This window comes from Dromiciops gliroides, chromosome 3 (assembly GCF_019393635.1).
Source record: "Dromiciops gliroides isolate mDroGli1 chromosome 3, mDroGli1.pri, whole genome shotgun sequence".
In the NCBI taxonomy this organism is placed as follows: Eukaryota; Metazoa; Chordata; class Mammalia; order Microbiotheria; family Microbiotheriidae; genus Dromiciops; species Dromiciops gliroides.
The window spans coordinates 221657442-221801620 of NC_057863.1; the positions used below are offsets into that span (position 1 = coordinate 221657442).

The following is a 144179-nucleotide window of genomic DNA, read 5'->3' on the forward strand; positions in this document are numbered from 1 at the left end:
ACAAGATATGGTTGCTCTAAGCTTGCAAAGGAGATCACGACCTAATAAATTTACAGGGGCATCAGGCATGAGTAAAAATGAATGTTCTACTGTTAAGGGCCCCATAGATACCATGCGAGGATTCAATTTTGCCACTCTCTGGCTCTTTCCTGAGACTCCCACTACATTCAAATATCCTACAGGTCTACACCCAGCATCTGGTTTGCTTACTAATACTGATTTAGAGGCTCCTGTGTCTAGCAGACAATCATAATAAGTCTCCCCCACTTTTAAGGTGACATGTGGTTCATTACTCTGGGGAGGTGAATGGACTGGCACAAGTGCATTCAAAAAATCTGGATCTGGGAATATATGGCTTTCATTATCTATGTTCCATTCCTCCCCAAGACACCATCATTCCTGTGTCCTCTTCTGAGGGGGGTCTTGGTTACCATTATTCTGGTACTGCCTTTCTGTATTCCTCCAAAAAGATCTATTTCTATTTTGATTTCGCCTGTAATTAGAATTAGAATTTCTTCTCCAAGTCCTACATTCTCTCAATTCATGCCCCTCCTTACGACAGTAACAACACACCTTAGTGTCCTTGTTCCGGTGTCCACATGGCTGACTAGGAATCGCTGGTGCCAGAATGCTCTGTTTAGGGTGATCTGGATCTTCCTCACGTGAGTCAAAGACATAATTTGCAAGTTCCTTAATTCTATCTACTGAGAGATTTCTCCAGTCTGGACATTGTTTCAGAAAGTATCTGCGTATTTCTGGCAGTGAATTATAAACAAATGTGTTGAGAATGATACAGGAATCTCTTAAATCTACTGGATCCAATCTGGTGTACTGTCTAGCGGCCTCACAAAGTCTATCATAAAATCTGTTTGGTCTTTCATTAGCCTCCTGAGGTAGGCTTAAAAATTTCTGCCAGTTTTCCGGTTTTCTAGAGCAAGATTCCATTCCCTTCAGAAGTGTTTCTCTAGCATCTTTTAATCTTTGGAAATCCCTATCATCATTATAATTCCACTCTGGATCCTTTAGAGGCCATTCCACATCGGCCTTACCTTTCGCAACAAGGGCATTTCCTGCTGAGATAATATCTGTAATCTCAGTTGGGGACAGTAAAGTTTCCAAAAGGCAAGTAACATCAGCCCAACTGGGTTGATATGCATTAAATATAGTCCTTAACTGTGAAATTACAGTGTTTGGATTTTTCTCAAAACTAGGGATGATTGATTTCCATGCGCTCAAGTCACTTGGTCTAAAGGGGCTATATTTTCTGACTTGAATTGGCACTCCCTTCTTACTATGTTCTATAGCTTCCTGCAGAGGGAGTAGTTTCTGCTGATCTGATTCTGAACTTGGATCATCTCTAGTAGAAACAGCCATTTTGAGGTCTCTCTCCATATGTGAGAGTTTCCCCCACATCATAACAATGATAATAACAAAAACAATGATAATAACAAAAACAAAAAAAAAACAACAAAAAAAAATAAAATCCTTAGTCGTATGAACTATGGATGTGGTATTAAAAGGTATTTCAATTGCAGGCATAAAATTTCTACTTATATTAAACGTATTTTCCCAAAGATTCTCACGTATACTATTATACAAAAAACTTTTTGCTGCCTGAATGAGGAAAAAACCAATAATGTTATGAAGGACCATTGAATAAACTATTCCTCTAAGTCGGGATGTTATGCTGTCCCAATACATTCCGATGAGAAAAATCAAAGGGATGGTAGAATATTCGAGCATCTTGCCCTTTAAACTGGGCTGGCTTTTCTGTTTAAAGCAAGACTTTTAGAGGCTTAAAGTCTTTAAGGGAGATTAGACAAAGGGAAAGTCCGCGGGGGGGGGGGGGGGGGGGGGGGGGGTATTTGGAAAATCCACCGAATTAGCCGGCTTATGGCCAAACTAGGGAGGGTGGGAGGGTCCTTAAGGTCCCTTCGGGGTCGCCAAACTGTGAGATTTAAAATTGGATATTAGATCATAAATCTCCCCTACTTAACCCTTCCCTTAATTCATCTCCCAGACTAGTAAATGGAAGAAGCTTCTGGTTTTCTAGATAGAGCCTTTATTGTATATAAGGTGTTGTTGATTAGAAGGATAGGAAAACAGAAATACAGTACAAATCGTCTTAAATCTAGGCTGTCTATATTCCTTATAAAAACTCACCAAACCGATTTAGGCCACCTTTGGAGTGAGTCAGACCGTCTGTGCCGCGCCGCCCGGAGTCCCGCCAAGCCGGCAAAAAAAAGGCTACTCCCGTTCTCTCCACCCCGGAAGTCAAAAAAAACCCGGCAGGCAGTCTGACATGCGCAGCAGGCGCACTGCACCCGGCAGGCAGTCTGACATGCGCAGCAGGCGGACTGCACCCGGCAGGCAGTCCGACATGCGCAGCAGGCAGACCGCTCATCTCCTCCCCAAAAGGGTGGTCCCTGAAAAACTGGCGTCTTTCACTTATCCTAACCGACTGTTAAAAACTTTCATATTTTACCACAATATCAAATGCGCTGTGTTAAAAAATCACTCCAAGCCAGTCAGTAAAAAATAATGTTGTCACAAATTCACAGAAGTGTCACAGGAATAAAACATTTCCCTTAGATATTTCTTTAAGCTTTTTTTTTTTTTGTTAATTGGAAAAGCTGAACAAAGAAATTTAATACCTTGTGTAAATAAAGCACATTCACAGTGGGGGATGGGGGTGGGGGAGAGGGGGAACCTAGAGGCATTTTCATACTTCATGAATCAATTGAGCAGATTGATAAAACATTGTAGTGCTCTGGAGAAAGCAAGTATTAGTACAGCTTATATAGAAAAAAGGTTCAATAAGAAGGCCATTGCTCACAGTACGTTTCTGTGCTCAGTTTGCATTTTTAGGATGTATTGGTATTTATGTTATGATATAAAAAGTACTTCAATCATTGAAAAGCCAAATATTTTAAGAAATAGAAGGCAATATTATAATATATTATACTAAAGCCTTCAAGATGAAGATAATATGCATAAGGATAATACACCTGTTCATAATCAAGGCACTCAGAACTCTCACATGAACATAAATAATGACAAAAACCTAATAAAAGTGGAATAGAAAAGAGAGAGAGTTCATTAAATCTAAGGCCCTCTGACTTTGACCTAATGAATTCTGTATGGTTTTAGACATAAGAACTGGTACCTCTGAGCAATCATCAGTTTTAATTTCCTATTGAAGATCACTCTTGATTTTCTATAGAAAATAATTTTTAAGGGGTATAAAGTACTTCCATGGAAAAAAAGAACAAAATTCATATTTTCCAGTATGGCAAATAACCTTACACAGTATTATAGTTAATGTTAATTTCTTCATTTAAAAAGAATTTAAATTACAATAGGATATGATTATTTGGATATCTGTTATTTTTTAAAAGGTAAATATAAAACTTACTGTTAAACAATAGGCTAAGCTACAGGTAAAAATTATGACAAATTCATAGAAGTTTCATAAAACTACATTTCACTTGGACATTTCTTTGTGCTTTTTTTAAAATTGGAAAAGCTGAATATAGCAATTCTATAGCTCATGTATATAAAATAAAGACCATATATTACAAAAATCTGGATAGGCATTTCTATACTTAATGAAACAATCCAGAGTTGAGTGACAAAACATAGGAGTACCATGCTGTAAAGCTAGTATTAGCACATTTCAGATAAAAATGGGTACTAAGAAATAAATTTCATAATGAGTTTCAATCTCTTAGCATTTCTAGCATGTGTTAACATCTATGTCATTATGTAAAAAATATAGTACTAGCTTAAAGACAAATAATAAGAAAAATTAAAAATCACATTCAGCAATTCATAGATTAAAGGCCTTTAGGACATAGGCCTGAAACTAATAAGACAGTGTCTACAGCAATCTCTCCGGTTTTGCCCTTGCCACGTTCTGCTTCAAAAATGATCTGTAAGAGAGAAGGAAAAAAATCAATTTAAGTTGAAGACCTTTGAAATAATTAGCAAACATTGAATAGCTACTAAACAAGACCGCAAGCTTATTCTAACAAGACTGCAAGCTCATTCTATCCAGAAATAGAGAGGTTAGAGATGGATGTATAGGAAATGTTCTCCATAATGAACCATGTAAGGTGTGTGTATATGTGTGTGTGCGTGTATATATAAGGTATGTGTGTGTGTGTGTGTGTGTGTGTGTGTATATACATATATATGGTGTGTAAATGTATATATGTATATGTATATGCATATGTATATGTATGTATATGTTTTCTAAGTCATTCCAAACAGAGGTAACTGAGTCTTAAGAAAATGCTATAGCAACTACCAAATACTTAAAATATTCTGAAAAGCCACATGATGCTGAGAAAGACTAGAAGTGTTTAAAAAAATAACAATAACAAATATGCATACGTTTGAAATTTGGACATTGTTTCCTAGGTCTGAGTCAATGGTTTGGAATGCCACAGCATTTTAAGACTAGAAGGAATTTTAGAGATCATCTACCAGGGATTCTTTGTTTGAATCCTGTCAACTTTTAAAAATAGACATTTTGATAACTATAATTAAATTTGTTTTCTTTGTAATCCTCTGTATTTTATTTTATGAATTTAAGGTATTATTCTGAGAAGGGGTCCATTGACTTTACCAGACAACAAAGGGATACTTGACACTTACTAGCTGTGTGACCCTGGGCAAGTCACTTAACCCCCATTGCCTTGATCCTCACCCCCCCAAAAAAAGAGAAAAAAAGAAAAAGAGAAGAGAAGGAACCTCAGAGGGTGATTTGTGCAATTCAGGAACCCCTAGTCTATACTCTTTTTGATTTTTTAAATTCTGGTTATAGAGAGGGCTAATATAAGGTTGGCTTGAGTGGTAATCCCAACTTCTCCCTGCCCACAGTCAGGGCTACGGACTCAAAGTTGTTAAAAAAATATTGCTATCACTGTACACAAGATTCTCTGCTCATTTTGCTCTTCATTATTTCATGTGAGTCTATGTATATTTTTCTAAGATCATCCAGTTCATTACTTCTTATAGCACATCACAATCATATACCAACCACAACTTGTTCAGCCATTCTCCAGTTGATTGGCATCCCTGCACTTTTCAGTTCTTTGCCACCACAAAGAGAGATGCTATAAATAATTTAGAACATATAGGTTCTTTTCCTTTTTCCCTAATCATTTTGAGAAGCAGACCTAGTAGTGGTATTGCTGGGTCAAAGGGTATAGGCAATTTAATGATTCTTTGGGATATCAATAATTAATAACAGCTAGAATTTAAATATAATTTAAAAGTTTTCAGCACATTTTACAAATATTATGTTATTTGATACTCACAACAACCCTGGGATATAGTTGCTATTATCATCCCCATTTTGCAGATGAGGAAATGGAGGCAAACAGAGTTTTTGCAGATGAGGAAAATGGAACTAAAAGAGGTTAAATGAGTTCCCCAGGGTCACATAGCATGATTCCAACTTAGGTCTTCCTGATTCTATGTCCAATCTTGTATCTACTGTGCCATCTAGCTACTGAAATGGTCACAGCTTTATGGCTATCTAGGCTTTTCTGTACTGACATCTATAATAATGTCATGATGCCGGCCTCATTTCTTAAGCACATAGAGAACTGAGTCAAATTCGTTAAAATAAGAGCCATTCCCCAATTGATAGATGATCAAAAGACATGAAGTTTTTATATGAAATAATCAAAGCTACCTATAGCCACATGAAAAAAAATTCTCTAACTCATTATTGATTGGAGAGATGCAGGTCAAAACAGTTCTGGGGTACTACATCATACTTATTGGATTGGATAATAGGACACCAGAGGGAAATGACAAATGTTGTAGGGGATATGGGGGAAATGAGACATTAATGTACTCTTGGTGAAGTTGTAAACTGATTCAAACATTCTGTAGAGCAATTTGGGACTATGGCCAAAGGCTATAAAACCATGCATGCTCTTTGACTTATTAATCCACTATTAGCTCAGTATCTAAAAAGAGATAAAAACCCAAAAAATTGAATTAGAAATTGAGGAGATGCCTATCAATTGGGGAATGGCCAAACAAATTGTGGGATGAGATTATGATGGAATACTATTGTGTTATAAGAAATGATGAGCAGGATGCTATCAGAAAAATCTGGAAAGACTTACATGAGCTGATACAAAGTGAAATGTACTGTATACAAAGTAACAGCAATATTATAAGATGATCAGCGGCGAATGACTTAGCTATTTTCAACAATACAATGATCCAAGACAAATATGAAGGATTTATTAAAAAAATGTAATCCATCTTCAAAGAAAGAACTGATGGTATCTGAATACAGATTGAAGCATAATTTTTAAAGTTCCTTTTTCTTAAGTTTTCTTTTGGTCTATTTTCTTTCACAACCTGACTAATGTGGAAATGTTTTGCATGACTACACATGTATAACTTAGATTGAATTGCTTGAGTTCTTAAGGGGTAGGGTGGGGAGAGAGGTAGGAAGAGAATTTGGAACACAAAGTTTTAAAAATCAACATTAAAATTGTTTTTATATGTAATTTGGGGAAAAATAAAATTCTAACTAAATTTAAAAAATAATGTCATTATGGTCTTTAAGTTTTTACCCATTATTCTTAGAAGTTCATGAATCTGCTAATTATTCTCTGTTATACACATTTAATTTTTGACAGTTACATGAACATAGGAACATCAGTAGATAGAAAAAAGAAAATATTTTACTTTCACTCACATTCTTGGTAGTCTCAATTCCGTGATACAGTTGAATTTTTCCAGTCTTCCACCTTCCATCCTCACTGCTGGTCTCCTCCCAGGCAGGAGCATTATTTTTATCTTTCACAAGTACTTTAAGTGTCCCCACTCTTTCTCCAGCAAGTCGATAATCAAACATTAAGCAGGAGCTGCTTTGGGGCTGAAGGTTGTTAAGGAGAAGTGTCAAACGGCCAACATCCTTCTTATGTCCTACAAAGGCTGGGACTACCATGTAATACCCAACAGCTTTAGGAGAAGAGAAAGTCGCTGTTAACACACCTTGAAATTCACTTTAGTGAAAATTCTTCAATTAATGAAATATCGTAAAACAAACTGAATTCTAGTTTCCTATAAGGAAGATTGAAGTTCCATTACTTGAATTATACTATCTTAGTATTTTAAAGCTAGAAGGACCAACTACCTCATGCTGCTGATTAGAAAACTGAGGTCCAAAGAAGTTGACTCCATTTGAATCTAATCTTCTTAAAGCTATTGAACGTCACATGTTAAATTTATTTTACACCTAAAAGTCAGAAAAGCAATATAGAGACTCTCAGAATCATGTATGAATCCTCTTTTATGTTCTGCTTTGTATCTGGAAATGCTAAGTTTATTTCTTATACATTAAGTTCAAATAAAAAAATTAAAAGAATGTAAACTCCTTGAGAGTGGGCACTGTTTCATTTCCATCGTTTTTTCTCTTAGCTTCTAGCATAGTGCCTGGCACTATACAGATATTTAATAAATGTTTGCTGAATTGTATTAACTTTGGCATCATAGAAGGATCTTAAAGGTCATCAGGTCCAATCCTCTTATTTTACAGATGAGGAAAGTAAGGACCAAAGAGAAGTGACATATTCAAGGTTATACAAGTAGTGATAGTAGAGCTTTGAACTCTACTTTGAACTCAGAATATGAACTCAGGTCCTCTAAACCCAATGGTTTATAATGGAGCTAAGATCAGAAGGGAAGCAGAAAACTGGGAGAAGATCTTTGTAGCAATTAAAATATGTTTTTATTGATATTTTCTATTTATTATGCCACCATAGTATTCCATGTATCTTCTCCCCTTTTCAGAGAATCATTCCATATGACAAGAAGTATTTTTTGGGGGGGGGCGGAGAGAAACAAATCAGCACAACTGATTGATACACTGAAAAAGTCTGAAAACACGTGCACTTCTTACTTCCATGAAGGCATAGATTGTGGATGTTTTCTTATATGTCTTCATTTGGGTCCTATTTGACCTTTATAATTTTGTTACATTTACTTTTTTATGCTGTTTCCATTTACACTGTTCTAATCATAAAAATTTAGCATGTTCTTTTATCATTGTAATTTTCTTTTATACTTATTAATTGTTCCTATGATTTCTTCTTTGCCATACTCACTTTTTAAGATTTCATTGTTGTCCCAATTTGGGTCTATATTTTTTCTTTGTTATCTCGCAATCAATTTCTATTCCTGTTGCATTGTGGTGTGTAAAGGATATATGGACTGTTTCTGCTTTTTTTACATGTGTTTACAATATCTTTGTGCCCTTGTACATGTTCAATTTTTGTAAAAGTTCCATGTGGTTCAGAGAAATATATACGTATATGTGTGTATAATATATATGTATATTTGTGTGTATATTTATATATCTGTATGTATGTATTCTTTTGCTGTCCTGTTTAGAATACACCAGAAAGAAGTCTTTTAATTCTAGTTTCTCCAGAAATTTGTTCAGTTCCATATTTTTTCTTTAGTCTATGTTTCTATTAGACTTATACAAAACTGAGAGGGATATTGAAGTCTCCTGTCACTATTATGTTACTTTCTGTTTTCTTGGAGCTCATAATATTTCCTTCATGGATTTAGAGGCTAAGGCATTTGAGCATATAAGTTTATTATTGATATTGGTTTGTTGTCTATGGTTCCTTTCAACATAATATGGTGCCCATCAATTGCAGAATGACTTAATGAATTATTATATATGAATAGTACAGAATATTATTGTTCTTTTAGAATGATGAAAGAAATAGCTTCAGAGAAATTGAAGAAGACCAAATGAACTGATGCAAAGTGAAGTGAGCAGAACTAGAAGAACAATTTATACAAAAACAACAACAGTGTAAAGTGGAGCATTTCTGAAAGACTTAAGAACTCTGATCAATGCAGTGACTGATCATAATTCCAGAGCAGTCACTTCACATTTGAACAGAAATGGGGGCCATTAAACTGTACATAAGGATCCTTATGAGTCATACATTGACTTAGAAAACCCCATATTAAAATTATTTATGTTCTATTATATGTTTTCAATTTTGTTAAATATTTTCTAATTACATTTTAATCTGGTTCAGGACACAATCAGGAGTGTTGTGGGACATGGCTTTCCATGTGTTTCACACCTCTGTTACAGAGTACCAATAGTGAAGCATGCTCCCTACTTCCTGATAGAGAGGTGATAGATTCAGGGTGTGGAATGATACATATTTTTTTTTAGACAAGGCCAATGCAGGAATTTGTTTTGCATGCTATTTGTTATAAGAGTTTTACTTTTCTTGTCAGTGGGGAATGGGGAAGAGGGAGTGGTGGGGTAGAGAGTTGGGTAGAATGGAGGAGAAAAAATGGATTTTTATGGATTGAAAGAATTAAATTTACTTCAAAATAAAACCTATTGTCTTTTTCTTATGCTATATGAACTCTTTCATGGGCATATAGCTAATTAGTGTCAGAACTAAAATCAGAACTTAAATATCTGAACTGAATTATTTAATGTGATTTATGTGATATTATAAGATGTACAATTCAGTTGAACAGGTTTGTCATAATTTAATTGGTCACTTGATTTCTAACATAAAATTACAATAAAAAATGTGCAATTTATTTAATTATTAGTTACATGAGCTGGCATCATTTGTTAGAGTGAAATTTTACTATCTCTAAATATAAGTCAGATAATTCCCTCCCAGGAGGCAAGGTTTGACCATGGACAAAATAAATGGAAAATTCATGGTTAAAAAACAAAATAAGGGGCAGCTAGGTGGTGCAATGGATAGAGCACTGGCCCTGGAGTCAGGAGGACCTGAGTTCAAATCCGACCTCAGACGCTTAACACTTACTAGCTGTGTGACCCTGGGCAAGTCACTAAACCCCAATTGCCTCACTAAAAAAAAAAACAAAAAACAAAACAAAAAAACAAAAACAAAATAAAACAATTATAGAGAGTCTCTTGTGTTCCTAGTTGTGAAATTGTTCTGTTTTGCAAAACTTTTAGGTGTAATTCAATTCAATAAACATCTATTAAGACTTTGCTAAGTACAATGGAGAAGGAAATGCAAACCACTCTAGTATCTTTCCCAAGAAAATCCCACGACTGCATGACTGAACAACAACAAAGTACAAGGGACTGTGCTTGGCAACAAGTACACAAAAATAAAAACATGGGGCCTACATTCTAATGGAGGTGCTTGTATTCTACTAGAATCAACATTTTTGGGTTGCAATTTTCTCATTTAAAAAAGGGAGTTGAACAAAATTACCTCTAAGGTTCCATTTGACTCTTCTTGGGAAATACAACACATATACAAATATATACACTATTATATATACACACACATATATAAACATACACGTGTATAATTTATATCACAAAGTAAATTTAAGAGGCATAGAGTGATAATAATCTAATGATGGAATAAAATTTGTCTTTACCTTTACCTCTGTCATTGTATCATGGTGTAAAAAAATTAATATATAATTTAAATACCATTATCTCGATCAGCAGGATTCCAGTCAAAATCATCTTCCGTATCCTGTTTCCAATCACAAATTCCCTGATCAAAGCTGCAGTCAATTGACACATTTAAATCTATTAAGAAAAAAATTCATTTCAAAACCATTGGGAAAGTTAAGGGGAAAATATAATATCTGAACTTTAGTTGACATCAATTTATTTTAAATTGCACAGATTACAGTTAATGACAATTAAAACTCCAGTCATATATGGACTGCTGATTTTTTTTTTTTTTAGTGAGGCAGTTGGGGTTAAGTGACTTGCCCAGGATCACACAGCTAGTAAGTGTCTGGGGCCGGATTTGAACTCAGGTCCTCCTGACTCCAGGGCCGGTGCTCTATCCACTGCGCCATCTAGCTGTCCCCTGCTGAATTTTTGATGGCCAATGTCTCTTGGGCCTAACTCTCCCTCAGATTTAATATAATAACCAAATAAGATATTGTACCCTCCTCTTTATTGCATAATATTCCAATAAGAAAGGTCATATTATTATTATACAGAATAAACAAAATGACCAACTTTGTCTATGAAAGGGTAATATTCCTTTTTTTGTTTGTTTGCTCAAACATGGTGTCTATGTTTGAACTTTATAATTAAATTTTGTGTTTTCTTAATTATAGAATCAAATAGCCTTGTTAGGCATTGTATGGAAATGTAATTTGTTTTACCATTCAGGGAGGGTTGGCATTTGAGGTAGCATTTTATATTACTTTCCTCTATACCAGGGATTCTTAACTTTTTTTTTCTTTGTCATGGATCCTCCTTTGGCAGTCTGGAGAAGCTTATGGATCACTTCTCAGAATAATGTTTTTGAACAAAATAAGATATATAGGATTGTAAAAGAAAAGCAATTATGTTTCAATATAGTTATCAAGATATTAAGAAAAAATCCCAAGTTGTAATACTCCTACTCCTAATGAGCATTTAGATAGAGGGTTTTTTGTTTTTTTGTGTGTTTTGCGAGAAAATTGGGGTTAAGTGACTTGCCCAGGGTCACACAGCTAGTAAGTGTTAAGTGTCTGAGGCCAGATTTGAACTCAGGTCCTCCTGAATCCAGGGCCCGTGCTCTATCCACTGTGCCACCTAGCTGCCCCTAGATAGAGTTTTAAGGTTGGCAGAACACTCATTTTATTCTTTTTTTTTTTTTCAGGGCAATGAGGGTTAAGTGACTTTCCCAGGGTCACACAGCTAGTAAGTGTCAAGTGTCTGAGACTGGATTTGAACTCAGGTCCTCCTGAATCCAGGGCCAGTGCTTTATCCATTGTGCCACCTAGCTGCCCCACTCATTTTATTTTTTACAACAACCCTGAGGGGTAGAGCCTCTTGTTACTCCTCTTTTCAGATGAGGAAACTGAGGAATACTGACATTAAGTAACTTGCCCAGGTCACGAGGCTAGCAAGTGTCTGAGCCCAGATTTGATCTTGGGTCTTTCCAGTTTATCATTCTATTCATTCACTGTGCCACCTAGCTGTCAATGATAAAAAGTCCACAGTGATATGTAATAGGGAGGTTGCTGTAGAATCTGATATAACAAAGGCTAGCCTTTGCCTCTGAATCTGGATTTTAATTCTTTTTGTTTGAGGGGGAGAGGGATAAAGAAGGAAGTTGAAGATGGACATATTTCAGAATAGTTATTAAATGTTAAATTAGCCAGGGCAGGGAGATGTTAATAAGAAAGGATATAGTATAACTAACATGGATTGCTCCTAGTTGCAGGTTCAAAAACGTCTGGCTCAGGTCCTTTGCTCATTTCTCCTGTTCTCCTCTCCTCCTCCTCCTCCTCCTCCTCTTTCTTCTTCTTCTTCTTCTTCTTCTTCTTCTTCTTCTTCTTCTTCTTCTTCTTCTTCTTCTTCTTCTCCTTCTCCTTCTCCTTCTCCTTCTCCTTCTCCTTCTCCTCCTCCTCCTCCTCCTCCTCCTCCTCCTCCTCCTCCTCCTCCTCCTCCTCCTCCTCCTCCTTCTCTTGTTCTTCTGCGTCTCCTTCTCCTTCTTCTTCTTCTGCTTCTTCTTCTTCCTTCTTCTTCTTCTTCTTCTTCTTCTTCTTCTTCTTCTTCTTCTTCTTCTTCTTCTTCTCCTTCTCCTTCTCCTTCTCCTCCTTCTCCTTCTCCTCCTTCTCCTTCTCCTCCTTCTCCTTCTCCTCCTTCTCCTTCTCCTCCTTCTCCTTCTCCTTCTTCTCCTTCTCCTTCTTCTCCTTCTTCTTGTCCTTCTCCTTCTTCTTGTCCTTGTCCTTGTCCTTCTCCTCCTCCTCCTCCTCCTCCTCCTCCTCCTCCTCCTCCTCCTCCTCCTCCTCCTCCTCCTCCTCCTCCTCCTCCTCTTTCTGGCAATTGGAGTTAAGTGACTTGCCCAGGGTCACACAGCTAGTAAGTGTTAAGTGTCTGAGGTCAGATTTGAACTCAGGTACTCCTGGGCTGGTGCTCTATCCACTGCACCACCTAGCTGTCCCTCTCCTTTCCTTCTAATGCCCCCCTTTACCCTTTTCCAATTGCAAAAGTTTTATTTTCAATTAGGTTTTTAAAATTATTGTTTAAAACATGCCAGGAAATCCCCTCTTCTAACCTTCTAATTCTTATCTTTTTAAATAGGCTGTCTTTTGTATATAAAGATGGTGTGCTGGTCAATGTTTAACAACTGTATTTCTGGGGGGAAAATGTATGCATGGCGTACTTTAAAGTTTAATCTTCATTATTAATCTGCATTATTGAAATAACAACAGAGGGAATTTGCATGTAATCTGGAGGGGTAATCTTTTTCCTTTACCAAGATGTGCATTTAAACCAACTTGTTTCTTTCCTCCCTTGCAGGAGTAGGGAGTAATAGAACAAAGAGAAACTAGTATTGATATTTTATAATCATTAGTATTCATCAAATAAATATATGATAGATAAAATAGATCACTATGCTGATGATGCATACTCTGGGTTTAAAACTAGAAGGTATAGAATTGGCACAAAGCCACTGTATTTCATAATTAAGATTTTATCTTTTACTTTCCTAAGTCTAGAAATTAATAAAAACAATATATTATGTTCTGATTTATAGTATTTCCTGATTTCTGAGATGTAAATGCTTACACTTAAAATATTCTCCAGACCTAAGCCAAATGCTTTACTAATCTAACATCAATAAGGCATATATTTGGAGCTATTTTTTCCTGTAGTGGTGGTGGATGTGTAAAGACTAGTGTCTTCTTCCTTCATCTCATTATGACAAAGGAGATCTATTTTGGGGACATCAAGGTGGGGTTAGGAGATATGGCTGTAATAGTAAAGCTACCAGTAAAGCTACATCAGGAATGGGTCTAAATCTTTACTAGACTTTGTACTCCCTCCAGCAGACCTCAGTTATTATTGTTTTTTGTTTTGTTTTGTTTTTTCTGAAAGCACTTTTAATAAGGTCAAAATTAGATATTTCACACAAAAAATGTTAATAAAGAAAGGTTTGGGTATCTTCTGATCTTAAATTTTTAATTAAATCTTGTTATTTCTTAATTTTGTTATCACAATAAAACATTGTTAACTAGGTTTATTTTTTTCAAGCAGCAAAGTCTGCCCAAGACATTTTGTTTATGGGCAAACCTACTGCAAATGGACAAATACTAGAGGCAGTAACTCACACTTATAATGTGGTTTTGCCACAACACATAAAGTAAATAATATGATTATTATTCTTCCCCTCTTATAAAAAAGAAATTGAATCTCAGAAAAGTTAAATGATTTACTTATAAATCTTGATTATTATTTAAATTGAGACTAGGAATCATATCCATGCTATTCTACTCAAGTGAACTAACTAAAAAATAGCTGGTTGTCTAAAGAGAAATTCCTAATTATGTTAGTAATAACAAATATAATAATAATAATGTATTGGAATGAGTCAGAGTTAGGAAGACCTGAGTTTGAGTCCTGTCTTATACATTCACCAGTTGTATTACTCCATGCAAGTCATTTATCTCTATCAGTTTCAGTTTCCCCACTTGTAATGACCTCACAGGGTCATTATGAGAATAAAATGAATTCAATTATTTAATTAATAAAATGAAAGTGCTTTGCAAACCTCAAAGAATTCTAGAAATGCTAGCTATTTTAAATGAACATTAAGGCCATGTAAGTAATGAAATACAGTATGAGAAAAGGATAAGTCTGCGAAAATAAAAGTCTATCTGTGTTTTTAGGATGTATTTTCTATGAATACAGCCGCGAGGCACCTCCTTGATTTGGCAAGTCCAGAGCAAATCCTCAGGCTGGCTAGGACCATAGCCTGTGACTTTCTGATTCTGGGAATGGTGTCTTTGTTTTATTAAGCCAGGACACATTTCTGACCAATCAGGAAACAGAGAGAAATGATAACGAAGAGAAAGGAAAAATAACACACTTAAAGGAAAAATAGGTGGAGGCGGGGGACCAATGGGAGCCATGGTGAGTCTACCACTGGCCTTCAGGAGACCTCTGTTCTTCAGGAAAAGCTTCTCAGAACATGTTTTGAGGAATGCCCTGGAGAAGGCAGAGAGACAGCTTGTTAGATGGTACAAGAGAGTTATTCTAAAGCGGAGGAGACGGGGAAAATTGATGCAGACGCAGAGACAGAGGGAAAATCGGTGCAGACGCAGAATCAGCAGAAAGGAGTAAAAACTAGCATAAACTTAGAGAATGTAAGACAGAAATGTGAAAGGCCAAGAGGAGCCTCCAAAAAGGAGATTAAACACTAGGGACAGTTTAGTGGAGCCTTATAGAGAAGGACATGATATGTCCTTAAATTTAAACATCTTTACTGCTGACTGAGGAGCAGGTGAAGTGGCTTTATGCATGTTTTGGTCATGATAGGGATTACTTAAAATAGGGCCTCAGGGAGCCAGAGACAATGACCTCATTGTGCCAACAGTGGGTTTCCAGCCCAGGTTATCAATTTAAAATGCCACTGGAGGGAGTTTGCATGCAATCTGGAAGAGGTAGTTCTCTCCTTTTTTCAAAAATAATCATTTAAACCAACCTGTTTCCTCCCCCCACCCTTACTGGAGTAAGGAGTAATGGGACAGAGGGAAATCAGTTTTGATATATTATAAGCATTAGTGTTCATCAAATAAGAATAAAATAGTTAAAATAGATAGCGGTGGTAATGATGCATCCTCTGGGTTTGCAAATGGAAGGGAGAGTTGAATTGGCACAGCTCCACTGTGAGTCATTAACAATGATCTCATCCACTGTTTAATAAACATAAGACACAAAACCATACCACATGAGAAAACACAGATTTGGAGGAGAGATTCTTTACCTTTGTGTACTAATTTTGAGGTTAGAACTTTTCTCTGGGCCAGGAATAGATCAAATGGAACGGCCTCGTTAACCTTAGAGACTAACAAAAAAATACTTATCATTATAAATAATCTGAGGTTAGAGAGATAGGCAGGTATTTCCCATATAGAGTATTAATGCTTATGTTTCATAGAATTCACTTTCTGTCCACATCATTGCAACATTTTATCTTCCTGAGCAAAATATAAGTTAAATATATAACTTCACATTATGATATCATAAGGTTCCTCTGAAAATGGCATTTTAATAACTGTCAGAGTGGTTTAATTTAAATGACTATGCGTATAAATTCATGTACAACTAACTATAATGTGGCTGCCAAATGCTTTTTATTCAAATGGAGAATTTTAGGAATCCTGACAGTCAGGTAAGTATTAGTGGATGAATTTAAAGTCAAGAGGTTCTATATATATATATTTTTTTTGGGGGGGGGGTGAGGCAATGAGGGTTAAGTGACTTGCCCAGGGTCACACAGCTAGTAAGTGTCAAGTGTCTGAGTCCAGATTTGAACTCAGGTCCTCCTGAATCCAGGGCTGGTGCTTTATCCACTGTGCCATCTAGCTACCCCTCTACTTTAATTAATATTAATAGCTAACACGTACATGGGACAACTAGGTAGTGCAGATGACAGAGTCCAGGCCTGGAGTCAGGAAGACTTATCTTCCTGAGATCATATCTGGCCTCAGACACTTGCTAGCTGTATAACCCTGGGCAAGCCACTCAACTCTGTTTGCCTCAATGTCCTCATCTATAAAATGAACTAGAGAAGGAAATGGCAAGCTGCTCCAGTATCTTTGTCAGGCAAACCCCAAATGAGGGCATGGAAAGTTGGACACAACTGAACAACAACAAAACATTTATATAATGCTTACTATGTGCCATGTGTTGTGATTTGCACTTTACTACTCTTATCTCATTTGATCCTCACAACAACCCTGAGAGGTAGGTGCGATTATCTCTATTTTACAGATGGCAAATAGATTTACAGGGCCAAATAGAGGTTAAGACACTTGCCCAGGGTCACACATCTGAGGCTGGATTTGAGCCCAGAACTTCCTGATTCCAGGCTTGGAGCTCTAATGTCATCTTTGAGTTTTGTTCAAGTGATACTTAAATTTTACTACTTAAGTATTAAAATGAGTAGTAGTAGGGAAGTTTTCTCATGGGAAAATCATGCTTACTTGGCAAATTGTTGTTTTTAGATTTCCATTTCTTTTGTTTAGTTAATTATCCAAAAAACCAACCAAAACCAAAACAAACAAACACGATTATAAACCCAAACTCAGGTAGCGTGAAACAATAGCTAGAAAATAAATATGGGACAATATCCAAGCTCTAGTAAAGTGTGAGACATCAATTATAATGCTTTAAAAATCCCAAGGCATTTTTTGAAACCAGATTCAAAATTATTGTAATAGTTCAAACCTTAGACCTTAATGATTCAAATAGTGAAAGCATATTCTAATGGAGAAACAAATGAAGAGAAGATATGGCCTTATAAGTAACAACATAAGGCCATATAAGTCCTTATATGTAATATATGTAAATAAATGTATATATAAATATATTTCTTTATAAAGAAATAATTATTTGATTTCAGGCTTTAGCATGTTTTTAATATACAGTGTACCCAAAGTCTTTGGGGGTAGATTTACCAATCTGCCCAAATACAAACCGAGTATTTCCTCCTGTCACTCTCCCTTCTTTCAATGTTTTACCCTCCCATCCCTTCTCCTATCTTCTTTCTCTTCACCATACTACATGATGGTGGCACCTTGCAGATGAATTATAATTATGAGCACCTTAGGTCTATTTGCTATGCCTTAAATAATTGAAGGTAGTTCAACTTGTTTATATCATTGCTGCCTCTCACAACATCACCTGCACAGAGTAGATACTTAATGTTTGTTGAATTGAATTGAATCACTTTTGTTTGAGTTATCTTTCAGAGGTTGAAGATAGACGTTAAGTGACTTCTGGTCAGGATGGCTATCTGAATGGGAAACACTGTCCAGATCCCACATAGCTTCTCCAGCAAAAACCTAAGATTTGCCACAGAATGAACAATGGTTATGAAATTTAATGAGAAGCCACAGTAAATCACTTCTTCTAAAATGGTAGCAAGAAGCCCATAGGCAATAGGAAAATTGACTGTCAGTAAAGCCAGCACCAGTGCAGGCTAACAAGCCTTCTAGCACAACCAGAAAGACAGTTAGATAGCATAATAAATTAAATTAGATTGTTAGGTCTGAAGTCAGGAAGATCTGAGTTCAAATCCACCCTTAGATACTTACTATGTAATCTTGGGTAAGTTGCTTATTTTTTGTCTGCCTCAGTTTACTCAACACTAAATTAGGGATAATAATACCTATCTCTCAGGTTTGTTGTGAGGATCAAATGGGATAAATATTTCTAAAGTCCTTAGTACAGTGCCTGGTAACATAGTAAGTGCTTAATAAATGCTTCTTCCTTCCATCCCCTTCCCCAGAGACATGTAGCCTGTAAGATTCCATGCCAAGAAGCAAGAAGAATAAAGTGCCCCAAAGAAAGAGACAGAAAGGGCAGAAATCCTCAAGGTGGGGAACTTTGGACAAAACAAGGAGTGGCAATGAAGATGTTCAGACTAGGACATTCAAGTCCAAAGGGCCCCTACATCCCTAGCACTCTCTCCTGAGATGCCATAGAGAGTCCCAAAGATTCAAGAATGCCATAGCCAAAATCAAGAGTTCATGTCAAAAGAAAAATATAACAGGTAAATAGAAAGAAGGAGTTCAAGTACCAAGGAACCATAGTCAGGATTATGTATGATCTTGTAGCTTCTACAGTAAATGAGAGGAGATCTTGGAGAATAATATTCCAAAAGGCAAAAAGATAAGCATACAGACAAGAATAACTTATCTTGCAAAGCTGAATGTATAATTCTAAAGGGGAAAACTGGACCTATGGACTTTAAAGAATTTCTGATGAAAAGATGAATAGGTACCTTAAAATACAAACAAAAGAATCAAGAGAAATATAGAAAAGTAAATGTATTCAAGCAATTGGAAAGAGCTGTGTGATGATGTCAGGCTAACATTTTAATGTGGAAGAAGAAACAGTTGTCCCTTCTGAACCTGAATGTCTCCAAATAATATTGAGGGAGCTAAAAAACCCCTAATATCCCCCCTCCAATAAGACCAGCAGAGAACCTGGAGTGGATTGGCTGTGTTCTGAGTGTTTGAAGAGGGGAAAGAAAATGGAAGGTAAAAAGGAGGAATTCTTCTTTCCTTCATTGTTATTCAATCATGTCTGATTTTTCATGACCCCATTTGTGGTTTTCTTGGCAAAGATACTGCCATTTCCCTCTCCAGCTCATTTTACAGATGAGGAAATTATGACAGAGTTAAGTGACTTTCCCAGGCTCACACAGTTAGCAAGTGTCAGGCTGGATTTGAACTCAGGTTTTCTAACTCCAGGCATGGTTCTCTATCTACTGCACCACCTTGCTATTCCAATAAAGGAGGAATACACTAGTATAGAAAGGATATAGAAGGGAGTGGAAGATGCTATTTTTCATAACTGTCATGTGTGAGATGATTTTACAAACATAAGAAGAAATAGGGGGAGTGGGAATGAGATGAATATCACTTTTGTCTGACAAAGGAGGGTTAAAATACATACACATAAATGCATACACTAACAATTTGATATAGAAATATATCAAACAACAGAGAAACAAATGGAGATAGGGAGAGGAAGAGGGTTAAGGGGGAGAACAATACCAGGGAAGAAATAATCCAAACCAAAAGTAAATTCCCTATCCTGAAAAGGGACCTAGAGGGGAAATTGAAAAAAGACTAGAAAACTAGAATGTAAGGGGATAAACATCCACTGGGGAATGGCTGAATAAGCTACTAAATATGAATATAATGAAATACTATTATCAAATTTTATTATTATTAAATTCATAAGTTGATATATTTACTTAAATAAATTTATCATAGATTATATCATTATACATTATATTGCATATTATATAAACACACATATTCATTATGATAAATTATTGTCATGTTAAAATATAAAATACTATTATTAAATATTAAATATTATTAAAATATTAAATACTATATAAGAAAAGAGACCCTTTCAGAGAATGTTGGGTAATATGAATGGATGCAGTATAAAGTAAGCAAATAACTTTGAAACTTAAGAATTATTAACAAAGTAATTAGCAACTATGGTTCCAGTGGTCCTAAGATGAAGAACGCTACCTACCTCCTGACACAGAGATGATGAATTCAAGGTGCATAAAGAGACATACATTTTGGACATGGCCACTGTGTTTTGATTGACTATGTTTATTAGTTACAAAGTTGTTTTTTCTTTCTTTCCAGTTTTTAATTAAAGGAAAGGGACAATAGCAATAGTTATGCTCTCTTCCAAAAAGAGGGCCACTGAAACATTTTTTAAATAAATAGAACAGAAAGAAGTTCAGAAGGAAGCAATCAAGAAGTAGAATTTTGGAAATAAATCTATTATATACTTTTCAAAAAACTTAGTAAGCAGTAGGAAATAGAGAATCAGTTTGATATCAGTTTGATATACGATCTATCCTCTTTTTGCTTTTTGATATAATATGCATCTGATGTCCATTCCCCCATTTCTTCCTCCATATTTGCAAATTCTTCTGTGTACTAATTATGAGAATTTCTGTATATATTAAAATATCCTTTTTAATATTTAAGTTTACAATAATATTTTAAAGAACATAGGTGTTAAGGAAGTCCTCCCAGATTCAGATGTTTAAGAGATTACATATAAGGATATATAGAGATTCAGACAAACACAAGGATCCAAACAATTTCAGAAACTCTGAACAGAAAAAACAAAGTCTACTTTGTGCAGTGCCTAGCATTGTCCCTTGTATATAGTAGGACCCCTATAAATATTTGTTGAATGAACGAACAAAATGTAAAGTCAGTTTTGATAGACTTGTCTTGTACTGACAGTCTTTGCATCACTAACACTACTAGAAAAAAAAATCTGTGAGATAATCATGTTTTAGTACATCAAGGACCAGTGATTTCTTGAATGTAGGTATCCCCTTGGGCAGCTAAGTGCCTCAGTAGATAAAATCCTGGTGTCAGGAAGACTCATCTTCATGAGTTCAAATCTGGCCTCAAGATACTTACTAGCTGTATGACCTTGCCTCTGTTTCCTCATCTGTCAAATGAGCTGGAAATGGCAAACCACTACAGCATCTTTGCCAAGAAAACATCAAATGGGGTCAGAGAGAGTCAGAAACTATTGAATAGCACAACGTATTTCCTCCCTCTGCTATGGTTGTCCTCAATCCTTTCTAATACTCAGTAAATGGTCTTTAGGAATTGCTGTGTCTATAAAATTTATCACTATGTGGCTATTCTGATGATGAATATCTTTGAACTTAGGCTGATCCCCAAACAACAGGCATATAATCATAGGGAAGCAGGGTAGCCTAAAGAATGTTGGATTTAAAATCAAAGGAGCAGGGTTTAAATCCTACATCTCCTGCATCAGTTTCCTCAACTGTTTAAGAAAAAAAGATGAGAGATGGACCAGGAACCTTTTCCATTCTTAAGCCAAGATCTATCTATAAACTTTTTCAGCTTGATAATACCTTTCAGAGCTTACTCTCTGCTGAAATAGCCTTCAAAAACTCTGCCAACTTCCATGCCATTTTAAGTCATTGGAGGAGAACTAAGCTAGTTAAAATAAAGTTAAAATTTTTTTCTCCTCATCTATATTGTGTGTGTGTGTATATATATATATATATATATATATTTCATCTGAATAACTTACTTTATACAAATGGTGATGCTATTCAGTCATTTTCAGTTGTGTTTGACTCATTGTGGCTCCATTTGGGGTTTTCTTGGCAAAGACACTGGAGTGGTTTGTCATTTCCTTCTCCAGCTCATTGTAAAGATGAAGAACTGAGATAAACAAGGTGAAGTGACTTGCCCGGGGTCACACATCTAGTAAGTGTCTGAGGCCTAATTTAAACTCAGGTCTTGCTGAATCTAGCCTGGCACTGTGCCACTTATGCCATTTTACAAATGTACAAGTCTTTAAAAACATTTCATTGACTTTCAATTTTATGAACTTGATTGGAGGAAACTGAAAGTAAATCCCTACAATGCTTTCTCACTGAATGGAGTAAAAGAAGAGGGGGAAATGGAACAAGAATTTATTAGGTACCTACTATTAGGTACTGTGATAAGTACTTTGCAAGTATTGTCTCATTTGACCTTAATTTTTCATTTAAACTCATTTGATAATACTTATCCGTACTATGAATAAAATAGAAATAAAGACAATGTTTTACTTAGTAAGAAAGTAATTTCTGTAAATAGAAAACTCCAAAATACAATCTGAATTCATTATTGTTTTTATATTAAATATTACTTGAAATATTGAAATTGAAAAATTCAAATATTATTGTTTTGTGCTTGAAAAATAAAAGTATTGGGGGGCAGCTAGGTTTTGCAGTGGATAAAATGCATGAGCCCTGGATTCAGGAGGACCTGAGTTCAAATGTGGCCTCAAACACTTGACACTAACAAAGTGTGTGACACTGGGTAAGTCACTTAACCCTCATTGTACCGCAAAAAAAATATTGCTTGAAATAAGAGAGTCATTTAAAATGCTTTGTTATAAAAGCATAGCATTGTTTGTTTTAATAGAAGTTTAACCTTTAGTATAGGGCAGCAAGGTGGCACAATGGATAAAGTGCCAGGCCTGGAGTCAGGAAGACTCATCTTCACTTATTAGCTGTGTGACCCTAAGCAAGTCACTGAATCCTGTTTGCCTCAGTTTCCTCATCTGTAAGATGAACTGGCGAAGGAAATGGCAAAGTACTTTAGTACTCCAAATGGGGTCATGAATTTGGCCACAACTTAAAAGACCAAACAACAACAAAACTGGAGCCATGAGTCATTTCAGGGAGTCCACCAGCAGAAGGTGCATTCAATTCATGGTGTTTTATAGGGTATGTCTGGTTCATCTATTATCTGTATCCCTGACATACTAACTACTTCATTAAATATTCCATTCCTGAAAATCATTCTGTAGATGACAGAGAACTATACTTAAATTATCCTTTTCAAAAGCTGGATCTTACTCCTTTAAAATATTTATTTCTCTAAATGGAACTGCATTTTTAAAAAGCTCATCTTGGCTAGTCCTGTGGGCTTCTCTTAAGGAAGCCAGTTGGAAGACCATGACTTGCTGGATCTCATCAATCACAGGAATTAGAGCTGGAGGGAACTTATGAGATCCTCCCGTTCAACTCCATGAAAGGCACTGACATTTATTTAAAAGAGAGTACAAAGAATATAAGGTTTGCCATTTCCCTTTATTATTGTAACTCATTTTCATTTTCCTCTAAGTCAGGACTATTTAGGTCCAAGAATAAATTAATGAGATGAGCTACTAACCTAAAGTTAAAGTCTTTTTCCAATACTTCTTCCATCAACGGCACAGAGATGAGCCATCTATTAACCTAAAAGCCAAGATTATTTGTTCTCTATGCCTTTTTCCCCTTCATTTTACCTATGCTTTTTATTTCCCCATAGCCTAATTTCTTTTAGACTCAGCTTAATTTTTTCCAGATGTTGTATCTGTAGCCCTCTGCTATTCTGCATGACTGTTTTCACTGTACCATTCTCCAGGGACACTGATGGATCATTCAATGGGCACTTGCCTAAGTCTTGTGGTGCCCAAGGCTGGTGGAATTAAGGCAGTTATGGGTATTTGCCTCCTTGTTGGGAGACTAGGATAAAAATTGAAAATATCCTCCTTTATGCCCAGTCTGCCATAGAACCTAGCTCCACTCATCTTTAGCTTTGGAAATGTTTAGGGCCCATAAAATCATGGTAGAAAGGCAGACACAGCTCCTCTAGAACACTCACAATAAGAGCTAGGGTTAGGAAGAAGATGGGGGAAAAGCACAGACATGAATATTCTATCTCCTTGTCCCCTGTGGAACACTTTTGGTAACTTTCTAGCAATTAGGTGGGACTCTCATCTCCCTGCTCCTGCCAGATAGTTCAGGTGAGCAGGAAAAAGGGAGAAGCCCTTGGGGTCCTGGTGTCTAGGGCATGAGGAGGACTTAATCTATCACTAACCAGTAGCGTGTTACACTTTTCAGTCCTGATATTCCATGAACATTTCCTGAACCAAATAAACCAAGTAAATTGGCAAAGACTCTATATACAGCTTTCCTCTGGAATCTTTTAGGGAAAACATTTATGCTCCGTTACACACACTATAGGGTAGCTAGGTAGTGCAGTGGATAGAGTGCCAAGGCTGGAGTCAGGACTTCCTGAGGTCAAATCTGGCCTCAAACACTTAACTAACTAGTTGTGTGACCCTGGGTATATACTTAGCCTTGTTTGCCTCAGTTTGTTCATCTGTCCATTGAGCTGGAGAAGGAAAAGGCAAACCATGCCAGTATCTTTGCCAAGAAAACCCCAAGTGGGGTCATGAAGAGTCAGACATGACTGAAATGACTGAACAACAAACACTATAGGATGGAATCCAGGTGGTGCAGTGAATAGAGCCCTGGGCTTAGAATAAGGAAGATGTGTAAAAACATGGCATTAGACACTAGATGTGTCACCCTGGGTAAGTCACTTAATTTCTGTCTTCCTCAGTGTCCTTAACTGTAAACTAATAGTAAATAATTGTAGTACCTACCCTACTTTTGGGAGAACATGGATAAAAGTTAAATAATATGGGCAGATGTGAATAAGTCATGATCTGTACCATTGTAGAGACTCCAAATGGATAGGATCATAGATCCTTCTGAGTGTTTAAGTATTCTCAATAGTGGTGGTGGCTTGGATGTTTTTGATTTGGTGGCCACCCACTCCCTACCTAGTACTAGAGGACAACCTTGGGTAGGCAGGGTGAAGACAAAGTTGCTCCTCCTTTCTCCCCACCAACCTTGGCTGGTAATAGGATTGCTGGACTGGCCTAGGAGAAGTTTAAGCCATTCCTCTCCTTTTCTTTTTTTTTTGGTGAGGCAATTGGGGTTAAGTGACTTGCCCAGGGTCAGACAGCTAGTAAGTGTTATGTCTGAAGCCAGATTTGAACTCAGGCCCTCCTGAATCCAGGGCCAGTGCTCTATCCACTGTGCCACCTAGCTGCCCCTCTCTCCTTTTCTTAATAACCAAGACAAGGATGACCCCCATGGTAAGAGAAGCCTCTGTTTCACAGAGTGATTGCTTTGTACTCCCTGAAATCAGACTAAATTAAAATTTCTCTTTTTAAATAAGAAGTGGCATCATAAACCAGAAATTAGATATCTGAAGAAATAAAATAGAAAAGACGTGAATAAAATAAAACTCACAGTTCTCATTTCCTAAATGGAAAGATTCCAATTTGAGATGCTGGTGCCCTTCTGTGTAACTCAAAACCCTTGGCACATTCTATATATTTTTTTAAAGGCTCAAAACTATGTTAATGAAATTTCATAGGATACCACTGAAATGTTAAACTAAAACAGTCAGTGCTTAAGAAGATGAAAACATTTTGAGAGTGGATCTAATGAAAGCAGGCATGCTAAAAGCCTGAGTTCTTAATACAGCTCTCCCAGTAAATCTAAATGATTAGTTAAAGCAAAACAAATTAGAGACTGGATGGGTCAAGGCCCTGGTATCTAGGATAATCAAAGAGCGGAGGACTTACTGGCTTACCTATATAAATATTTGCTCATGAGAATTAACACATTTTGGTAAATTCTTCACATTTGCATTTTCAAGGGGCTTTATTTAAGCCTCATAACACTAATAAACACTTTTAGTTCTCAGTTTTCTGGTTTGGGGGATAATCCATGCCATATGCATATCCTCCAGATTTCTATTACCCAAACCTCACTGTACCTTCCATAATTACACTAGTTCCCAGTACTTCCTGGGCAGTTCCAGAATTTTGGAGATGGAAGGATCACAGGATCTGGAGCTGAAAGGGATGAATCATCAAGTTCATTCTCTTCATTTTAAATAATAGCTAATATTTGTATAGTGCTGACTATAAGCCAGGCACTGCGCTAAGAACTTTACAAATATTATCTCATTTGATCCTCAAAACAACACTAGGAGGTAGGTATTATATTATCTTCATTTTACTGATGAGAATCAGCAGATGAGATCGAGCAGTGGATAGAGCACTGGGCTTGGAATTCGGAAGACTCATCTTAATGAGTTCAAATCCAGCCTCGTACACTCACTAGCTGTGTAACCCTGGGCGAATCACTTGACCCTGTTTGCCTTGGTTCCTCAGCTGTAAATGAACTACAGAAGAAATAGCAAACAACTCTAGTATCTTTGCCAAGAAAACCCCCAAAATGGGGTCACAAAGAATTGGACATGACTAAAACGACTGAACAATAAATAACAGATGAGGAAACTAAGGCAAACAAAGGTTAAGTGACTTGCTCGGGGTTAATAACCAGTAATAGTCTGAGGCTGAATTTGAACTCAGGTTTTTCTGACTTCAGGCCCAGCACCCTATCGAGTGTGCCACCTAGATATCGTTACTGAGGAGGAAATGGATACCCAGAGAGTAGAAGTGACTTTCCCAAAGTCACTTAGTTGATCAGCAGCAACCATGAGGCTAGAGTCCAGTCTTCCATAGCAGTAACTGGACAGTGATAAGAGTTAGGGCTAAATCCATTATGTGCCATGAGCATCACTCTGATTCCAAAGTCCATCAAGCATTGTTCATAATTCAGTCAACTAAAGCAACATTTACTATGTGCTAGCTATAGGCAAAGCTCTGGGGATACCAAGAAGAAAAACTATCTAGGCCCTGCCTTCAAGAAATTAAAATATACTTACAACAAAGATATTAAAAATGTACTACACCTTGAAGAACATGTTTTTCTCTCATCCTACCTGTCTTGAGAAACTGAAGTACACATTCTTTAATATTTAAGTAATATCTTTCTGGCAGCTAGATGGTAAAGTGGATAGAGGACAGCCTGGAGTTACGAAGACTCATCTTCCTGAGTTCAAATTAGCTTTGTGATCCTGGGCAAGTCACTTCACCCTGTTTGCCTCAGTTTCCTCATTTGTAAAATGAGCTGGAGAAGGAAATAGCAAACCATTCCAGTACCTTTGCCAAGAAAACCCCAAATGGGGTCCCAAAGGGACCCTAAATGGGGTCTCAAAGAGTCGGATGTGACTGAAAATGGCTGAACGATATTTTTGGGATATATATATTTTTTATAATCTGTACCCCTGATATCATTGGCATACATAGCTCTCTAGGTGAGAAAATTCCTTCTACAGATGCAGATTAATGACTGTTGTCTGGGGGCATTGAGATGTTAAGTCTGTGGTTACACAGTCAATAGAGGTCAGAGATGGAACTTGAACTGAGGTCATCCGTGACTTGGAGGCCGATCTTTTATCCTTTATACAACCCCACCTGGCTTTATCCTGTCTTCAGAAATTCTTTCATAAAGATATCAGTTTAAACAAAATGACAGAGCAAATCTGGAGTGCTTTTTTGGGGGGCGGGGCAGGGCAATGAGGGTTAAGTGACTTGCCCAGGGTCACACAGCTAGTAAGTGTCAAGTGTCTGAGGCCAGATTTGAACTCAGGTCCTCCTGAATCCAGGGCCAGTGCTTTATCCACTGTGCCACCTAGCTGCCCCCTGGAGTACTTTCTTATCAGTCCCACCAATTGCTCTCTAAAGGACAGTAAGTGACAGATACTATTCAGATTACTGGAGGGGAGTAGCTCACAAGAGGGGGAGATCTTTTGACTTTTTTTAATGGCTTCAATGCCAAGCTCTTTTTCTGTAAATAAAACTGTACTATATTTTTAGAAGAAAAATAATAGTAGTTCACATTTATCTAGCACCTTAAGGTTTACAAAAGGGCAGCTAGGTGGCCTTGTGGATAGAGTACTCAGCCTGGAGTTAGGAAAATTCCTCTTGCTGAGTTCAAATCTGGGTTCAGATCCTTACTCTAGCTGTGTGACCCTGGGTAAGTCACTTAATCCTATTTGCCCCACTTTCCTCATTCGTAAAATGAGTTGGAGAAGGAAACGGCAAACCTTTCCAGTATTTGCCAAGAAAACCCCAAATGGGGTCCCAAAGGACTGAAGTGACTGAACAACAGCAGCTAAAAATCTTTGCAAAGCACTTTCCTCACAACACCCAGTAAGGTAGGTAGTGAGAGGCTTATGATCCACATTTTACAGATGAGGAAACAGCCTCTGAGAGGTTGGGACTTTCTCAGGGTATGATGTAATTGTATGAGGTAACATTCAAACCTATCTCCTGATTCTGAATGTGGCCCTCTCTTTACTATGGTAGGTTGCTTGATACCTAACTTTTTAAATACCAAGAAAATTAATGTGAATGGTTAATAGATCATTATCAAATATGCATAAGTAGCCCAGCATGAGTCATCTGGATACATACAGTAAGCTCACAGGCACAGGGATTTAGAGCTAGAAAGGACCTTGGAAGTCTTCTCCATCCCTTCATGCAACCTCGTCTTCTTATAGGTGAGGAAACTGAGCCTCGGGAAAGTGAAGTAACTTACCCAGTGTCACAGGATAATTAGTAATAGTAATAACAAATGCATTTATATAGCATCTACTATGTTTCAGGTACTGTGCTATGTGCTTTATACTTATTATTTCATTTTGAAAACCATTTCAATTTATTATTTATTTTAGTTATTCTTTCCTTTTTTATTTTTGTGGGGTAATGAAAGTTAAGTGACTTGCCTAAGGTCACACAGCCAAGTGTCTGAGGCCAGATTTGAACTCAGGTCCTCCTGAATCCAGGGCCAGTGCTTTATCCACTGCACCACCTAGCTGCCCCCTATTCTTTTCTTTTTAAATTTTGAGTTCCAAATTCTCTCCCAAACACATCCACTGAGAAAGCAAACAATATGTTAGATATCAATTATATATGTGAAATCATGTAAAACACTTCCATGTTAGCCACATTAAAAAAAAAACCAACAGAAATAAAGTGAGAAAATTATACTTCAATTTGCACTCACAGTCCATCAGTTCTAAATATTATTTTGATGTGGAAAATCACATGTAGCCTCTGACTTTGTCTGTCTCAAACAGACCCTGGCCTTGCTGTGTTCCAGCTATAACTGTAGGCCTGTTATCTCTGCATTCAGACCTTGTCTGTCTCAGACAGGCTCGGGCCTTGAGGTACCCCAGCTGCAATGACAAGCCTCCCCTAACCACTAGTCCGCCACTATGCATCCTTTGTTCGGTGAATAACTGACCTCATCTTTGTTTGATAAATTTGCCACTATATCATGCCTACTCTTTTTTGTATATAACCAGGTGGGCTTCAAGACTCACCACCCATTGATGGGGGCTTGATAACCCACTTTGGGATAGTGTGTAATAAACTCTCTCTCTCTCTCCCCATCTCGAGTACTTGGCTGAGTATTCTCTGTGTCAATTGTGCCATAACAATTTCATTTGATACTCCTAACAATCCTGGGAGGTAGATGCTATTATTATCTCCATTGTACAAATGAAGAAATGGAGAGAAATAGAAGGTAAATTACTTGTCCAAAGTCACACAGCTATTATGTATCTGAAGCCAATTTGAATTCAGATTTTCCTGATTCTAGATCCAGTGCTCTATCCTCTGTACCACCTAGCTGACAAGTAGGAAATGGGTCAAGATTTGAATCCAGGTTCTCTGACTCTAGCATCATTGTTGTCTAAGTTTTCTCATTACAACTGGAGATAATATATCTATAGCAAACTACTTCATAGTATTAGGAGGCCAAAGAAAGATAAGATGCATAAACATAAAGTGCATAGAAAACTTTAAAGTGATATATATATGTATGTGTATGTATATATACATATGTATACATACATATACACACATATGTATATGTGTCTGTATGTACCAATATTTCTCCTTCAACCAAATGCAAATGAGAGATGATTAGTTGAAGGAATTGTCCATGGTGAAGCAGTTAGTAGGTGCCAGAAGTGGGATTTGAATTCAAATCATATTGATAGTGGTATGGGGTGGTATAATGGATAAACTGTTGACCTCTGAGTCGGGATGTTATTAATTTTATTCGTAATAATAAGAAGCAATGAGTAGACAGTAGACGTCTATTTTCTTTGGTTTGATTTTCCATAGCAGCCACTTTGTTCTCATAACTAACAAGAGATTAAAGTATCTCAACTTTAGGAAGGGTCTTATTGCTCATGAGCTTGAGGTCTTGTTATGTTGCCTCTTCATTTGCATGTATTTTCTTAAGTGTACCATAAGAACCAAGACCTCATAAAAGAACAATGATAAAACTAATACTCACAGAACACATCTCCTCTAAGGCTTTGCTCAGGATCAATTTGGTTCCTGAGGTCAATCTGTCCTTCCTCTTCCTCCCTCCCATCTTCTTTCCTGGTATCTTCATGTTCTTTCTCCTTTCCATCATAGGCCCCATGCACCTGAATGCTATCTTCATAATGGAATGAATGCAACAGAATGCTGGTAGCTGGAGTCACAGCAGGTTCTGGGATCACATTCTTTATTTCTTCATTCTTTTTTACACTGTTCTTATGAGCAAGCAACTTCTTGATGGTGTCTTTAATGGTTCCAGGCGTCCGGAAGATTTCTTTCACAGAATTTTCAGGAATAACTGAAATAGCCAGTGACAACAAGAATTCTTTATCAAATTTGATGACATTTATAATCACTCACCATCAATAAGACATTTAAAAATAGTGCTTATAATATCCTACAGATAAAAACTATTCAGAAACAACCTTTGGTGGATGAAGACCATTCATCTATGATATGAAATTTTGGTGAGGATTGTTTAAAGACATTTATCATACTTGGTAGATTGCTCTGGAGCAGTAGTGATTCCAGTGACTTAGAGGTCCACTGATTTTCAGACTGGGAAAAAAAGCAGTATGTCTGATGTCATTGAGTCAAACATCCCACTCAATGAAGAAATTCTTACTCATATATCCTTGTCAGATAAGACTACCTGCCACTATTTGAATAATGTTTTTTCTATATATCCACCAGTTGGCAAAAGGTTCATGGTTCTTTACCCCTTTGAGTTAAGAATGGTTTTTGCATTTTTAAGTAGTTTTACTGTATTTAAAAACATAAAAATAATTATTTGCTCATGGGCCCTCCTTAAATAGGAGTGGAGGGGTGTAGATTTGGTCTTCGGGCTGTAGTCTGCTAACCCCTCCACTGGAGCATTCTGTTGAATTGCTTCAGTCTTTTTTCTCAGAAGTTTACCTTCAAATACAAACTCCTGTGGAAACTTAAAAAAAATCCCAACTGTGGTTCATAGAAAGGTAACATTTCTCTTTATGTTTGTTTTCCATTAGATCAAGGGTTGGGAAGCTCTTGTCAGTGGCCCAGATCTAGTCATTAAATCAATTTTTACCTGGATTATGGAGTCCTTTACAAAGAAAGAATAACTGTGATGTGAAAATTTAACATGTTTTTTAAATCCACAAGATGGACATATTTTCCCATGAAAGTAGACTTTTTTCTTCTATAAGGTAAAAAACGACCCCCCCCTCCCTATTTTCCAGTAGGAAATTAAGTTTCTCCTTGCTCCTTTGTGGAAAAGAGGCAATTTTAAGACTTTCTGTCCTTATGAAACTTGGATAGGAATACTCAAACTTGTTATGTGTATAGAAAAATTCCTGAAATGTTTAAATAACAGTATATATAAACATTTGTCCATATACACACAAAATAGTGGCCCTCATTTCTAAGTGACATGTATATACATATTTTGTTGTCATTGTGTCATTTCAGTTCAGTCCAACTCTTTGTGATCACATTTTGGGGTTTTCTTGGCAAAGATACTGGAGTGCTCTGCCATTTCCTTTTCCAGCTCATTTCACAGATGGGGAAACTGAGGCAAATAGGGTGAAGTGACTTCCCCAAGGTCACACAGTTAGTAAGAGTCAAGTGCCTGAGGCTGGATTTGAACTCAGGTCCTCCTGAATCCAGGGCTCATGCTTTATCCACTGTGCCACCTAGCTGCCCCTATACAAATGTATTTGTATGTATATATACATGCATACATATATATACACACATATGTGCACACATGTACATACACAGACTTTAGACCACATTCTTATAGCAAGGACACACACACACACACACGCACACACACGTACTGTAAGATAAATTACCTAAAAGGAACTACAGACAACAATATGATTCAGGATTTTTTTCAATCAATCTTTCGCTTCACAAAGTTTTATTCCTTCTTTCTCTCCTTCCTTCTCCCATTACTTGACTCATTTGACTACACCAAAGTAGTAAAAAAAGAAAGAAATGAATAAAGTTTTGAGCCAGTTTGAACAAGAAAAAGATCCCTTTGAAAATGCAGGTCAGACACTATTGAAGACAGCATTGCGGGGGCAATGAGGGGTAAGTGACTTGCCCAAGGTCATACAGCTAGTAAGTGTCAAGTGTCTGAGTTTGGATTTGAACTCAGGTCCTCCCGAATCCAGGGCCAGTGCTTTATCGGAAGACAACATTTTTACTATGAAGTCACCCTTTCCAAAAACTAGTAAAGTTTCCCTTGTTAGTGAACTGTCACAATTATTCATCACTGGGGCCATCTTGCTCTGCAAAGGCTCACATTCAAATTTTATGAGCCTATTATTATGGGCCTAAAACAAACAGTACCAGTACCAGTAAGTCATGATTATAGATGTTATTTTTCTTCTGTTTGGATAAAATGTCTAAGTGATTTTACCACATAGCTCACTTATCAAGATTTGGCTGAAAGAAGCTGCTTATATGTGTGTTGGGGGGTTGGGTCAATGAGAGCCTAGTCTTGGAAGCATAAGCAAATGTAGGGGTTCAGAGAATCAATTTCCGGGATTGCCTCATGAGGTGAAATAGAAGGGCTCAGCTCTGCACTTCAAAGCATCAACTGCTTCCAGCCTCACCCCGCCACCCCACCCCATACTCCCTTAGTCTCACAGCAATATCTTGCTTCTCTACAAGGAAAGAAACAATGATTTGGTCATTTACTACTTTTATCTGTGCACTCAATTCTGGTGCAGCAACCAATAAAAAGGCATTTTCTTTAGTGGGTAGTAAGTGGGTAGGAGATGTTCTCAGAATACCTGTGCAGGCTCTGGCAGGCTCTGATGTGTAAGGCCCAGGCCCCTCTGTTTCACTTTATCACATGGTCTGGAAGATGACTTACCAATGGTCTCACATTTGCCCATGCTTCCAGGACTGGGCCTCATTGACCAGTCCTTAGTGACATGGAAGGTTCTCCTTTACCTGGCATGTTTTATTAGAAAGGATCCTTTATATTCTGCTAATGTAGTTCAGTGACTCTTTTCTCAGAACAGAGAAAGAAAATTTAACAGGAAAACCCATTTCCCTATGAATTTCCTTTATATAATCAGTAACATGAAACTCAAGGCATTTAATAAATAGGGAGTGGAGGGTTTCAGACCTAGCTTGGCAAATCTAAACATCTGCTTTTAGTTTAGGCTTTGAAGTCTTCCTGCTGAAATTGAATGGGGGAAAAAATCAAAACATCATAACCTTTGGTGTCCGAGTGCTCACTCTCTTTGTATTTGAAAGAGAAAGCTATGGTGAGGAAGTTGATCTACGGAGAGGCTAAAGAGAGGCATATGTATGAAAGTAAAGTAGTTGACTGGCTTTAGGATCAGCTTGACCTGGTAAGAGCTCCTGTTTACCTGCCTGGTTTCACTTTTGTCACTATTGAATAATAGCACTAATATAATCATAATAATCAGGCCTAGAATCAGGAAGACCCTAGTGCAAATCCAGCCTTAGACACTTACTAGTTCTGTGTTGTTGTTGTTGTTGCTCAGTTTTTTTATAGTCATTTCTGACTCTTTGTGATCCCATTTGGGGTTTTCTTAGCAAAGATACTGGAGTGGTCTGCCATTTCCTTCTCTAGTTCATTTTACAGATGAAGAAACTGAGGCAAGTAAGTGACTTGCCCAGGGTAATGCAACTAGTAAGTATCTGAGGCTGGATTTGAACTCAAGAATATGAGTCTTCCTGACTCCAGGCTCAGCACTCTATTCACTGTGCCACCTAGCTTCCTACTAGTTATGTAACTCTGGGTAAATCATTTAACTGCTGTCTCAGTTTCTTCAACTGTAAAATGGGGCACCTACCTCCCAAGATTATTCTGAGGTTTAAATGAGATCATATTTGTAAAGTGCTTAGCACAATGTCTGGCACATAGTAGGTACTAAATGCATGCTCATTCCTTTCTCTTCCCCTACTTAACAAGACAAAGATTTATGGAATGCACACTGCCAGAACCTTTAGGTCTCAGGGCTTTAGGCCATGCAGGGCCAGTACCCTAAATAGGGAGAGCTGGTAGATGCCTTTGTGGTAGTGGTAGTAGAGAAAGACAAGGAAGAAGAAGTGGTGGTGATGGTGATGCAGTGCACAGAGCATTGGACTCAATCACATACTACTTATGTGACCCTGGACAACTCTGTTTCCTCAACTTTAAAATGGAGATAGTAATAGCACCTATCTCCCAGGGTTATTGTGAGGATCAAATGAGGTAATATTTGTAAACTGTTTACTATAGTGTCTGACATGTAGTAGGCAATATATAAATGGTAGCTATTTTTATTTACGATAATAATTATAATAATAATAATAATAGCTAGCATTTATAGAGTGCTTTATGATTTTCAAAGTACTTTAGATATATATCATCCCATTTGATCCTTACAACAACTCTGTGCTATTTTTATATTCATTTTACAGGTAAAGAAACTGAGCAAAGGGAGTTTAAGTAACTTGTCTGGGGTTAAGTAAATGTCTGAGTCAAGAGTTAAACCAGAGAAAGACTTACGTGAATTGATAGAGTGAAATGAGCAGAATCAGGAGAACATTATACATGGTAACAGAAACATTGTGTGATGATCAACTGTGAGAGACTTAACTCTTCTCAGAAATACAATGGTCCAAGATAATTCCAAAGGACTTATGGTGGAAAATACTCTCCACATCCAGAAAAAAGAACTGTGGAATCTAGATGCAGATTGAACCATACTGTTTCTACTTTGTTTGTGTTGGTTTTTTTTTGTTGAAGTTTTCCCCTTTTGTTCTGATTCTTCTTTCACAACATGACTAATGCAGAAATATGTTTACTGTGATTGTACATATATAAACTATATCAGATTGCTTTCTGTCTTGGGAAGGGGGGAGGGGAGAAAAATTTGGAACTAGAAATCTTATAAAAACAAACGTTGAAAACTATCTCTACATGTAACAAGAAAATATTAACATACATTTATGATTAAAAAAAGAGTTAATCAAGTGGTTGGCATAAGTCCATAGGACAAATCCAGTCACCACTTGTTTTTATATGGCCTACAAGCTAAGAATGGTTTTTATATCTTTAAATAAAATATTAGTTATTTATACATAAATATGTTTTGTGTAAAATATGCTGAATACAACATTTGTGTATATAAATGCATATGTTTTGTGTAAAATGTGTTTAAATAAAATATAATTTATGTGTATATATATATATATATATATATATATATTTTGTATGTGTGTAAAAATACTGTGTTTAAAGATGTAAAAGCCATTCTCAGCTCACAGGCCATATAAAAACATCCACTAGGCCCCTCCAGGATGTAGTTTGCCAACCTGCAATTTAAACTCAGGTCTTTCTGACTGTGGATGCAGCCCTTTATCAACTACACATACCATCCTAACCACCTCTATGTGGTATAATCTGAAGGACATCAAATGATCTTCCTCTCAAAAAATATAGTCCTGCTATTCTATTTACTCCATTGGTGGTAAAGCATTAACTATATATGGCTGCTATTAAAATGCAAAGGTCCTTCAGCATAGCTTGTTTTAGTGGGTTTCTTCTAGTAACCTAGAGGAGGACCAGCAAGCCTGAGATTTTCACCTCGTATGTACCTACAGAATATTTGTTGACTGAATGAATAATGAATTGCAGGGAGGGTAGTATAAAGGGAACTAAAAAATACAATTCTGTCTTGGACCTGTTGATTGAATGGAGTACCACCAGTTGAGTTTATTATTAGAATTTCTTACTAAAATATTTTAAATCTATCATATTTCAAAACTTATGTTGGAGCTGATGGGTAAAATAGTTTCTAAATGGCTTGCTATATGTAACAGACTGTCTTGGATAAAAAAGATGGACAGTGAGAAAAATAATTATTTCTCTCTTATTTTTAATAACCAGTTATTGAATTAGGACTAGGGTTTCCCACCCTTCTATTTTCTCTTTCAGAAATCCACCCCTGTAGGCTATTTAAACAGCCTTTTAAGTGCAGGGCTGATAATGAGATAAAATCTTAGGTGAAGCCAGGCAAATTTAGTTTTGATCAAAAGGTGAAGAAATTCTGATTTAGGTGAATTGGTGGATTTTGGTCCATTGTGTTTTAGTTAGATAGGTCTGGGTGGAAGTGGATTCCCCCTTTTGTCTAGATTACCCTAGATGGGAAAATGTGGGTATAGATGAGTCACTTTGTCCAAGACTGAGTGATCAGAGTCACATCCCCTAGACTTTCATTAGAATAAGTCCACCTCTCATTGTAATAATATTCATTATCTCATTACTTGTTAGCCAATTAGAGTTGATTTCCACCCTCAGGAACATCCACTCTTCCAAGGGCATAGAAACATTAATGGATTCCATGAGGGAGTCTTTGGTTAAGAAGAGACAGCTAAATGACCATCTTTTTATTGACTATTCTTTAGCATGATTAATAAAATGATTAATTACCCTTGGAATTATGTTTCTTAAAGATTTTATATGTCACAACACAAACTTACATATACATTTTTAAGAACAGGAAGGTGTGAAGGAGGAATACAGGATTTGGAATGAGAGGACCCAAGACACTTAAGTTTATTGGTCATATGGTCCTTAGACAAATCACTTTGCTTTTCTGAGCCTCAGTTTCTTCATTGTTACAACTGGGAAAATGATGTTTGTACTAACCCACTTCACAGGATTATTGTGTGGATAAAATGAGATAAACTAGGTAGATAGCTTTGTAAGCCTTCAAACTATCTACCTAGCTATAAAATTAAATATGTTTTATATGTAACATAATATAAATGATGTGTTTATATACTATGTGTTATATAAATTTATATATAAATTAATTATAATTACAAATACATTTATTGAATTTTATTTATTTATTGAATATTTTAAAAATTGAATTAGGGTAGTTGGTTATTGAAAGAAAACTTGCAATTCCCATTCCTGAAAAGAAAAATTTGCTAAAATGAATATTATCTGACTTAAAATTTTTTGTTTTCTTAAGATGAGATGCTTCTCTGGTCAGAACCAAATGAAAGATAAACTGTATAACTAAATACCTACATTGCAACAAAGAATACTAAGGAGAAACTGGGCTCAGATCTCAGCTCCTTTTCCTACTAGTTGTTTGACTTTGGAAAAGTCACTTCAGCTCTGTAAAGTAAGGAGGGTACACTAGATCTCTAAGGTCTCTTCTAGATCTAAATCTGTAATTTTTTGATGTTTTCTTTGTCATTATTTAAAGGCATTTGGGGAGTACTGGTGGTCATGAAAATCATAAATTCTCTATGCCTCAGTTTTCTTTCTGGGCCAGGATTAGGTCGATATCTAAAGGATAAAGATCTACTTTGGAAAAAGCACTTTAAACTCTGTGGAAAGATGTTATATAAATAAATGGCATCATTCCATTAGCCATTCTAGTGTTCATAGGGTATTTTAGAACACTGAAAAATATCTAGTTCTTTCCCATTTTATACTTAGATGACTTTGATGCACCTAAGTATGAACTTTTGCCAATCATTCTTTAAAGTGAGGGCCTCACCTTTCTTAGGAAGAGATCAGTTTTCTTAAGAATCATGGCACTTTAATTCACAGGGAATGAAAAAAAGGAAAGTTTTGTAAGTACAAAGGGCTCTGACCTGAAGGATAGGTCTTTTCTGTCAAACAAGGCTGCATAGTGGTCAGAGCACAGACACTGGACTCAGAAGACCTGGGTTTGAATCCTGATTTAAATGCTTCCCTGCTGTGTGAGCCTGGCAACTCACTTAATCTCTCAGACTCAGTTTCCTCATCTGTAAAATGGGAATAATAAGAGCACCTACCTCATAGGGTTGTTGTGAAGATCAAAGGAGTTAGAATGAAAAAGTGCTTTGCAAACTTGAATTGCACTGTGTAAACAACCTTGTTATTTGTCCTTTGTTCTTGAAGAGAACCAAGAATATCTTGACTTGTGCATGAATTGGTTACAAGTGAGGAACAGCTGTGCAAAGTCATCGGCCTCACTCTCTCCTCCAGGGACATCAAAATCCAGTGGCAGGACAAAGGACAAGATGACTGGCGATGGTCTGGGATGTACTGGATGACTTTGATCTTTCTAAAGGTCTTTCCTAGATCCCAGTTTGTTTGAGGCCACACCTATTCAATGCTAGGTAAGAGTTGAGTCTACACCACTTAGATGTTTATGAGATCAAGGAAATAATTCATGGAAAGAATGGTTAATAACTAAATGTATGAAGGTGGAATGGAAAAATTGTAGTAGAGTGGTGAATTTGAGGTGTGGGTGATTGCCACCAAAGACCAAAGAATTATTATTTTTTCCTTTAAAAATGCATTTATTATTGTATGAAACCAGTTAATTAACTTTTCTTGAATTAACCAAACAAGGTGGATGTTAGCTGGAGATATGGTGCAAAGAGCACAGAACTAGACCTCCAGAGGCTTGATTTCTAGTCTTAGCTTTTCCACTTAATAGTAATCTTGGGTAATTCATTTAACTTTTTTTTGGGGGGGGGCATAGTTTTGTTTTCTGTAAAATGGAAAGATCTCTAAAATTTCCTCCAGTTCTGAATTCTGAAGTTCTGTGATCCTAACAAAGCTCTAAGCTACATGACATAAAATATGGAGTATAAACAGTTACCCAAGTTAAGAACCTGAGAATGATTGGCTCTATTTGAGTAACAATAAAGCAGTTTGCTTTGAAGAAGCCAAATGAGAGGAAATAAAATGACTTGACTTGTGTCTTTTTTCCCTCTGAGCAATTCAATCAAACAAAAATTTATTAAGCATCTACTAAGTTCAAGGCATTGTGCCTTTTGATACCAAGACACAAACAAAACAATCTCTATCTTTAAGAAACTTGCATTCTATTTGAAAACCTCTAAAACTTATGAAAACACTTTCTGAATGCTTTTACCAGTACTTCTTTTTAATATACATATAATTTTTGTATTCATATTTTCAAAACTCCCAGTGCTGAAGGTCTCTATGTCTTCATCTAGTGCCTGGCTGGATATTAAATTGTTCACATGGTTATTTCTGAGAGTACTCAAATTTGGTGACATGATGTATCTAAGGAAAAAACCATTCACCCAGCTAGGTCAAGTGGTGGAGGGCTGGGGAGGCAGTGTGGTATTATAGTAAGTATATTTCCCTGGGAGTTAGGAGAGCCAGCTTCTATCTTAGCTCTGTAGTATTCATAGCTGGGGAGGAAGTGGAGGAAGTTAACTGAGTCCTCACATGAGGAATGGTTGAAGGAACAGGGCAGGTTTGGCTTGGAGAAAATAAGTCTCAGAGGATATATGACAGCTGTCTTCAAGTATTAGAACAGCCAAAGAGGAATGGGCTACCTCAAGAGGTGATGGGTTCTCTCCCCTTGGAAGTCTCTAAGCAAAAGCTGGATGATCACTTCCCATCTAAAATTCTACCTTTTATGGGAAGCCTTCCCCAATCCCTCTTAATTCTCCTGCTTTCCCTCTCTTAATGATTTCCTATTTACCCTTAATTCTGCTGCCTTCCCTCTCTTATTTCCTATTTATCCTTAATCTAGTGCCTTCTCTCTTAATTATTTTCTATTTATCATATACATATATATGATATATACATTTTGTTTTTGTTCAGTCATGTGACACTTCAATGATGACATTTGGAGTTCAATTAACTGTCAATGAGTACATAATCAAATGCTACTTACCAGAACAATGAAGTCCATTGCCCTTATATCCTTGTCTACATTTGCACTTAAAAGCACCTTGGGTATTGAGACAGTCAGCATGAATGCTGCACTTGTGAGTGTTTGCAGTACATTCATTTATATCTATAAAACAAAACAAACCAAGAACAACATTTCAGTAAAAGCTCACTGAAAATAGCGAGCTCTCTCCCTTGCTCTCAATAACTTCCAAGTACCTCAGTGGCTCATGAGACTAGAATCACCATGAATTATGAACAACAGTGCTATCCTTTGGGAGTTCCAGAGGTAAATTTAGGGTGTCTAAGGATATTCCCCATCACAGGAAATTTCATCCTTTGATTTTTGAAGGTATTATGAAACTGGAATCTAGAATTCTCTTGAGTTTTTAGGTTTGTTTGCTTTTTAAATCTAGTAGAGTACATTAAGTTATTTCCCCTTTCCTCCTCCCAAATAGACAAATAGGTAACAGTTCTGCTATTGAATTAGAGAGGCTTGAAACTCACAAGGGCTTATTCCATTGTCTAATACTATTAACCAGAATGCATAGAGACGAATTCAGATTTGCTCAGAATTTGCTAGGAAACAGAGAATTACCAAAATGTAGGTCCAGACTGGGATGATTTAGAAGGTCCCATTTTACTATGTTACAGGACTGCATCTGGTTTTACATCTACATGTGTATACAAACACACACGCACATGAACACACAGAAAATAGCATTTTGGTTTTAATCTTAAAACCCTTGAAGTTCGACTGCAAAGAGAACTCTGATAACAATCTTCCTAATAAGTTTTTAAAGGTTCTTCTTTTTTTCTTTTGCGGGGCAATGAGGGTTAAGTGACTTGTCCAGGGTCACACAGTTAGTGTCAAGTGTCTGAGGTCAGATTTGAACTCAGGTCCTTCTGAATCCAGGGCTGGTGCTCTATTCACTGTGCCACCTAGCTGCCCCCCCCAATCAGTTTTTAAAGGAGAAAGTTTTAGTTTCCTTTTGAAAATATCCAATGAAAATTCCCATTTCATGAGGTCCTCCTGTACCATATCTTTAGAATAATATTATTCAAAGTATTTAACATAGAATCATCCAATTTTAGACCTGGAAGGAATTTTAGAAGGTCATCTGGTCCGCATCTCTGATCAGAGATGCCTCTAAACAGGCATTGGGCTTCCTGAATTGTCCTCTAAAATTTAAAATATTTAAAATAACATAAATAAATATAATAAAATATTTAATATTAATATATAATTTAAAACCATATAAATATATAAGATATAATGCATCCTATGTGGTAACTATATTACATATATTATATAAAATATATACCATATCACATATAATATATATGATATAAACATATAAAAAATAAATATTTAAAATGTTTTAAATGTTTGAGGAAAAACTTGAGATTATGAAGCACTGTTCAGAATTCAGGCACCAACTGTTCTATAACCCCATCTACAGTATAAGCAAGCAGTTCTGTATCGCCTACTATGTCCCCAGGCACTGTGCTAAGCACTTTACAAATATGATCTCATTTTATCCTCACAACAACCCTGCAAGGTAGGTGTTGTTAGCATCCCTGTTTTACATTTGAAGAAATTGAGGCAGGATGGATTTTTGTTAAAAAGTAAAAAAAAAAAAAAGCAAGAGCTTTTTGTGCATACATATGCTAAAGTAGATTCAAAGTCTATTTTTGCTAGTATGTTTCACCAAATGTGTAGCTTGTGGGAATCCTCATCACTTAGATTAGGGGTTCTTAAGCTTTAGGGCATCAAGGACCCCTTTGGCAATTGGGTGAAGCCTATGGACCCTTTCTTAGAATAATGTTTTTAAGTACATAAAATAAAATTCATAGGCTTACAAAGGAAATTCATTATATTGAAAAAGTTACTAAAATATTTTTCAAAAAAATGTTTATGGGACCCAGGTTAAGAACCCCTGAAACAGACCTTTTCTCAATGAGTTCATTTTTTTTCTTGTGTGCAAATAAATCTCGGCTTAAGTTTTCCTTGTTATAAAATAGCTTAAAAAACCCCACCACAGCCAGTTTGTTAAACTGGATAATAGGACAAAAACCGTCTACTCCTCGACAAGATCTTAAGGATAATGGGAAAGTCTATTTTGTCTCCACCAATTACTCCCACACCTGCTCACTGAGGACCGTGTAATTCCTTTATCAGGAGATCCAGGGCCATCTTCAGTCTTCCTGATGTATATGTTGTTAGTGGACCCAGATGGCTCTGGGGGAATGATTGAAGCTGGTAACTTTGTACAGCTCTCCCTCACTTAAATCCAATTCACTGAAAGTCATGACATCACCTCCCAATGTCATGGTTCTCTTCAAGAATGAAGGACGGGGGTGGGGGGGGCAGCTAGGTGGCGCAGTGGATAGAGCACTGGCCTTGGAGTTGGGAGTACCTGAGTTCAAATCCAGCCTCAGACACTTAACACTTACTAGCTGGGTGACCCTGGGCAAGTCACTTAACCCCAATTGCCTCACTAAAAAAAATTAAAAAAAAAAAGAATGAAGGACAGGGGGCAGCAAGGTGGCGCAGTGGATAAAGCACCGGCCCTGGATTCAGGAGTCCCTGAGTTCAAATCCAGCCTCAGACACTTGACACTGGCTGTGTGACCCTGGGCAGGTCACTTAACCCCCATTGCCCTGCAAAAAAAAAAAAAAAAAAGAATGAAGGGCAAACAACAACAGCAACAAATTTTCATTATACAATGAACTATTCTAAGAGAAGTAAGCAAATGGTTTAAATTCACACTAATGTGTTGATGATCGATATAAACTCTTTTCCTGAGAGCAGGTTTTGATAGTGGAGAATGTCCCGCATGTAGGTACTAGAAAGATAAAGACAGATGAGGTAAAGACAGAGGAGACTGGGGAAGCTGGAGTCTTCTAGTCACCATTTTGTCCAAGGAAGGCCTTGAAAAAATTAAGTACTTGGCAAAAAAGGAGTCTGTTAAGTCTTAGGTTAGAGAAGCATTACTTCAATTTTTTCATCAAAATGAAACAAGTCTAGTTATCTCCCTTCTTTCCTTTTTTGTTGCTATACATGGTGGTCATAGGACCATTTTTGTTAAAACAGGGACAGGCATAGGATCATAGATTTAGAGCTGAAAGAGATTTTGAAGTCTCCTAATCTAATCACCTAATTTTGAAAATAAAGACACTGAGGCCCAGAGAAGCAAAATGACATGTTCAATGTCACCTGGGAGGTGTGTTCCAAAGTTACAATTTGAACCCCGTTCTTCTGAAGCTAAATCTAATAAATAAATTAATTTAATTAGTATTATTTCTACTGTTCTATATCATGTCCTTGGGCCTCGTTTCCTCATCTTTCAATGAAGTGATTTGACTAAATGATGTTTAGGGTCCCTTTCAGTTCAAAAGTTCCATGATCTTGAGTGTTCTGCCATCACAAGTCTTCAAATACTGAATTCATTATTTATTGTTCAAATGCAACCTCTTTAGAAATGAGCCAAAGTTCCCAGGAAGCTGTTAAATTTCATCTTTATCTGGCATTGAATTAGTCTTTTTTTTGTTTTTGTTTTTGTTTTTGTTTTTGTTTTTGTTTTTGATTTTTTACAGGCAATGGGGGTTAAGTGACTTGCCCAGGGTCACACAGCTAGTAAGTGTCTAGTGTCTGAGGCCGGACTTGAACTCAGGTAGGTACTCCTGAATCCAGGGCCGGTGCTTTAACCACTGCGCCATTTAGCTACCCCCATTGAATTAGTCTTAATTGGCATATAATAAGTCTGAAGTAGTTACTGAGAAACTGGTAGAAAAGAAAGACCCATGAGTTAGGGGAAAGAAAGGAGCTAAATCTTACCTACACAGTCATAGCGCCCATTGATATATTTCAGTTCAAAACCGATGTGGCATTTGCAGTAGTAGCTCCCAAATGTGTTCACACATCTCCGATTGTAGGGACAGAGAACTTTACCGGACAAGCACTCATCAACATCTAGACCGAGAGAAAGTAGTGTTTCCAGAGGGAAAAGAAGAAACAAGGTTGATAGAGTAGACCTAATTAATTTCAATGGACCACAGTCCTCCATTCAAATCATTGACCCTTTCTGAGCCTGAATCAGTTCTCTTAACATTCTAAGACAATTGTATGATCTGGTGTGTAGAGAGTTCCTACATCAATGAAATCCCTGGAAGTATTGATAATTGCAGGTACTCAGCAGGTAAAAAGCTAAGCTAGTTATTTCTCTAGATATTTTCTTATATGGATGGAGCGATCCTGTAACAGAGGAGAATCAGAAACTCGTTTTTAAAATTATGATTGTAGTCTTTTATTCCTTCACTTCTGTGAAGGAGGGAACGGAATAAGGATTTCTTAAGAGCCTACTATGTGATAAATGCTTTACAAATATTATCTCTTTTGATCATTTGAAGGAGGGTTCTCTGTCTTGATTAGAAAAGTAGGCAAATAATGTTAATGAAAATACATTTACATTTTATAATACTGTCTTGTTTACAAGTACTTTCATGTAAATTGTATAATTTGAACTTTTATCGTGACCTTGTGAAGTAGATTTTGATGTTGTTTTTCAGTCACGTCTGGCTCTTTGTGACCCCATTTGGGGTTTTCTGGGCAGAGATACTGGAGTGGTTTGTCATTTCCTTTCCCAGCTCATTTTACACAAGAGGAAACTGAAGCAAACAGGGTTAAGTGACTGGCCCAGGGTCACACATCTAGTAAGTGTCTAAGGCCAGATTTGAACTCAGAAAGATACATTTTCCTGACTCCAAGCCCAGCACACTATCCACTGCACCACCTAACTGCCCTTATTCCCATTTTACAGATGAGGAAACTGAAGTGTAATTAGCAAAATAGCTTGCACAAGGTTACGCAGCTAATAAACAACAATTACATGACCTCAGTTCTAGTCTTCCGGCTACAAGTTCGTTGCTCTTTCCACTAGAAGACACTGTCTCAGCTCTCTGCTGAGAAATGCAAGGGGTGTGAAATTCAGACATACATTACAACTCTATAGATGTGTGAATACAAATGTATGTGTAAATATATAGGTATACACATCTGGATTGAATAAGATTGGGAACTGATAGAGATAAAGAAATTTACACAGTCTGGAAGAAATTTCTAAATCCAGAGGAAGGATACATAGAACAATAACTGGTAAGTGTATAGCTCTTTAAAGTTTACAAAGCATTTCCCATATGTGGTAATAATAATAGCTAGCATTTATACAGTGATTTAAGGTTTGCAAAATGCTTTAAAGATATTCTATCAGTTTACCTCACAACAACCCTGGGAAGTAGGTGCTATTATTATCTCCATTTTACAGATAGGGAAACTAAGGCAGGCAAAGGCCACATGACTTGCTCAGGGTCATGCAGCTAGTGTCTGAATTTGAATTGAGGTCCTTCTGACACCAGGTCTGGTGCTCTAACCTTTGTACTCCACAATCTCATCTATCTTTGTGACGACCCTTGCTTATTTACTTGCTCTGGAACAGGTAGGTGGGACAATGGATAGAGTGGCCGGGCCTGGAGTCAGAAAGATTCATATTCCTGAGTTCAGATGTGGCCTTACACACTTACGAGCTGTGTGACCCTGGGCAAGTCACTTCACCCCATTTGCTTCAGGTTCCTCATCTGTCAAATGAGCTTGAGAAGGAAATGGCAGACCACTCCAGTATCTTTGCCAAGAAAACCCAAATGAGGGCATAAAGAAGCAGACATGCCTAAAACAACTCAATAACAACAATTTATTTGCTCCATAAAATAATTCTTCACTTTACAAAAACATTCCTTGGACGAACCACTCAACTTCCCTGAACCTCAGTTTCCTCGTCTATAAAATTAGCTTAGGGTAAATGGCCTCTGAAAGGTTCTTTCTGGCTCTAGATCTATTTATAGCAAGCTTTCTAAGATAACTCAGAAGTATGATACACATATAAATTTTTTGAGACATAAGGCAATAGATCTTGAACTGGAAGGGACCTCAGGAGCCATCTTGTCCAAATCCCTCATTTTACAGATGAGGAAACTGAGGTACAGGGAGATTGAGTGACTTGCCAAGGATTATACAGCTAATAAGAGGCAGAGCTGAAATTCAAATTTCAATTCTCTGAGCTCAAATCCAACACTACACAGTGCTACACTCCAATATACTACCTCCTGCAAAAAGCAAGGATTTTATATTGTATTGTATATTGATCATACAATAAACACAGTTTTTCTTCTAAGACTGAGAGTATCTGGAGACAATTCACTGAAATAGACCTTTTGACTTGAGTTTGACAGCTGAAGTTAAATGGACATTGTGAGGAAACTGAGGTTAAATGCCTTAAAGGTAACACAGGGAAGTATGAGGATTTGAACCCAGAGTTCTCTGGTTCTCTATGTCCAATGCTTTTTTCTGGTATATCATCTTGCCTCAAGGAAAGCATCCTTTTTAACTTCTGGATCTAAATGTGGACTTCTTCTTTCCCTCCCCTCCCCATCTATATGTTTTTCTCTCCAGGTTATATTGTTCCTTCTGGCCTTCCAAGGCTCATCCAAGGAAATTATTGATGCTCATAATTAATATTTGACAAATGAATCAGTTCAATTTCAGTCATTTTTCAGTCACTTCTGACTCTTTGTGACCCCATTTGGGTTTTCCTTGGCAGAGATACTAGGGTGGTTTGCCATTTCCTTCTCCAGCTCATTTTACAGATGAGGAAACTGAGGCAAACAGGGTTAAGTGACTTGTCCAGGGTCATAGAGCTGGCAAGTGTCTGAGGACAGAGTTGAACTCACTGAGAAGAATCTTCCTGACTCCAGGCCCAGCACTCTATGCACCATGGCGCCACCTATCTGCCCAATACTAACAAACAAAAAAGGGGAGTTTGTTTAACAAAGGAGAAGAAAAAGAAACCAAAAGAGAGAACTCATTCATGTACCTATACAGGCTCTTCCATTAGGTGCCAGTTGTAGCCCAGTGGATGGACACAGACACCGGACCTCATCTTTGGTGTCTTCACAGCCATACTGACAGTTTGTCATAGCGCACGTCCTGGAATCTAAAAGTAAATACGGATGAGCATTCATTTTGAAGAGCTCAACAATAACTGCACAATATTTCTGGCTATAAAGACTGAAATAATTCCTCCCCTCCCCCACTTTTTTTTTTTTTTTTGGTCATTGGGTAGTTTTTTAGGAACACTCCGGGAATATTAATTGTCACATACACAGTTCTTAACAGAGAACTTTTGCTGTTGTTTATTTAATCTTGAGGAAGAGGACATGGGTTCAAATCTACCTATGTGACTTTTGGCAACTTCCTTGGGCCTCAGTTTCCCCATCTGTAAAGTGAGAGGTTGGATAAGATGGCTTCAGAGATTCCTTCTAATTCCAGATCTGTGATCCCAAGGCGGCTTTTGAGGACTTTAGGCTGATTTACATCGTTGCTACATCATGCTATCAGTCAGTGAAGAGTACGGGGAGAACAAGGGAGCCTAGGTGGTCCAAAGCGCAGATATTAGAGCTCTGGCCGAGTGAAAAACTGAATATGCCACAGGGTTGATAGTCTCAACAGGCTTCTCTTGGCTCTGCTTTTCTCTAAGGCACATCAATGGAACATGATTAAAGGGACTTGGGGGATGGGGAGGAGAGGAGCAAAGGGAGAGAATGCATATGAATGAGTGTGTGGGAGAAAAGTGCAGGGTGGTGCTGGTGACTCCAGGGTGGGAGCTCTTCTCTTCTTAATGAAATGTAATACCTGAAAGGCTTTCTCTCTTTTATACAGACACTTAAGCTCCCACAGGATCCTCATTTTTCTTTTTTACAGAAAGGCTTTTCTTTACGGGAATGTTTATCTGAAAGCATTTCTGGCAACTCTTTACAATATTCAATGGGATGACATGTAAGATGTGTAAGGGATAGGAAATTCTCTGCCCCTGAGTGGTACTTGTCACCTCACTAAAAGTATGTGTGTGTGTTTTTTAATCTACTGAGGACTATTAAAACATGCTTTCCCACAACCTGTTGGTCTTTTAACCAACGATAGCATTCCAGTCTCCATGCCTCTTGTTTGACTTGGCATCCTGTGTCTTTCAAGCTAAATAGCTCCCCAGAATCATGGGCAAAAGACCAAACTGCCTCCTGTGACCCTAAAATTCCAATCCGTAATAAAGGGAAACTGAGGCACTCTGAGCAGTTTCAGTTTATGAGGGAAAATAGTGATTCCTAAGAAACAGGATCCAAAACTTGCCTCTGTAATCATGGACCCCCTTCTTAGTTATTTTATTTATTTATTTTTTTGGTGAGGCAATTGGGATTAAGTGACTTGCCCAGGGTCACACAACTAGTAAGTGTCAAGTGTCTGAGGCCAGATTTGAACTCAGGTCCTCCTGAATCCAGGGTCGGTGCTTTATCCACTGTGCCACCTAGCTGCCCCCCCTTCCCCTGCTTAGTTTTGAGGTAATATTTATACAGTTTGATAAATCATCAAAAATAGAACAAGGTGGTACAATTCTTTGGTCAGTTCCAAAAAGGGGAAATCTGTATGATTGGCTAAGGGAAATGTCCACCAGTCACTAGAATTTAGTTATCAGACTTTCCACATGTCAAGAATCACGAGTGTTTAGTCAGTGACGAGGCAACAAGATTCTGGGACTTTCCAGGAGCATCAGTGAAAGTAAAAGGGGGAACTGTGGTTTTCTGGAACACAGCAGGAGTGCATTTATAGGTTATGGGTTGGAAGTAGGTGATACTAAAAACTTCTATCTCTATCCTTAACACAGGTTAATACAGGCCTATGTAACAAACTATATATCTACGTATTAGAAATGCCTTACAGGGGTGGCTAGAGGTGGTACAGTGGATAAAGCACCGGTCCTGGATTCAGGAGTACCTGAGTTCAAATCTGGCCTCAGACACTTGACACTTACCAGCTGTGTGACCCTGGGCAAGTCACTTAACCCCATTGCCCCGCAAAAAAAAAAAAAAAAAGCCTTACAAATCATGTAATAGTAGTACACTCACCAATACATAATAGGTTGATTAATTCTGACATAATTCCCATTCTGACAATATTAGCCAATTTAAACTTAACTCTATCCTACCTCACTCACCCATGCAATCATTGATACTTAGTAAGACACAGTGAACTGAGTAGATACTGATCAAATTGAGGAGGAGCATAAAATTATTCTCACATTCTGCTGTTTAGGGGAGAATGACCTGGATGGATTCTTTTTGTTACTTACTGGAACAGGTGCCGTCAGGCATCAACATGTAGCCACTGAGGCAATAGCACTTGTAGCTGCCGTGAGTGTTCATGCATCTGTGTTTACAGGGGCGAGGTTTCAGTCCACATTCATTCATATCTGCAGAAATCATTGTGGGCGGGGGGGGGGGGGGAGAGGAAGATGCCGTTACCTTTGGAAATGGTCACCTCACTAAAAGTACATGTTTTTAAAAAAATCTTCTGAAGACTATTAAAACATGCTTTCCCACAACCTGTTGGTCCTTTAACCAATGGCTGCATTCCAGTCTCCTTTCCTCTTGTTTGGCCTGGTATCCCGTGTCTTTTAAGCTAACTAGCTCCCCAGATCATGGGTAAAAGAACAAATTGCCTCCTGTGACCCCCAAATTCCTACCTTATTGTGCTCCCAGTGCTACCTCATTGAGGTCAGAAACTCCCCCAAAGAAAACCAGGGAGAGAGGAGACAAAACAAAACAAAACAAAGCAACGTTCATATGCAAACGTCCAGCTGGCCAGCTATTAAAGAGAATCCATGGGAAAATGATATGAACATGAGCTCCTTCTCCATAGTCCAGCTACACAGGATCTCTTGCTGTTTCTCGCAAATGACACCATTTCTTCCTTTGCACAGGCTGCACCCCATGTCTAGAACACATTTTGTAAATATGATCTACATACAACTTTTTTGGGGGATATGTAGGATCATAGGTATGGAACTATGAAAGGGGCCTTGAGCTCATCCAGGTTATTGGAACTGAACTGATCTTTCTTAGACTTTTCTTAATTAATGGGCTTTGATTTTTTTGAAATTGAATAATAGGGAAAATATGTGTTTTATATATATGTGTGTGTATATTGATGTATCATATAATATATTATGTAGTATATACATAATACAAAAGATTATTAATAACATATTATTAAATCATATACTATATGTGATATAATATAACATACCATGTAACACAATATATGCTAGAATAGTTCATGCAATATATTATATGGTAATATAATATATTATATCATGTACTATGTAATGTATAATATATTATATTACGTATCACCAAAATATATTATTAAAATAAATACATAAACAAACTATCATATTATCATTAAAATAAATATGTAAATAAATTTTATTATTATCATTAACTACAAAATACAATTGGCTGCAAATCAGGCTACCTTTCTAAATAGATTTTTTTGGGGGGGAGTGTTGTGTAGAGAATCTATTTAAAAAAAAACACACAAAAAAACCCCAAATACTTAGGAGCAGCTAGGTGGCGCAGTGAATAAAGCACTGGCCCTGGATTCAGAAGGACCTGAGTTCAAATTTGACATCAGACACTTGATACTTACTAGCTGTGTGACCCTGTGCAAGTCACTTAAGCCTCATTGCTCTGCAAAAAAAAAATACTCAATGAAGATAAAGGGATGGCCAAGCTCAGTTCAGGCATCATTCTCTTCTTGAGGCCCTTCTGAATACTCCTGCCTGGTAGTGCCTTCCTTCCAAATAATTTTGTATATGTGTATTTGTTGGGTATATAATTAAAGAGATCAATTATCTCTCTTGTTTGAATGGAAGGTACTTGAGGGACATATATCTGTTTTATTTTTCTCTTTATCCCTGACTCTTACTATATAAGGAGGCACTTATATATTTGTCGATTGGTTTTAATGAGATATCATATAATAATATGATAATATAACAACAGAATATAAGCTATAATATAGTATAAAACAATATAATATAATATAAATATGGAGCTCTCTTTATAGTAATTTTCCAGTCTTCTGGCTGGCTGGGTTTCACTTTAATGGAAACCTCCTTTTCCCTTCCCTACTTATCGGTTTTCCCTCATCAATCTCATGCATAAATCGGGGGAGTGAAAACCCAGTGGTTGGACATAATGGGAACCCAGGAGACAGACATCACATCACAAAACTCCAATGTAGAACTGACTAGGACTCTTGGATGGAGTTTTGTGGGAAACACATCAGTTGGCATGCTGGGGCCTGTCACTGTTAATGTATATCTGTGAACTGGAGCCAGGGTTATTTAAGTAAGAAAGACTACGCAGGAAAAGATAGATTGCCCTGAAATTTGAGAAAATTGGGGCATTTTCTCTTCCCAGGCTTCTAACTCCCACAAACATTAATATTTTACTACAACTTGAAAAAGACCAAGTAAGGAAACATTTATTTTCAAAGCCCTTGATAAGGAGTCTTGGTACAGACACAAAAATTAATAGAAAAACGGGTTTTCATGGTATGAAACCCACTGGTAAAGGATATATCTGGGCTATTATTTATGAGAACAACGTTTTCAGCCCTTGTCCCCCCCCAAAAAAGAAAGATATGTTTCCCAGCATCCCCTTAGGGACTAAAGTATTTCAACCAAGAGAGGGCAGGCTATTAGCAGGACCTCAGAGATGTTTATCTTAGGCTACAGAACTGTTTGAGATAGCTGACAGGAGGCCAGCCTAGTGTGCTCGAAATTTAAGGGGCAAGAATGACCAAATCACTTGTAACTGCCAGGAATGAGTGCATAACCCTTAACTAAAACTTCACCACTGCCTCAGTAAGAGGCAGTGTGGAATAGTGGATAGAATTCTGGACTTGGAGTCAAATCTTGCCTCAGAAAATTACAAACTGTGTGATCCTGGGCAAGTCAATTAACCTTCCTATGCGTCCTCTGAAAAATGAGGGTGATTTCAGTGCTTGGCCCCTAAGTTTCTTCTGGTTCTATGATTATTCCATATTATGAATCCTGTTGTTCCCATCCTTGAGAAAAGTGGGACTACAGGTGAATATTGGATCTCAGAGCCTAATACTCTTCAGGCATTTGCTGAATTGGGTACCCTGTTTTGTTTTTGTTTGTTTGTTTGTTTTAACCAGATGTGCTATTCTAATAAGGCTTTTGGGAACATAGTGGTACAGCCTCATTATCTTTATTTGTGTGTGTGTGAGGCAGTTGGGGTTAAGTGACTTGCCCAGGGTCACACAGCTAGTGCGTGTCAAGTATCTGAGGTCAGATTTGAACTCAGGTCCTCCTGAGTCCAAGGTCAGTGCTTTATCCACTGCACCACTTAGCTGCCCCCCCATTATCTTTGATTGTGGCAACTGAGGGGAAAATACTATCATCCTCCACAAAGAGTACCATAGTCAGAAGTAGTCAAATGCATTGAAGGGTCTCAGCATGAAAGCCAGAACAGCATCATACAAAGAGCTTTGGATTTGACATTAATGTGTGTGATCAGGGATGAATAATCACTGACCTTTCTGGGTTTCAATTTCCTCATCTAGGCAGCTGGGTGGTGCAGTGGATAGAGAACTGGACGTGGAGTCAGGAAGATCTGAGTTCAAATCTGATCTCAGAAACTTACTAGCTGTATAACCTTGGGTAAGTCTCTTAACCTATCTGCCTCAGCTTTTTCATCTGCAGAACTTTATACCAACCTTGACTGCAAGTTTTCCCTGTAAATCCAGGAAAACATTTGCATTTATTTGGGCCCACGCATTCACCATACTTGCATCCATTGTCACAAATGGCTGCGGAAAGGAAAAAAAAAAGACATGTTCAAGGCATTTTGAAGATCCAACAACAAGAGAAGACACTGCAGTGGAATTCCAACTTCTTAAACACATGCATATTCTATCACACAACATACTTGGGGCCAATAATTGGGTTAGTCTGCTGTCTTTGAGGTCTGCTGCCTATTATCTACCTGCTAGGGGTCAGAAAGCTGAAGAATGTTCATTTACTTACTAGATTCATTCTCTCCCCCAAAATGAATGCTGGTTTATCATTTTAGCCTTGCTTAAGAAGGCTGCTGCTATGTCATAAATATTACTTAAACCTTTTCTGCTAAAAAGAAAAAAAAACAGTCCAACTTTCCCTTATTTCCCTTATTATAAATGCTCAAACAACTGATCACTCTCCTCCTAATAATGTCTTCTTACAGAACCATGGAATTGTTAGAGCTAGTGAGATCCTTAGAAATCATCAAGTAATAGATGACGTTTTTAAATGAAACACTTGTGGTATTATTCGTTTTGGTTTTTTTTTTGTTGTTTAGTCATTTCTGTCGTATTTGACTCTTTATGACCCCATTTGGAGTTTTATTGGTAAAGATACTGGAGAGGTTTACCATTTCCTTGTCCAGCTCATTTTACGGTTGAGGAAACTGAGGCAAACAGGGTTGAATGATTTACCCAGGGTCACACAACTAGGAAGTGTCTGAGGTTGGATTTGAACTTAGGTTTTCCTGAATCCAAGCCCAGCCCTCTATCCACTATGCCAGGTAGCTGCCTAATACTTTGTTTAGCTCTTCTTACATTATTTTCCTTGGTCATATTTTCCTGAATGCTTTATCCCTTTCATAATCTCTTAAGCCACTAAAAGAACTCACTTGTGATTATGAAAATATTTAATTTATTAATTTTTAAATCACAGAGGAAGATAGTCAATTGATTGAATAACACCATTGTTATCAGGGGAGCTAGGTGGTGCAGTGGATAAAGTGCTCTGGCCGGTGTAAGGAATTCCTGAGTTCAAATCCAATCTCAGACACTTACTAGCTGTATGACGCTGGGTGAGTTACTTTGTTTTCCTCAGTCTCTGCATCTATAAAACAAGCTGGAGAAGGAAATGGCAAACCACTCCAGTATTTTTTGCCAAGAAAAGCTAAAAATGGGGTCACAGAGAATAGGACACAACTGTAAATGACTGAACAATGAAAATTCCTCAATTGTATAATAATAGCACCTCCCTCTCAGACTTGTTGTGAGGATCAAATAATTGTAAAGGGCTTAGCATAGTGTCTGACATATAGTGGGTACTTAATAAATGCCTTTTTTTTCTTCCATATCTGATTTTTTTCCTGACTGTAAGATTTAATAAAACAAAGAGAGTTTGAAAACAGTGACAGAGATATTCTTAGAGGCCAGTAGAAGACTGAAGGAGAAGTAACAAGAGGGAAAGTTGGGGGCTTATCTTTGACTGGGTTTGCTTAGGACCTGCCTAGCAGACTATAAGCAGGCTTAGAAATAAGCAGTTCAGTAATCAGGTATTCACCCTATTATTTGGTAATTTGAGTAATGTTTATTTTATAGTCAAGAAGAAACATGAAAATTGAGTAAAAGATGATTCAAAGAGTGAATTTCATGAAATACATTTGCAAATTATAACTAAGAAGTTGGGTAGGGAGGTTCAGGATCCCTTCTGATGAAGATACCAAATGTTGATCTTTAATTTCAACTTCACCTTAACTTCCTTAACTTCACCTTGATCTTTATTTTATTTTACTTTTTATCTTACTCATCAAGTTGTTTTTGGTATTTATAGTGTTAAGATTATTAGCAACAAATTAAAGATATATTTAATGCAGCCTATCCATGCCCCTCCAGCTACAAATGAGCTCTTGAAAAAAAGCCAAGTCCTACTTCCCTTTGTAGCAGGGGTTCTTAACCTGAGGTCTGTGAACTCATTTAAAAAATATTATGATAACTTTATTTCAATATTATTGGTTTCCTTTGTAACCCTATGCATTTTATTTTATGTATTTAATGCATTCATGCACAATGCATTTTATTCTACACATTTAATGCACTTATGCACAATGAATTTTATTTTATGCCTCTTATGCATTTGTGTATTTTGTTTTATGCCTTTTATGCATTTATACATTATGCACTTTATCTTATGCTTTTAGAAACATTATTCTGAGGAGTTCCTAGGTTTCATCTGATGAACAAAGGGGTCCATAAAACAAAAAATGTTAAGGACCCTTACTTGATCCACTTTGTTTAACCATAGCCCTAAGTGACTCATCAGAGGTAGCTTCTAAGGTCTGTATAATTTCAGAAACTATTATTGCCACTTTGAGAGATTCCAACATATGTGCCTTACATCATCCTTCTGCCTAAAAAAATCACCATATGATTTGAAATACACATTTTTCACTTTAGTAACTAGGAAGACAAAAAACCTACGTCTTGCAACTAAATCACACATTAGTTTTCACCATCAATCTCTGTTTCAGGACTGAGAGTTTGCAGGTCTGTTTTAAAGTCAAGTCAAATGGTATTTATAGAGGGCCAACAGCCATCTGATCGTTGTATTTTTCCAGTGACAGTGGTCCTATTTGGTACATCTCTATGTCATTTTTTCTCCAATTGGGCTATCATTTCCACAGTTTCCACACAAGGATCTTTGAATGGCTTAGGAACCAACCACCTTGGACGCTGACTGTAGAACAGTTGCCTTATCTTGCCCAGATTCAGGCTTCTTCTATCTTACTTCCTGACCATCTCTGTGCCATACCCCTCCTCATGTTCTAGTTTCCTACATTGGAATGTAATTTCCTTTAGGGTAGCGCTGTTTGTGTTTGTATTCCCAACTCTTAGAACAGTGTCTGGAACATAGTAAATACTTAATAAATGTGTCTATCCATCCATCCATCCATCCATGCATCCATCTGTCCATCAGTCTATCTGCCCATCTATCTATCCATCAGTCTATCTGCCCATCTATCTATCTATCTATCTTTCTATCATCTATCTACCTACCTATCCATCTATCTATCCATCCATCCATCATCTATCTATCTTTCTATCATCTATCTACTGACCTATCCATCTATCTATCCATCCATCCATCATCCATCTATCTAATCATCTATCATCTCTATTAAGCCATATCATCTGTCTACCTACATATCTCTCATTTCAAATGTCTAAATTTCAAAATATCAAATATTTTTATCCCATGATCCCTTGTATCCCCAATATCCCACTGCAAAAAAGGGATAGTAGAAGATTTTGCTTAATATTTAATTGAATATCAATAATAATAACTCAGATTTACATAGTTTTATGATTTATGTAAACTTTTCCCAATAAAACCCTGTGAAATAGACCATAAATTTATTATTATTCCCATTTAACAAATGAGGAAATTGAGGCTCAGAGAGATTAATATCTGAAGATTGGATAGCGAGTAAACCCAAGTCTGACTTGATTTTTGTGGCCAGTATCTTTTCTGCTATTACCACATTTTTTTTCTCATTGCTTGATCTATTTCAGAAATTACTAATTTTTGACCTGATCTATATCTAGTTAAGTTTGGCCTAGGAAGGGAAGTAATGTGGAGCACTGGATTATGACTGTGCTCATAACAAGTTATATGATTATAGGCAAGGAGCTGAGTCTTTTTGGGCCTCAGTTTTCTCATCTCTGAAATGATGGGGTTAGACTAGATCCCTTCCAGCTTCAAAACAGATGATTCCGGGGGTGGTATGGAGAAAAGGACACTATCATGTAAAGGGCTTATGAGGGAGGGGGTAAGACACACTAAGGTGTTATGTCCATAGAACCTTATTCCACTATCCCACAATCTCTCTGGAACTTTTAGATGGGCATTCTCAACCCAAAGTGACAAACACCATCAGGAGCACATTTATAATACTTATTTTACTTGACAGAATTGTGAAAAAATTATAATATACACTTCTTCCTTCAAGTCAACTTGAAAAATATGCATTATTAAACATAAAATATTTAATAATCCAAGTATAAAGATAAAAATACTTGCTTTTTTTTGTGATATAAGTCCAATGCCTGTTTTTTAAAATAATTGAAGGACCCATTCCATTAGATAGGGAGCTTTAGGAATAACTTTGAACAGACTCGAGTTTATTAGTGAGATCATCCTTGACATGGGCTAGAGATATTATATTAGAGAAGGCCCATAGTTAGGAGATATTGGCCTATCTGGGCCATGGATTAAAGAGTTATGCATCATCTTTCAGGTAAAACTCAACATACTTACCAAGATAAAAAAAACCCATAAATCAACCAGTCACCATTTATTAAGTACTATGTGCCAAACACTGTGTGCTAAGTGTTTCGGATATAAAAAGAGACAAAAAACAGTTTCTGCCCTCGAGGAGTTCACAATCTAACCAAGAATATAACAAATAAACAAATATATTGTCATTGTTCAGTCATTTTTGATTCTTTGTGACCACTTTCTGGGGTTTTCTTGACAAAGAAACTGGAGTATTTTGCCATTTTCATCTCCAACTCATTTTACAGACGAGGAAACTGAGGCAAACAGGATTAAGTGACTTGCCCAGGATCACATGGCTAGTTAGTGTTTGAGTCTGGATTTGAACTCAGGTCCTCCTGATTCCAGTTCCAGGACTCCTAGCTGCCCAGACAAATATATACAAACAAGTTACATACAAGATAAGTTAGAAATAATTAACAGAAGGAAGGCATGAGAATTAAGAGGAGTTGGGGAAGGCTGAGAAAGGCTCTGTCTAGGATTTGCCTTTCTAAGTTAATTGTGTTTGGCTATGTTTAAAAGAACACAAAGGGCTTTTTTCCTGACATTTTTGCACATTTCACAAATTATCATAAAATTATAGGCAGAAGGAAACTTAGAAGTTATTGATTCCCACCTTCTTACTTACTTACAGATGAGGAAACTGAGGCCAAGAGAATAAATAGTTGCTCAGGGTCACATATCTAGTAAATAGCAGAGGTAGGATTTGAACTTAGGTCTTTCCAACTTCAGCCTCAGTGTCCTTTCCGCTGTGCTAGCTAGATTAGAAGGGTTAACCCTGTGTTTTTTCAGTGAGTCAGATCTCTCATCTGGGAATCCTACCGATGAACCTTCTTTACCAACTGTGCCACATCACGAAGCTATCAGTTACCCAGGCTCAAAATCTTTGTGTCATCTTTGACCCCCTCATATCCCTGTTCTTCCATATCTAATCAATTGTCAAGAGTTTTTCATTCTACCACTGGAGTATCTCTTGAACCCAGCCATGATTTGAGTTTAAGGCCCTTGTTGATTCTTATATAGACTGCTGTAACGACCAAGGAGGGATATGTCTGCAAAATTACCTTCACAGAGTCCTTTGTTGTTCTTTCTCCATCCATAGCAGCATTCAACTTTAGGGCCATAGTGACAGATGCCAGGCTGGTCTGCAAATGCCAGTGATCTATGACTTCTTGAGCTGTGGAGAAAGTACCGTGTATCAAAGTGAATAAATCAGGGATTGGGACCATGATGTCTATATCCCCACTAAGTGATAGAAGAGAGAATATCTGGTTAATTTAGGAAGTCATTTAGGGCCCCAAGATAATTTTTCCCCTAACTTGAATATTTGGGTTGGCTATTCAACAAAATGACATTTGGTAAACATTTATAAAGTGTTCACTGTGTGAGGCATTAGGAGAGAAACAAAACTAATCGAGATATATTCTTTGTCTTGAAGGTACTGAGTGCACAAAAGGGGAGATAGGTGGATATGAATAGCCATCAAAAAATAGAGCATGGTAAGTGTGTAAAAGAGATCCAGACATGGCATCGTGAGAGTTCTGAAGAGGAAAGCATCATTTGGGATTGGGACAAATCAGAGAAATGTGATGGAGGAGGTGGCATCTGAGGCTTGGTAGAGGATACCACGTGACACACAAGTTTACTGGGGGGGCTATGCCGATCAATACTTCAGGGATCGGGGCAGCTAGGTGGCACAGTGGATAGAACACCAGCCCTGGATTCAGAAGGACCTGAGTTCAAATCCAACCTCAGACACTTAACACTTACTAGCTGTGTGACCCATGGCAAGTCACTTAACCCCAATTGCCCCACCAAAAAGAAAAATGAACAATACTTCAGGAATCTGTGATTTTTTAGGTTGTTATGAGGATAAAATGAGATAGCATTTGTAGCACTTAGCACCCATGTCTGCTGCTATAAAATATATAATATATATAAGTTCATATTAATACCTATATCAACATGCTATATTAGATTTAATATATTTATGTTATATATTAAATATATATGTTAGTTTTAAATGAATGTTATTGTTATTATTTTTTGTTGATGTGAGCATACCCTCTGCCAATGTAGATCTCAACCCCTCCTCACCATAGTAAATAGTTTTCAAGAATTTCCATGGCCAAAAACTTCATCCTTCTGTGGCCAATTTGATAACGGGCCCTCTGAATGTAGCTGGGCTGGTTCTTAGATGATGGATATATAGTCTCATACTTAAGGCTTCTTTGGGATCTGTCATGGATTATACTGCTATCACGGCCTTCAAGACTTTGAGTTCCCCTTGATCCCATCACTGCGGCATCAAAGGAAGACTTTAGGGGATGTAGGGGCCAGGCAATACACAAAATATATTAAGTATGCATGTGCTTTAAGTACAATGGATGCTCATTCTAAATGACATCCCAGTGCTGTATTGGACAGAAGAAAAGATTGCTGGTCTCCTATTCATTATTGGTGTACCATACCAGGAGGTTGGTGGGTATTTTTTGAGTGAGGACTCCAACCTTTCATTTTTATTGATATAAGAGGCAAGTCCTTCTACCAATGAGGGTTGGCACATACTCTGCACCTTATGGTCTTAAGAGAGTTGACTGGGGTTAGGGGCAGTGAGAGGGTCTTGGCCATATTCACATAGCTTGTATGTGTCAGAGACAGGACTTGAATCTAGTTCTTTAGTGGAGGCTAAGCTCTCTAGTCACTCCACCTCATTGCCTCTAGTAGGTGTCTATAACTTATTAAATAACAATATTAAAAAAGTTTTGTGCATTCTTGACCTCCCTGCTTCTGTTGATGGTACTCCATACTCTAAGTTAACCAGGCTTGAAATCTTTCTGTCATTCTGGATTCCCTCATATCCCCTTTCTTCCACATCTAATCAATTTTCAGGTATTGGATTATCTTTTGAATTCTGCCACAATTTGAATGTAGGGTTCTTATTGTTTCTTATCTAGACTATTACATTAACTTTTGATCTAGTTTCCTGACTCCAAGGTCTTCTTCTCTTTCAATCTCATATACACCACTGCTGGGGGAGGGGGGGGGGATCTTCTTAAAACACAGTTCTGATTAAGTTACTCCCCTGCTCAAAAATTCCTGGTGACTCCCTCTGGTCTACTAAATTAAGTCCAAACTCCTAGCCTGGTACCCAAAGCTTGCCACACGAGAGCTCAAAATTACTATTCCCACTTTTTTTTTTGGCAGGGCAATTAGGGTTAAGTGACTTGCCCAGGGTCACACAGCTAGTAAGTGTCAAGTGTCTGAAGCTGGATTTGAACTCAGAGGTCCTCCTGAATCCAGGGCTGGTGCTTTATCCACTGTGTCACCTAGCTGCCCCTATTCCCACTTTTCTTCTTTGATTTCTTTATAAACAGTCACTGCCACAGGCAAACTAGACTTCTTGTTGTTCTCTAAAAAAGGCCTGTGTTTTTCTGCTCTTGAACCTTTTGCTCATTTTCCCCATTGCCTGTTGGTTCCTTCTCATTTCCCATTTCCTATCTCTGTCTACTGAAATCCTACCCATTCTTCAGGGAATCATCTTTTTTTTAATTTAATTTAATTTTTATTTTCTTTATTTCTTTATTCTTTTTGGTGAGGCAATTGGGGTTAAGTTACTTGCCCAGGGTCACACAGCTAGTGTCAAGTGTCTGAGGTAAAATTTGAACTCAGGTCCTCCTGAATCCAGGGCCAGTGCTCTATCCACTGCGCCACCTAGCTGCCCCAGGGATCATCTTTATAAAGTTTTCTCTAACCTTCCAAATACCTGTGCTGTCTCCCTCCTCTGAATCCTTATTGAATTTAGCTTATGGCTCTTTTATGGTATTTATCATAATCTGCCTTGCATTATAGTTATTTGTGTGATTATTTCATCCTTCCTAAATTAGACGTTCCATGAGGGCAGGAAATGTTTTTAGTATCTCCCTTAACACTCAGCTCATTCTCTTGCAATTTATTGACACTATAGTCTGACTGAATGAATACAATTCTAGAGGATTGGAAGCAATTTAATTTTGCCCCTGTATATTAATTTTAAGATAACATAATTTATATAAGGGTAATGTGTATAAACAACTTTGTACAATCCCTTCCATCTCTCTGACTCCCACTTCACCCCAGTTTGTCTTTTAAATTATGTTTAATTTAATGTAGAATATGACTTTGGGGCAGCTGGGTGGTGCAATTGATAGAGTTCTGGGCCTGGATTCAGGAAGACTCCTTTTCCTGAGTTTAAATCCATCCTCAGACTCTAACTAGCTGTATGACCCTGGGCAAGTCACTTAACCCTGTTTTCTTGAGTTTCCTCATGTGTTAAATGAGCAGGAGAAGGAAATGGCAAACCACTCCAGTATCTTTGCCAAGAAAACCCCAAAATGGAGTCATGAAGAGTCAAATACTACTGAAAAATGACTGACTACCACCACTAACAAAAATGGCAATTTTCATTAATGTGAGGCATAAAAACTATGATTAACTTTATTACCTTGTTCTTAGAAAAGAGAGATATTTAACTACTCCATAATATAGATTTTCTTACCACTTAAAAGAGATAGATGACATAACCCCAAAAGCAAAATGGTAAAAGATTATTTGGATGGGAGTTTTGACATCAGTATGTCATGAGAAAATGTGAAATACACAAATCATTGTCATTGAATGACAGAGCTGGAAATGTTCATCACCCTTCACTTTACAGATAAGGAAACTGAGGCTCAGAGAAATGAAGTGACTTGTTCTGTGATCATATGAACTGTCAATTATAGAAATGGAACCTACTACATTTGCCTCTAGTGACAGAAAATGTGAGAAAGGCAAGTGTACCAGTTAAATCAATGTAGTCTAACCATTCAACTTACCTCTATTTTAGGAAGCTATTCTCATGATTATTTCTATCTTTGCAATATTTCTCAGTCTTCTTCTTACTGTTCACAGCCAACACTTTTGTTCAGTACCTCATCTTCTTTTACCTAGTTTATTGCAGCATAGAGATCTCTAGATTTGATTCTAAAGGTAAGAAGAAGTTACTGGAGTTGATCAATTGATTGGTGTGTGTGTGTGTATGTTCGCACATGAGCATGGTCAATCTATGGTTTAGGAAAATCATTTGGCAGCTGTAGATCAGAGTGGAGAGTAACTTGAGGCAGTGAGACCAATTAGAAGGCTACTTAGCATATATTTAATTGAAAATAAGTATGCTACCTTTTATTAGGGCTACAGAAACATGTTAAGTTTGGGATATTATGAGGACCCAAGACCAACTGATTATAGCTATAAAAGAAGCAATTGTTCTTTCATAAACAGAGAACTGGGGCAGCCAGGTGGCACAGTGGATAGAGCACTGGCCCTGGAGTCAGGAGTACCTGAGTTCAAATCCGGCCTCAGACACTTAACACTTACTAGCTGTGTGACCCTGGGCAAGTCACTTAACCCCAATTGCCTCACTGGAAAAAAAAAAAAGAAACAGAGAACCTAGATGCACAGGGGAATACTGAAAGGAGATACATTAGTAAGTGTGGGAGCTTGCCCTGGGCATGCCCAGATCTCCTAACATGGAGGCCCGGGAGTAGTCCCCTTTAATTGGTTGCTTAGTCAGCACAGGCTGCATCTCTTAAGACTCCTCAGACTGGGAGAATTGTTCTCTTTCCTGTGCAATCTTTTCTGCTGCTTCTGATGCCCACCGTTCACTTACAGTGGAGGCATCATGAACTGGGCCAGTGAGAGGGGTTAGGACTTCCACTCCATGCTCTCCCTCTTTTCCCTAGCCTCCAAGGTTTCTCTTAGCCTGGGGGTATTTCTGTCTTTGTTCTATTTCATTTATCCTCAGCTTCTCAGTTCCAAGTGCCAAGGGGTGATTGATCCCCACTAGACTTGGGAGTCAGAGGCATGGTGACTTTGGAATCAAGACTGTAGGTGGGATGTTGGACCAACCAACCTTAGAAACCTTCTGGCTTCTAAGTAAGTTGGGGAGCAGGGTGTGAATTTGGAACTGGGTCGATGTGCTCTATAGGAATTCTTTTTTTTTTTTTTTTTTGTGAGGCAATTGGGGTTAAGTGACTTGCCCAAGGTCACACAGCTAGTAAGTGTTAAGTGTCTGAGGCCGGATTTAAACTCAGGTCCTCCTGACTCCAGGGTTGGTGCTCTAACCATTGTGTAACCTAGCTGCCCCTTCTATAGGAATTCAGCTAAGCTATGAACTTAGTTCTCTTCCCCACTCTAGAGACTGTGGTGGTATGAGGGGGAAGGAGGATTAAACTTTACATTTTGGGGGAATATGTTTTTATATTTGTGAAATTTATATTTATATTTGCCTTTTGAAGTAAATGCTCCTTTGGGTTTTTGTTGTTGTTGTTTGTTTTTTTTGCGGGGCAATGGGGGTTAAGTGACTTGCCCAGGGTCACACAGCTTGTATGTGTCAAGTGTCTGAGGCCAGATTTGAACTCAGGTACTCCTGAATCCAGGGCTGGTGCTTTATCCACTGCACCACCTAGCTGCCCCCTGAAGTAAATGCTCCTTTGTAAAAGTTGAACCAACTGTTTAGAACTGGGGTGCAGGGGACCATCCCCTACAATTGGGGGCACACCATTGGTGGGGGCTGGAGCTATTTGCAGAGAGCCTAGACATCTTCAAACTCAGAGAATCCTGGAGGAGGGCTGAAAGGTAACATACCTGCCCTTCAGACAATGGGAGCTAGAGTAGCAGTGTTACATAATATACACACGCCATAATATATACTCTTTTTCAAATATTAATGAATTACCTCACTTATAGATACTCAACAGCTTACTATGATTGTTACTGATGGTAACTCCATGGAGAAACAATAATTGATTATTTTTTATTCCATGGGAATAGCCCAAGTAGCATAATAATATTCAGAACCAGAAGAGACCTTAGATAATAATAGTGCTTTAACGTTTGCAGAGTCCTTTGCAAACATTATATCAATTTATCCTCATGACAACTCTAGAAGTCAAGTGCTATTATTATTCCCATTTTAGAGATAAGAAAGACAGAGGGTGTGACTTACCCAGTGTCACACAGTTAATAAGTGTCTGAGGCTGGCTTTGAACTCAGGTCTTCCTGATTCCAGGCCCCAGTGCTCAATCCAGCATACCATCTAGTTGTCTAAGGATCATCTACTAACCAATCCATTCATTTTGCAGATGAGGAAACTGATTAATTGACTTGCTAATGCTTATGCAGCTTCAATTTGGAAAAACTGGGACAAGGAGACTCCCTGCTCAGGGACCTTTCCATTGTCTATTTCCATTGTCCTCTCTAATGTCTATCCCAGGCACAGGGCCTCTGTAGGCATAGAGTGAAAGCTGAAAAGAAAACTCAAGTCCCCCAAAGACCCTTAAATTTGTCAGATGTGAAGATCCACAGAAAACTAATTATGATTCATTGATGCATATGATTTTTTAAACTCACAACACATACCTAATTGCACGTTTATGTAATTTGTTGGGAGTACACAGGCTCCCTCGAACAGATGGCTGGATCTGTTTCTTTCTTTACCAGTCGAATTCAATTACCGTGAACTTAGGATCATGGGGTGATAGATTTAGAGCTAAAAGTGGTCTTAGAAATCCTCCAATCTAAACTCTCTTGTTTTATAGTTTGAGGAAATTGAGTCCCAGAAGTACTGCACTGGGAAAAATTTCAGGAGAAAATGACTAGAAGATGAAATTCACCTTGAAGAGAGAAATCTTTTCCATCAATTATTTTCACACGTACACATTCAAGGCAAAGGTTAAACCTTAAAGGTATGAGTTGTGTACATTTCATCTAAGTCAATTTGTATGTTAGTATACAAGAGGCCAAACTTGAAATCTCTCCCCACAAATGACTGGCACTTATATAATTAAGGACTTTTTAAAGTGAAAGATTTTTGCCTACTATATGGTCATTCTCCCCATAAATTTGTATTTTGCAAAAAAGGGTCCAATGGGAAGCTAGGTTGGTACAGTAGATAGAGCCCCAGCCCTGGAGTCAGGAGGACCTGAGTTCAAATTCTACCTCAGACACTTGACACTTACTAGCTGTGTAACCCTGGGCAAGTCACTTAACCCCAATTGCCTCACCAAAAAAAAAAAAAAAAAGGGTCCAAGACTCTACTCACACTGATTTCTCATTTTTAATTGGTCTATGAGACATCAGAAGATTTAACAAATTCAAGTTACTTCTATCGAACTCATACACACACTAAATCCAACACAAAGGCTGTTCAAGGATTTAGAATCATATATAAAGCTTTTATATTTTGACTGCTAAATGATTTAGAAAGAATGTAGAAATTCCATGCCATGAAGTTGTGGTACACAATATTTTCTAAAGGAGAACCTACATATAACAGATTTTATGAAAAATCACCAGAGAATCATATGACCTCATAACATATGCAAAATTTTTAAAATTAATTGTGCTTTATTCTACTAGTTTCAAGAAGTCACTGGTTAAAATGTAAAATTGTACTATATCTGCGCAGTTGTTTTCCTTAAACATGAATATGGTCCAATAATTCCAGGGAACAAGCTAAAAAAATTAGTGGAAAAAAATGATTGCTAATTACCTATTAATTCCTGGTTTACATGACTGAATTAATGGCATAAAAAAGAGATTCATTATATTAATGAGCCGTTTAATTACCCTCCAACATAGTCTTGTTTACTTGCCAAAAACCATTTAAACTTTTATTTTATGTGGAAGTAGAGGAGGAGAGTGATGTACACACATATGTAGTCATTTAAAAATAATGGATGGCAACAAAATCAATCATTAAAAGAAATAAAGAAATATTTTATATCCATTCGTGAAGCTGAACAAAACTAGACTTCTGAAACAATCCATGAAAACCAGCCAGGTGCAAGGAAGTTTGATGACTCCTACAACAACAGAACACTTTATCTTTGAAAACCAGACAAATCTGCCGTTTGGTAGGCTGCTATAGCAATTAATACCTATAACAATCAAATAGGGTTTCTAGTTATTGTTGGCATAATACCATCTCTGCAGTCTCTAAAATTAAAGCAGAAGCTTTCTTCATTGATGGAGATTTGGATTTTGAATACCTGAAGTGCAATATGCTATCCTATGCTCTCCTCCACCATTTCAGAGCATGGTCATAGATGCTGAGGGAGACGTAAAGAGATACAATGGTATCTTCACCCTCAAGAAGCTTATATGAAGAGGGACGGACTTTTGATCCTTTACTACATTCATTCAATGAATTTATCACCTACTATGTTGAACAATATGCTGAGCTCTGGGAGAGATCAAAAACTTAGATAAGATCCAGTTTACAGTCTAGAAGGGGAAAAATATCAATATCCCACACATATATTTATGGTCATAGATTTAGAGTTGGAAGAGACTTTTGAGGTCATTCAATCTAAACCAGACTGACTTATTTACTGTCTTTTCCACCTGAGGTTCCATCTCCTGTCTCTATACCTTTGACCTGACTGTCCCTCCTGCCTGTAATGCCCTTCCTCTTTTTTTTTTTTTTTTTTTGCGGGGCAATGAGGGTTAAGTGACTTGCCCAGGGTCACACAGCTAGTAAGTGTCAAGTGTCTGAGGCCAGATTTGAACTCAGGTCCTCTTGAATCCAGGGCCGGTGCTTTATCCACTGCGCCACCTAGCTGTCCCCATGCCCTTCCTCTTAATCCCTATCTCTTAGAATCTCTAGCTTCCTTCAAAATTCAGTTAAAATGCTTATACTAAAATAAGGTCAAAATGGATACACGATTTAGACATAAGAGGTGATACCATAGGTAAATTAGGAGAGAAAGGAATAGTCTACCTATTAGATCTTTGGAAAGGAAAACAGTTTTTGACCAAACAAGAGATAGAGTATATTATAAAATGCAAAATGGATGAATTTGATTACATTAAATTAAAAAAAATTTGTACAAACAGAAGCAATGCATCCAAAATTAGAAGGGAGGCAGAAAGCTGGGAAACAATTTTTGAGGCCAGTACTTCTGATAAAGGCCTCATCTCTAAAATATATAGGGAACTAAATCAAATTTATAAGAACCCAAGTCATTCCCCAATTGAGAAATGGTCAAAGGATATGAACAGGCAGTTTTCTGATGAAGAAACCAAAGCTATCTATTCCCATATGAAAAAATGCTCTAAATCTCTAATGATTAGAGAGATGCAAATAAAAACAACTCTGAGGTACCACCTGACACCTATCAGATTGACTAAAATGACAAAAAAGGAAAATAATAAATGTTGGAGAAGCTGTGGGAAAATTGGAACATTAATCCATTGTTGGTGGAGCTGTGAACTGATCCAACTATTCTGGAGAGCAATTTGGAATTATGCCCAAAGGGCAATAAAGCTGTGCATATCCTTTGACCCAGCAATACCACTTTTGGGTCTTTTTCCCAAAGAGATCATGGAAGGGGGAAAGGGACCCACATGTACAAAAATATTTATAGCTGCTCTTTACGTGGTGGCAAAGAATTGGAAGTTGAGGGGGTGCCCATCAATTGGGGAATGGCTGGACAAGTTGTGGTATATGAATACAATGGAATACTATTGTGCTATAAGAAACGATGAGCGGGAGGAGTTCAGAGAAACCTGGAGGGTCTTTCGTGGGCTGATGATGAGTGAGATGAGCAGAACTAGAAGAACATTGTACACAGTAACATCAACAATGATTGTTGATCTACTGTGATGGACTATATTCTTCTCACCAATGCAATGGCACAAAAGAGTTCCAGGGAACTCGTGATGGAAGAGGATCTCCAAATCCAGGAAAAAAAAAAAAAGAACTGCGGAGTATAGATGCTAATTGAACCATACTATTTCTTTTGTTTTTGATGCTGTTGTTTTTTTTTCCTATTTTGAGGTTTTCCATCATTGCTCTGATTTTTTTTCTCTTATAACATGACTAATGCAGAAATAGGATTAATGTTATTATGTATGTGTATATATATATATATATATATATATATAAAACCTATATCAGATTACCTGCTGTCTAGGGGAGGGGGGGAGGGAGGGAGAAAAATCTGAAATTGTAAAGCTTGTATAAACAAAGGTTGAGAACTATCTTTACATGTAACGGAAAAAAAATAAAATACTTTATTAATTTAAAAATAAATAAAAATTAAAAAAATTTCAGTTAAAATGCCACTTCAAGAAGCCTTTCTTTGTTCCTCCAGCTACTATGTCTTCCTACCTTGTATATATTTTTAATTTACTTATATATGTACATATTGCTTCCTTCATAGAATGTAAGTTCCTAGTGTGTAAGTTTCTTCTTCTTTTTTTTTGTCTTGGTATCTCTAGTAACTAGCACAGTGCCCAGCACATGGTAGGCACTTTAAAAAATGTTTGTTTGTAGGGTTCATTATAGTTGGAGTACCTAGTATGTAAAATGGAACAATATGAGATAAATCTAGTAAGATAGGGTAGTATTAGATTGTGGGGGGCTGAGAGCGAATGGGAGTAACCACTCTGCTCAGAGGCAGAGGGAGAGCAGAAGTGATCAACATATAAGAGATATTAAAGAATGGATTGAGGTATAGAACTCTATTAGGAAGCTAGTCCAGATAGGTGATTTTGAGGGCCTCTATTATGCTAGTTGGGCACTGTAACGATTGGAATGACGCCACCTGCTGGATACTTACTGTAGATGAGTTCTGCCCACGAAGCGAAGGTCTTTGAGGGCAAGACCAGGAGTCTTTTCTTTGGCGGGAGGAAGTGACGCAGACTAGTGGGAGGAGGAAGGAAGAGACTGGCACTGACTCTGGCGCTCTTTCCTCTGGACTCTGGTGGAGAAGGGAGCTAAAAATGTGCTCTCCCTTTAATAGATAGAAATCTAGGCCTTTCTCTCTCTCTTTACCAAATTCTTATTCTCCTTAATAAATGCTTAAAAGTCTAACTCTTGCTAAAGCTTATAATTTATTGGCGACCACTCATTAGATATTTTAGACAGTTTAGCTAGAATTTTAGCCCTTAATAGATGGCTGACCACTAAGAGGAAAGCTAAACCTCAGTCTTCTTCTGATCTTCTGGTTGGGTAAGAAATTTCCCCTACCCTTTAAATTGCTAAGTACTGGTGTACTGGCTGTGTTTTCCCTTTAAATTTTTTCAAATGGACCTTTTAAACTCCCTAATTACCCTATTTTTGATTTTAGTCTGTTTAACCAGACAAATGGGAGATAAGATCATGTTAATGCTTTGTTTTTGTGGATTTTCTATTTTTCTTTTTATTTTTGTTAAAAGAGCCAGCAACTTACTCACACAAGGAAATATCTCTCCCTCTCCCAACCATGCTTTTTCAGAGAAACCTGAAGAGATTCCCGCAGCTTTTCCCAGTTCTAACAGTAATTGTTGCTTTAATTTTGCATGCCTGGAGGCAATGACCCACCCTCTAGAAGCTTTTAATCCCCTAGCACCTGGAGGCAAAGTGGGGGAAGAGGAATCCAGGCCTGAGTTCAAAATCAAGTCTGATTCAAATTGCTCTGGTCCCTCCCCTCCTCTCCAGACCCCACCCTCTACTCCTCCCATGGCCAAGCCCATTGCTTCCCGGGCCTGGGAAGTCCAGAGATCTGATGCACATGCGCAACTTTCTCTAACTACATTTGCAGCTTCAGGCTCAGCCCTTCCCCAGCCTGGCTGTGCTTCTGAGACAACCTTAGAAAGCCCTTTAAATTCCAGATATGCTCGTTTTGTTCATAATTTTGCTAACCTGCTTTTGTCTTTAATTAGTAATATCATAAAGCATTTGTATGGTGAAAAGACTGACAGACAATATAGAGGGGTTAAAGAAGAAAAATTTAAGCTGTATAAGAATGACAATCATCAACATAGTTCAAGACTCTGCTTCTTTTGCCATGGAAGGGTATATATTGTACAGAAATGTAGAAGTAAGGGGCAAGGTATTGATATGAGTGTTGGGGATTTTAGATATCAGAATCAAAAGTGTTCTGAATTCACTCAGAGTAATAGTATCAGTTCAGAGGTTACATAGGATTTCTATGCTATTATATATACATTTTGAAATTAATGGTATGGGTTTATTTTCATAGAGATTTTCATGCTTTTGAGATTGTGTCTTATACTTAGTTTCTAAAACAAGGAGAATATTTGTAAAGCTTTTTATAGTCATATGATCAAGTTTATATTTTATAATACTCTTATTAATATTAAGTTCATATTCATTTAGATTTCCCTAGTTTGAATTTCATTGTCTTTTATTGTTCCATGTGTATTTTTTTCTATTTATTCATCTCTAATTTTGAAACATTGCAAGATGGTTTTGATTTCATAATACAATGTTCATTCTAGGAGTATTGTGCTCCCATATTCTGAGTTGTTTGTTTTTGTTATTTTTTCTCAACTGATTATTTGATCAAACTCTTTAAAGCATTTCCTTGGCAAATTGGTTGCCATGGCAAGTGTAAATTGATTCTAGAAGTATTATTTTTGATAAGCATATTTAAAAAAAAAGAGGGGAATGTTTGTAAAAGTTTTCTTTTTTCAAAAAAAGTTTTCTTTAGGATTGTGTTGTGCTTTAACTTGTATTTAAATATGTTCAGATTTTTCAAAAAGTAATTGTATACTAAGTTTTAAAAAAGGGGTATTATTTGAAATTGTTGCATAATTATATATTGTGTTCTGAGTCAAGATGTATTCACATTTTTTGCAATCATTTATTATCCTCAATTTTTAAATCCATATGAGATTTTAAATTATGGGAATTTATCATTTAAGACATTAATTGCCGTTATTCTGAGTTATCAGATGCCAGTTGGCCAAGATGCCATCCAATCACAAGAGGAATACATGCAAGAGCAGACACTGAACTGTCACATGAGGGGAGACATGCATGAAGTCAAGGTATGGCCGAGGGAACGGCTTTTGACAAATGTTGAGGTTGGATTCTCTTGGTTTAATATTTTATTTTATTTTTCCCCACAATATTGTACAGATGGCTGGAAGTATTCATCCCACCCATCTCACTTCTACACCTGGCTTCTATGCTCCCTCCTATATGCCTGATGCCATGGACATCTCAATCCCATGCATCTGATTAAGTCTGACTCAGTTTCCTCCAATATGTTTGGTGGCATGGACATATATTCCATCCACCTATTTTAAGCCTGGCATACTGCATGGACAGTACATATTGCTCAAGTGTGGGAATGCTCATATCCCATAATTTCTCTGTTCTTTTATGGTAACCCCCATAATTATCTCAGGTGTCATGATAAATAACAGTGTTGAATTTGGCCTTGACACCTGTTACCAATTATATTAGATTTTTTAATTTCTCATAATGGCATGAGGATAATTAGGCAGATGATGCAAAAAGTGATAAAACAAAGATAAAAATTATTTTTAATAATTAATATCGCAGCAATTGTCTTCTCAATTACCCTCCATAAGGGGGGGACTATAGTAATATTATAATTTTAAAGAATGGTTCAATTTTTGTTTTATTATATGTTTCATGTGTAACAACTAAGATTCTGAATTCCCTTAGACATGTTTTTGAGAACTTTCATTGTTTGATTTGATTATTGACAAAGCTATTTTAAAGTTGTGTTAAGCTCAATTTTGTAGGAAATTTTCCTGGCTGATTACCAGCATCCACACATCAACCCCTGAAAAGACTTCCATTCCACGACTACACCTAGAGGACATCTGAGAAAAGACTTTCAGAGACTTTAAATGAACAGTTTTGATTTGTTGTTTTTGTTGTTTTTTTTTCTCTTTCTGTTATAATATACACCATCTGTAACATGTATTCTCTGCAGAGGCCCTCCCTTTGCAAGACTAATGTCAAAGCGTCGGTTCATGAGGACAAAAAAAAAAAATCGCCCCTCTGGACAAAACTTTCCTCTCTTCCTTTTCTATATTGTTGTTCACATATTATTAGTTAGCAATAGTTATTATATTCTTTTTACTGTTCCGTCAAGGAAATATTTTGTTTCTTGAGGAACAACAGGGGGGACTGTAACGATTGGAATGATGCCACCTGCTGGATACTTACTGTAGATGAGTTCTGCCCATGAAGCGAAGGTCTTTGAGGGCAAGACCAGGAGTCTTTTCTTTGGCGGGAGGAAGTGACGCAGACTAGTGGGAGGAGGAAGGAAGAGACTGGCGCTGACTCTGGCGCTCTTTCCTCTGGACTCTGGTGGAGAAGGGAGCTAAAAATGTGCTCTCCCTTTAATAGATAGAAATCTAGGCCTTTCTCTCTCTCTTTACCAAATTCTTATTCTCCTTAATAAATGCTTAAAAGTCTAACTCTTGCTAAAGCTTATAATTTATTGGCGACCACTCATTAGATATTTTAGACAGTTTAGCTAGAATTTTAGCCCTTAACAGCACCTAGGTGGCACAGTGGATAGAGTGCTGAGCCTTGGAGTCAGGAAGACTCATCTTCCTGAGTTCAAATCTGACCTCAAACTGTGACCCTGGGCAAGTCACTATTTGCCTCAGTTCCTCATCTGTAAAATGGACTGGAGAAGGAAATGGCAAACCACTCTAGTATTGCTGTCAAGAGAATCCAAAGGGGTTCACGAAGAGTTGTGAAAAACTGAAACGACTCAACAACAACAAATTAGGATAGAACCAGAGTGAATACAGGGGACAGGATAAATGACAAAGAAGAGGTCATGAAGCTATAATCAATAGGATTTGGTAACTGAAGTTCATCCCTTCCTTCAAGGCCTGACTCATGGGCTACTTTGTCTCTGAAACTTTCCCAAATTTCACCCTATCTCCATCTGAAATGACCTTTTCCTCCTCATATTCCACATAATCCTTTATCTAGGTATCTCTGTTGTACTTACACATTCTCCCTTGGATCCTAGTTATTTGTGTGCATGTTCCCTTATTAAATGATAACCTTGTTGAGGGCAGCATTGGCCTTAGTTTCATATATAGCATCTAGCATAGTGCTTTGTATATAACAGACACTTAAGAAATTTTTGTTGTATTCAATTCTCTGCAGTTTCAAGATGCTTTCAGAACAACAAAGAGGTTTGAATTGAAAATAGCGACCAGGCCAAAGATTAGGAAATCAACATAGATTTGGGACCATGAATACAAACTGTAACCAAATTAAATGTCTCTGAAAAAATAAAGGAACTTTTGATATGATATGGCAATCCAGGAAACACTCTAGGTATTTTATTGAATCTTCTCTAAGTTATTTTGCGTCCATAAATATGGTTCATGTTAATAGAGGTGATACATAAAATAGGCCCCCAATATCAGCCATTCCATGGAAATGACTTGAAATAAAACCATTGCCAGACTTTTCTATGCTACAAGTGGTTCTCTCTTGAACTTTCTTAACTCTCTCCTAGGACCACTGAATTCTGGAGTTTTAGGTACATTCCTACAAATGATTAATCTTTAAAAAAGATAAACGTTGGGTTATGTGCTATAAAAACATATGACAAAATAACCTAATAATGTTTAAAATCTGAAGCTATTTCACCAAAGCCAGGCTTGAGTAAACATCTGGCTATATAAGGATACTATAAGAGTATGACAAGAATCAGTTCTCAAGAGGACCAGTAAGGAGACCCAGTGAAATAAAGCCAGGACCTTTACCTGAGCTCTGGGTTTCCCTTCACTCTCACTTTGATATCTGATTTTAAAGGAAAAAGAAGTTTAGAACAAGTATGCATTAGGAAGGCAATTACTCTAACCAGAGGTTCTATAAACTTTAAAAATATTTTGATAACTATATTTCAATATAACTGTTTTTCTTTGTAATCCCATGTATTTTGTTTAATACATTAAATATTATTCCTAGGTGTCCACAAGCCTCATCAGAATGCCTTAGGGGACTGTGATACACAAAACGTGAACTCCTTCTCAAAGTCTATGAATCTATGGAAGAGAATAAGTAGCAAGATGCTGATATAACATTTCTGAGTCCAGAAGACTCCATACTTTTTGAAGGTTGGGTACTTCAGGGCAGAATCATAACAGGGAAATTGTGCTCCAGAGGCAAATTTATTTGAGGAGAAGGAGCTCACCTATGGGATATCTCCTCAGCCAGTGAGTTCCCTCACATCACAGCATCATAGCTGATCCTGGGTATCTCCTATGGATAATTATGACTCAAGTCCCCAGGCCTGGTATTGGCATGGTGAGGCCCTATGCAGTTAGAGTAGCCTCAGGAGGGGAAGGAGAGACAGCCTGTCCCTTAAGTTGTCTAGTTTATGTACCTGTGGTTTGGTGAAAACCCCCTCTAGTCTTCTACCTTTCCCCAGTCTCGGGGAGGAGAAAGAGCAAACATCAGGCTGGGGGAGACAAGCCCCAAGAAAGTGGTAAGTGATGCCAACATGATCTTAGAAGCATTCTAGATTAAGTAGGGTAGCTGTGAAGTCACACTATGTGATAGAGGACTGTGAAGTGCAGGAATGATGGGTCTTAGGACTGGCACAGGAAGAAAACCTCATCCAGATGTTGTTATCCTGAGGCAAAACCCTAGTTACCTCTCCCTAGTTGCAGCTCTGCTTCAGGCGGTTTACATCTTAAGTGATCTGAAGGTTTTATACCCAGGCAGCAGAGAATAGGGCATGGGTCAAGTACATGTATTAACGTCATATTCTGTTGTTTAGGGTCAAGTTAATGTATAATCTTATAATGGTATCTTAAGAAATATAGAACTCAAAAGGTCACCTAATTTATGGTGAAAGGTTTCATGGAAATAAACATACTTATACTCAATATCATAACGTGTGAAACCTCAAAAAATAATCAACTTGTACCAACTCTCTACCAAGACGGCCTTGCCTTCTCTGTCAATATGTTTTCCATAACTTTGGGTCTGGAGTTTATAAAATCTGGTCCCTTGTGCAGTTCCTGAAAAGCTGGGGACCAGTAACTGCTTGACAGCTCGAAGCATGTTAGAACAGGGATACTTCCACTTGCTGATACTAAACATACCAGCTCATGAACTTGATACTAAGTAAATAAACCATTTTACATCTTTGAAAACTGTATCTTGCAGAATTTGACATGGATTCTCCATTTTAATATTCGCCGGTTGATTTGGGGGTTTTATGGCTTTTAACTTAATTTAGTGGCACTTTGAAAGTGAGACCCTGGAACTCTGTTTGCCTGGTACTAAACAACTATTAATTCTCTTCAAAAATAGCATTTACCATCCCTCTTACCTTGGAGTGCTACATGTACAAAATTAATTCTCTTTGAAGATTAAATGAACACTATGCCTGCCAATATTTGTTATTATAGAAGAACATAGAAATCTGCAGTTAAATGTTCTAACAATATTTGCCTTTTGTTTATGAGGCAGCTAAGTGGCACAGGGACTATGGTGATGAGTCTAAAGGCACATAGATCTGAGTTAAAATCCTGCCTCAGACACTTGCTAGCTGTGTGATTCTGGGCAAGACATTTAACCTTTGGTTGCCTTAGTTTCCCCAAATGTAAAATGGGGATAAGAAAAACACTTATCAGGGCAGCTAGGTTGTGCAGTGGATAGAGCACCAGCCTTGGATTCAGGAGGACCTGAGTTCAAATATGGCCTCAGACACTTGACACTTACTAGCTGTGTGACCCTGGGCAAGTCACTTAACTCCAATTGCCTGACCAAAAAAAAAAAAAGAAAAGAAAAGAAAAGAAAAGAAAAGAAAAGAAAAGAAAAGAAAAGCACCTATCTCCTAGGGAAGGATCAAATGAAATAGTGTGTGGAAAGCAGCCGGCACATAGTAGGTGCCATAAATGCTGGTTTCCTTATTTTTTAATAAAGCAACTACTTGTTGCTAAATGGATAGGTGGAGCATACAAATGTATGGAAGAAGACCTTTGAGGTCATCTAATCTAACTCCCTCATTTTTTTAAAAGGTCCTAAATTGCTAAGTGACTTATCTGATATCACAAATAAGTGTTGTGTAGCTGAGATTTGGACTCGAGTTCCTCCCTTTCCACTTTTCCACCACCAAGTCCATTGTTCTATCACCTAATGAATTAATTTCTTGAACTTGAATTTAAGAATCTCTGGATTAGTACAGTGGAATAGAATAAAAAAGCTGACGGCCTACAGGCCAAGTATGCAATCTCCAGGGTACCTTTAGGAAACTTATCTATAGCTAGTACTTTAAGGAGAATCCATGTCAAATTCTGTAAGATACAGCTCCCATTTAAAACTTAGTGCTCTTCATATTGCATCAGAAGCTAACATGTTAGGGGGGACAAAGAGTGTTGATTTTGGATTCAGAGGACTTGGGTTCAAATCTTGCCTTTGATACTCTGCCAGAACTGAGTATCTTTATCGGAGACCTAGATAGCTTTTGAGGTCCTTTCTACTTCTACATTTATGGTCTCCCCAAGACTCCTCTAAAGTTAGAGACACCTGTGGGCATTAAACCAATCTATTCTATTTTGGATAGGGGACAATGGCTTTACATTAATTCTAGCAGTTATGTTGAACAACAGAAGTGTGTGTGTGTGTGTGTGTGTGTGTGTGTGTGTGTGTGTGATTGGCCAGAGATATCAAAGAAGAACAGAAGATATAGATAAGTTGTCTGCTTATTTGCTCAAAACTCCTCAAAGGCCGCCAACGTGGTGTCTCCTTTTCTCCTGTCCCTCCCCCCAAACCAGATGCTGACAACTAGTCACTGCCTAGCTCAGTTGTATAAATACTGAAACAGCACAAAATGAACACACTCCAAGTACTCCAAGTTATAGACAGACAAGAGTTATAGACGGTAGACAGATCTCCCTGAAAATCGCCAAGATGGTCACATTCCTAGTGTGAAGAGCATCCTTTTGAAAATAAGGGAACTGCAGAATGATTGGAATGAGTCTGAAGGGAGAAAGAAACGCCACATGAGCCCGGGGAGAAATGACAATGGACATTCACTCAGAGACCCTCCCGGGCTGGCCACTTCCAAAGACACACAAAAGAAAAAAAAATGGTAGCGAAGGGGAGGGGAACAAAAGAACCGACTAAAGAAAGCAAAGACAGGACGCTGAAGCCCATATCTGCGCAGACACACTCACCTGGCTGCCGTTTTAACAAAACCACCTGCAACGAAGGAGAGAAGGAGTGACAGCCCTGGGCACCAGGATGCCCGCATCGTGGAGGCGCGGTGGCGGACCGGCTGAGGCACCGGGGCAGGAGGCGAGGAAGGGTGGTCAGTGAAACCCACGCAGTCCCTTCCTACTCCTTCTCCGCGTCCAAATCGCGATGCTCTGCCCAGTGGCCACTGGGGCAGCTGCACCAGCGCGCGTCTGCCCCTCCGGAACCCGCGCTGCACAAGAGCTGGCTAGACTGGACCGCCCTAGAGGTCCAGCAGCTGGAGCCCCTCCCCAGGCAGAGAAGTGTGAGTCGGAGCCCAGGGGGGCTGGGGCGCTGTCCCGGACTCCAGCTGAGGCGGAGCGGGGACTGCAGAAACCAGGGAAAGAACCCCACGCTGTGCAGCCTCCAGCCCTCTCCAGGCTCTGGTGGAATAGGAAAGGGGGGCGGGAGGGAGCGAGAGAGGGGGGCGGGCTACAAACTTTGGCCTGGGATCCGCCCCTCACTGATAATCGATCATCTCTAGAACGTGCTCTTCCTTATTTGCTGCCCTACCTCGAAGACTTAGCCAGTTCAATTCAATTCCGTTAGTTCACTACATTTTAGCCAACACTATGAATAACACTAGGGGAACACCTTTTGCCAGGAGTGTGTTAAGCGTGCACACTCTGCAAGCGTATATGCACAGACTCTTCTCTGTCCTGAAGGAGTTTATATTTTAGTTGGGGAAAGAGGCCATGCACTTAGGGAACTATTGGATAGCATTACCACCACCTATCATCTACACAAAGCTCTCTTTTCAAAGTATTTCCACCGGTTCTCTCATAATTTACAAACAGAAACAATCAGATAACAGTCTAAGAGAGCAAAGGATTAAGTGTAAAAATAAAATGACACACCAACTTCATACAGAAGAGATGAGGAAATGAACTTCTGGTCTTTGTAAAGGTGGAGAACTATGGATGTGTAATACTACACATACCATCATTCTCTGTGGATGTGTTCGTTGGTTTCATGGAAATGCTTTTTTTCCAGCTCCCCCCCCAAAAAAAGAGCTTGTTATAAGGGAAAGTTTATTGGGTAGTAATAGCTAGTATTTATATAGGACTTTAATATTTCCAAAACACTTTACAAAAAGTATGACCTTTGATCCTCACACCAACTCTGTGAGGGATAGTTGCTATTATTCTCTCCATTTTACCCACAAGGAAAATGAGGCTGAGAGAGGTCAAATGATTTGCCCAGAATCACATAACTAGTAAGTGTGTGAAGCAGAAAATTACATGCTAGGACCTCAAGCCCATCATTCTATACACCGTGTTACCCAATTGCCTCAGTCAAGAGTAGGGAAACGGGTTGTTGTTCAGTTGTTTTTCAGTCGTGTTCAACTCTCCATGACCTCATTTGGGGTTTTCTTGGCAGAGATACTGGAACGGGTTGCCATTTCCTTCTGTAGCTCATTTTATAGATGAGAAAACTGAGGCAAACAGGGTCAAGTGACTTGCCCAAGGTCACACAGCTACTAAGTGTCTGAGGCCAGATTTGAACTAAAGCAGATGAGTCTTCCTGACTTCAGGTCCACCATACCTCTTAGGTGCCCTCAGGAAGGGGGAAAGAGATACATATGGAAATGAAGACAAATTAAAAATGAACAAATACAATTTAAAAAACAAATGGTATAGATTAAGTGCAAGAAATATTCCGGGAACCAGTTTGGAGGGTTGTACTTTATTCTGCTTTCTGTGCACAAGTTTTCAAAATAAATGGATAATGATACTGTTGATGTTGAAGACTATGAAGACTATGTGGGGGTGGAGTGTATCTCTTTTCCATTTCAAGAAAACCTATATAATAAGTACTGCACATTGTTTTCTTTTTCCTTTTTCTTTCTTCTTCTTCTTCTTCTTTTTTTTTTGCAGGGCAATGAGGGTTAAGTGACTTGCCCAGGGTCACGCAGCTAGTAAGTGACAAGTGTCTGAGGCCGGATTTGAACTCAGGTCCTCCTGAATCCAGGGCCAGTGCTTTATCCACTTTATCCACTTTATCCACTGCGCCACCTAGCTGCCCCCTGGGTGTATCACTTTTCTAAGACATCCTGGCCTGATGGAGACAAAAATGAATACTCTATTCCCAGTTGCACCACTGAACTCTTTGTTGGGTAAATCCCTCCTCTTCTTCATAATCAGATCCATCTAGAATCCTAAGCAAGTGAGATTTTAAGGCTACCCACTATACAGACTGTTTTCTGAATTACAAGATAATGTGTATAGAAGACTTTAAACTCTTTAAGCTCAAAGTGTAGCATGCTATTGGCATGCACATTGAAGACATTTGAATTTATTTTCCATCTTATCTTAGATTAGAACCACTCACTTCAAAAGTTAGAATGAGTATTCCCTGAGTTCAAGGAATTTGAAGACTTGATCAGTTTTCCTTATGAAATTGAATTGCTTCACTTGGCAGCAAATGTCTCTTCAAATATGTAGTAAATCCTATGTTGGCACTAGGGAGGAGAAAAGGAAACCCATGCGCAAGAATTATGTTTCCAAAGGAGGCTTATCAAAGGATATTCTTTATAGTGCCTAGAGACAGGAGCGCAATGCTGCAGGCCTTCAAACATGAGCCCAGATAAGATTGACCATGTGGTAGTTCTCATGATTAAGGTGCCATGACAGTTCCATAGATGGTTTCCCACTTTCCTTCTTTTGTATAGGAAGAGTCCCATCTCTGATGCATCACAGGCCTCCATGATATCCATCACAATTGTGCCCTTCACTCTAGCCAAGTTCAGACACTCTACACCTCTCATTTGGATTATTTCAATAGCGTCTTAACTGGCCTCTTTGGCTCCAGTATCTTCCTATTTCAACCCATCTTTCACAGAGCTACCAAGCTGATATTCCTACAAAATAGATTTCACTCCGTCAACCTCCTTACTAAAAAATATCCAATGGTTGGGGCAGCTGGATGGTGCAGTGGATAGAGCACCGGCCCTGGAGTCAAGAGAACCTGAGTTCAAGTCTGACCTCAGACACTTAATACTTGCTGGCTGTGTGACCCTAGGCAGGTCACTTAACCCCAATTGCCTCACCAAAAAAAAAAAAAAAAAATCCAATGGTTTCCCAGGGCCTCTAGGGTAAAATACAAATTCTTCAGTATTTCAGCCGGATGCTGAGCCTTATTTTCAGTCTTATTTACTCTGTGATTCACAAATTCTGTTCCCATAAAACTGGCCCTCTAGCTTTCTGCCAATGTACCGTTCCCATCTTCTGTCTTTGTGTAAGTGGTCCTTCATATCTGGAAGGCATCTTTCTTCACCTCTACCTTTCAGAATACCTGACTTTCTCCAGCACAGCTTGGGTGATACCCCTTACACACAAGGGCCTCTCCCATTAATTCCTTAATTAAATAATTAACTAGCTAATTAAATAATTCCTTCCTTGAAATCGTTTTGTGTTGCATTGTCTATTCTTGCTTGTGTATATATTATAAACTTTTAATAGAATGTCAGCTCTCAGAGGGCAAGGACCATTTCCTTTTCTTATCTTTGTAGATAAAGCACCATAGTAGGTGATTAATACATATTTGTTGAAATAAATTCAATTGAATTGAAGGAAGAAAAGCTGACTTTTCCTGACAGAGAATAGAGACATGAAAACAAAAATTTAGTTTATTATGATGTTTTTGTCTATGTAACATGACATCTAACATTCAAATGTCTGATAAACATTTCTGGTTACTTGGACATTTGGTGTCATGTAGACACAATCTTTTTTTATCATAAAAGTGTTTTTTATTATTTTCCAGTTACATGTAAAGATAGTTTTCAACATTTGTTTCCATAAGATTTTTAGTTACACATTTTTCTCCCTCCCTTCCTTCCCTCCCCCCTCCCCAAGACAGAAATCAATCTGATATAGGTTATATATGTACAATCACATTAAACATATTTTTGAATTAGTCATGTTGCGAAATAAGAATCAAAACAAAAGGGAAAAACTTCAAAAAAGAAAAAAAACAGCCAAAAAAGAAGAAACAGTATGGTTCAATCTGCATTCAGAATCTACTCTTCTTTTTTCTAAATGTGGAGAATATTTTCCTTCATGAGTTCTTTGGAATTGTCTTGGATCATTGCACTGCTGAGAAGATCCAAGTCTATCACAGATGATCATCACACAATGTTGTTGTTACTGTGCACAATGTTTTCCTGGTTCTGCTCACTTCACTCACCATCAGTCCACTTAAGTCTTTCCAGGTTTTTTCTGAAATCTGCCTGCTCATCATTTCTTACAGCACAATAATATTCCATTACATTCATATACCACAACTTGTTCAGCCATTCCCCAATTGATGGGCATTCCCTTGTTTTCCAATTCTTTGCCACCACAAAGAGAGCTGCTAGAAATATTTTTGTATAGACACAGTCAGTCTTACAGTAGTATTCATAAGCCTCCCATCTTTAAATCATCTCTTCTCAATCTAAATAGAAGCGTTGGAAATGTATTAAACACCAAAGAAAACACAGCTAGGTTTCAATTAGTGCACACTATAAGTCCTCTGAAGAGTTCACATGTATTTGAATTTATACTATTTGAAGTTATAATTATGTAAAATAGAGTAATTGGTGCCAGCCCAGTAGAAAAACGCAGTAGGTATTTGAATAATGCAACCACTTTGGGGGATTCATTGTTTATTCATTACCTTGATGAATGGCATGGTTCTTGTTCCCTCTAAGTTTCTTGACTTAAATTATACTTAAACCATGCATGCTGTACATGCATCCTCCCCTCAAGAATTTTGGAAAAGGTAGGATCCCATGATGAGTTGTAATTACATTGATCTGTATGTCAATTCTCCTGAAACATCCAGATGGATCACATTTGCATCACTTTCCCAATATAACTCATAGAGAACAGGTCTGACACTAGACAGTGATCCTATAAAGATTCTGCTAATTCCATCCTCCCACACAAATAACATAAAATTTGTATGTGACACAAATACAACTTGTCATTCCTTAGAATTACAGCATTTTTATTTTGTTTCTGTTGGTTTTATTTTCCTTTTTTGGGTGGTGTTTGCTAAAATATAGACATGATAGAAGAGGCAGGGGCCAAATACTAGAGGAAGGTTTGGGGGAGGTGAAAATCCAGCTGAAATTACCCACCTGCCATTTCATGGATTTATGCCTGTGGACAATGCAACTGTCAGCTGCAATTTGAGGAAGAAAGAACATGAACTGAAAATAATATGCTACCAGGTGAAAAGATGATTGATACCAGTATTGAGGCTGTGCAAAGGCAGGTGTTTTTAATAGCCATGTTACTCCAGCTGACTTTAAAGAGAAACCAGGCAGCTACTCTTTAAGGAGCCCTATAATATTCTACAAAAGAAAATTAATCTTTGATCAAAATTTCATAAAACTGTCATGTTCTTTTACCACTCTATCTCTCTTGTCTATATCTATTTAGCCTGCTGCATCAAGCAGGTGTGATATGATTGTTGCTGTTGAGTCATTTTTTTCAGTTTTTGGGCAAAGATACCAGAGTAGTTTGCCACATTCTTTTCCAGCTCATTTTAGAGATGAGGCAAACAGGGTGAAGTGACTTACCCAGGGTCAAACAGTTAATAAGTGTCTGAGGTAGGATTTGAACTCAGGAAGTTGTGTCTTCCTGACTCTAGGCCCAGCACTCTATCTACTATGATATATCAGTCCTATTAAACACAGATCCAAAGCTAAGTGGCAGACCCGTGGGTTAAGCAGGAACATGAAATAATGGTGTCTTCAGTATATATATCTCTGACTCAAAATGCATATCATTTTCTTGATCACTGAAGAGAGTGGTGAAATGGATAGAGTGCTGGGTCTGGAATCAGAAAGACCTGAGTTCAAATCCGACCCAACACTTAGAAGGTATGTGACAAAACAAGAAAAATCTAGTTCTTTATTATTGGATGGACTGTTTGCTCTAAGAACTTGAGAACCTTCTTATTGAGATAAAATGAGCTAGACAAATAGATCTCTAACCAGTATGGGATAAATAGGGTTTTTACCTAGAGTATTGACATCTAAGGGGCAGCTAGGGGTATAGTGGATAGACCACAAGGCTTAGAGCCAAGAAGACTCAGACACTCCTGTGACCCTGAGCAAGTCACTTAACCCCTATTTGCCTCCCTCATCTATAAAATGGTGACACACTGGAGAAAGAAATGGCAAACCACTCCAGTATCTTTATTGAGAAAAATCTGATAAACAAAAGTCCATGGGATCATGTAGAGTCCGACACAGCTGACCAGCAACAACTGACATCCAAAGGAGCATGCCCTAGCATGGCCACTCTCAAGGGTTACTGTAGTGTCTCTTTTCTGTGTCCTGTCTTCTGTTGCAATCTCCACAGAGTGAGTGAGTACCAGACTCTTAAGAGGATTGCCCCAACCATTGCATAGTCTTTTGTGCCTCTTCTCCCCACCTTGGATGATATTTTTTCAATTGTTTTTGCCCCCAGGGAAAAATTATTGGCCATAACTAGCTCATTCAACTTTTTGACATGCCCAACATCATTCTCTGATTGGCTTGTTCCTCCTAGAACCTCCATTTTAAGGAGGTCACTCGGGTTAGCCAGGAATTAATTTCTTTTAGGATATACTCCTGACTCCTGACTCTGGATTTTTTCCACCATCTCTCAGAAACCTCTTTATCCTGTAAATGCACTTCAACCTTGTACTTCTCATATTGGAAGTATCCTCCAGCCCTGTGACCTTTCCCTCTGATTTACTAGTTCTTTCCAGTACTTCCACCTTAATGAGGATTCCCAGGCAAACCATGTCATTCCTCTCCAGAGTACACTCCTGTCTCTCTGGCCAAGTACTTTCATCTCCCTCCTGCCCTCCTGTGTTGTCTTAAGCGCTCACATGGTAGTCAGAAGACTTGATACAAGGAAACTCTCAAGGTCTCTCTTAAGAACTTTGGAATTGATTGCATGATATGGGAGACACTAGCATGGCATTCCCTCATCAGAGAAGGTACTATATACTCTATGAGCAAAGCAGAATTGCAGTAGCTCAAAAGAAACGAGAGATGAGCAAATTTAGAAAATCCAGCCAAATGTTCACATGAACTACTTGTGCCCCACAGGTGGTAGAGCATTCCGATCTTATATTGGGCTGATTAGGCACAGTCAGACACAGTCACTTGACTCTAACAAAGTGATACCATTTTGTTCCTCTTTGAATGAAGGACAACTAATCCCCATTATAATATAAACTTCGAGGGGGCAGCTAGGTGGTGCAGTGGATAGAGCACCGGCCCTGTAGTCAGGGGTATCTGAGTTCAAATATGGCCTCAGACATTTGACACTTACTAGCTATGTGACCCTGGGCAAGTCACTTAACCCCCATTGCCTCACAAAACAAACAAACAAACAAAAACCCCACAAAACAACAACAACAACAACAAAGAATATAAGCTTCTTGAGGTCAGGGACTCAAGGAAAGACTTCTTTTTTGCTGGTATTCCCATCCTCAGCATTTAGCATTGTGTCACTCACACATTAATAAATAAATAAATCCTTGTCAACTAGAATTCAACTTAGCGTAACTAGTTAGTGGCAGAGCTGGATCTCAAAGCTAGGTTTTCACTGGAAATTTGCATAAGGGATTCCTCTTGTGCAGTGTGGATTGGACTAAAAATTCTCTGAAATCTTTTCTGACTCTGACTCAATCTATTGCTCTCTACTTCTTCATCACTCCATCTTTACCACTTACTGATCTGGACTGCCTCTAACTACTGAGCATGGATTTAACAAATCCCCAAAGTTTGCTTTCCTCTCTACTCAGTCTCCATACAAATGATCAATTTGACTGGTTGCTCCTGAGGATAGGCAGGGGGCCCTTATCTGAAACAATGCATAGTGACCTACCATCTGAGCAGGATTTTCACAAGGTTGGGAGCACTTTTAATAAGCAGCCAAATGCTGTCTGCACCTGCCTGTGTTTTTTTCCTAAGGACTAATGTTTGTTTTCATTTGACTTATGGTTAAATTCTGTGTCTTATAATCAATCAATCCATCAACAAGTATTCATTGAAGAGCAGGCCTAGTAGGAGTTACAGGGGAGAAGACCCTGAAGCCACTCTTATGGAATTTATTATCTAATTGGGAGAAAATGAACAATAAATTATATCTGAAGAGAACATTTTGTTTTTTTTTTTAAGGCACTTTGAAAAAAGCTTTTTTGTTTTATCATCATAACTATACTGTGGCTCTAGGTCTTACAGTTACTTTACAGGTTGGGAAATTAAAATTCAGAGAGGCTAAATTACTTGCCAAGGTCGCACAATTGGTTTGTGGAGACACTGGGGCTAGAACTCAGGTTTCCCATCTCCTACTTCAGAGCTCCCTCCTCTGTTCTCCTTCAACACAAAGCATCTGTTACCTGATCCCTGAAATAGCTATTGTCTTTTCCTCCCTTTTATTTGTATATATTTATTTTACATCGAATTTGGTTTCTATATATTTTGTTTATACTTATTCATGCATTTGTTGTCTCTCCATTAGAAGTAAGCTTCTTGAGGGCAGGCACTATTTCTTTTTATCTTTGTATTCCCTGCACCTAGCATAGTGCCTGGCACATAATGGTTTTCAGACATTTGTTACAAATGTAATTACAAATGTTTATTAATTGATTGTTCCTTTGCCATTCTTCAATACTTCCCTGGACTTTTGGTTATATCAATGTGGGCACTTCTCCAATGGTACAGATTGCAACCAGTCCACACTTTCTTATCCTCTTAAACACTGGTCACAAGGGATCTGTCAATGTGTTGAGGTCAGGTAAAACTGAACAACAAAGGTCAAATGAGTTTTTTGCCATCTGTCTTCATCCATAACATGACATCTCCCATATATTTGACTTTGCACAGTCTGTTTCTTGTAACTGGAAAAATTCCTTCCTTATCTCTACCTCTTAGAATTCCTAGTTTCATGATGCTACATGATGCCTCTTCTGCTTCCCATAGCTGCTCTCTCCCTAAATTTCACTGTATTTAGTTTGTATATATTTCTATGGATTTATATCATCTCCCCCAATAGAATATGTTTCCCAATGACAGGGGCTGTTTTTATTTTTGTTTTTCCTATCACAAGAACTTAGCATTATACCTGGAACATAGCAGATGACAAATAATAAGTCAAAATTAATGAATGAATAAATCAAATAATAAATTAATAAGTCACCATGAATAAATATTGATTTTTTTGATATGCTGTTGGCTTATATGGAGCCTGTAATCCACTAAAGATTCAGATATTTCTCACATGAACTGTCATTTAGTTATGCATCTTCCATCCTATGTTCATACAGTTCATTTTCTGAATCCAAGTGTAGGACTTTAAATTTATACTTATTACACTTTCTCTTATCAAATTCATTCCACCACTTGAGTTTGTTCTTGGATCCCAATATTCCATTAACTATGTTAGCTATCTCTTCCACATTTACATTACCCTCAATTATGATAAGCTTTTACTAATGATTTCATCCCAGTCATTGATCAAAAGGCTAAATAGAATATCTCTGAGATATCACCAATCATGCACTTTCTCACTGATATCCCTGGTTTCACTCCTTGTGCTAGGTCATTGTTAGAAATATGTTGCAGCCTACTTTAGTGCACCATAAATTTCTAAATAAATAAATTTGGGTCACTTGAAAAAATAGCAACAACATCCATAAAAATACACATTAGAAAAAAAAGGTTTGAAATGGAACATGAAAAGAAATAAGATGATAAGAGTTAATATATTTGAAAAACAATAAACTATAAGGAAAAGAAGTTTCTCATTTCATGTGTAATCATTTAAATGATTTATATTTGTCTACTAGTACTATTATATGCATAATTATTTTATACTATTATTATCATATGTAAAATAAGTATAATTAAAAATATGGTAATAGCACAGAGTTCTTCTACTGTAACAAATCTATTACAGTGATGGTAACATAAATCTTACAGTAACACAAATCACTTATTTTTTGTATCAGTTATTTAAATAATTCTGAATTTCCTTGGCCGTACTATCATCTAACTTACATTTAATCTCTTTTGTACCCAAGTACATCATGAAAATTTTTTATCATAATATTGATTTTATTCTACTTTTATAACTTTTATCTTTTTTATATATATAGCAGTTCCTCTAGATTCACTTTCTTCACTCTTTCTCACACTGGCAGGCTGGGTCCTTACAGTCTGGTTGACTAATTTTCCCTAAGGAAAAAGATCTGGGCTCAAGAGAGGTTGGGGTTTTTAGTACTTTTTCTCATGAGCCCCCATCTGGTATTCTCCCCATTATGTGTGTATCTATCTGTATATAGATATATAGATGTAGATAGAGACTCAATGGTGTGTCAATTCCTTTTAACCAATTCAAATACATTTAATCATCTGATTTCATCCAAAGGATGAGCACATTTCACTCCCCAGACCTTGCTTGTACCTTTCTTTGCTTATTTCCCTCAAACAAAGAGGGATTCTCAGCTGATAGTTTTATTAATTGAGGCTGGGATGAAAGATACCCCTCTTACATTTATTCTCTATATTCATATACCTCGAGCAATAGAAGTGATATTTGTGCCATAATCACAGGAACAAGTGTCTCTACTGTGTCTCGAGTCCATCCAAATTCCTCAATGAAATAAAACTAAGGTTCTACTCAAACCTACTATTTTTTCAGTGAGGTCATTTAATGCTTTGCATTTCAGTGGAAGGAAAAATATTCATTTTCTGATAATAAATACCCAGCAAAGGGATTTTTCTTAGTGAAAATCAAGTTAAAATGTATTTATAGTGATTTCTGGAATAAAGAAGACTCTTTGTGTATTTATACCTTCTTGCTTTTTTGTTTCACTTGTGTTCTTGGTTTATGTGACCCACATTAATGCAAATGAAATTGAAAATTAATGGGATAGGAATATGAACTGTAGTTGTTTAGTTGCTTTTCAGTCCTGTTCAACTCTTTATGACCTCATTTACGGTTTTCTTGGCAAAGATACTGGAGTGGCTTGTCATTTCTTTCTCCAGCTTATTTTTCAGATGAAGAAACTGAGGCAAACAGGATTAAGTGACTTGTCCATGGTCACATAGCTAGTAAATATCTGAGGCTGGATTTGAATTCATGAAGTGTAATCTTCTTGACTCTAGGACCAGCACTTTATGTACTGCATCACTTAGCTGCCCTTCATGGATAAAAAGGATGGGAATACAGTTGGGAGTAGGCCAGTTCCGGAGTCAGGAAGACTTAACTTTCTCAGTTCAAATCTGACTTCAGACACTTACTAGCTGTGTGACCCTAGGGAAGTCACTTAACCCTGATTGCCTCAGTTTCCTCATCTGTAAAATGAGCTGGAGAAGGAAATGGCAAACCACTCCAGCATCTTTGCCAAGAAAACACCAAATGGGGTCACAAAGAGTCAGACATGACTGAACAACAACAAGAACAAAGTCCTACCATATAGTGAAGACCTTGTGTAACTGAAGTGTTCAGTTCCATCTCCACTTTAAAAGAATATTTTAAAATAATATATTTTCCCTCAATTACATCTTAAAACAATTTTCAATATATATATTTTAAAAGTATTGAGTTCCAAATTCTATCTTTCCCTAACAGCCTCCCCAACCCCTTCCCTGAGATGATAAGCAATCCAATATAGGTTATATATGTCTTTTAAAAATAACATCGATAGGGGCAGCTAGATGGCGCAGAGGATAGAGCACCGGCCCTGGAGTCAGGAGTATCTGAGTTCAAATCCGGCCTCAGACACTTAATACTTACTAGCTGTGTGACCCTGGGCAAGTAACAACCCCAAATGCCTCACTAAAAAAAAAACAAAACACAAAAAACAAAACCATTGACAAATGGGAATATATTTAGAGTAGGAAGAGCAAAATGGTGAAATGTCCTATGAAGTTGTCCAAGGTCACATAATTAAATTTGGGAAAAAAAGGATCACCGTAACAGATATAGTAAAAATGAAAAACTTTGAAATATTGCAAGAATTGCTAAAATGTGACACAGAGACATGATGCGTGTACATGCTTTTGGAAAAATGGCATCAATAGACTTGTTTGATACAGGGTTGCCACAAACCTTCAGTTTGTAAAAAAACACAATATCTGAAATGTGCAAAAAAGTGAAGTGCAATAATATGAGGAATGCTTGTGTAGAATATAGTTTGTGGCTACCAGAGTGGATTAACTGTAGTATCTACAATGAAAAAAAAAAAAGCATGTAAAAATCAGTCACTAAGGTTTTTCCTTGCCTAGCTCTGTGGTAATCTTTCTGTTTTGGATTGGACCTGTGATTTCAATGGTATAAGGAATACTCCCTCTACCAACTCAAATCATAATTTGCTCAGCAGCTAATGGCTTTAGAAAGTTGCAGCAGGGGGCGGCTAGGTGGTGCAGTGGATAAAGCACCGGCCCTGGATTCAGGAGTTCCTGAGTTCAAATCCGGCCTCAGACACTTGACACTTACTGGCTGTGTGACCCTGGGCAAGTCACTTAACCCCCATTGCCCCGCAAAAAAAAAAAAAAAAGTTGCAGCAGATATTGTTTTGGGTATTGGGAGGGGGGAAGCAATTTTGCTTTGAAAAAAAATGAAATTATCATATTTTTATCATAATTAAAAAAAATTACCAAATAATACTTTATCAGCGTGGAAATATAAGCTCTATGGATTTCAGTTTCTCATCAGCAAAATGAGAAAGTAAGATTAGATGATTTATGAGTTCCTTCATAGCCCCTGGACTCAGAATTGGGGAAGGCCTGGATTAAAATATTTTTTCCTTTCTTTTTTTGGGGGGGGGGTGCAATGAGGGTTAAGTGACTTGCCCAGGGTCACACAGTTAGTAAGTGTCAAGTATCTGAAGTCAGATTTGAACTCAGGTCCTCCTGAATCCAGGGCTGGTGCTTTATCCACTGTGCCACCTAGCTGCCTCCCTGGATTAAAATCTTGCCTCTGGTATTTATTAGGTGAGATCATGGACAAGTTACTTTGAGCTTTTGTTTCCTCATCTGTTAAAAAAAAATTCTTTGGTCTCAGAGTAGAAAGCCTATCTGCTCATGCATATCAGCAACTCATTTCTAGACAGTTAGGTGGCACAGTGCAGCTTAGAGTCAGGAAGACCCCGGTTCAAATTGGGCCTCAGACAATTAATAGTTGGGTGACCCTGGGCAAGTCAATTACTCTTTGTTAGCCTCAGTTTCCTCATTTGTCAAATTGGCATCATAATACCACCTACCTCTCAGGGTTATTGTGAGGATAAAATGAGATAATATTTGTAAAGTTCTTGGCACAGTGCCTGGCACACAGTAAATGCTATGTAAGTGTTAGCTCTCATTATTTATAGTCTAAGGGCACCTGGGGCAGGGAAAGGTTAAACGACTTGTCACAAAACTAGTACCTGCCAGCAGTAGAACTTAAACCTAGGTCTGTTCTGCAAGGTCAGCCCACTATACATCTGTGAAATGGTGAGAATAATACCTAATGTATCTACCTCGTAGGGCTGATGTGAGGCTCACATTAGATAATATGTATACAATGCTTTGCAAACCTTAAAGCAATGTGGAAATATTAGATGAACATTATTTTTTATTATTAATCTTACTCAACTTTTTTTTTCAACAGAGTTCAGAAGGAAATGGTCCTGTGACAAATCACTATTTTCTGCTGTTATTTCATGTTGTTATTGTTATTATTTTAGTCATAGTAGTAGTATCTAGAAACCATTTCCAAAGTTCTGTTTTTTAACTCATTTGGTGAGAGCCTTTGGACTGTAGGAATATATCACAGAATTCATTTGGAAAAGGGATTGCCCACTGTAGAATAGGAAATGGAGGGGAAAAAAACCTTTCAGTGTTCATACCCCTAGGATTTAAGGAAATCTTTGATTAATTCAGGCACAGGTGTGTGCTGTGATCCCTTAGGGAAAGACTCAGCACAAGCATCTTGGGAGAAACGGGATACTTCACTTTGGTTTAGATGAGTTACTGGCCATGAATAGGTTGCCGGGTTCTACCATTCATCCCAGACTGTAATCTGGGGGGATGAATACACACAGGGAGACGTAGGTCCATTACTGCTTGGCCCAGAGCCTTTGGTTTCTCAGAGCTATAAACATCTGTATCCTCTGGTGATGTGAAGATTGAAAAAATTCAGTGACACACACACAACAATCCTCACCCAGGCACTTATTTTTCATTCTCAGAAAAACAAAAAAGCCCTGGCTGAATGGAAATTCCAAATGACAGATTTCTGTGGTTTTTACATTCTATCACTTCTATCCTTTGCCAAAAAATATTGTACATGCTGGATTCATGGAAAAAGAATGCATGCTACTGGGAAGTCATTCTATAAACACATTATTGCTGCTGTAAATAATTAGCATGGGGTTCCTGTATATATCCATATCCCATAAACAATATATCAGACAAATTATCTTACGCTTCAGTGCTTAGTAACTTTCTTGGTGCTGTTAAGTAATCTGGAGAAGATTATCAAAATGAAATACTTTAGGTTGATTAATGAGTTTCATTAAAAGGAATTGATTGGTAGATTTTAAAAAATACATACCATAAAAAAGGCAGTGTTGGATAGTAGAAGGAATACCAGACTTTGAGCTGGAACACTTGGACTAAGTTGAGGCTTTGCTGCTAACTTATCTATGTGGCCTATGCTATCAATTCAATTCAACATTTTTATAGCTTTTAGGTTCATGGAGGTATGGTACTATTCTGGGGGTAGGGGAATACAAAGACAAAATAATTCAATTCCCTCCCCTCAAGAAACTTCTACTAGGGAAGGGCTACCCTTTCTATCTCAAAGGGTCATTGTGGGCAACAAATGAGACAAAATGTATGAAGTACTTTGATACCATAAAGTACAAAAAACCCTGTGAGTTATTATTTAGAAATATGTGATTCAGGATATTTCTGATGGAAGCATTTGTCTAAGCTCAAAAACTTGTCCTTGCGGATTGGTATTCTTGGTTTGGGGAAAAAATTGTATACCCATAAAATATTGTATATATACACTCACATACACATGTTGTTTTCTCAAGTTGAGCTTCTATTTACAAGAAAGGAGTTTCTAACAAAATCACTGGACAATGTTTGGCTTAACAGTTTGTTTATTTAAGTTCCATCTGTTTTACTAAACATATATTTCAGAGGAAAATTGTTACAGAGACAAAAAAAAGCAAACATTCTCCTCAGTCCCTTTTGTATAAAGCACAGTCTATTATTTGTAGCATGTGTGTCTTTCAAATTCGATATTGGTTGTCACATGAAACATCTGTCCAGAGGCCTAATGTTCTGAAATCTTTTATCGTGGGATCAGCAACATCAGGAAACTCATAAAAAAAAATACAAGTTCATACTTTGGCAAGAAAAGCAGCAAAAGATACCATATTCCTAAAGGGAGGTGGGTAGTTTTATAAGTGGTTAATGCTATTCTGTTTGTTTTCCTTCATTTCAGGAGGTTCTGAGTTAAGAGTTTCCTGTTTGTTATTATTCTTTAGGAATGAAACCTGAGAGCTAACTTGAACTTGCTGATTGGGGGCAGTGATGTCATAATTATGCTAACACTACTTACTAAATGACACCCTAGGTATGACCTTTTCGCTTTGATTTTTGGGAATTCCATTTCAAGGTAAATTACCCCCAGATACATTGATATTAAGATTAAGTATCACCTGCCTTCTTCTGAGTTTTAGAAGCCAGATGATTTATTTAATACTGTTAACAAGGCTGCTGTTACTAATGTTTACTACAGGTAAAACATTGAATGAATTATATTACTAGTCACTAATGTTTCAGGGGGAATACTTTCAGGATGTGGAAATCTCAGGAAGTCGGTATTCGGATATGGCTTAAGTAGGATTTCATTAGGGATAACCTACTCCTGGGGGAGGGTGCTGTAATCTGTCATGTGCCACATCTTTCAAAAATTATTTTCAGTTCTCCCCCTTTTCTTTCTCTGAGATCTTTGGTCGCCCTGTTTCTCATTTTTGTGACTTTCTTGGCCTACAAAATGTCGAAATATAACTCTGTAGGGAAAATTGGTTATTAGAGAAACGAATCTCAAATTACTTTAAATCTTCTCTCTATCCTCTATTGTTAAAGCTCTAAGTCTGATTTTTCAACTATGGGGATTTGATGAGGAACACTCAATCTGTTGAGAGAATATTTATCTTCCACTTTTAACTACTTCCTATGGTGGCCATAGATATGTGTTGGTTGCTTAATGGAGGAAGAATCTCGGTGATTAGGAATAAATTGGTTCTGGCTATTGTGGGAGGAACCATCAATTTATATTGTTTATAAAAGGGGCTTTTCAATTATAGATTCAATCTTTTTCTTTTTTCTTTTCCTTTTTCAGGTCTAACCACTAGGCAGAGGGTGTGAGTGAGGCTGAGAACACTTTATCTTCAACCAATGGCAGCTAATGGTCTTAGCCTTACTAAGGTTACCTTGTTCATGATCAGACTCCTCTAGGTTCAAATAATGAAAGCTAGCCTTGCTAAAGGTCAGATACTCAAATTACTCTATCTATTTCCCTGCCTGGCTTCTGTCTTGGTAGCTGGGTTGAAGAGATGTCCTCAAGCAAAAAGTGGCTGCTTTTCCTACATAAAGTGTGGGCTTTTAGCTCATTCTTTTTTCTTTCTCACTTGCTTTAGTTAAAAAAAAAAAAGGGAATAACTCTAGGTCTCAAGCAACCATTAACTAACAAATTATACAGGCTAATTATCTGTTTGGAAGGAGGCTGTGTGGTAAAAGTCCTGTTTTTAGAGTCAGATGACCTGTGTTCAAATCCACCTCTGAGATTTTCTATCTCTGTGACCTTGGGCAAATCACTTAAATTCCTTGGATCCAGTTTCCTTATCTGTAAAATGAGGCCAGGGGAAGGGAACTAGCACAATTAAGCCCCTACTTTGTTTCAAGTGCTGTGCTAAGTGCTTTATAATTATTATCTCATTTGATTCTCATTACTACCCTGAGGAAAGTAGGTGTTATTATCATCCCATTTGAAAGTTGAGGAAACTGAGGCAGACAGAGGTTAAATGACTTGCTTAAAGTCATACATCTAACTAGTATCCAGTTTGAATTTGAACCCAGTTCTTCCTTATTCTCTTTACTGTGCTACCTAAGTTCCTCAACCTGGGGGGGATGTACTGAGGTCACCTTACAGTTTTAGGCCCATGATCCCAAAATAATTGTGCTATGGTCCATCTCTCCTCTTCCCAGGCTGCTATATCTCCCCTGCAGGGTTCTCAGATACCCTGAGGCATTTGGAGCAGTGGGTTCTCTACTACCATTGGTTCAAGCCATCACTAGCTCTCATTTTTAGGGGGTCAGTGAATGGAAGGGCAGCTAGGTGGCATAGTGGATAGATCTCTGTCAAGTGCTGGAGTCAAGAAGACCTGAGTTCAAATCTCACCTCAGATACTTACTAGCTGTGTGACCCAGGGCAAGTCACTTAACCCCAATTGCCTTAAAAAACATCCCAGACCATCTCCAATTGTCCTGATATATATCTTTCCACTGGACCCAGATGGCTCTAGAGAAGAGGGTGAGGTTGGTCATTTTATATAGCCCTCCCTCACTTTTTTTTGTTTGTGTGGTGTTTTTTTTTTGTTTATTTGTTTTGTTTGGTTGGTTATTTTGCAAGGCAATGAGGTCAAGTGTTTGAGGTGAAGTGTCAAGTGTTTGAGGCCGAATTTGAACTCAGGTCCTCTTGAATCCAGGGCTGGTGCTTCATCCACTGAGCCACCTAGCTGTCCCCTAACCCTCCCTCACTTAAATCCAATTCAGTGTATGTCACGGTCCTCTGAAAATGAAAGACCAACAACAACAGCAAATGGTACCCCAGTTCCTTTTAACCACTCAACATCAATTAACTTTTTGTATTTTTGGGGGGGTGGGGTGGGGAAATAAGGGTTAAGTGACTTGCCCAGGGTCACACAGCTAGTTAGTGTCAAGTTTCTGGGGCTGGATTTGAACTCAGGTCTTCCTGAATCTAGGACCAGCGCTTTATCCATGGCACAACCTAGCTGCCCTCAATTAACTTTTTACAAAAGGTATTTACTTCATAGATAGAGAACAAACCTACAAGCATTTTCCCCCAACACCCCCTACACGATCTCTGTTATGAGGGGAGCCTCCCCCATTCAGGGAATGGGTTCACTTTAGCTCAGTCAGTACATGGAATTGGTCCTACCAAGTTCACCTGGAAAAGCAGCATGATTGCTGGAGGCTCCTAAATCTCAGCTACTGCTGGTCTCGGGTCCAAAGTTCACTCCCGAAAGTCATGCCTTTCTCCTTAGGGCACCACTAGTTTACTTTGTGAAACCTGGACTCTAGACCATCAAGATGTGGTGGAGCCAGCCCTCTGGACATTTTGAACTTAAAGGGCCATAGACTCCTCTCCCTCCACTGGTTACCCAGTTTCCCCAAGGCAAAGATGGAAGCTGATGTCATAGGCCATTTTTACCCATGCTTTTTTTTTGGGGGGGGGTGAGGCAATTGGGGTTAAGTGACCTTCCCAAGTTCATACAGCTAGTAAGTGTCAAGTGTCTGAGGTTAGATTTGAACTCAGGTCCTCCTGACTCCAGGGGCAGCACTCTATCCACTGAGCCACCTAGCTGCCCCAGCCATTTTTAAACAAGTAGGTAAGCCAGTCAAAGAATTTCCTTTTCACCACATGGTTAGCTAACTGAAACCAGTTACAGATTTTAACTCTATACGCTCCATTCTCTCTAACACACTTTTCTATTCCACATCATTAGGACTCCACCAAAAGCAGGAAGCAGGTTCTCTATGTGCAGAGATGCCATCAGAGGCACTCCGAGGAGACTGTAGGCCTTTATTAAACCAAAAACTTTTTGTGAAAGTGGGTAATACACAGTGTTTCAGACTCTGGTTTCCACCACAAGATTGTACTGAGGGAAAAACATCTGCTATCTCTTTAAACATTTTATCTTCCTCCCTCCAAGTATTGAATAAACAATTAGGTTTATACAGGTTGTCCCAAAAGTCTTCATGAGGTATTAATAAGCTTAAAATTGTGTGAAGATTTGTGGGTTGTGGGAAAGCCTGTATAATACAAGTTTAAATAGCACTGAAATTAAATATAAGAATTCTGAGGGGGCAGCTAGGTGGTGCAATAGATAAAGCACTGACCCTGGATTCAGGAGTACCTGAGTTCAAATCTGGCCTCAGACACTTGACACTTACTAGCTGTGTGACCCTGAGCAAGCCACTTAACCCTCACTGCCTTGCAAAAAGAAAGAAAGAAAGAAAGAAAGAAAGAAGAAAAGAAAAGAATTCTGAAACTAATTCCACCCAAAGACTAGGGGACAAAAGTGGCTTTTTGGCTTCTATTCTTTTTTTTTTTTTAATTGGAGGAAGAGAAGCGGGAAGTAAAGGACTGACTGGAAAACTCATGCTGGGGTGAAAGGGGGAAGATGATGGAAAAGAGTTGTTAATTAGATTGGTTAACTCCTTACCAGCCCCAGGGGCATCACCTTACTTCTGGTTTGCTCTTGATCAGCACTTCACCCCACTCCATTGATGATTTCTTCTGGTTTGAACCTTTTCCAGCTCTGATCTCCACAAGATCTAGTCTCCACACCTTGACTTTGTGACCTCTACTTAATAATAAACCACTAATAATAGCTAATATTTCCATAGCACTTACCACGTGCCACACGCCATGCTCGATACTTTACAATTATCTCCATTTTATAGATGTGGAAACTGAGGCAAACAGAGTTAAGTGACTTGCCCAGGATCACACTGCTAGTAAGTGTCTGGAGACAGGTTTGAACTCAGGTTTTCCTGACTCCAGGCCCAGTACTCTATCTGCACCATTTGCTTCTTCTACTGGAGGCTCTGGCAATGATCCCTGGCTATTATTACTTAGCTCCTGGCTCAAACAGTAGACACCTGGCCCATCAAGTTTCCATGGTAATGACTCTAGGGTTGGGGTAGGTCTGAATAACACAGAAGATAGACCAGAACATAGACTAAGAGCAGATCCCTCAAATGTATATTTAACTTCACCAAGGTCTGCTGAAACTGTCTTGGGGCAAAGGCTGATGGGAGCTGTATATTCTTTCACTTACAAAGTCTGAGTGTTCCTAGACTCCATATTCCCGACTTGGGGTTGTCCAGACAAAAGTTAAAAGCCAGGCTACTGGAAATGAGGAGGACTGCTTATTAGATGGAGAGATAATTGGGCACAGATAGTGAAGTGTTTTTTAAAGTATGAATATGAGGATCAAACCAAAGGGTTGAAGGAAGCAAGTCACCATGCCAAAAGAGAAAGAAGAAACAGGAGTTAGTAAATGAAGTCTGGGTCAAATTCAGAGGAGTATGTAGATAGAAATGGAAACTGGAGTAAGAGCAAAGGTTCAGTTCCCCTCAAGAGGGCTAGAGGGTTAAGAAAGTTGGGAAGTCAGATCAAGGCTTGGGAGTAAAACTGTCAGCTGAAAGGCAGTTTGCTGTGCTCAGCACTTGCTCTGGTATGACTTCCTCTTTTGGCCATTGACTCATGTGGGAAGAGCTGGCAGATGCATGATTGGTGCAATAGTCCAGTCCATTGTCATAGCAAAAATACACGCATGCCTAGTTCAGTACCACCAAAGAAGCTCTGTCCAACTCTCTTGTTCTCTGGGATTTCTCCCTTCTCCGAACATCTAAGATACACTCGGTACTATGAAATTTAGGCTTTTTTATGTGTCTTAGTTTTCTCTTTCCAGTTGGCCTGTCAGCTCCTTGAATGCAGGGATTATATCTTATAATTAATTTGTATCCTCAACAATGCTGTGCACTGCTGAGCACATAAACTCCATAAAGATTTGTTACTTAGGTTTAAAGTTTTATAGATTCATAATGAGTATGAGTGTGAATATGAGCATGAGCTAGGTAGCACAGTGGGTAGAGGGTTGGACCAGGACTCAGGAAGACTATATGGAGTAGGTAGTTCAAATGGAAACCAGACTTCAGAGATGGAAAGTGATTTTCCAATGGTTACCCAGCTAGTAGGCGTGATTCCAGAGGTGATTCAGCCCCAGATCTCCTGATGATTTGATGACTTCCTATGATCACAAGCTCAGCATTCTTTTTATCATTCCATGTTAACTTTCAGCACACTGCTCTCTGATTAATCATTAGGAGGTACTCAATAAATATTGGTCAAGAGGAAAAGAGGGACCTTAACCAAACAGAATCATAACAATAATAGCTGACCTATTGTAACATTTAAGGTTTGAAAAACATTTCATAAAAATATTTTTTTTCTCAGTTGAGTTTGTAGCAACTCAATAAAGTAGGCACCACAGATATTACATTTATTTTACTGGGAATAAGACTGAAGTTCACAAAGTTGAAATGACCTTTGCCTGGAGTCACAAAGCTGATGAATGTATGAGGTGAAATTCAAACTCAGCTCCTCCTGACTTTAAGCCCAGTATTCAGTCCTCTATACTACATCGCTTCTCTGAAGCTCAAATGAACACCAATATTATTATTCCAACATTATTATTATTATTATTACTAAATTGTCTGCTTTTTTTATATCCCAAACAGAGGGATTTGTTTCAAACTATAAATGAATGTATACATTTTCTAAAGCTATTGAAACAAAACATATTCTTGAAATTGAACCTGACCTAAAACAACATTTCATTTAGCTTAAACATTTTAAACTATAAAGAGTTATGGTGAACACAAAGATTAATGAAATAGTTCAACTGAGAAAAAAACAGTTGATCATGGTACACAGTGGTCTCTCCACCTTAGGTTCATCAAATGTTTATTTGAGTTTTAAAGTTTTACATGTTAATTAGTTATATTCTGCCCCCTCAAATTATATTTCTTCTTTCTTTTCCTTTCTTTCCTTTTCTTTTCTTTTTAGTGAGGCAATTGGGGTTAAGTGACTTGCCCGGGGTCACACAGCTAGTAAGTGTTAAGTGTCTGAGGTCGGATTTGAACTCAGGTACTCCTGACTCCAGGGCCTGTGCTCTATCCACTGCGCCACCTAGCCGCCCCAAATTATATTTCACGTTATGTGAATCACAGATCTCTTCACAGATTTAAAACTGGGAAGGAACTTTGACGTCTCTCATTTTACAGAGGAGACAGCTGAGATTATGGGGTTTTCTTCTTTCCTTTGTCCCTTCTTCTCTGCTTCCTTCCTTCCTTCCTTCCTTCCTTCCTTCCTTCCTTCCTTCCTTCCTTCCTTCCTTCCTTCCTTCCTTCCTTCCTTCCTTCCTTCCTTCCTTCCTTCCTTCCTTTCACAGATGACAAAATCAAGGCTGAGGTGAAGTAACAGTTAATGACAGGCCGAGCTAGGACATGAACCCAGATGTTCTGACTCCCATTCCAATGCTATTTCCACTTACCCACATCACAGTTTATATGCAAATTTTGCCTTTATATTTTTAAGGAAAAGGAAAAATATTTTAAACAAATTCTCAACCTTAAAATAAGCTGTATTTGAAATTTCTAAAATGTAATGACATATTTTGAAAACTTCAAGTTTGGGGTATTATAGGTGTTGACATTCTCAGTTAACTAATTGAAAAGCAGAAAGAAGTTTGAAAAGTCTTATAGGGTTTAAGTTACTTGAGGGGGAGAGGAAGAGCAGGGATGGAAAGAATTTGTAGTGACCCATAGCTGAGGGAAGCTTATATTTCAGATTTTTAGTTCAGGGAACTGGAATTTATTTAACCAGGTCAAATTATATTTAAATAAAATATGGGTTAGAAAGATGAGCTATATTGATATGGGTTGCTTTGAGTTTGTGACTGTGTAGATTAGGAATTTTTATTTCACTTTAAATTCCTGGATAATAGTCTTGGAAAAGATAATTCAAAATGACCTACTCACATACTAGGGACTTATTTTGGGAGGGAGACCCAACCCAGGTCCTTGAGAAGAGGGGGAATATGAAGTAAGTGGTGTTTTTGAAAGATTAGGCAGATAGCAGTTGGCAGTTTTGATCAAAGGTGGGGAGACTGGAGACAGGTAGAACAATAAAGGTGTTATAGGAATCTACTCAGAGTCAAGTGATGAGGACTTGGATTGGAATAGTTCTGGTGGTAGTGGACAGAAAAGGGAAAACCCAAAGAATTACAGAATTTCAGAGCTGAAAGAGAACTCTGGGCTCATCTGGTCTAATGGGTACATGAATGAGAACTGCCTTGATAATGTCCCTGACCTTCCTGGCCTTCCAATCTTTGTTTGAAGACTTCTGGTGAGGGCTTACCCACTACCTCTCAAAGTAATCCATTTAAAATGTAGAGAATTCTCATTGTTAGGAAAGTTGTCCTCATGTATAGCTAATATTTGCCTTTGTGCAACTTCTGCACATTGCTACCAGTAGCTCTCTGAGGCTGACTAGGACAGTCAAATCCCTCAAGTCTTAATTGCCCATCAACTAACAAGAAATCCCGCGGGGGCCCCCCCCCCCCGTCTGTCTTTCTTTCTCTCTCTCTGTCTCTTTCTGTCTCTCTGTCTGTCCCTCTCTGTCTGTCTCTCTACTTCCCACCAATCTCCATGCAGTTTACTCTACTTCATGGCAAACATAACCAGTTCCTTCAACTGAGCTTCATATGGCATGATTTTCAGTCTCTTCACCACTAGTTTCCCACTTTTCATAAAGTCTAAGTTGTCACTTGTCTTAAAAATCACACTCAGAATAGAACACAATACTCCAAATGTGGTCTGACCAAGACAGAGCAGGATCGTTTTCTTCCTTTTTATTCTGAATACTCAGTTTCATAACACAGCTTTAGATCTCATTAGCTTTTTTGGTTAGCATATCATACTATTGATTCCCTTTGAACTTGCAGATTATTAAAATCCCCATCTTTTTTAGACAATGTTCTCACTGTACCTTTCCCATTTTGTACTTATGGTATTGAATTTTTGAACCCAAGTATAGGATTTTACATTAATCTCTTGTAAATTAACCTTCCCTTTTCTTATTTTCCTTTGCAGTCCTTGATATTGCAAGGTGCTTTTTTTTGTTTTGTTTTGTTTTGTGGGGCAATGAGGGTTAAGTGACTTGCCCAGGGTCAAGTGTCTGAGGTCAGATTTGAACTCAGGTCCTCCTGAATCCAGGGCGGGTGCTTTATCCATTGCGCCACCTAGCTGCCCCTCAGTTGTTACTTTTTTTTTTTTTTTGAAAGTCAAACACTACTTAAATTTTTGGGGGGAGGCAATGAGGGTTAAGTGACTTGCCCAGGGTCACACAGCTAGTAAGTGTCAAGTGTCTGAGGCCGGATTGGAACTCCGGTCCTCCTGAATCCAGGGTTGATGCTTTATCCACTGTGCCACCTACCTGCCCCCAGTTGTTAATCTTAAAAGGTATAAGTTTAGTTAAATATTAGGCTTTTTAGTTTGATGAATAAAAATAATATCCTTTATGACTGAGTATTCAATAAATGTTCACTTAAAAATACAATAGTTTTCCATCACAATCATATAGTACTTTTTCAGCAATATGAGTGAATAAGTCATTTTGACTGTTATAAATACCCAAATTAGCTATTAAGGGAATATGAAGAAAGATGCCTTCTGAATCCAGAGAAAGGACTGATAAATGTGTATATATAATATGTACATATTACATATACAAATTACACACACACACACACATACACACACACACATATATTTGTGTCTAATGGTAGCCATCTTTGGGGAGAGGAAAAAAAGGGAAAAAAAGAAATTTACATGATAAGTTTATTATATAATTAAAGGGAATAACAAGTTGTATATAATAGACTTATAATTTCATATGTAATCATCTTTTAATTATACTATGTTATGGAAATGCTTGTTTTATTCAATAAATTTAAAACACTTGCAATTAGGGAAGAAAAAGAAATGAAAGGAATTAGAATAGGCAAGGAGGAAACAAAACTATCACTCTTTGCAGATGATATGATGGTATATGTAGAGAATCCTAGAGAATCAACTCAAAAATTACTGGAAACAATTAACAACTTTAGCAAAGTAGCAGGATATAAAATAAATCCACATAAATCGTCAGCACTTCTATACATGACCAACAAAGTCCAGCAGCAAGAGATAGAAAGAGAAATTCCATTTAAAGTAACGGTAGATAATATAAAATACTTGGGAGTCTACTTGCCAAGACAAACCCAGGAACTCTATGAACACAATTATCAAACACTTTTCAAACAAATCAAATCAGATCTAAAAAATTGGAAAGATATCAATTGCTCATGGATAGGCCAAGCTAATACGATAAATTAAAAACAAAATTAACAAAATATACAAATGTTCACCATAAAAAGTTTCTTTATTTCTTCTAACTTCTTTAGTTGATGAATAAAAATAATATTCTTTATGATAGTATTTAATAAATATTAAATGTATTATTAATATTCTTTATGACTATATTTCAATAAATGTTCACCTTAAAAGTTTCTTTAATTTCTTCTAGCTTCTGAAGTTGACAAAAATAATATTCTTTATGACTGAGTATTAATAAATGTTCACCTTAAAATTTCTTTGGTCTGATCCATAAAAAATAACATACTTTATGACTGAATATTCAATAAATGTTTACCTTAAGAAATAAAAATTCCTGAGTAACATTCCAATGAATATGCTGTGCATTCCTATGCCAAGGGGGTTAAGTAACTTGGCCAAGGTCACAGATGTAATTAAGTATCAGAAGTCAGCTTTGCACTCAGATGCAGTGACTCAAGAGTGGATACTTTTTCCTGTTCTTCCATGTTTCCTTTGCATTCCGGAGAGTCACAAAACACATAGGAATCCAATACTCTCTAGATCCTCCAAAATCCCTTGCTCTGTTACAATGGTTAAAGTGGTGGGAACAGGATGGATGGATGTTTCTGGAAGAAAGGCTGGAGTATAAAGAAAGGAAGCCAGACTTTGTTTCCTTTTGGTTGCTCTTAAATGAAAAGAGCCCCCTCTTTTCCCCCCAAAGGGGAGAGATAAATATAGTCCTTATATAAAAGAGCTCCAGCTTTCACATGCATTGTAAACCCCATCTTGAGGCAAATGGCTGCAGTGCAAACCGTGGTCATTTTCTCTGCCATGCCCCGTCTTTGTGTGCGCTGAGTCCTTCAGCGCTTCAAATGAAGGGATAGAATCTTGGTGATCATCTCCTCTAGCTCCCTTATTTTATAGGTGGAAACACTGAGGCTAAAAAGGATCAGAGTTGCACAGTCAGATAAATAGAGTAAGAGAATGTTAAACAGTGAAAAACCGGGATGCTATGTAGCCATAGGAGTGAGAGAAAAATAAAATAAAACAAAATATAAGTGGCATTAAAACCATTAATACGGTTGTCATTGTTGTTCAGTCATTTTTCAGTCATGTCCAACTCCATTTAGGGTTTTCTTGGCAAAGATACTAGAGTGGTTTGCCATTTCCTTCTCCAGCTCATTTTACTGATGAGGAAACTGAGACAGAGTTTAGTGATTCTCAGGGTCACAGTTAATAACTATTTGAGGATGGATTTGAACTCAGGCTCCATGCCTGATACACTACCCATTGCACCACCTATCAGAATCTACAAACAACAATAAACACAACACAAACCAAATATTTTCCCCACATTTTAAGTCTCTCTCTCTTTTTTTTTTTTTTTGCGGGGCAATGAGGGTTAAATGACTTGTCCAGGGTTACACAGCTAGTAAGTTTCAAGTGTCTTAGGTCGGATTTGAACTCAGGTCCTCCTGAATCCAGGGCCAGTGCTTTATCCACTGCACCACCTAGCTGCCTCCACATTTAAAATTTCTTAAGCAGACAAGTGACATAAAAATAATAATCATTTGCATTTGCACAATGCTTTCATATTTAGAAAATCCTTTTAGTAATCAGATGAAGAATTAATATTATTATTCATTTTACAGAGCAGGATACTGAGGCTTGGAGTTTGGGGTGCTCCCAATGAAGACCAAAACTCATTCCTTATTCAAACCTTCCGTTTTACCTCTAATTCATCAGTTTTAAACCATTGAGAGAAATTTCCATAGTCCTTTCTATTAATTTCCAAACTACAGAGGAGTTGTTTCAGTTCTGTCTGCCTGTTTCATGCATAGTCTGTTGGATTTATTATTTCAGACTCTAGACTTCCACTTTACCCCTCAAAGCCTTGTTCTGGCATAACATGTAAAGCTGGAATGTTGACTGGAGACAGTGTCAGTTCAGTGTATCTTAGCATCTCTCTATGCAAATGTCTGTGTTGTGTGCTTCAGACACATAGGATGAGTTTATAAGAAAAGAGGGAACCTTTCCAATTTAGCCAACCCCAAGAAAAGAATTGTTCATGATATCCTTTGGAAGACAATCTAGGAAAATAAATTATATATATATATATATAAAAACTTTGTTCCTTGTGAGTGATTCTTGCTCCCTGCCCCACAATTTCATATCTTATTTACAATATTTCTATTAAATTCTAGGAAATCCATTTATTTACTAGGAACTGGCATTTCCATTATCTTTGTGAATAAATCCATTGTGACAGGGGTTTGAGTTTGGGATTTTTGTAGTTATGTTACTCTCTTTGGGCATGAGTATGTTGTCTTTTTGCCAAATACCAAAGGCTTTTAAAATTATTATTATCGCTCCATTTGTACATGCAGAAATTTAGACCCTTTATTTCATGAGTGAATATAATTGTAACCAGGATAATCTCCTGAACATAATTTGGTACTCTTTATCCTCTTGGTCTATAATTTTTTCCATATGTTAGTATAGAAATGCTGAAGTTTTCTGTTAGAAAAAGGCCATTGGGCTTTAAAAACATTGCCTACTTTTAAAAAGGGAAGAAATGCCTACAATAATCTAAATGAAAAGATCAACCGCAGCAAAAATATCAAAACTGAATGCTGTGAAATTATAATTACCAAACATGACTCCCCCCAAAAAAGAGATATGAGAATGTCTCAGTGCCCCTTCTTTGCAGACACAGGGAACCTATAGCTGTGCAATATTGCATTTGATGTCGGAAACTGAGTCAACAGTGAGGTTACTTGAGATGGTAGAGTCAAACAGCCAGTAAGTGTCTGAGGAAGGATTTGAACTGTCTCCAATAAGTATATCCAGTCACTTGGGGGGTTGGGGAATAGGGTAATAATTGAGTAGGCCAAATTTTGGTGGGATTCTTTGTGACTGAAAACTTGCCCATTCTGGAAGCATTTCTGCTTTAAGAACTGAGAGTATATTTTCCTTTCCTGGTTCGCAAATATGCAAAGATAGAGAGTACTCTGTAATCCATCAATGGGTATAAGAGTTGGGGGTACATTGGTTTGGTTGAAAAGTCAAGCTGTTGGATATCCTTACAGACACAGGGGGTTGCAAAGGGTCATTTATTTAGTAACTTAAAACACTATAGTACCCTAGAATTTGATTTAAAACACTTATGAGCTGACCTCAAAATATTCAAAGGGGGTATATTATCCTTATATTGTTTTAATTACTTGCCAGGAGATTGTTGTTGTTGAGTTATTTCAGTCATGTCTGACTCTTTGTGACCCCATTTGGGGTTTTCTTGGCAAGGATACTGGATTAGTTTGCCATTTCCTTCTATAGCTCATTTTACAAATGAGGAAACTGAGGCAAACAAGATTAAGTGACTTACCCAAAGTCGCACGACTAGTAAGTGAGACCAGATTTGAATTCAGGAAGATAAGTCTTCCTGACTCCAGGTCTGGTACTCTATCCACTATGTTACCTAATTTGCTTTGAACAAGGTCCTGAACTCAAGTGCAGTGTTGTTCTAGCAATACTTGAAATGCCATCATTCCATTACAATGAAAGTGATTAAAAACCTCAATGAGGTTTAAAAATCTTAAAGAACTTGGGCATTCCCTTGAAGTTTGGTTATCTCTCATAATGAGATTTTGATTATTCTTTGTGTGTGTGTGTGTGTGTATTTAAAATCAGAAAGCCTACATATGTAATTTATACACACGGGTATATATAAAATACTATACTAAGCTGCCTCTCATAGTTTCTTTATATGTATATATATACATATATATATATATATGTATGTTATATAACATACAAAGATCTAAACCCCAGGTTTACATAATTGTGTATATTTAATAATATACACATTTGTTGTTGTTTGTCCTTCATTCCTGAAGAGGACCAATGACATCAGGAGGGTGATGTCTTGACTTGTGGTGAATTGGATTTAAGTGAAGCAGAGCTGTGCAGAGTCACCAGTTTCATTCTCTGAAAGAGTCATCTGAGTCCAGTCACAAGACATATATCAGGACAACTGGAGATGGCCCTGAATGCAGTGGGAGCCCTTGGCCTTTTTAAACTGAGATCTTTCCTAGGTCTCAGTTAGTCTGAGGCAAAACTCATTCAGTGATTAAGGGAAGGTAGGAAATGTGGTAAAAAAATGGCCTCTTTTACCTACTCAAAAAAAAAAATCAATCTGGGAGGGAAAAACCCTTAGGGTTTCAGGTTAGAACAGAAACGATTACTATTTACACTTATTCTGGGCCATCAGAACCCAAATAATGACCAAGTGAGGCTTGGGTTGGAGTCAATAATTGGCTAGTCAGAGAGAGCCAGAGTGATTTCGTTTTAAGACATGGCCAAGTAGCCCCGTATGAATCTAAATGACCTTATCAATGCCTGTCTTCCAGAGCTCTATTTCAAAAAATTTATATTGCTTGTAAGGTCTTTCCCAGGTTTCAGTTGATCTGAGGCAACACCCATTCAGTGATTTAAGTTTGGGTTAGAAATGAGGGGCAGCTAGGTGGCACAGTGGACAGAGCACCAGCCCTGGATTCAGGAGGACCTGAGTTCACATGTGGCCTCAGACATTTGACACTTACTAGCTGTGTGACCCCCAGCAAGTCACTTAACCCTCATTGCCCTGCAAAAAAACCAAAACAAAAAAAACAACAACAACAAAATGAAGCAAAAGATAGCCTCATTTGCCTATTTTTAAAAAAGTCTTATCTAACTTTAATCACTGAATATACACATCTATAAACACATACATATGTAAATGTGTATATATGTATACATATGTACACACATACATATATACATATACATACATACATACTGTGAGAAAATTATTAATTGTAGCATGTAATGGGGTTCTTTGGGACCCAGGGAGCCTTCCCTGAACTTTTAGGACCAGCCCAGAGTCAGTCAGGTTGGACTTTGGACTGTGAATACAGACAATAGAAGTTACCTCACTTAAACCCACACCTACCTGAAAGCTTTTTCCCCTCATACTCTGACATCAGCATACACTGAAATGGACCACCCTCAGATCCAGTAATTAGATTTGAATGATGCTAGCCAATTAGCTTTGTTTTGTTTTTGTGGGGCAATGAGGGTAAAGTGACTTGCCCAGGTTCACACAGCTAGTAAGTGTCAAGTGTCTGAGGCCGGATTTGAACTCAGGTCCTCTTGAATCCAGAGCCAGTGCTTTATCCACTGTGCCACCTAGCTGCCCCAAGCCAATTAGCTTTGAGCAATATGTAAGGGCAGGCTCTGCTCTGGCTGGTCGAAGGAAGCTTACAGTCACTTGCTCTCTTGGCCCTGGGACACCGAAGGAGGCAGGATATGTCCATTTTGCTCTCTCTTTCTTAGCTAGGCTTTCTTAACTTTCTGAGCCACGTGCTTTCTTTACTAATATTTAATATACTTTAATAAATGCTTAATGCCCCCAAATTGGTACAGTAGCCTCTAATTTCTAAGTAACAAATATATGATAAACCCCACCTACATTCCCTAAACTTGGGGCAATTATAATTCTATTTGCCATAATACATACTTTCATATATATATTTGATGTAGTTGGATAGAGGACTAGACATAGAATGAGGAAGATCTTGATTCAGATCCTACCTCTGATATAAACGAGTCACATGACTATGGGCAAATAAGCTCTCAATACCCCAGTTATTGATTTGTGGAGGATCAAATATTTTTCCTTTTGGGTTAGAAATGTGGATGGTATTACTGCATAGAGTTGTGCTATACTTTTATCTTCTGTCCAATGACCTACTTAGATAGTTTGCATGAGAATTGGAGATGATAAGACTCAGCATATTCACAGAGCTGAGATTCAATACCTGATTCTGTGAAACAGAATACAGGAAGAGGTATCCATCTGCTCCCCAAATTCAAAACTGGCAATTTGACAATTTAACAAACTCCCACTGTTCATCTTATGTTAGAAGCAGTGAAACCAGGAAGAGTGAAACCTACTTATTGGAAGACTTGAAGCATGGACTATTTTCAGTGGTTTGACTTAGTTTCACTAAGTTTTGCTTTAAAAAAAGACCTCCTTTTCTTTCCTAACACTCGCAGCCAGAGCAATCTCCTTGGGGAAGCTTTTAAAGTGGACAGACAGGTTTCCTAGAAGCTGTGTTGTACTATTTTAGCCATGAGTTTGTACTAGCTTTTTATGAAGTTTCCACAGCTGTGGAAGTCTGGTAAATGTTCCCCACTGACCCAATGGAGTGGATTCACATAAAATAGTCACTTGACCCTTGGAGCAATTAAAATGTGGATAAATGGCTTGATACTGGCCATCATTCAACAGATTTGGTTTTGTAAGGCATGTCCAGAGAGAGGTGAGTTGTTTCCTCCTAGGCACCAGGTCCAGAATTTTGGTAGCTGTTACTAGATGTTTGATAGTGGAAAAAAAAATACAGTAGATAAGTCTCCTAAGGTGAGGCTAGTTGTTTTGGCATTGAACCGTCAGTCCAATTAGTAGTGCTTTTTAAATATAAAGATATCACTTTCAAATAATAAATTATTAAGAAAATTCTAATCATTACCTTTATTCAAAAACTGAAGCTAGAAAAAAAACAAAACCCTGAAGCTAGAGCATTAGGCAAGAAGAAACAAAATATAAACACCTTAGTATAAATTAAGTATATTAATTATCACCTATCAACTATTATCTAATCCCTACTAATTGACTGTTAAACTTATCTCAAGCTTTCCTCTCTAACCTTAGGAAAACTCTAACTTTCCCTTACCTAGAGTGCTTCCAGATGTCGAAAAGAATCATTTATACAGATGTCCTGAGTTCTGGGTATGTGGATAACCTCCAAACACATTCTTTTCTCATGTATAGAGCAGAAAACTCAGAATTTTTCTATCCAGACACACAAATTCTGATAGAGCTTTCTCATCAGAATTTCTGATACTGATATTACTGTGTGAGGGATCCTTATCACTTAGATAGAACACTGTTTGATCTCTCTCCTTATCTCCTATCTTTAACCCAGCTACCTTCATCTCAACTTTGTCATATATCCATTGGGACTTCAAGCTCCCAGACATTCCTCCATCTAGACAAAATTGACTCTTTCATATTAAAGCATTTTTCTCCCCTCCTTGAACATGGACTCTGGAACTATTTAAGTAGAACTAAAGTTCTCTTGCTGTGTTCAACAACTCAGATTCCCTAGGGGCTAATTTCTTTTGCCTTACCTTCTAACATCTGTGTCAAGAGTACCACTCAATGCTTCTTATATATCTCTTGGAATAAATTGACAACTGTGAGTCACTTTACCCCTTGTGCCTTGGGTACACAGCTCTTCCTCCAAATGGTATCTCTTAAGGAGTCTAAAACAACAATTTTGTGAGGTAGATTATGCCAGTTTCATGATCTCCACCTTACAGTTGAGGTTACTGAGGTTTAGAGATGGTGACTCAATGGTGGTCATACAGCTCAGAAATGTTGAAGCTCAATCCCAGTTCTTCTGACCAGTGGCCACTTGAGATTCATTGAGGAAATAGCTTCCCCACATCAAGGTTCAATTTTCACTCAATATTCCTTCTGCTGATCTGTTTTGCTAATCTCTAGGATGGCCTCAAAGCTTTCACCCATATCTCCTTTACTTGATCTTTCCATTTATATTTCAGAAACAGAAAATAGATTATCTTCTCCTAGTTTTCTTTACAATTAGGGGAAAGGATTCCTTATTTATCAATGTTCAATTTGTCATCTCTTCCTAAACCCTCAATAATCTGTAGTTGGTTTTTTTAAAAAATAATTTGGCTTTCTGTGTTCACAAACTGATTTTTGTTTATAAAAGAATCTTATTGTTTTCACAAACTGATTTTTAAAGTGTTCATCTTTGTTGTGGGCTAAGAAATGGATAGAACTGGGAAGGTTTGACTTCCCTTCCTCACTCTCTCCTCACATTAGTGGAGAGTGTTTCAAGTAAAGAAGTTATGAAACCAATCTAGGGAAATCTGAGTCAACTTTGGGCTCAGGCGAGCTGATCTGGGGCTCAGCTGCAGACCCTTTTTGGGCAAGGAGAATACGCAGTCATTTCTGAGACTCTGGCAGAGGACTTCCTTGCTCATTGTTTTGAACCTTTTTGCCAAAGGCTTTTATTTGATTTTATCTTCTTCTGGACAGCTTTTAACTACTTGGGAATTGCTTTTACCTGGGGGGGGGTGTATGAATATATTTTAATTAAATGGATTGTTTGAATCATTAGGCTCTGAGTGATCTGTTGGACCAGATGTAGAGCTGGGACAGGGACCATCTTGAAGCCTATTTTGAGGGAACATTTTAAAGCACATTTTGAGCAAAACAGAGCACTGAATTTGAAACATCATGTCCTGATTTCTTCTTGCAAATAAAAATAATGGCTCATATACATGAGATATTTCAATATAGTAATAAATTTTATATATCTTAATGTGTTAAATATTTTCTATAGTTCATATATTTTAATTTATTGATATAGCATTGTAGTTTTGTGTATACACACATATATATGATATATTTACATGGAGATAAAGAGAGAGAGAAAAGAGAGAGAAAGAGCGAGTTAGGTGGTATAGTGGATAGAGTGCTGGTTCTGGAGACAGGAAGATCTGAGTTCAAATATGGCATCAGACACTAGCTGTGTGCCCTTGAGCAAGTCACTTGACCTCTATTTGCTTCAGTTTCCTCATCTGTAAAATGGGGTTAATAATAGCACCTACCTCCCAGGGTTGTTATGAGGATTAACAGAGATCATTTTTATAAAGCACTTAGCACAGGGTAAACACTATGTAAATGTTAGCTTCTAATACTTATGAGTTGAAATCCAACCTTAGCTACTTATTAGCTATGTGATTTTGGGTTTCATTTAATTTCTGTTTGCCTCAGCTTCCTTAACTGTCAAATGAGCTAGAGGAAAAAAAATGGCAAAATACTCCAGTATTTTTGCCAAGAAAACCCCAATTGGAATTACAAAGAGTCGGAAACAACTGAAATCACTGAACAACAATGACAGTTTCCTCCATTACAAAATGGAGATAACAATAACACATACCTCCCAGACTTGTTGTGAGGATCAAATGAGATAAGCATTTAGCAGACTGCCTGAAATATAGTAGGTACTATATAAATGCTATCTTTTGTGTTCACACATACACACACACACACACACACACACACACACACATACATACACACAGTTATCTCTTCCACAGTGTGACTTTCTTCATAGAAGTTTTGCTATATCACAGATTGGCATAAAAAATTAAATGGGAAGTTTTGGGGAGTTTTGCTGAAGTCACAGACAACATGCAAAGGCCAGCAGAGGACACAGGAAAAATTTAGAAACTCAGAAATGCATTAAAAATATATAGTATTATATAATATCAACATATTTTATATTTGAATGTCATAATAATTCAGACTTCTCTGTTACAAAGGGAGGGTCAAAAAATTTAAGTTGATTTTTCCAGATCAAGGGGGGTGTTGTGCCTCTAACCCCCATGATGTGGAAGGGATAACTGTATATATAATCTCATTTGATTCTCAAAATAACGATGGGAGGTAAACAGGAAGTATATCGCTTTCCTGTTTCACATATGAAAAAATTGAAACTAAGAGAAATTAAGCGATTTGCTTAAGTTTGAGTGGTTAGGAAGTAAATTAACTTTTTGATTCCAATTCCATTGTTCTTTATGTTACCCTACAGAAAAATTGGGGCAGCTGGGTGACATAGTGGAAAGAGTTCTGGGTCTGGAGTCAGGAGGACCTGAGTTCAAATATGGCCTCAAATACTTACTAGCTGTGTGACCCTGGGCAAGTCACTTATCCCTATTTGCCTCATCTGTAAAATGAGCTGGAGAAAAAAAAAGGCAAACCACTCCAGTATCTTTGCCAAGAAGACCCCAAATAGGGGTCATGAAGAGTCAAACACAACTATAAAATCATGAAATAACAATAAACTCAAAATCAAGTATTATTGAGTGTCTATTATGTGATATTCCTCATTCAAATGCTTCACTCCAGCTGCTCTGGAAGGGAAAAAAAGGACAGGAGGCACTACACCTGTTTGTTGTTGATGCCTTATCAAAAATATAAGGTGAATTTTTGTTGTACTAGAGATAGAGAACATTTGCCTGATTTTGATGAAATACACTAAAACAGTCATGTCTGAGTCAAATTAAAATGGAGCCCATTATAATACAAAAGGATCCCCAAAGGCTTCATAATGACTGTCTTTTTTTTAAAGTTGACTAAGTTTTAAGATTTAAAGTTATCTTTGTTTTATTGCATTTTTACTTATTTTGTTAACTATTTCCCAATTATATATATATATACATATACATATACATATACATATATATATATATATATATATATATACATATATATATTTATTTATTTTTTAGTGAGGCAATTGGGGTTAAGTGACTTGCCCAGGGTCACACAGCTAGTAAGTGTTAAGTGTCTGAGGCTGGATTTGAACTCAGGTACTCCCGACTCCAAGGCCAGTACTCTATCCACTTTGCCACCTAGCTGCCCCCCAATTATATTTTAATGTGGTTCTTGGCACTCAGGAATGCTGTGTGCAGGATGCTACCTTAGGTTGGATATTTGACATCTCCGCCCTAGAGGATGTATCCTTATATTAGCTTGTATAGTTGTTGTCATCAATCTCTCTCTCTCTCTCTCTCTCTCTCTCTCTCTCTCTCTCTCTCTCTCTCTCTCTCTCTCTTTATCTTTTCTTTTTTCTGCGGGACAATGACTTGCCCACAGTCACACAGCTAGTAAGTGTCAAGTGTCTGAGGTCAGATTTGAACTCAGGTCCTCCCGAATCCATGGCCAGTGCTTTATCCACTGTGCCACCTAGCTGCCCCCAGATTTCTCTTTTTTTAAAAAATCCAGAAGTAGAATGTTGCAAATATACTGGTTATTTGAAGGCTTCATTCTATCAACCAACATGTACCTATTATGTGCAAGGCTCTCTGTCTAATCCTTCTGAGTTTTGTTCATTTCTTTCTGTAAAATCATAATAATAATAATAAATCCATAGCATTGGGGCAGACCTCATTTGGGAGCCAGACTCAATGGATGCCAGAGAGGAAGGATGGGAAAGCATTGTGGAGCATCCTGCGGCTGTTAGTCATGAACCTAAAGCATACATCAGATACGAGTTATCACTAGGGTGATAGAAGATATTACTATCTTGGATTTTCGACAAAGAACTGAGCATGGACAGAATGTTAATATTGTGAGTAAGGGGATGTACAGATATGGAGCCCAGGCAGTCCCACTAGTACTAGGGGTGGGGAGTAATGGTGCATCCATTGTGGGGGGCCTGAGGCCCAGACATTGGAGCCCTGGCAGTTCATGAAACACCTTTAATTTGTGGGAGCACAGAAGGATAGAGTATTGGAGTAGAGTAGAGCCTGACTGAGTGTGGCTCCTGGTCCCAGTGGCCTTCCAGAAAATGATATCGCTGTGTGAGGGGCAATGAGAAGAGAACCCTAATATATGTTATTACTGAATACCATAGTTGTGATAATAATATAGAACTTTAAGGTTTCCAAAGAGAAATATTATCTCATTTTATTATTATTATCTTATTATATACCGGGGAGGTAGGAACTATGATTATCTCCATTCTTTTTTAAAAATTTTCTTTTGCAGGGAAATGAGGATTAAGTGACTTGCCCAGGGTCACACAGCTAATAATTATCAAGTGTCTGAGGCCGGATTTGAACTCAGGTCCTCCTGAATCCAGGGCCGGTGCTTTATCCACTGTGCTACCTAGCTACCCCTGGCTGGGGTTCAGTCTTGAGGAACTTAGGCTCTCTTTTTCACATTCATAGACAGTTTATAAGCCTCACTCCAGAGCCCTTGGGATGCCTTTATTTATTTATATCTTGTATTACAGCTCACATGCCTTTTAACCCTACCTTCCACATCTTGCACTTAAGAAACTGATTTCTTGGACCCATGTGTGAGTCGAATTCAAGAAGTCACCATATACTCAGATCACTGAATTTTCAAACAATATGATCCAAGTAGATAGAATTTGTGGGACTCCTTTATTCCATCCCTTAAAAACAATTAGTGAATTTGATTTTTTTACAAAAAATTTCAAATTTGAATGCCAACACATTAACTTCAAACCCTGCCTGACTTTCCCATTAGGACCAAAAAAAAAAAAAAAAAAAGGAAATTCAAATAATTTCTGAGAACCCGAATGAACACAAACCATTTATTTCTGTCCTACCAAGCTGGTTATGGTGGCTGCCTGAAAAAAGAATAGGAAATTTAAAATTGGAACCTAAAGAGTCATTTAATTTTATCCAAATCAATCCTTAGTGAAAGGATTTCTTTTTCAATTGCATATCCACAACAATTCTTAGACTGCTTTCTGAAATAAATGCATACCTCAGCCATTCCAAATATTAGCATAGAGAAACAGTCCAACACAAGATATTGGTTTTCAGGCTTGCCTCTATATTTTCTGCAGATGGAAGGGAAAACATCTCTGACTAAAGTTATTTCTGACCCATACAGATAAGCCTAATAATTAAATGAATTGAGAACTTCCAACTGACCTTCTCAATGGTGTCAGCTAATTTTTAACTAGCAGTAAAGCTCATGTACGTTGTTAGATGAACTATTGGGTGGCATGTGCTTCGAAAATTATCCATAGAAGGGAAACTTGAATTAACTTCTCATTGCCTGTCATGAGTTATAGAACCAACCGGGTGCCAATTTGCACCAGATAGAGGATAGTATGATCTTGTCTCCCATGAGCAATGTTACTGGCCACCAGCCTCACTTACAGATCTCTCCTTCTCAAAGGCCCATTTCCATTAGTAGGAATAGATCCCTAAACACTGGATAACTGGAAGGTGAGAAGAATCTTGGGTCAGAGTGCCAAAAAAAGTGGTTAAATTATTCACTACTGCATGGATTCCATAGTTGCTGTAGAATGTAAGGAGCAGCAGTCTAGCTGAAAGGAATTCAGGGAAAGCTGGTGTGTAAGGGAATTGTTTTATACCACCAGACCTGAAAAACTTGCAAGTGCCTATAGGTCATTGAGTATGAAAAATCGAAACTCTTCCTAGTTTGATATTGTTTTGCTTACTCCAAGTCAAAACCCTGATTCCTGAATGACAGATCTGGCCTCTGACTAGCTGTCTGAGCATTGGACAGGTTCCTTGTTTTGATGAAGTCTCATATTCAAACATTGCTACTTCCTTGGGCCTAATTCAGATCTGAGATCGCAATCCTAACTAGCCAAGTTTTCCCTTTCAGTTTTTAAAAAAATGCATGTATTTAATAGATATTTTGGGACAGCTAGTTGGCGTAGCAGATAAAGCACCGGCCCTGGAGTCAGGAGTACCTGAGTTCAAATCCAACCTCAGACACTTAACACTTACTAGCTGTGTGATCCTGGGCAAGTCACTCAACCCCAATTGCCTTACTTTAAAAAATAGATATTTTGTTTTTATACTTCTTTATTTTTTTAATTTTTGCAGGGCAATGAGGGTTAAGTGACTTGCCCAGGGTCACACAGCTAGCAAGTGTCAAGTGTCTGAGACTGGATTTGAACTCAGGTTCTCCTGAATCCAGGGCCAGTGCTTTATCCACTGTGCCACATAGCTGCCCCCTCCCTTTCAGTTTTAAACTCAGTGTCTTCAGCCATCATCTTTTTTGGTGAAGATGAAAATTTCTCCATTCCCTCAACCTAGTTTCTATACTGGAACATCTCTACTAAGACATCTCCCTGATCCTCTGACTTCAAATGCAGCACTGTTTCTTTCTTATCATGGTTTTTCTTGTGAGCTAGGATCTCCATTCTCCTATTTTAGGGCCATAAGCAGCCTTATTCTCATGGATAACTGGGATGGGTTAGAGTGAAGAACTCTTGCTCATGGGGCCTAGGACCACACTTAAAACTTCTTCCCAGATTACTTATGATAAGTCTTAGTTAACTAGAATGTTTGATTAACTGCAACCACAGATCCTGGATGTATAAGTGTTTATTGTACTTGGCTGGGAATCTATATACTTTGAATGAGCCAAGAGATTGACACCTTTTAGGTCAACTAGTCAGTCAGCAACATGAGTGAAGGCTTTCACAGCTTTTATATCCTTGTTTTGAGTTACAGGGAGCTAAACATTACAGACAACATAACGGTGTGGTTATACATGCTGAATCAATTAAAAAAAAAAAGAAAAGAAAAGAAAAAGAAAAAAGAAAAGTAGTATGGTAAAGTTGAAGAGATTGTCTTCATAAATAAATCATAAAAAAGCATAAAATGCCAAAATTTTGGCCTACCACTTTAGAAAAATACCTATTTTCTAAAAACCATTCTGCTTCTGTATAGCTCAAATAAAAAAAAGACTGCAGACATTACTGTTTAATATACATATGTAATTATTTTATTTAAATGCAAATAATTGCAAAGTAGGTTTAATAAGTTGCATTAATATATAATGTTGTTTATTATAAATCGTTCAAAATGTAAAAAAGGGAGAAGAAGTCTTTAGACAAGTCTCCAGTTTAGATTTTGAGAAGGTTTTAGGACAGCACTGAAGACTGGGGATAAAGGACTAAGATAGGAAATTTCTTTAGAGACTTTGGTTATAGTAGTCAACAGGGGCCCCAGGGCAATATTGATTCACACAGCTGTCAGTGGACTTCTGATTTCTTTTGAGCTAGAGTAGTTCAGGCCTGTGAGCTAGGCTTCAAAGATATGTGAATGGAAAATTATCAGAAGAGCGGGCAGTTTTTCAAAGAGACAGAGGAACTAAAGACCAAATTGCCAACATTTACGGAATCATGGAGAAAGGAAGAACATTCCAGAAAAACATCCGCTACTTCATTAACTATACTACCTTTTGTTATGGGCCTAGGGTACCCTGCTTTCTGGGGTAAATCAAAAGAACCTTTTTCTTGAGAAACTAAACCAAAGGACAGACACACCTAACCAGTCTCTTCCACCCCTCGGACAGATAAGATTAGATATGGCTGCTGACTTTGTGGCATGAGGGGGAGAGAGATGGCTTGAGATATCAGGAGCCACCCCTCACCCAACTTCTCCCAGCCACCAGCAGTGGGGGATGGTCCTACCCACAAAAGGAACTTTCCACAGTCAGACAATCATCTCATTGGACCACCATTGGTCCTCTATAAAAGTATTTCCCTGCCTCTTGCTTGAGGAGATAGGTATCTCAGAGTCACACCTCTGTGCCATGCCTTCTCTCCATGAGAAGTCCAAGGATTTCTCTCTTGGTTTCCTTTCCCTAGCCCCTAAATAAATGATTATTTTATTCTAATTGGATTTATGTGCAAAAGGGTGTAATTCTTTAAAGAGGAATTCCTAAGAACCGCTATCCCAAACCCCCATCTATTTCCCCATAACACTTTGATTGCATGGATCACAACAAAATGTGGCAAGTCCTCAGAGAGATGAGAGTACCAGATCAGAACCTCACACATGGAACAACTGACTGGTGTAAGATTGGAAAAGGAGCACAACAAGGCTGTATGTTGTCATTTTATTTATTTAACTTATATGCAGAGTACATCATGCAAAATACCACCCTGGATGAATCAAAAGCACGAATTAAGATTGCCAAGAGAAATATCAACAATCTCAGATATGCAGATGATGCTCTGATGGCAGAAGGTGAAGAGGAATTAAGAAGTTTTTTGATGAGAATGAAAGATGAGGCTGTAAAAGTTGGCTTGAAGCTTAAGATAAAAATTGCTAAGATCTTGCCAACTTCCTGGCAAATAGAGGGAGAAGAAATGGAAGGAGTGTCAGATTTTATCTTCTTGGGCTCACAGATCACTGTAAATGGTGACTGCAGCTATGAAATTAAAAGACGCTTGCTCCTTGGAAGGAAAACCATGGCAAATCTGGACAGCATGCTAAAAACGTGGAGACCACCTTGCCGGCAAAGGTTGGTGTAGTACAAGCTATGCTTTTTCCATTAGCCATGTATGACTGTGAGAGTTGGACTATAAGGAAAGCTGATTGCTACAGAATCAGTTCTTTGGAGTTGTGATGCCAGAGGAGACTTTGGGGAGTCTCTTGGACAGGAAGAAGATCAAATCAGTCAATACTTAAAGAAATGAATTCAGGCTGTTAACTGGAAGGTCAAACACTGAAGCTGAAGCTTAAATACTTTGGCCACATGATGAGAAAACAGGACTCATTGGAAAAGACCCTGATGTTGGGAAAGCAAAAGGAAAAGGGGACAGCAAGGGATGAGATGGATGGATAGTGTCATGGACATAATGAACATGAACCTGGATACACTGTGAGGTAGGAGAGGATAGAAAGGCATGGTATGCTATGGTCCAATGGGTCATGTAGAGTTATATATCACTGAACATCAGTACAACAAGCTCAGGTCTAGATACCCAGACCAGTTCTGCCTGACAAACTCTCAGAGTTTCAATAGCCCGTGGCCAGTAAAAAAAAAAAATACAGTCTTTAAGAAAGAATTTCAGGGTAGCTAGGCAGTGAAGTAGATAAGGCACCAGCTTTGGATTCAGGAGGAACTGAGTTCAAATTCATCCTCAGACACTTGACACTAGCTGTGTGACCCTGGGCAAGTCACTTAACCCCCATTGCCCTGAAAAAAAAAAGAGCTGCTATAAAAATGTTACCCTTAAAAAAGAAAAAAGAGAAGAATTTCACAGTTGTATGCAACACTAAAACCTATCTTGGACTCAGTAGTGAAATAGTAAAAGAATAACATTGGTATTTAATTAATTTGAACATATGAAGAGAAAAAGAAGAAATTAAATTCAGGTTTTGTTAAATGAAAGAATAAATGTAAAAAAGGAAAAAAATTTTAAAAAGGAACAAATTCAGCAAAGAAGGGGGGGATAAATCAGAAAATTCTTGTAATTCTGGGTCTGCTGGGAAAAAAATTAAAAACCTAAAGTTAGCAATTCTTCATGGCCAAAAGATGAAATGATTGAGTTTTTTTTAAAGGGGAGGGGGCAGGGACACCAAATCTAGGACTGATATGCTTTTTAAATAAATATCAGTGGCCATTACTGCGAAAAATTATGATTCTGCCAACTTAGTAGGAAAGTAACCAATCTTGGTAGCATTCCAATTCATCAAAAAGTGATATGTGAGGAGCAGCTAGGTGGTACAGTGAATAAAGCATAAACCCTGTATTCAGGAGAACCTGAGTTCAAATCTGACCTCAGACACTTGACACATACTAGCTGTGTGACCCTGGACTTAACCCTCATTGCCCTGTCCCCCCCCCCAAAGTGATATGTAGAAGAAAGCTAATGGAATAATGAAAAATTCAAAATTTCACCTTCAAAACAATCAGGTTTTCTTTGCTAGGGATTAAGTCACAAGAACAATAAAGGTATAAGGAAGTTCTGGAAGGTTATTCTTATGAAGACACTAAATTAAGCATTAAAAACTCAACTTCCCTTCGATGGTTAACACATAAACGCCTCCTAAAACAAGAAACACCATCTTAAAGGCTAAATTTTCACCAACTTCAAGTTGAGGGTCTTTTTAAAAGTTCAGTGGAATCCTTACTAATCCTGATATTAGAAAATTCCTAATGTGTTATCATGGGGTTGTATACTTTGACAGATATGGTTTAAATTATCATGAATAAAATTCAAATCATTATTATAATTTATATTTTATTATTATTATATAATTACTATAATGTGGTTCTATTATAAAACTTTTAATAAATCTAAAAGTATATAAAACTGTAATTATTCCTCCAATTTTATTTCCTTTATGAAATATTTATTGATGTTTTTATACCTTTAGCCACCAGGTGGTGCTGCTAGTTTCTCCCCTAATCCTACTTAACAGGAAGGTTCAGAAAATGAGCCGGTCCCACACTCACCTTTGTGTCTATGGCACTTTACCCTATTGAATGGAAGTTTTGGAGAAGTGCCAGAATTTTTCAGAGATTGGTCAAGCCTTTATTCCCTAGATTTAACTATCTCTGGGAAGCTACAGCAATTTGTTAGACTAGGGGGTGTGATTAGTATGGATTTACCTAATCTAAATTAACTCCGAGCCCCCTCCTCTGACAAAACTCTACCACCATTGAGCATTTACTATACTTCAGTGAGCCCCAGTCCTGTGACCCTGTTATAACCAAGTTGCTTCTCACAGGAGTAGACAAAACATGTGATTACTTTTGGCATAGGAACAATTTAAGCAATGAACAATACATAATGAATTATCCACTGTAAGTTTGCTGTGGTTGCTCAGTCATTTCAGTCATGTTTGATTCTTTGTGACCCCATCTAGGATTTTCTTGGCAAAGATACTGGACAAGTTTGCCATTTCCTTCTCCAGCTCATTTTACAGATGAGAAAAGGGAGGCAAACATAGTTAAGTGACTTGCCCAGGATCACACAGGTAGTACTTAGGTCTTCCTGACTTCAGGCCTGGCACTCTAATCCACTGCACCAACTAGCTGCCTATATATAGACTAATAAGTCCCCCATGCCAGGCACTGTGGTAAGTACTTTACAAATATTATTTCGTTTGATCCATAGCTGTTTCTTCTGTGATTGGGCAAAGGTTTATAGATAATGCAACTCAATTCCCACCTAATTTTTGATTCTATCATCCACCATAGCCAGTCTATGGGAATAGATTTGCAGCTATTTGTTACAGTAGATAAAAAGTTGTGGGCCTGAAGTCAAGAAGACTTGAGCTCAAATCCACCCTCAGATGCTTACTGGTTGTGTGACCTTAGGCAAATTAATTAACTTTTGTCTGCCTCAGTTTCCTCAACTATAAAATGAGAATGATAGGGGCAGCTAGGTGGCGCAGTGGATAGAGCACCGGCCCTGGAGTCAGGAGTACCTGAGTTCAAATCCGGCTTCAGACACTTAACACTTACTAGCTGTGTGACCCTGGGCAAGTCACTTAACCCCAATTGCCTCACCAAAAAAAAAAAAAAGTAAAAAAAAAATGAGAATGATAAATGACTGCTTCCCAGGGTTGTTGTGAGGATCAAAATGTAATAATATTTGTAAGGTGCTTAGTATGGTATGCAGTAAACAGTAAGCCCTATATAAGTGCTAGCTATTATTGTTATTATTGCTATTCTTTAGTGAAGACTTATGAAATATGGACCTAAGACTTAGCAACAGATTTGAATATGGGAAGTAATTGTGAGTGAGGAGCCAAGGATCCTGTTGAATGCCACCACCCAAGAGCATAAGGAGAATATTTCTGAATTTCAATTTTCTTTGATTTTCTTCTTTGACATTCCTGTGTCAAAGCATTCCTATGATGTCTGCTGGATCACAGATGATCCAAGCATACAACTAAACTTTAATACAAGGTACAAATAATATAATGTATGGTTTCAGTAAAGCATAAAGAGGCTCGCATTACTCATTTCTCTTGGCACAGGTTCAAAGCATTAAGGAATCCCTTCCAGGCACCCACTGTCAACACTCCCCTTTAGTCCACAGGCTCATTTCTCTTTGTCCTCTACCTTTAGGTTCAGCTCTAAGTGCAATCCACATCCACCCTCCAGTGAAGGCCAGATTATTGCAATAGTTCTCCTTTTTTCCCCTGTGGAATAATGCCTTTTCCTGTTTGGCCCCCAGGTCTTTCTAAAAAAAAATCGTTCCTGGTCTGAATCATTATCTAAGTATTCCCTTGCCTCTATGATGTGACCTAACCTATTGTATTCTCCTGGCCACAGCTCTAAGAATACTGTTTTCTTTCTTTCCCTCCTATCCCACATTTGCTCTTTGGTCCAACTCACAGTTCCTCAGCTCCCAAGGACTGGATCATCTTAATCTAGGTCTGTTCTCTTATCTTCCCGATTTGATCATTGGCTCTTCTAGTGGGCTTTGTCCATGTTGGATGAGCCCGTCCTGGCTTTCCACTCCTTCCTGTATGGCGCTTAGTTTCCTTTTTTTTACAAAAAAAAAAATTAGATTTTTTTGGGGTTACATTTTAAGTTCTGAACTGTCTCCCTCTCTCCCTCCCTCCTTCCCTATCCTTTACTACAGAAGGCCAACATTTGATACAGATATACATATATATTTATGTGTATATATTATATAGGCACATACATATAATATGCTAAGATATAATAGGATATATTATATGTGTATACTTGTCATTCATATACCTATATCCATACACACATATATAAAATCATACTATGCATACTTTTATTTATCAGTTCTTTCTCTGGAAGTAGATAGCATCTTCTTTCATAGGTCTTTTATCCACTGCGCCACCTAGCTGTTCCATCTTTCTTGGATAGACTTTGTGATGTAGTGGAGGGTAGAAAGACATGGTGTGCTATGGTCCAATGGGTCACGTAGAGTTATATATCACTGAACATCAGTACAACAAGCTCAGGCCTAGATACCCAGACCAGTTCTACCTGGCAAGCTATCAGTGTTCCTTTTTTTTACACATGAAATCATGCAAAACATATTTTTATATTAACCATCTTGCAAAAAAGCAAGCAATAAATAAAATAAAGAAATTAAAGAAAATAAAAAATTATACTTCACGGTTTGCACTCAGAGTTAGTTCATCAGTTCTCTCTCTGGAGCTAGATAGAATTTTTCATCATAAGTTCTTCAGAATTGTCTTGTGTCTCGTATTGATGAGAATAGTTAAGACTTTCACAGTAGTTCCTCATGACAATATTGCTGTTACTGTGTACAGTGTTATCCTGGTTCTACTTCCTTCACTTTGCATGACTGTAAGTCTTCCCAGGCTTTTTGGAAGCCACTTCCCCCCTACCCCTTGTCATTTTATTTTATTTATTTTTAATTTATGAAGTAAAACAAGCATTTCCATAACATAGAATAAAAAATGATTGCACATGGAATTGCAAATCTATTATGTACAAATTTCTATTCCTTTTAAGTAAATATATAATAAAGTTATCATGTAAATTTATTTTTTTCCCCTTTGTTCTTCCCTTATTTTCCCACCATAGAGATGACTACCACCATGTATATATAGGTAGAATCATTCTATACATATGAGGTGCAGCTAGGTGGTGCAGTGGATAGAGCACTGGCCCTGGAGTCAGGAGAACCTGAGTTCTAATCTCACTTCAGACATTTACTAGCTGTGTGATCCTGGGAAATTGCTTTAAAAAACATTCGGGCTACCTCCAGTCATCCTGATTTATATCTTGCCACTGGACCCAGATGGCTCTGGAGAAGAGAATGAGGTTGGTGACCTTCATAGCCCTCCTTCTCACTTAAATCTAATTCAGTGTAAGTCATGACATCACCTCCTGATGTCATGGTCCTCTTGGAGAATGAAGGACCAACAACAATTATACATACTTCTATTTATCAGTTCTTTCTCTGGAAGCAGATAGCATCTTCTTTCATAGCTCTTTTGTGGTAAATGAGGGTATTTATAACAGTCAAAATGACTTAGTCACCAAAGTTGTTCTAAAAAACAATATTGCTATTACTATATACAATATTCTTTTGGTTCTCAGCATTTCTTATAGCACAATAGTATTCCATCACAATCATATACCACAATTTGTTCAACCATTCTCTAATTAATGTGTATCCCCATAACGTCCAATTCTTTTCCACCATGAAAAGAGCTGCTATAAATGGTTTTTGTACATATAGGTCCTTTCCCCTTTTCTTTGATCTTTTTGGGAACATCCCTTACTCTTGAAATGCTGATCATCTAAATACCATTCACCTCATTTTTCACCTTCTCTAGCTCCCCTCAACTTTCAAAAGATGGTTGTTGCTCCTGAAAGTTCTGACTTACTCACTGTGCTGTTTCCTGTAGCCTCCTGTTATTTGTAACATCCAATACCCCAGATGATGGTGGTTGAGTTCCTGGTGTAAGAAGGAAACTGATAAACTGGAGAGGAAGGTACCCAGGATGGCAAAGACCTTAAGTACGTACAACATTATATGAGAACAGATTGATAGGACTTGGGGATGATAGCCTGGAGGAGGGAAAACTAATGGGAGAACATAATAATTATGTTCAAGCCTTTGAAGGCTGTCATGTGGAATAGATTAGAACTGTTCTGTTTGGCCCCAGAGGGTAGAACTAGGAGATGTGGATAGAAGCTGCAACAGGCAGGCTTCAGCTTTCTGTGAGGGAGAAAAATGTTCTTAAAAATTAGTAATTCAAAAGCTGAACGGACTGCTTCTGGAGATGGTGGAATGCCTCCCCTTGGAGGTCTTTGAGCAGAGGCGGGGTGACCACTTATTGAGTATATTATATTGGGGTTTCCTTTTATGTGTTGGTTGGGACAGTATGTCTAATGAATCTCTTCTAGTTCTAAACTTCGGTTATTCTGTAATTCTTACTGCTCGCTTCTATAAGGAGTCCCCTCTTCACAGCAAGCCCACCTGGAGATATTGCCCTGGAACCTCTCTGATCCTGTCAGAAATGTTTTCCAACTCAAAACCACACCTATCTTCATTTTAAAAATAATTTATGCTGTAAATCTGGATCTCAGTCTACTCTCGAACACAAAAGCTCTCCTCAGTAGACTGTGGTAAAAACCTTCTTCTTGGCCAGAGGAACCTGGTTTCAAATTCCACTTCAGATACTAGCTGTATGATGTCACGTAACCTCACTGGACCTCAGTTTCTTCATCTGTAAAATGTGGATATTAAGGGAACCCACCTCACAGGGTTGAAATGAAACTCAAATGAGATAGTACAAGTAAAGTACTTTGCAAACCCTAAAAGCACTATAGAAATGTCAGCTACTATAATAACCTGTTCCTTTGTTCAGTCATTTCAGTCATATCTGATTCTTTATGACCCCATTTTGGGGTTTTCTTGGCAGATAGTGGAGTGGTTTGCCATTTCCTTTTCTAGCTCATTTTACAGATGAGGAAACTGAGGCAAACAGGGTGAAGTGACTTGCTCAGGGTCACACAGCTAGGAAGTGTCTGTCTGAGGCTGGATTTGAATTCAGGAAGAGGAGTTTTCCTAATTTCAAGCCCAGTGCCCTATCCACTGCACCACCTAGCTGCTCTCACTATAATAATAACTAACATTTATATTACACATATTATATGCCGGGGATTGTGCTAAGCACTTTATAATCATCTTATTTGATCCTCACAATAACACTAGGAAGTAGGTGGTATTATTAGCCCCATTTTACAGATGAGGAAACTGAGGCAAATGAAGGTTGAATGACTTTCCCAGGGTCACACAGCTAGGTAGTATCTAAGTATAGATTTGAACTCAGGTCTTCCTGACTTCAGTTCTAGCTCTCTATCCACTGTACCTAGCTGCCTATTATGGTCTTTGTTTATTAAATCACTTAGACAAGTCTGCTTTCCTGGTTAGCTCATGGTAAGTTAATAAGTCAGTCCTGTTAGACTCTTCCTTCCCCTAGTACCCAAGCAGTGCTCCCTCCAGCTAATGTCAGTACCTTCTACTAAATCTCTGGTCTCAGAAGGGCACTTCCGATCTCTTCCTATTTTGTCTTTTTTCTCTTCTGTCCTCCTCTGGGGTGTCTGGTCATATCTGGATTTTTTGTTTTTGACTGTTGCCCAGGCCTGGAATACTTTGCCTCCTTGTGCTATGACCGCTGATCTCCCTGGCTTCCTTTAAGTTCTAATTAAAATTCTACCTTCTAGAGGAAGCTTTTACTTCCCCTCTATTAAAGATCTCTAATTTATCCTGTAAAAAAACTGCTATGTATATATTTGTTTACATCTTGTCAACTCCACTAGATTGTAAGTTCCCTGAGGACAAGGCCTGTCTTTTGCCTCTTTTTTTATCCCCAGTGCACAGGGCCTGGCACATAGTAGGCTCATAAGAAATGTTTCTTGATTGATATTATTCACATTACACCAAGGCAGCTTCTTCAGAAGATCTTGAAAAGGGCAGGGAGTGGTACCCAGTATTGATTTAAAGCTCCTCTTCTGAGGAAGAATATATATGTTCATGTTAAACATTTTGTGTGTGTTTAGTTTTCTTCCCCAATTAGCTGTAAATCCTTCAAAGGTTGAGTCTTAAGTTTTTCTTCATAATTCTCACTGTGCCTAGTACAGTTCTGGGCACACAGATGGCATGAAATAATTCCATTCCATTGAATTAAACAGTTATGTAATTTGGGAGAGAAGAGAAATAGGGAAGAGAAGTTTTCCATAATCAGATCTTGTATTCTGCAATGGTTTGTAGCATTAGAAACCACAGTCAATCAATATTCATTTGTTAAACACCTACTATGTGTACCTATGCACTATGCTAGTCACTTCTAGGAGCACCCATGCCTTCAAGGAGCTTACATTCCATTGCATTCTACTACTGCAGCAGCAGGTTGTCCTTAGGGAAAGACAGAGAATGGCATGTGTCAGAGGGACCCAACCACTCTTATTATCTCAACCTCAGATCTCAGTGGAGACAGTCCAGGACCCAGATCCCTGAGAGCCTTAGGAATTATGTTGCCTGTCCTCTCCCCCTCTCTCATCCTGTTTCTATTTCAGCTCACACAGACATCATCCAAGGGAATGTGACCCATCAATTGCCCCTGAGGGACTATGACCATAGCTACTGAAACCTGGAAAAGAACATTTTTCTGCACCAAAATGCTTGACACTTTCAAATAGTACAACATCAGAAGTAGATACAGTTTCATCAAGGGAAATAACATCAAAAAAGATGTATTACCATCTGACTTGCAGCTGCATCCCAAGGACTCCTGGGTCTTTCCATCTAATCTGCATCTGAAAACCTTGTACAGTATATGCTTGATGTCCTCATTAGAATATGAGTTCCTTGGGAATAGAGACAGTCTCATTTTTAAATTGTACTTAGCACAGTACTTTGCACATAGTAAGCACTTAACAAATGCTTTTATATTCATTCATTCATTCACAAATATTTGTACTCTCTCCTCTGGGACCTACCCCCCTACCTTCCTCTAACTCTCACGAACAATTTTGGTCTTTCAGAATACAATTACTCCACGTTTAAGGCACTCTGTGGGTCCAACTCCTAAAATTATAGCTCTTGAGCCCTCAGCAGTATATTTACCATTTACAGTCAACCAGTAGTAGATACAATTATCTTAAGTCAAAGGCATTTTGCCTCATTACTGAGATGGCATCATAAGGATAATAGCTATAAAACGTTTTTCCTATCCTACAACCAAAAAAAAAAAACCCAACCCAACAAGGCTGACTAACTTTCTTACAAGTATACAGTGTCAGTGGAAGGAACAGTTATACATACACATAGAGCACTCTGGGAGAGAGGCACACACTTAAGGAACAAATGTGACCAAGGTAAATTATAACTCCAAATGTAGCTGGGCCCCCCAAACCTTTCTGTTCTTGTGATATTTCTATTATTCCACCCCTTGTCCCCAAAATCTCTAGTGGATAGATCACTCAGCTAGACTCTCTAGGCTTGCTCCGCTTTTGGGCAGTGTCTCCTAGTGGGCAAGTGGCTCTCTCTGTAAGAGCCATGGTTTAGATTTGGTGTGTGTGTGTGTGTGTGGTGTGTGTGTGTGCGCTCGCGCGCAGAGCGTGCGGCCCAAGAGTTGAGGAGCTATTCTCTCTCAAGAGGATGGTGGTTCTTCCATAGCTAGCTTTCTTATTGACTGGACAGAGCTCACATCTCCTAGGCTGTCTCCTGCTATGACTGACTCCCTAGATATTATGTCTTACTTCCAAAAGGCCACTGGGAGTCCTTGGGCCAACCAGTGGCAAGTTCTTCACACACTACTGTGAGGCATAAAAAGTTGGAGAGATATAGTTTTCTGGGTAATAATAAATTTTATTAATCGTGCTAGTGGGTAATTAATAAAAGGGGTCAGTGACACGTCTTGAATGCCAAAGACTCCTCATGGAAACCCATTCTGTGCTTATGTACCCTTGGAAGAGTAGGCTATTCACGGAGGGTGTGATCAACTCTGATTGGTTACAATTAATGAGAAGAATGGAATATTATAATGAGGGTGGACCTGTTCTAATGAGGGACTGGGGGATGGGACTCTGATCACTCTAGCTCCCAGATGACCCCCAGCCTCAGCAATCTAGGACAAAGGGATCTATTCGACCTGCCCAAGCCTGGAACACAGTGAGCCAGAATTCCCCTTAGATTAAATTCTATGGCAGGTTTTCTAGTTGTGTGGGGTCTCCCACCTAGAATTAAAAGCATGTACCCCAAGGATTTGGGGCAATCTCATTCAGAAACACTCTCCTTCAGAGACTCAACAACTTACAAGTTTCTGAAAAAATCCTGGTCCTAATTAAAATAATTGATTATTAATATAAGAGAGAAATAAAGCTTTTCTCTCACTATAAAGGTCTAACAAAGGGTGAACACATCTTTGTACTTTTAAAACCTTAATGTTGTCTCTTTCATCTATCTGACTCTTGTGATGATTAAAAATATGAGAGATGTAGTTTCTGGGTAATTTAATAATTCTATTAATAGGTCAGAAGGTTATTAATAAAAGGATGGTCATTGGGTGTCTCTCTCATACCAAAGACCCTTAATGGCATTGAGGTTACAGTTTATAAACCCTTTTAACTGTAGGAGATCCATCCCATAGCAATCAAATAGAATTAGTTGACAAGATTTGGAGATTTTTTATATTAAAATAAAGTCTGGGTGAATTCTGCATGACTTAGGTCACTCAAATCTTGGCAAGCATGACATCAGAGATAGAATCTAGACCCCATTCAAACTGATAGAGACACAATGGTTCCCACCTAAAACTAGTTCATGCAGGCCAAATCTCATCAGTAAAGTCCTTCAGTTATCTAGATAATGGATGTCTCCACCCAAAGACTCCTTTGATCTAGATGATTCTTACTTTCAAGGAAGAATTTGCCTTTGGAGTGGGGCGGGAGGGAGAATGGGGATTAAAAAAGAAGAGAACACTGGTCCCTCAAGATATTGATTATTAATAATTATTTCTCACACTCTTACATTCTATGATTCCATCATTTGGGCTAAGAGGAGATAAATTGACAGAGATCTTCTGATCAACTCTCTCCTCCAATACACAAAATCTATAGAAAATATAGAAGTAAATATCAGGAAGAAGACCATGGCAGCTGGGAGACTGGCAAGAAATTCAGGTATGAGATAATTGCTTAAGTTTTGAATAAAACAAGTGATTTAAAGAAATAGAGATGAGTAGATAATGCATTTTAGAAATAGGGGACCATCATTGCACTTTTTTCTTTTGGCAGGGCAATGAGGATTAAGTGACTTGTCCAGGGTCACAACAGCTAAGTAAGTGTCAAGTGTCTGAGGCCACATTTGAACTTATATCCTCCTGAATCCAGGGCCAGTGCTTTCTCCACTGCGCCACCTAGCTGCCCCTGGGGGGACCATCATTATAAAGGCATGGAGAGGGGAGATGGAGTGTCATCTACCAAGAATAGCAAGGAGGCCAGCTGGGATTGATTGCAAAGTTAAGGAAAAGGATTAATGTATAAGTCTGGGAAAATAGGTAGGGCCAGGTTTGTAAACAGTTATCAATGCTGATAGTGGAGTTTATATATTGATGATGATTATGCTGGTGGTGGTGGTGGTGATGATGATGGTGATCATACTGATACTGAAATTTATTGGATAGGGGAAAGATATGGTCACACATGTATTTAAGAAAAACCAGTTTGGTAGCTGTATGGATGGAGTAGAGAAGGGAGAGACTTGAGGCAGAAAACCAATTAGGAGCCTGTTGCAATAGTCTAGGTGAGAGGACACAAAAATGTCCCTAGGTAATAATGCCCTGAATGCCTAAAAGTATTACTAGAATATACAAAAGGATGTAGAATAACATAATTCTTTCCTTGTATACTCTATCTTCTCTATTAAAGCCATCAGATTTCTGTGTAAAAGCTGAATTTTAGGACCATTAGCAACATTTAAAAAAGATGAACTTTCCTCTCCAACTGTTCATAGTTCCACTCACCCCTATCCTCCATTACATGAATGGGACTCTTGTTTCTTTAAAAGTAGGAGAGTGGCCACTGTATGAATATTTGCTTTTAATCTATTTTTCTTTTTTTTTTTCCTCCACTTTGGCTACTTTCTTTCCATATTGCAGACAATGAAATGAAGCCAAATTTCATCCAGCCCTCAAAATGTCTTAAGATGTTTAAAGTCCTTTTTTCAAAGTGTTGGAAACATCACCATCAGAATCCTCTGAGGGATTAGGTGATGATTGGGATTCACATATGGTAAGACTATGAAAAAGTCCTCCCAGAGGTACAGATTGTTTCACCCTTTAAACTCAACTTGCGTTTGCATAAAATGCACTCTGATTGAGGGAACATGTGCAAAGATGTTCTCCTGAGACAATAAGAGGCAGTTTTTGTGTAGGAGAGAAGTCTAATAGTGATACACTAGTGACGCCAAGACTTACACATGTCAGGGTTTGATGTAATTGTTCTGTCTCATTCTGTTGCATTCTATTCAGCTAACTGATCTCTCTCCCTCCATGGTTATGGAAACTTTCCAGCATGAAGGCCCCTGAGTATACTTTAGTGAAGAAGAAATCTACCATTTTACTAAAGACTTTGGTGATTTCATGAAGATAATTGAGTGTGAATGACTTTGCAGACATTCTAAGTAGTATGTCTCTGTTGAGTATGGACTTAGTAACTTATCAGGTCCTCCAGGCTGGTGTGCCAGAGGGAATCCAAAAAGGTATGTCTACATAGCCCTGTGGATGTGAATCTGCAGACCAGAAGCTAGAACTCATCAGTCACTATAGCTTCATCAATCCAAGATCCCACTCTGGAAATAAGCCTGCCTTTCACTCTATCCAATAATTCAATGTTCCAATGTATTCCTTCCTTGAAGAGCCAGGGAATATATCTTCCTGTCAGTTTCTCTATTACTCACCCAAAAAAGATGATCTCAGTTATTCTCTGAGGGGAAGATCTACTCAGACAAATCTACCCCTCATGCTGTTTTATTGTTACTCAGATACTCACTTAAGAAATGGCAGGCGAATCTACAATATTTTCAGATGGTATCAGTCAATAAATCTTAGATTTATTATGTGCCAGGCACTGTGCTAAGTTCTGGGGATGCAAGCAAAAATCAAGGCAGTTCCTGCCCTCAAGGAACTTACATTCTAACGGGGAAAGACAAAATATACAAGGGAGCTGAAGAATGGACAGGGTTGGAGGTGGGGAAAAGGGATGCTCCAGGATGAGAAGGCCACACACAGATACTGAGGAAACCAGAGTGAGAGGCTGGTTGAGGCATAGTGGCAAAATCCTGAGAGTCAGGAGCAAAGCCCAGTGAGACCCACCTACCTCATAAATAGTTTGTTTTAACTCTGTATGTATTTGTGTATATACTTATCTGTTCACCCTGGTAGAATGAGAGACCCTGGAGCATGGGAGAGGTTTCATCTTTCCCTTTTATCCATTTATATTCAGCATGTAGAGGTTCTTAATAACTGTTTATTGAATTGGACTGAATGAAAAAGTTAGGTCCTGGGCAGATTGTGAGCTCAAAACACCATGCCATCTCTGATTTAATTTAAACGATGGAAGGTGAAGACAACATGGTGTGGTGGCACAGTGGATAGTGCCGGACCTGGAAGGCACTTACAAGCTGTATGACCCTGGGAAAGTCACTTAACACTGTTTGCCTCAGTTTCCTCATCTGTAAAATGAGCAGAAGAAGGAAATGGCAAACCCCTCCAGTATCTTTGCCAAGAAAATCCCAAATGGGGTCATGAAAAGTTGGACACAACTGAAAAATGATTAAAAAACAAGAACATTGAATTTAGAGTCATTCTACATTCAATCTTTGGCTCTTCTACTTGTTACCTGTGAGACCTTGGTCAAGTCTCTTAATCTTTCTGTGTCTGGGTATCTTCTGGATTGTCTGCTAGGCTTTTGATTCCACCATGCTAAAGGATCAAGGACTGGAGGGCCTCTTCCCGACAAAGACAGTGTAACAGCTATTTTGGTGCTTGGCTAAGTGCAAGAGCTATATTTAGTTAAAGACACCCTCTCCCTGCTCCCTTCTCCCCTAGCCAGTTCCCCCAGGCTAAGGTTATGTTTATTATTTTCACTTATCTGTATCTAGTGCTGAGTCAAAGTCCTTGATCTGAGACAACTCTTTGATTTAGGGTTAGACAACTCCTTGTGCCCTTGATAGGTATCATGTCTCCCCAAACACATTTTTGGGACTCTGCTAGAAAATTCCACAGGAGAGATGAAGCTCACCTTGCTCCCCTAATCCCAGGATTTCAGATTGGCATGAAAATGAAATTTCTTAAAATAGAAAGCTAAACAAAGAGGACAAAGTCTTCTTCTTTTCAACCTACATTCATTCTACATTCCTACTTTTGTGTAAGCAGACAGAGACACACATAATCTACCAGAAATAACAACAAACACTCTGACCAACACAAGACTTACTTTCTTACTATTTCCCTTCTGATTATTTAGGGATTTGGGTTCTTTGAGGATTTTCAAGTTCTGTATTAGCTGTCCAAACTTACAGCTGCACTACCTTCAGCTAAATAGGAATGGTATGGCTGTTACCATCACTCACATAAAATAAAGCCCTCCCAAATGACTGGCCTACTTATTAATCTCTGCTTCGCTGCCCTCATTCTAAGCCTCAGGGCACTTTTCTTTGGGAACTTTGACTAGGAAGGAACTACAGTGAAATTCATTCACTCATTCAAGGAATATTTAAGTAAATAACTGTACATTTATGCCATATGTTGTGTTAGGCTCTGGATAAAGCACACACAAAAGTAGACACAAATGAATGGTCAATGAAATTCCAAATGCCTCATATTCCAATGACTTTTGTACCACTTTACTAGAACTCATGGTGTAGAATCATAGCAATTGGATAGCAAATCCTTAATTTCTTTTATCTGTAAAATGAAAGGGTTGGGTTATATTTTCTCCAAGGACTTTCTTAACTCTAAAATGGTATGACTGGATTGTCTTTTTTAATTATTACTAAAAGTAGTTAGGTATTTTCTATCTACCTGAGATTTTGGTCCTATCTGCTTCCAAAGGCTCAGTTATTTCTGGCAGATGACTTCCAATCTATCTTTCCAGCCTGCATTTTTTTCCTGACATTCAGTCCCATATCACCAATTGTCTGCTGCATGTCTTTTGCCTGAATGTCCCGGTAGGTAGCTCAAACTCAACATGTTCAAAACGGAATCTATTATCTAACTCTGAATCTTCCCATCATTCAGACTTTCTTATCTCTGTTGACTGGTGGTAACATAAGTTTTGATATGTTGCTTCATTATTATGTAAATTGATGTCATTACATAACGAGGGGTAACTACATTTTGATAAAAGTTACCATAGACAATGAAACAGTATCAATACTGAACCTATATGCACCAAGTAATATATCATCTAAATGTTTTAAAAGAAAAGTTAAATGAATTACAGGTGGAAGTAGTAGTACTATACTCACAACTAGGTAAATCTAACCAAAAAAATAAATAAGAAGTTGTGGCGATTAAAATTATATGGGATTGCTCTATTACTGTTCCAAATTTTAGGGAAAATTAGCCGGGGTTTTACTACGTAGCTCTTTAGAAATTAGAGGCTACTGTATCAATTTGGGGCATTGAGCATTTAGTAAAGCATATTAAATATTGGTAAAGAGAGAGAGAGAACACATTGCTCAGAAATATCAGAAGGCCTATATAGGATAGAGGGGTGAGAATCATCTGTGTCCTTCCTCCTTGAGAGTTCCAAGCCAAGCCTAAATCAGAGCTGATGCTTCCTGAAGTCAGGAGCAGAGGCAGTCCTTACACACTGCTTAAAGCTAATTGGCTAGCATCATTCAAATCTATTGGTTCATTAGACTTGAGGATGGTCCATGAGCAGTAGGCACTGACATCAGAGTACAGAGGACAGACCCTCTGAGGGGAAAAACTTTCATGTAGGTGTGGTTTTTAGTGAGTTAGCTTCCTGTAGGTAGTCAGCAAGGTCATTCTACATTTCCTTGGAAATTCTCCTGACTCTGGGTTGGCCACAAGAAAGGTCAGGAAAGGCTCTCTGGGTAAGGCCCTCAAGTTGGTAGTCCCAACCCCCCATTATTTTTTCACAAAGTCAAGGAAGTGAATAGACTTTTAGATAACCTAGATATGATAGATTTTTGTAGAGAATTGAATGGCAATAGAAAAAAAAAACCACACCTTTTTCTCAGCAGTTCATAGTACTTTTACAAAGATTGACCATATATTAGGATATAAAAATTTTGTAATTAAAAGCAGAAATGTTAAAAGTATCCTTTTTTGGATCACAATTCAATAAAAATATATTTAATAAGGGACCATAGAAACATAGATTAAAAACTAATTAGAGATTAAACAATCTAATCTTAAAGAATGAGTGAGTTAAAGAACAAATCATAGGAACAATCATACTTTCATAAAGAGAATGACAAGAATGAGACAACATATCAAAACTTATGCGATACAGCAAAACCACATTGTTTTACAGAGTAATTTCTCTAATACATGTTTATTGAATTGAATTGAAGTTAGGTATGTGACTAAAGGAAGAACTTTCATTTCAATTAGATTTTAATCAATAATATCTATCCCTACTTTCCAATAAGAACAGGTAAATATTGGCAAGTGAGTCTAGGATTTTAAATTGTTGTGGTTGAGTCATTTCAGTCATGTCTATTTTAATACCAACATTTTGTCTCCTCTCATGTACTTTCAGATCTCAGCATTTCATGTAGACTTCTCTCTTTCAGTGATCTCTTAATTGCCATTCTAAAGGCCCCTTCTCAGTTCTCATTTTTCTTGACCTCCTTGCAGCATGTAACACTTTTCAGTATCCCCTCTTCCTAGATATTTTCTCCTCTTTTGGTTTTCAAGACACTGCTGTTTCAGCCAGCTGGCATCTACATAGTACTTTGAGGTTTATAAAGTACTTTATGAATATTGTATTATCTCATTTTATCCTCCCCTGGGAGATAGGTGCTATTATTATACCCATTTTATAGATGAGGAAACTGAAGCAGACCAAGGTTAAATTAATTGTCCAGGTAGTAAGTATCTACATATAGCTGTTACACAGTGAGTATGTGTTTAATGCCAAATTTGAACTCAAATATTCCTCACTCCAGATCCAGCACTCTGTCTACTGCACCACTCAGCTGCCTCTATCTTCTTTGCTAGAATCATCATTTATGTCACACACCCCTATGGGCATATGTCAAGACAGAGTCCTGAGACTCCATCCATCCATCCTTCTTCTAGGCTTAGCAACCCCCCTGTGTTTAATTGTCATTTCTATTCAGATGATTCCCAGACCTGAATATCCAGTTTATCTCGTGAGCTCTAGTCTCACTCCACCAAATACCTATTCAACATTTCCATTTTAACATTTCATAGGAATCTCAAACCCATCATGTCTGAAACTGAACTTAGTATTCATCCTTCTTCCCCAAGCTTCCTCTTTTCATCAAGCAAGTGTCGAGAGCACCATTATCCTTTGAGTCACTCATGTTTACAATCTTGGAATAATCTTTGACTCTTTACTCTCTTTCATGTCTTTTACCCAACCAATTGCCAAATCTTGTTATTTGTATGCCTCAAAACTTCCCACATTTGACCCCTTCCTCACACAACCAACATCTTTGGTCAAACGCTCATCATTTCTCACTTGGATTATTGAAATAGCCTCTTTGCCTTAAATATCTTCCCTCTCCAATCCATCTTTCACATAGCTGACAGAGTTCTCAACTAAAAAAAAGCTCCAGTGTCTACTTATTGCCTCTAGAATAAAACACAAATTCCTCTGGCATTTAAAACTCTCCACAATCTGGCTCTGACTTTGCCATGAAGGCAGTTGAAGCAGGTTCTGTGGAGTGATTAGAGCTTGGTCAGACATCAAAGACACCAAGGTCATCCATTGCATCCTAGACCATCAATGGTCATCTTGACTTCTGTCCTGCCACTGGACTCTGATGATGACTCTGGAGGAGAGGCTGAAGCGTTTGTGCAACTCTGCCTCACTTAAATCCAATTCACATGCAAGTCAAGACATCACCCTATGATGTTGTTGGTTCTCTTTGAAAATGAAGAATTAACAACAATAACAAGACAAAACAACCTTTCCTAGCTTATCAGGATCAACAGATAATAGACTTACAGGTAGAAGGGACCTCAGAGCCCAAATGGTCCAACCTACTCATTTTTTTCTTTTGCAGGGCAATGGGGGTTAAGTGACTTGCCCAGGGTCACACAGCTAGTAAATGTCAAGTGTCTGAGGCTGGATTTGAACTCAGGTCCTCTAGAATCCAGAGCCAGTGCTTTATCCACTGAGCCACCTAGCTGCCCCCAACCTACTCATTTTACAAAGAGAAACTAGGAACCAGTGAGGTTAAATGATTTGTCTGAGTTCACACAAGTAGGATGAGATTTGAATGCAGGTAATCCTGGACTCTAAACTCCAGTCAATGTGGTCTTCTTGTTTTTCATATATAACATTCAATCTCTGAATTCCATGACTTTTCTATAGGATGTCCCCTGTGCCTCCCTGCTTTTCTCCATTCCTTATAATTCTTAGCTCCCTTCAAAGCCTAGCTCAATTTCTATTTGCTAGAGGCCCTTCCTGATCACCCCATCTATTAGTGACCCTCAGTTCCTTTATATTTGTCTTCTATATAATTTGTATTTACTTAGGTGGGCACTTGGTTTCTACCTACATATCATATATACTCCTTAAGAGCATCTTCTGGGGACCTTCTATTTATCTTGGATGTAGATTTATTCTCCCAACACACACACACACACACACACACACACACACACACACAGAGTCACAGGGTCAGATCTCCAAAGCATGGCTGACTACATATATCTTTCTCTCATGGTCACCCAGTCCAATTCAACCCAATCCAATTTAACCCAATGCAATTCAATGAATATTTATCAAGCATCCACCCATAAGTGCTGGGGATGCATATTAAAAAAAAGATAGTTCCTGCCCTCAAGGAGCTCACAATCTAATGGAGGAAGACAACATAGAAAAGGAAGCTCAAGTGTGTTGTGCGTGTGTGTGTGTGTGTGTGTGTGTGTGTGTATGTCACTAGAGGGTATGAATATTTTGTGGAGTCTAAACCAAACAGAGTTGCTGATGGAAACTGGAGAGTTAACTGGAGAGTCCAGATCTAGCCCTCTGTGAAGGAAAGCTTTGGGAGAAGTTTAGTGCTCTACCCTCCAACCCTTCAATCAGAGGGGAAAGAAGACTGAGGGGAGTTGAGAAGGTGTTAAATATCCAAAACTGAGTCAATCTGCATGATGATGATTTCAGGTCATCATCTTATCCTGAGTGGGGTATCATGTTGCATGGAGTTCAAACCAAGCAGAGCTGCTGATGGAAAGTGGAGAGGGAGCTGATCTGTGAGGAGTTGGGGAATATCTTTCTAATGCTGTCAGCTCAAGTCTCCATTCCAGTGCTGCCAGTACCATCACCAGTGATTAATATCCTAACATGAGCTAACAAAATTAATCAAGACCAGCTTTTACCAAAGCATATTAACTGAAAAGATATAGCAAGAACATAAATAATTTCCCATTTCCAAGTGGAGTATAGTCTTCCCTCTACCACTTCAGTTCCAGGGAGTAGGTTCATGTTCAAGTGGTTGCTACAAACATTTCCACCTTGGAGTTTACTTCTAGGTGCAGATATACTAGTGGAGCAGCCATTTCCTTGCAGGACATGGCTTCTCAGCTGCCAGGCTGATTCATGGCTGGGCTAGGCTAAGCAGGATGTAGCTGGGTCCTGACTGTACTTTGGCACAATTAAGAGGTAGTCTCATCCCAGAAACATACTTGCTTAGGAAGCCATCTGTTCATGGTTGATCCAGTTTGGAGAAGGGTGCTGCCATCTCTCCCTCAAGCTCAGAGAGCTGTCCTTATACCCCTTAGCTGGAGGAAAAACAAAAGATTTGGCCTGATGTTATACATATTCATCTCCAGTTCATCAGCCAGTTGAAAGACCTTTTGTCATTATGCAATAAGCCACAAAATACCTGAATATGCTTTGAAGTGGAGGTAACGGACTTCCATTCCACTTTCCAAGAAGCAGGGCAGGATCCAGGACCCCTGGGTTATGCCCTTGTACCCAGGGATGATGATGATGATTTTAAGTGGGGAAAAGAGGGTTAAGTGACTTTCCCAGGATCACACAGCTAGTAAGTGTCAAGTGTCTGAGGCCAGATTTGTACTCAGGTCCTCCTGAATCCAGGGTCAGTGCTTTATCACTGCACCACCTAGCTGCCCCCTGGACCTAGGAATTATTGCATTTATTTCACTTGTCTTCCCATTGCCTAACAGTGCCTGGCACACCGCAGGCATTTAATAAATGCTTATTGACTGATTAACTGACAAGTTGCCATCTGGTTTGGGGAAATGAGCAAGGACTCCTAATTTAGAGGTAATGCAAATATTCTAGTGATGTCCCAAGTCACCAGAGGCTTCCAGTAGAAAGCAAAAATGTCTGTTTTCCCACAGAGGTTCTTAACTGGGTTCTGATAACTTAATTTGTTTTTTATAACTGTTTTTCATTCTAATTGGCTTCCTTTGTAATCTTATGCATTGTATTTTATGTATTTAAAAACATTATTCTGAGAAAAAGTCCATAGGGCTGAACAGAATTCCAAAGGGAACCAAGACACAAAAAATCTGTCAAAAACAATTTGCCTTACATAATAATCATCTGTGGCAATGACTAAGCCTTACTTCCTCTGTGCATCTTTTGGGATCTAGCACTGAGCAGGCAGTTAATAAATAATTGTAGAATCAAATAATACTGTGTAAGAGGGTTAAAGGTTCTCTCTCTCTCTCTCTCTCTCTCTGTAAATGACAAAGGACTATATATCTGCAAGCTATTTTTAAAAGCAAAATATATTTTCAGGTGTGAATATTATACAACATATCCTTAATTCCCTGAGGGAGCCAGATGTGATTAAGCAATCACACCAAAAAAAGACACAGAAAGCATATTTACAGGATGACTTATGTGGCACATTAGAGAGGAGACATGAGGTAATATGAAACATCACATTTTCCTTATATTTGAAAGGATAAATTTAAATATGGCCCACTTGTGTGCTCTTAGATGACAAATATTTCAATACTCTGAGGTATCTCTGAATAACAATATTTCATTCAGTCTGTTAATAAACATTTATTATGTGCCAGACATTGTATTAAGGGCTTGGGGCTGTTGTTGTTTGTCCTTTGTTCTTGAAGAGGACTTTGACATTGGAAGGTGATGTCATGACTTGGAGTAAACTGGATTTAAGTGAGGGAGGGCTGTGCAAAATCACCAACCTCACCTGCTTCTTCAGAGCCATATGGGTCCAGTAGACATCAGGACAATTGGAGATGGCCCTGGATGTTTGAGGCAATGAGGGTTAAGTGACTTGCTCAGGGTCACACAGCTAGTAAGTGTCAAGTGTTCAGGCCAGATTTGAACTCATGTCCTCCTGACTTCAGGACCAGTGCTCTATCCACTGTGCCACCTAGTTGCTCCCAAGGGCTGGGAATACTAGTCTCAGAGATCCATGGAATTCTCTCTTTATTGGTGATCAATGTCCTGTGCTCAAGTGGGGTGGTATGGAGTTGGAGAGAAGAGGCATTCAGTCACTTCGCCTTCTTCAGGTCTCTTGAATTTCTTCAAGTTCTTCTTTCCAATTCCACTACACCCAACATTGTCCTCTCCCCCATCCTCCAAAACAGTTCTATCTCCACCAATGTGGAGAGAGTCCCATAGGGATTCAGGTCATTCAAAGAAAGGCAAAAAAAAAAAATAATAGTCCCTGCCTTCAAGGAGCTTAAAATCTAATGGGGGACACAACATGCAAATAATTGTGTACAGACAAGCTTTATATATGATAAATAGGAAATAATCAACAGAGGAAAGGCACTAGAATTAAGAGGGATTGGGACAGGTTTCCTGTAGAAGGTGGGATTTTAGCTGAAACTTAAAGGAAGCCAGAAGGTGAAGATGAAGAGGGAGAATGTTACAGGCATCAGGGACAGCCAGGGGAAATGATCTGAGTAAGGAGATGGAGTATCTTGTTGGAGGGTTAGTGAGGAGGTCAGTGTCATCGGATCCAAGAGTATGTAAGGCATAAGAAGACTGGCAAGGTAATAAAGGTTATAAAGGGCTTTGAATGTCAAATAGAGGATTTCCTATTTAATCCTGGAGGTGATAGGGAGTTAACTGAGTAGTAGGGGATGGCCCGGTTGGACCTGAGCCATAGGAAAATCACTTTGGGGGCTGAATGGAGAGTGGACTAGTGTGGTGGAAGGTAGACCAGCAGGATATCACAATAGTCTTGGCCTAAATGAGGACCTGTATCAGGGTGGTGGCAGTATCAGAAGGAGAAGGGGCATATTTGTGGTGTTTGCAGAGGTAAAATCAATGGGCTTTGGCAACATATTAACTATGGGGGCTGGAGAGAGAGAAAGAAGTCAAGGATCACACAGGGCTTGCTAGCCTGGGAGGCCTGGGAGAAGGGTAGTGTTCTCAGCAGGAACAGGGAAATTTGGAAGAGGGTGAAGTTTGGGGGGAAAAGATAATTTCTCACTTATTTCATAAAGAGAACATCTAGGCAGTTAGTCAACAAGCTTTTATTAAGTGCTTATTACATACCAGACACTGTCTACTGATGTCATGACTTGCAGTCATGACTTTTAAAAAGGAGGGGAGGGGAACAAAGTTTTTACCATAGGGAGCACACATCCAAATATGCAAAATTTATGTACATACAAGGGATTTACAGTATAAGCATAAGGTAATCTCAGAGAGAAGTCCCAAGTGAGCGGGAAGGACATGGGGAAAGCGTGCCTGTGGAAGGTGGAATTTATCATCTTGAGTTTTCAAAGTACTCTGAGAAAGTACTATGAGAAATTTAAGCAGGAACAGGCCACTTTTAGCTGGCAGACTAGGAAAATATTCATGGAACGGGTGGCAAATTAGTTTGATCTTAAATGAAGGGAGAGATTTCAACAAGGGGAGATAGTGGGAAGTCCACTCAAGGAGTTGAAGGATGGTCTCAGTAAAGGGAGAGGTTTTAGAGAACAGGACAAGAAGGAAAAATGGTGAGCAGGACTCTAATTTTGCTGGAATATAGAGTGTAAAGGTAATAGTGTCAGATCTCTGAACTTGAATGCCAGGAAAATACTTTATTTCATAGGCAAAAAGGGGAACAAATCAATTTTATTCAGATGTTTGTTAAGCATTGACTCTGTATAGAGCATAGTTTTTTGTAGGAAGGGGGTCAAGCCTCAGATATATAACTTGGGGTTGTCCTTTCCCATTAAGAGTGATTAGGAGGAGGGGCAGCTGGGTGGCGCAGTGGATAAAGCATTGGCCCTGGATTCAGGAGGACCTGAGTTCAAAGCTGGCCTCAGACACTTGACACTTACTAGCTGTGTGACCCTGGGCAAGTCACTTAACCCCAATTGTCTCACCAAAAAAAAAAAAAAGAGTGATCAGGAGGGGCGGCTAGGTGGTGCAGTGGATAGAGCACCGGCCCTGGAGTCAGGAGGACCTGAGTTCAAATCCGGCCTCAGACACTTAACAATTACTAGCTGTGTGACCCTGGGCAAGTCACTTAACCCCAATTGCCTCACTAAAAAAAAAAAAGTTATCAGGAGTGCAACAGGGGAAACCGGTTTTATTCAGACATTTGTTAACTCTGTATAGAGCATAGTGTTTTGTATCAGTGGAGATATCATGAATAAGTGAAACACACCCTGCCCTTATGGAGTTTATATCCCAGCAGAAGGATAAGATAATATATGATAATAACAAAAGTGTACCCCTTGTCTCTGAGGGCCAATTGCATGGGACTCTGTTCTCATTGGTAGAGACTGATTCCTCAGTGCCCCCCATGCCTGGATGAGGGATAAACAGAATTGTTAAGATTTGGAGAGAAAAGAGGTCAGTTAAGAAAGACTTGGGAGAAAGTTGACATGTAGAGGAGCTGGTACTTTGATCACGTCCTATTCCAGCTTACAACATTAGAGACTTTAGGGAATTTCTCCTGGATGAAAGCTGGGTTCTCCCTCAGTTTGAGCTGCTTCACTCCCAAGGGAAAAGCTCAACTTATTCTATGTATTATCAGACATATAGTCTCATGTGTATACTTTTAAAATTTTGTTTGTTACCTGTTTGGATAAAGACCTTCTTTACTATTGGTTATCTGTGTTCATTATGGAACTGGCATCTAGTAGGAAGGGATCAAGCCTCCTAATATATATCTGGGGGTCCTCCCTTACCCATTAAGAGTGATCAGGAGGTGCAATTGGACCTAAAATTGACTTCCCATAAGGCTAAAAAATATTTAAGGGACCAGATAGATAGTATTCTAGTCCAGTGCCTCTTATCTTTCTGGAGAGCAGAGTAGCCTCTTGTCCCAATGTCCTGCTTGCCCTCCTGGCAGGAATCAAAGTCTCCCTTGGAGAAGGGAAGGGGAGGAGACTCTAGAGACTATTTTTTCTTGCTTCCCATAGAGCCACCTCCAGACAGATATATGGGCACATCTAGTCTACATATGTCAAACTTCAGCACATCCCAGCATACAAATACACACCCCTGAGCAAGACATAGGAGATATTAGAGAAACGTGAAGTCAGTCCTCAGTGCAAGTTTTTGAGAAGGGAAATGAATGCAAACTTTAAACTTCTTTTTTTTTTTTCCCCTAGGGCAATGAAGGTTAAGTGACTTGCCCAGGGTCACACAGCTAGTAAGCATCAAGTGTCTGAGGCCAGATTTGAACTCAGGTCCTCCTGAATCCAGGGCCGGGCTGGTGCTTTATTCACTGCACCACCTAGCTGCCCCTAAACTTCTTTATTAGAAAGATTATTTTGGCAGCTGACTCCTTTCTTCAGAACACATCTGGAATACGATGCTCAGTTCTGTTTAGGAAGAGCACAGATAAGATAAAGCACATCCAACGGAGCACAACAAGGATGGTTAAGGGCATCAACTTTATACTATATGAGGATGAGTGGAATGAACTGCTTGAAATTGAACCTGAAAAATAGAACACTTGGTGGAGGTGGGGGTGGGGTGGGGTGGGGCTAGCAGCCGTTTTTTGAGTACTTCAAGGGCTGTCATGAAAGAGAGATTAGGTTTGTTGTGTCTCAAGAAGCCAGAGGAAGGGACAATGGATGAGGGTGGCAAGGAGATAAATTTAGTCTTGATAGGAAAAACTTTCAACCCAGAGCAATCCAAAAGTAGAATGGGCTACCTGGAGGTCTTCAAGCAAAGACTGGATGACCACTTGGGTGAGTGGTAGATTTTTTTTTTTTTTTTTGAGGTTGGCCTAGATGGCTCCTGTTCACTTGCAAATTTTGTTAATGTATGAAGGGTGAATGGAAGAGATTGGGGGAATTGAGGAAAGGAGGAAGGAGGGAGGGAGGGAGAAAGGTCGGTTAAGAGACTATTGTATTGGAAATCAAGGGGGGACGGCTAAACAAGTTGTGGTATATGAATGTAATGGAATACTATTGTGCTATAAGAAATGATGAGCAGGAATTCAGAGAAACCTGGAAGGACTTGATGTGGGATGGTAATTTGGGGTCAAATTGATCGTGAGTTGTTCCAAAAGAATTACAAGACTCAGTGACTCAGTTTCCCAAGTTTTATTGCAATACTGTGGGTGACCACAGGGAGAGAACCAGAATTATCTCTCGAATAAGGAAAGGAAAGACAGTTATATTTATAGTATGGATAAATTGATTATCAGTCTTGTCATGGGGTGCAGAGCACCCCAGAATTTCTCTGGGGGCACATCAAGGAATCT

The 144179-nt window shown here is 38.2% G+C and overlaps 1 protein-coding gene across 2 annotated transcripts; it reads right to left on the reverse strand.

The window, feature by feature from the left end:
* Positions 1-3377: 3377 nt before the first annotated feature.
* EGFL6 (EGF like domain multiple 6) lies at positions 3378-77105 on the reverse strand. 2 transcript variants are annotated; one of them, XM_043996417.1, is made up of 12 exons: positions 76991-77105; positions 58042-58154; positions 52588-52680; positions 49130-49249; positions 46823-46942; positions 43735-43869; positions 39898-40020; positions 30192-30518; positions 15798-15878; positions 10505-10606; positions 6731-6996; positions 3378-3932 (listed from the first exon to the last, which is right to left on the reverse strand). In XM_043996417.1, exons 1-12 carry the CDS (start codon positions 77065-77067, stop codon positions 3837-3839), a joined length of 1653 nt encoding a protein of 550 aa, XP_043852352.1. In that variant the 5' UTR covers positions 77068-77105; the 3' UTR covers positions 3378-3836. The 2 variants fall into 2 exon arrangements, with proteins under 2 accessions (XP_043852352.1, XP_043852353.1); XM_043996418.1 differs by lacking the exon at positions 15798-15878.
* Between the last annotated feature and the right edge of the window lie 67074 nt (positions 77106-144179).

Excerpts from the sequence above, each read along its gene's own strand:
- EGFL6 (XM_043996417.1), bottom strand. The coding sequence starts at position 77,067 with ATGCGGGCATCCTGGTGCCCAGGGCTGTCACTCCTTCTCTCCTTCGTT. Across the intron at positions 43,870-46,822 it reads TAATGGAAGAGCCTGTATAG|ATGTTGATGAGTGCTTGTCC; the intron begins GTACATGAATGA and ends CTCTCGGTCTAG. Across the intron at positions 3,933-6,730 it reads GAATTGAGACTACCAAGAAT|ATCATTTTTGAAGCAGAACG; the intron begins GTGAGTGAAAGT and ends TCTCTCTTACAG.